General features: G+C 37.4%; 6 protein-coding genes, 1 long non-coding RNA gene and 2 other non-coding genes across 15 annotated transcripts; 7 read left to right on the top strand and 2 right to left on the bottom strand.

Moving 5' to 3' along the window:
• Nucleotides 1-891: 891 nt before the first annotated feature.
• On the bottom strand, nucleotides 892-6,484 carry LOC137032904 (uncharacterized). Of its 2 annotated transcripts, XM_067404918.1 has the most exons (6): nucleotides 6,088-6,484; nucleotides 5,181-5,477; nucleotides 4,968-5,073; nucleotides 4,773-4,845; nucleotides 2,520-2,672; nucleotides 892-1,679 (listed from the first exon to the last, which is right to left on the bottom strand). In XM_067404918.1, exons 1-5 carry the CDS (start codon nucleotides 6,134-6,136, stop codon nucleotides 2,580-2,582), a joined length of 618 nt encoding a protein of 205 aa, XP_067261019.1. In that variant the 5' UTR covers nucleotides 6,137-6,484; the 3' UTR covers nucleotides 892-1,679; nucleotides 2,520-2,579. The 2 variants fall into 2 exon arrangements, with proteins under 2 accessions (XP_067261019.1, XP_067261020.1); XM_067404919.1 differs by lacking the exon at nucleotides 4,773-4,845 and having other exon boundaries at nucleotides 6,088-6,483.
• Nucleotides 6,485-20,826: 14,342 nt separating this feature from the next.
• LOC137031591 (T-cell surface antigen CD2-like) lies at nucleotides 20,827-23,619 on the top strand. Its single transcript, XM_067402632.1, has 5 exons — nucleotides 20,827-21,198; nucleotides 21,539-21,835; nucleotides 21,943-22,191; nucleotides 23,312-23,452; nucleotides 23,534-23,619. Exons 1-5 carry the CDS (start codon nucleotides 21,144-21,146, stop codon nucleotides 23,617-23,619), a joined length of 828 nt encoding a protein of 275 aa, XP_067258733.1. The 5' UTR covers nucleotides 20,827-21,143.
• A 7,523-nt stretch (nucleotides 23,620-31,142) lies between these two features.
• LOC137033052 (uncharacterized) lies at nucleotides 31,143-60,655 on the bottom strand. Of its 3 annotated transcripts, none has more exons than XM_067405120.1 (6): nucleotides 60,562-60,655; nucleotides 35,448-35,744; nucleotides 35,235-35,340; nucleotides 35,039-35,111; nucleotides 32,785-32,937; nucleotides 31,143-31,937 (listed from the first exon to the last, which is right to left on the bottom strand). In XM_067405120.1, exons 2-5 carry the CDS (start codon nucleotides 35,692-35,694, stop codon nucleotides 32,845-32,847), a joined length of 519 nt encoding a protein of 172 aa, XP_067261221.1. In that variant the 5' UTR covers nucleotides 35,695-35,744; nucleotides 60,562-60,655; the 3' UTR covers nucleotides 31,143-31,937; nucleotides 32,785-32,844. The 3 variants fall into 3 exon arrangements, with proteins under 3 accessions (XP_067261221.1, XP_067261220.1, XP_067261222.1); XM_067405119.1 differs by lacking the exon at nucleotides 60,562-60,655 and adding an exon at nucleotides 36,353-36,749; XM_067405121.1 differs by lacking the exons at nucleotides 35,039-35,111; nucleotides 60,562-60,655 and adding an exon at nucleotides 36,353-36,747.
• On the top strand, nucleotides 50,980-61,663 carry LOC137033051 (T-cell surface antigen CD2-like). Its single transcript, XM_067405118.1, has 5 exons — nucleotides 50,980-51,351; nucleotides 51,692-51,988; nucleotides 52,096-52,344; nucleotides 53,465-53,605; nucleotides 60,546-61,663. The coding sequence occupies exons 1-5, from the start codon at nucleotides 51,297-51,299 to the stop codon at nucleotides 60,773-60,775; spliced, it is 972 nt and encodes a 323-aa protein (XP_067261219.1). The 5' UTR covers nucleotides 50,980-51,296; the 3' UTR covers nucleotides 60,776-61,663.
• A 3,269-nt stretch (nucleotides 61,664-64,932) lies between these two features.
• LOC137031831 (junctional adhesion molecule A-like) lies at nucleotides 64,933-76,887 on the top strand. 2 transcript variants are annotated; one of them, XM_067403124.1, is made up of 5 exons: nucleotides 64,933-65,053; nucleotides 66,054-66,152; nucleotides 66,845-67,141; nucleotides 67,254-67,502; nucleotides 72,449-76,887. In XM_067403124.1, the coding sequence occupies exons 1-5, from the start codon at nucleotides 64,948-64,950 to the stop codon at nucleotides 72,688-72,690; spliced, it is 993 nt and encodes a 330-aa protein (XP_067259225.1). In that variant the 5' UTR covers nucleotides 64,933-64,947; the 3' UTR covers nucleotides 72,691-76,887. The 2 variants fall into 2 exon arrangements, with proteins under 2 accessions (XP_067259225.1, XP_067259226.1); XM_067403125.1 differs by having other exon boundaries at nucleotides 65,006-65,136.
• Nucleotides 76,888-101,148: 24,261 nt separating this feature from the next.
• LOC137032641 (uncharacterized) lies at nucleotides 101,149-104,622 on the top strand. Its single transcript, XR_010896732.1, has 5 exons — nucleotides 101,149-101,260; nucleotides 101,487-101,620; nucleotides 102,805-102,861; nucleotides 103,468-103,516; nucleotides 104,459-104,622. It is a non-coding gene; the product is annotated as an uncharacterized lncRNA (long non-coding RNA).
• Nucleotides 101,676-101,760, top strand: LOC137033219 (small nucleolar RNA SNORD60). The gene has a single exon (XR_010896841.1). It is a non-coding gene; the product is annotated as a small nucleolar RNA SNORD60 (small nucleolar RNA).
• On the top strand, nucleotides 102,955-103,044 carry LOC137033220 (small nucleolar RNA SNORD60). The gene has a single exon (XR_010896842.1). It is a non-coding gene; the product is annotated as a small nucleolar RNA SNORD60 (small nucleolar RNA).
• A 184-nt stretch (nucleotides 104,623-104,806) lies between the features above and the next one.
• On the top strand, nucleotides 104,807-122,154 carry LOC137032054 (monocyte to macrophage differentiation factor 2). 3 transcript variants are annotated; one of them, XM_067403554.1, is made up of 8 exons: nucleotides 104,807-105,060; nucleotides 106,838-106,966; nucleotides 107,362-107,443; nucleotides 111,101-111,261; nucleotides 111,464-111,538; nucleotides 112,760-112,861; nucleotides 113,371-113,440; nucleotides 115,269-122,154. In XM_067403554.1, the coding sequence occupies exons 3-8, from the start codon at nucleotides 107,366-107,368 to the stop codon at nucleotides 115,470-115,472; spliced, it is 690 nt and encodes a 229-aa protein (XP_067259655.1). In that variant the 5' UTR covers nucleotides 104,807-105,060; nucleotides 106,838-106,966; nucleotides 107,362-107,365; the 3' UTR covers nucleotides 115,473-122,154. The 3 variants fall into 3 exon arrangements, with proteins under 3 accessions (XP_067259655.1, XP_067259652.1, XP_067259654.1); XM_067403553.1 differs by lacking the exon at nucleotides 106,838-106,966 and having other exon boundaries at nucleotides 104,820-105,060; nucleotides 115,269-115,458; nucleotides 115,600-122,154; XM_067403551.1 differs by lacking the exon at nucleotides 106,838-106,966 and having other exon boundaries at nucleotides 104,814-105,060.
• The last annotated feature ends 5,581 nt before the right edge of the window (nucleotides 122,155-127,735 follow it).

Raw genomic sequence — 127,735 nt, forward strand, 5'->3', positions numbered from 1 at the left:
TAGAAGATCATTGTTCTTCTGAACACAGCAAATGTTCCAGAACCTTCTCACAATCAAATGGAGGAAACAGGAGAAGTGTTGTTGGAGGATATGCAGACGCAATCATGAACTGAACTCGTGCAGACTGAGGCAGAAGGTGTCAGAGCTTCACAGAGGGTCGTCAGGTGGGTGTGCACGTGAAAACTTAGGGCTAGACAATATGACGTAATAAATAACGTTGATATAAATGATCACCGGATTTACACAAATCAGGCACATCTAATGTCAGGATGGAAACATGTTCCTGACTGCATATCCATGGATTACTGGGTTATTGGTAAGTTGTAAAAATCTTTAGTTTAATCGTTTGTTTTACTCGCGTTTTCGCAGTTTTCCCTCTTAAATCCAGTAATGACAGGCTATTTTGCCTCAGTCTGGCTGAGGGGGCGTGTTCCGGCGGGAAAGTGACGTCATACTCTCTATTCAGGTCAATGGAAAATAATATTGCAGGATTGACGGAGTTATATTAATATGTGTAACATGTAATTTTTTAATTATTTAATAAAAGAGAAAAGCAAGTAAATTAATGCAATCTGGTTGACTGCAAATGTCGTTCTTTTGTTCTTTCGTTAAGTATTGTAGCCAATCACAGTCATTTCTGTTGAAAATAATGACCAATCAGAGGTGTCCAAGTTACCAGTGAGAATCCGCTCAGTTTCTCAAAACGCTACAGGTTTGTTTAGTGCCAATTTACTAGTTTTATATGCTCACAAATCCTCTCATCATAACAAACAAAACAGAGACACGATTTAAATAAAAGATTTATTTTGAAGTTTAGTCTAAATTAATTAATTAATTTTAATTAATTAATTAATTAATTAATTAGTTTTCGCAGTGAGTTCGCGCTGTACTGACTGAAAGGTTCAGAGATTATAAATGAAGCTTACGCTGCATGTCCTATGCCTTCCCTATTCTACTTACGGAAAAAAATGTAACTGGCGCTGCGTTCATTCCATAAGTAGAATAGGGGAAGACGTACAGCGTAAACTTTTTGATGAATACGAAAGTGCGGTTTTGGCTGAACCACTTGAAAGGTGATCATTTGTTTATATAAAGCATATACATTTACATTTTTTTCAAAAATGACACATCATTTCTCTAGATAAGACCCTTATTCCTCGTCTGGTATCGTGTAAAGCTCTTTGAAGCTGCACTGAAACTGTAATTTTGACCTTCAACCGTTTGGAGTCCATTATAAGGAGAATAGTCCTGGAATGTTTAATCAAAAACCTTCATTTCTTTTTGACTGAAGAAAGAAAGACATGAACATCTTGGATGACATGGGGGTGAGTAAATTATCAGGAAAAGTTTATTTGAAAGTGAACTAATCCTTTAATCATCGAAATATGGCTTTTAGTCAATGAAAATCATTCTAGGAAAGTCCCATATCATTCAGTGAAAAACCGAGTGTCTCATTCTATTGTTCAGTATGGGCTCTGGATTTCTCTTGGTTTGGTGCTGTTTGTTCCTCAGGCGAGGTATGGGAGGCAGATTTTCCTGAGACAGGGTTTGAGGCGGGGTTTGCGGAGATAGGCTGCAGGACATGTGGTTTTCTTGCGGGATGGGGGTTTCCTCCTAGTGGTCTGTCTGGATCTGTTTTGTACCTGGGATAAGATCTGCTAGCCTGAACTCTTCCTGATCTAGAAGATATCAAAGACAAGATGTTCATAAAATTGCATTTTTCAGATGTGTGTGATCTAGACTGTATTAGACTGTAAACAATGGCAGAGATTCATATTTATTTACATAATATTTACTAAATGATATTGATGATAGTAATATAGAAACTTCTTGATTGTGTAATCCTGTTGTAGAATTTCTTTAGAAATAAAGAAAAGGTAAAAAACATGAAACCAAGTGAACTTTGCAACCAACAGAGTGCTTAATCTATCAGCAATAGTCATTTTCTCAAATTAACACCAACTAACGCTAATTCTAATTACAGTAGACAATAAGTATGATATATTTGTCGATCAGCTATTCTCCTCAATTTTGAAAGTGTGAATTCTTAGAAAACCTGTTTTTAGTGCCAATTGTTCTGTTAAATGTCTCAGAAAATCACATAATGATGTTTGTTTATTAAGTGGAGCTCGGTTACATCTGATTTCAGATCAGTCTGGTTCTGCCTAAACAAAGAGGTTTGACAAATGTAACACTGGCCTAAAAATGTAAAAATATAAAGCACTAAACATTTTTTTTTGATTCAGCTGATTTTAGTCAACGTGTTGAATCTAATACATATGAGAATACAAGAAACCGTGATAAAAGGCTTCGTGTTCCTGTTTTAAATTGGTTAATTATAACAAATAACCTGTTTGTGAGAATGTACATTCATAGGAATGTTCAGAACTTTATCATTTTATTTATATGACTATTTAAGATTTGGCATTGAAAACTTTTCAAGCATCTTCAGTTTGATCTCTTGTTGAAAATACAAATGCTCAATGATTAATTTAAGAGGCATTGAAGACACCTCGGACCTTGTTGGTGCTTTTTGCATTGCAGACATCTGCGACACACACAGATGATGAAGACACATATTAGCAGCAGCAGAAGGGCTGATCCGCCGGATAGGATGCCCACCAGGATCCAGAAATCAAAGCCAAAAAGTTTAATAGGACCTGGGCCTTCACCTGTAAGACAGGAATGATGTCATGAAATTAATAACAGACAAGTGGAACATTAAAAAACATCTGTTTTAAGCTGTTTAAAATCCTTACAAACTGCATCATACATCACCACATAATTCTCAGACTTCCATTTGTGTGGTTTCATAATTTTGTAGTTTAATAAAGAACACTGTAAAAATATTGTTGTTTCAATTTTAAAAAGTAGGTGTCTGTGCTGCCTTAAAAATTAAGTTATATTCAACTTGAAATGTGAAAATGTAATAAGCGAAAACTTGGATATTTGAGTTATCTCAACAAATTGAATTTAGGGAAGTTATTCTAATGATACATTTTAAGTTGTGATCGCTAATTGCAATCATTTTAACATTGAATAAATGTATCAGCAGCAAAAATAGGAAACAGCCAGACCAAAAACGTCTCAGTTACGTATGTAACCCTCGTTCCCTGAAGGAGGGAACAGAGACGTACGCCAGTGGTGACCGAAGAATTGGGATATCGCCAGAGAGCCCAATTCGTCGGTCAATACTGACGTACGTAGAACATGACTGACTGAAAGGGAACCAGAGCACATACTTTATCAAACAAAAGTGATATTGTGAAAAGTTCTAGAGCTGGACATATTAATGTTTTACATCAATAATTAAAGGGTCATGAAACCCCCCTGTTTTACCCTGGTCGTTCACACCTCAAAGCTCAAAAAAGTCTGTGAAAATGGGCATGTAAAGCTCTGGAAAAGGGGGGTGTAGAGGGGGAGAAGAGGGGAGAGAACAACCAATGAAGCACAGACATAGAACACACTCATTATACAGAATAATGAATATTGATATATGAGCATGGAGAGAATGACAACAAACTCCCAAGCACAAGGGAGAAATGCGAAAGAATATTTAATAGGGCTAATAATAGGCTACTTTGATTATGTTTAGGAGCACTGCAGTCTCAAAATCAGTCTATTGTCTATTAGAATAATCATGTCGTCGCGTTCAGATAGGCTACACCACTCTATCAGTGTCCAGTTTGCACATATAATTCATTTGAATAAGACTTGATGAAATGTGTGCACATAACTACACCGTGCTGGTTAATGTTTGTGTGAAATAAAAACTTTAAGCACGGATACTTCAGTATGAGCTTTGTGCCACATGGCTAGTGTTGTTAAACTCATCGCGGAGCTCCGCGCTGAAATCGATTATATGCATGTTCCACGTGTATAACAAAACAGTCGTATTTTTCATGTGTTCATATTAAAAACTACAGTTCTGACCGAATCTCGCGCAAAATACAAACAACTCATGTGCTGCTGTGCTGAGGGAAACAGCCTACGGCTCGTGTGTTTGAACGCAGCTAGAGCAGGCAGAGGTGATTGAGCCGCACTTTTGTGACATTTGAATTCTCCGCTGTAATGCGATCTCATGCAAACATTATTTTCCATTTGTGCTGGTAGATTACAGCAAAAAATCCACATGCACACAAACCTCTGCTCTGGTTGCGTCGCAGGAAAACACATTGTGTTGTAGCACTGAGGAAACGAACACCAACGATATGTCTCTGAATGACAAGAGACCGAGGCGAGAGAAGTGATACTTCCTCATGCATAATACCGCAGTTATAATCTTATGCATACTACAGTGCAGTGATTGGATTAAATGAGCTTTATGTCATGAATATATGTTGAGAATCGCTCAAAACGGTCTACGTCAGCATGTTCTATCATGCCCATACTTGGGCAGAAAGTACACAATGACGTCAGATTTTGTGACGTTGCTCCGACTCAGCTTTTCAAATCACTCTGAGAAATGCAAAAATAACTAATATTTTTCACTTATGAATAACATTAATGAGTACCTTTAGTGTTTTCAATGATGTGCAGCCTATCATATATAATAAATAATATATAAAACATATCTGTTTACATCTCAAAAAAAGTGTTTTGGGGTTTCATGACCCTTTAAGTTCAGGTCTGTTCAAAACACTGAAATGTCTAGATTTGTTTTAGAGATAAGATTACACATGATCATTTTTTAACAAAGATAAAGAATAATTAATTATAACACAAAATCAGTATATTCAAGAATGAAAAGCATGTGAAATAAAGTAACTTACATGATACTGTAACATTCTCACTTTTATTTCTGCTGACAGGATTGTGTGCCTCGCATGAGTACGTTTTATTCTCCTGTACTTGAGTAGATGACAAGAACACTTGGTTTTTTTTGGGGGGGGTGGGGGGGTGGGGGTGGGGGGGGGGGGGTTAACACAGGTTTTATTTCATTCTGGATGAGTTTTCCATCTTCATACCAGGATACAGTCAGACTCGGATCTTTACTGTTTCCCACGTCACAGGAGAGAGTAGCATTCCCATCAGCGGTGCAGTTGAACTTCACTGTCGGTTTAGGGACCTTTTCTGTAACACAAACATTGTGGTTATTTCCTAAAACTGTAACCAGAAATATACAATCTTATTTTGTTATTATTATAGTGTTGGAAGGGTTGAAATATTTGTCATCTTACCATATACTTTAATTTCCACTTTATCTTTAGCAATCTCTGTACCATCAGAACTAGTAACAGTGTATGTATATGTGCCCGTGTCCTTCAGAGTAACACTTTGAAATCTTAATGATCCATCTTCTTCCTTAGATACACCTTCAGCTTTCACTTTGATTCTCCCATCTCTCCAGTGAAGAATGTTGTAGTTTCTGTCATGGGTCCATTTTATCTCAGAAGGTTTCTCATTGGTTTTTGTTCTCAGCTTCATGATGCAGGACGTTCCCACTAGTAGATCTTTTCCACATGTCTCTGTTGAGACTATAATAAATAAAATTATATTAGTATTCAACTGCTCATGTGTTTCACTGTGAGGAAAATGAGTAAAAACAGAGAATGAATAATTCTCAGTGTGTGTTACTTTTTAGAAGAGAAACTTAAACAAAACTATTGGACACAGTTCAATATTCTGTTCCCACTATAACAATAGCAGTTCATTTAACACACACTGACTCCTATAACAACAACAGGATCTGTCGTCACAGACGGCACGACAGACGGTAAAATTTATGCTTGATAATGATAAAATAATAATTTTGACTCAAAACCTTATAGTCACTGAAATACCCAGTTTTAGCAGCGACAAAAAACATTTTGGGTCCTCAAACAAAATAACGTGGAATGGAAAGATTCAGTGGATGTTAAATGTTCTTCACAGAACCATAAATTTCTACATTAGGTTACCTCACAAAAAAAAGATTTATGGTGCATTTATAATATTAAATTGATATATAATAAAGCAGTATGCATGAAAACAAATTTTAATATGGATTACTATTCTTCATATCTTTTAATCACATCGTATTGTACTTTTGATCGCAACTACAAAAAAAGTCTGTTAACATATCTATAGAAAATGAAGTCAACCTACCAGCGAAGCCAAAGAGGAACATCAGTGACAGACTGAATTGGAAGATCATTGCTCTTCTGAAAACTTTTCACAATCAACTGGAGGAAGCAGAAAAAAGTCCTGTTTGCGATCAGAGAGTTGGAGGATATGCAGACACAATCATGAACTGAAGAATTTGTGTGAATATTGTGATGTTTTCGTGGAAGAAAACTTAAAACTATGTTACGTTCGTCACGTAATGCTGTTATACTTTCGTTTTGTAGTTGTTCCTGCCCTTTCCCCGTTTTAGGATTTAGGATTGGTTCTGAGAGTAATGAGAGGAGAGAGAAGAGACCCGGACTGTAAATTCCCCTGGATTTCCTCTGGAGGGCGCTCTCTGCCTCTCATTGCTCCTGACTGACTGTGTGTTAGCTGGTGGAAATGTAGTTCGACAGATTATTTTTGATACAGGGTGATGATCTTTATGTCTATAACATTAACGTCCTATTGATCAATAAATTCTTTATTTGGGAAGCTGTTGAGCCGGGAAAAGTTACGCATTCGGTCCGTCAGTTTACCCAAAAAATTTAAATGATGTAATTAATTCACCCTCATGTCGTTCCACACTCATAAGACCTTCTTTGATCTTCGTAACACAAATTAAGACATTTTTGATGAAATACAATGTTTTTGTTGTTGTTTTTATACCCCAATAGAAAGCAACATAATTACCGTCATTCAAAGTCCAGAAAGATATTAAAGACGTCGTTAAAATAGTCACCGTGACTTAATATTAAAGGGTTAGCTCACCCAAAAATGAAAATAAAGTAATTTATTATTCACTCTTATGCCGTTCCACACCCGTAAGACCGTTAAAACACAATCAGTTAAATCAGTTCATGTGAGTACAGTGGTTCAATATTAATATTATAAAGCGACGAGAATATTTTTGGTGCGCCAAAAAAAACAAAATAATGACTTATGTAGTGATGGCCGATTTCAAAACACTGCTTCAGGAAGATTCGGAGCGTTATGATCAGTGTATGATTCGGATCGCGTGTCAAACCGCCAAACTGCTGAAATCACGTGACTCTGGCACTCCGAACAGCTGATTCATTCAACACAAAAGATTCATAACGCTCCGATGCTTCATGAAGCTGTGTTTTGAAATACCAATTACCCTCTTAATTAATGATTACAAAATTTTAGCCCTGATTTTAGCAAAAAGAATTAAAGACGTCCTTAACTCTATTATCGATTAATCACAATCAGGTTTTATGGAAAAATGTCACATTACAAATAATATTAGATTAATCCTAGATATCTTAAATTACGAAGATCTCATCCTTAATGACAGTTACATGCTTTTCTTAGACTTCTACAAAGCCTTTGATTCACTCGAGCACAACTTCATATTTCAAGCTCTTACCAAATTTGGGTTTGGAGATTCATTTTGTAAAGCCATCAGGACATTATATAGAAATAATAATAGTGTTATTAAATTAAAATTCGGAACCTCACCTAGATTCAATTTGTCACGCGGCATAAGACAAGGCTGTCCTATATCTCCATATTTATTCTTGCTTGCCTGTCAATTTTTAGCTCTGCATATAATTTACAAGGTATTACAATTGACGATAGACAAATTATTATTAGCCAGCTGGCTGATGACACCACTTTGTTTTTGAATGATGCCTCTCAAATTCCTTTAGCTTTAAGATTGATTGATTTCTTTTCCAGAGCTTCGGGTCTCTATTTAAATATTAACAAATGTGAGCTGATGTCTGTTAAAAGCTGTAATGCTCCCTCCATATGCAATATTGATGTGAAAGATCAAGTTACATACTTAGGAATTGTAATTAATAAAGACCAAAAAATAAGATGTAAACTCAATTACGATCCTCTAATAATGAAAACCCAAAAGAAACTAAATTCTTGGTTGCAGAGAGACTTGTCGATAAGAGGAAGAATTTTACTCTCTAAAGCCGAAGGATTGTCGAGACTAACGTATGCAGCTCTTTCCTTGGAGGTGAACAATAGAACATTAAAAAAGGTTGATAGCATGTTGAAAAATTTTGTTTGGAAAAATAAAACCCATTTTATTAGAAAATCAGTAGGCTACTGTTGAATCCACTAAAACAAGGGGGGTTGGATTTTTTAGATTTTACTACTTTAAATAACACTTTTAAGATTAATTGGCTTAAAAATTTTCTTAATAATCCTTCCTCACTTTGGAATATTATTAAAGTTGGTGGCCTGAATTTTCTCCTACTCTGTAACTATAATATTACAAAGATCCCTGTCAAACTTTCTAATTTCCATAAGCAGATGCTCTTGGCTTGGTCCCTTAAAAAACTGCGTACCATAAGCACGCCAAAACTCATTTTGGCGTATATATTCTACGAGATTACAAACTCGTACTATTGATACGCATTTTCGTGTGATCGGGCTCTAATTTCTGCCTCCGTCTACACAACAGACATCTTCAGTTCGTGATTCTGTCTCTCGCAAACAGGACTTTTTTCTGTTTCTTCCAGTTGATTGTGAGAAGGTTCTGGAACATTTGCTGTGTTCAGAAGAACAATGATCTTCCAATACAATCTGATATTGATGTTCCTCTGTGGCTTCGCTGCACTCTCTGGTTGGTTGACTTCATTTTCTATAGAAATGTTAACAGACTAAAGTTGAGATCAAAAGTTAGGATGTGATTAAAATATATTAAGAATAGTAATCCACATTAACATTTGTTCTCATGCATACTGTGTCATTTTATATCAACTCAATATTATAAATCACCATAAATCATGTTTTAGTCTTAACTTATTGTAGAAAGATCTAAATTCATTTTGGCACTTTTGGCATTTATGGTTCTGTGAAGAACATTTAACATTCAATGAATCTTTCCATTCCACAAAAAGTTAATTAGTGGAAAAGGGTTCTTTAGATTATTAAAATGTTCTTCAAAATAAGAAAGACATTGTTCTTTTAAGAACTTTTGACTGAAAGGTTCTTTGGGGACCCAACATGTTTTTTTGTTTTTTTTTCTATTGTTGCTGAAACTCTCTTTAGGAACCTTTATTTTTATATTTGTCTCACTGAGAGATTGTGGGTATTTCAGTAACTTTAAGGGTTTGTGTTAAAATTCTAATTCTAACAAGCACCAATTTGTTGGTTTCAAACATAGTTTTATAGTGTCTTAAATTATTAGTTCCAGTATGATATTATTTTTGTATTATCTGTTGGATAAACAGAGGAACACAAGAGAAACACACTAACACACATGAAGAAGTCAGTATAAAATGAAGGCAGATTTTTAGAAAAGTTTTCTTTATAAATAAGTAAATGTCAGGTCAGGGCATATATGTTGTAATTTTACACAATTTTAAGTTCTGTGGGTCAAAAGGTTAGTGTCTGAACTGAAATGGACTTTTAAAAGAAACCTGAAATCCTGAGAATGATTCCTGTTTATACTTATTCCTCATAGTAAACCACATATGACCATCTGAACCCTGTTAAAATGTATTAAATACTAATATAATTTTATTTATTATTGTCTCAACAGAGATATGTTAAAAAGATCTACTAGTGGGAACGTCCTGCATCATGAAGCTGAGAACAAAAAACAATGAGAAACCTTATGAGATAAAATGGACCCATGACAGAAACGGCGACATTCTTCACTGGAGAAATGGGAGAATAAAAACTTTTGTTTCATAAAGTGCTCTGGTTTTTGGGCTGGCTGTTTCCTGTTTTTGCTGCTGATGTACAATCATGAAACTATGACAGAAAAGAACCATATTTATCAAGTGCACATTGACTCCAGAAAATTATATTAAACTGTGTACTAACTGAAGATAAGTCAAAAGTTTGGACACACTTATTTATTCACTGTTAAAAAATTATTGCGATTAGCGATCACAACTTAAAATTTATCATTAGAATAACTTCCCTAGATTGAACTTGTTGAGATAACTCAAATATCCAAGTTTTCGCTTAATACATTTTTACATTTCAAGTTGAATATAACTTAATTTTTTTAAGGCAGCACAGACACCTACTTTTTAAAATTAAAACAACAATATTTTTAAAGTGTTCTTTGTTCAACTTCAAAACTATGAAATTACACAAATGGAAGTCTGAGAATTATGTGGTGATGTATGATGCAGTTTGTAAGGATATTAAACAACTTAAAACAGATGTTTTTTGATGATCCACTTGTCTGTTATTGATTTCATGACATCTGTTCCAGGCCCAGGTCTTGATAAACCTTTTAGCTTGGATTTATGGAGCATGGTGAGCATCCTAGCTGGCGGACAAGTCCTTCTGCTGCTGCTAATATGTTTTCTCATCATCTATGTGTGTTGCAGACGTCAGCGACGCGAAAACCACCAACAAGGTCAGCAACGTCTTCATCACCTCTTAAATTAATCATTGAGCATTTGTATTTTCAACAAGAGATCAAACTGAAGATGCTGCTGTTGTTCTTGTTGAGCTTGACAATCATCAATGCCAAATCTTAAATAATTATTTAAATAAAATTATAAAGTTCTGAACGTTCCCATAAATGTACCTTCTCAACTGGTTATTTGTTATAACTAACCAGTTTAAAACAGGAATGTGAAGCCTTTTACCACAGTTTCTTGTATTCTCATATGTATTAGATTCAACACGTTCACTAAAATCAACTGAATCTTAAATTTTTTTTTAAATGCTTAATATTTGTAAATTTTTAGTCCCCTTTTATATAATGCATTTGTCAAACCTCTTTGTTTAGGCAGCACCAGACTGATCTGAAATCAGATCTAACCGAGCTCCACTTAATATCCTGTATACAAACATCTTTATCTCTTTTCTGAGACATTTAACAGAACAATTGGCACTAAAAACAGGTTTTTTTTAAGAATCCACACTTTCAAAATTGAGTAGCTGATCAATAAATATGTAATATTCACTGTTTTCTATATGTAGAATTAGTGTTACTTGGTGTTAATTTGAGAAAATGACTATTGCTGATAGATTATTAAGCACTCTGTTGGTTGCAGTATTTACTTGGTTTCATGTTTTCAACCATTCCTTTAATTGTGATAAAATACTACAACAGGATTACACAATCAAGAAGTTGCTATATCTGCTGTATTATTCAATAAATATTATGTAAATAAATATTGATATCAGCTATTGTTCACCCTGCTCTCTAAAAAATCCATATCAGTCCAAGACTTCACTTAATAGATTAACTTTACAGTCTAATACAGTCTAGATCATGCACAACGGAAAATATGCAATTTTTTTTAACATTGTGTATTGAATATCTTTCAGATGAGGAAGAGTTCAGGCTAGCAGATCTTACTCCAGGTCACACCGATACAGAACGGTGTAGGAACTGTGGACGAACCAGACAAATGAATCATTCAGATGATTGAAATGCTTCCAGCTCCAGCCATCTACAGGAAAATCCTTGCTTAATTACTTTTATAACCCCCATGCTTTCTGGCAGAAGTGACAGACTCACCAAGTAACACCAAATGGTCACCAAGAAGATAAAGAGTCTTTGATCACCAGATCAAATGTACAGAGACAATGCAGACCTTTTCGTTTCTCTAAGGGACCTACAGTAACTTAACAGAAAAACAACGAAGACCGTTCTAAACTGCATCAAAATTGTTCCAAACAATTTTAAATATACTTATTAAAATTTTTTAACTGCATACATTTTACATCATGTGTCCACAAATTCTACCTGTAACCAGTTTTGCTTTAGAACACCCACAATTCATGTAAATGTGATAACTCTTGAATGACTGACTGAAAGTATGCCTTATTTAGAAGGAATTTAATTATCCTTCTGAAATTTTTCTATTTGTGGCTTGAATGAAATCTGTTTAAACGGTATCAGATTCCATTTAATAGAAATTATGGTTAAATGGCACTCTATGCTAAAGCAGAGATGGGAAGTAACACCTATGTAGATTTGGGGGCAGAGAAAAGCCCTTTCGAAACAGGACGATATCTGATTGGCCCAAACTCCTTTCAGAGGTGTGACAAACAACTTACTGTAGTTTAAATAGTCATATCGCAAGATCGTGAACTAGTCAAGTCAGAGTCAAGACAAGAAAAACTAGAGACAAGAGAACTAGAAGAAAAAAACGGTCAGCGGTGACAGAGTAAGCAGAACGAGGAAGAGGAACAGACAAGCAGTTCATTCAAGCCATCCAACTTTCACTCACTTTTCTTTTCTTTTACTTAAATTTCTTTCTGCTGAAAGTCTTGTGTTCTCATTTTTTCCACAAAGTTCAACCAACGACTTTTGCCGCTTCAACTTTAACTCCAGCGACAAAGAGACTTCCTTTCATCTTTCGTGATTGGGTTTTACCTAACTACCATCTGGACCTGAAAAGACAAATCATCGATTTGGAAAACCCTTCTCTGCATGCTGACGAGGGAAATTCACATTTAAAGTCAACACGAGCAAGTATCTCCAGATTAAAATTGAACTGGTGCATTTAAATTAATGATTCATGGTTCGTTCATGTTACGGTATGCCGGTGTAGAGATGAGGCTGATACGGATTTCCACAAATAGACGATACTTTAATGAACACAAAGGCAGAGTACATCCAACATACGCTAACATAAACAGAGAACGGACAAGGAGTGAAGGGAGTGAGTGCAATAAATGGGGAGTGCTGACAATAGAGTCCAGGTGCAGGTGATGAGTGACGATGAGGAGCTGACGAGGGAAGTGAGTGCAGGTGTGGAGAACAGGAGGATACTGGGAAATGGAGTCCAGGGAAACAAGGGATCTGTAACAGTACCTCCCCCTCCCGGTAGGCGCGTCCTCGCGCCGTAGATGTAACAACCGGGAGGGGGGCGGGCGCCCTGGAGACCTCAAACCGGAGCAGGGGGAGGAGTAAACTGGAGTGGAGGTCTCCAGGGCAGGTCCAAAAACCATGGCGGGTCAGGAGCCGTGGGCAGCCATGGGGGGGTCAGGAGCCGTGGGCAGCCATGGGGGGGTCAGGAGCCGTGGGCAGCCATGGGGGGGTCAGGAGCCGTGGGCAGCCATGGGGGGGTCAGGAGCCGTGGGCAGCCATGGCGGGTCAGGAGCCGTGGGCAGCCATGGCGGGTCAGGAGCCGTGGGCAGCCATGGCGGGTCAGGAGCCGTGGGCAGCCATGGCGGGTCAGGAGCCGTGGGCAGCCATGGCGGGTCAGGGGCTGAGGGCAGCCATGGCGGGTCAGGTGCAGCGGGCAGCCATGGCGGGTCAGGTGCAGCGGGCACACATGCAGCGGGAAGACATGGCGGGTCAGGTGCAGCAGGCCGCCATGGCGGGTCAGGGACCGAAGGCTTCATGCCGTAGTGCCCAGGCGGCGCTGAAGGACCGGCGGGAGATGGCGGAACCAGCGGTTCAACCGACCGAAGCGCAGCCGGTGCTCCAGAAGGCCGCAGTGTAAGACAGACGACATACCACAAAGTGAACACTGGGGAGAGTGAGGAGGCCAACTGGAGCTGAGGGACGGAGTGACGGAGCGAAGACGGAGGAGTGCAGTCCAGAAGTGAGGGCAGGCCGACGAAGGAACAAGGTGTGAACGGGGGCAGGATGGAGACTGGTGACACTGGTGGACTGCTGGACAACGGTGGAGCAGAGGGAGGTTGGAGCCGGGGTGAAGGTAATCGCCCAGAGGTCCGAGGTGGAGATCTGGGCGAGGGGGCTTGAGGTGAAGGTTCAGTGCTGAGACATATGGAAGGAGGCGGGAGAGGGAGGCAGGGAGGGGAAACAGTCTTTGGGCTGGAGGGTTCAAAAACACAGTTCATAGGAGCAGTTGGTTCGGCGGCGGCGGCGGCGGCTGGAGCGGCAGGCTCGGCGGCGGCGGCTGAGCCTGGAGCGGCCGCTTGCTCGGCGGCTGAGCCTGGAGCGGCCGCTTGCTCGGCGGCTGAGCCTGGAGCGGCCGCTTGCTCGGCGGCTGAGCCTGGAGCGGCCGCTTGCTCGGCGGCTGAGCCTGGAGCGGCCGCTTGCTCGGCGGCTGAGCCTGGAGCGGCCGCTTGCTCGGCGGCTGAGCCTGGAGCGGCCGCTTGCTCGGCGGCTGAGCCTGGAGCGGCCGCTTGCTCGGCGGAGACTGGCGCTGCTTGCTCGGCGGAGACTGGCGCCGCTTGGTCGGCGGCGGAGACTGGAGCGGCGCTGCTTGCTCGGCGGAGACTGGAGCGGCTGCTTGCTCGGCGGAGACTGGCGCTGCTTGCTCGGCGGAGACTGGCGCTGCTTGCTCGGCGGAGACTGGAGAACTTGGCTCGGAGGAGACTGGAGAACTTGGCTCGGAGGAGACTGGAGAACTTGGCTCGGAGGAGACTGGAGAACTTGGCTCGGAGGAGACTGGAGAACTTTGCTCGGCGGAGACTGGAGAACTTTGCTCGGCGGAGACTGGAGAACTTTGCTCGGCGGAGACTGGGGTTGAGGGCCATTTCATCCCCTCAAATACAATTAAAATCCCCACAGGCACTGGAGCTGGCTCTGTGGGGACTGGAGCTGGCTCTGGAGATACTGGAGCTGGCTCTGGAGATACTGGAGCGGGCTCTGGAGATACTGGAGCGGGCTCTGGAGATACTGGAGCGGGCTCTGGAGATACTGGAGCGGGCTCTGGAGATACTGGAGCGGGCTCTGGAGATACTGGAACGGGCTCTGGAGACACTGAAGCGGCTTGCTTCCTCCTCCTCCGCTTACGGGACCCAGTTGAGGATTGTGGGTCCCGTGTGGGGCAGGCAGGGAGTTCGCTGGAAAGGTGTGCGGAGGAAGCCGGAGGTTGACTAACTGGCCCGGCCAACCGTGTTTCTGGATGGACCGGACGACAACACTGATCCTGAACCTCTTCTACCAAGAATTTGGAGCCATTCAACCACAAAATTAAATTGATAGTATCGCTTAAGGAGAAACAAAAAACAGGTTCATCAAAACGGATAGTGTCGTCATCCAATCCATCCAAAAACAGGGAGATCAACTGAGCGTCGGGCCAGTTAGACAAGTAAGCAAGCTCAACGAACTCCTCCACATACCTCTCCAGCGAACGTCCTACCTGCAGGAGCCCGATAATGCGTTCGCTGGCTGTTAGGGTGAGAGGCGATGGAGGAGCTGGATCCAGGGAGCTGGGGAAAGTCTCCATTTTTTTTTCTCTGTGGAAATCCCAAGTTTTGGTCCGTTCTTCTGTTACGGTATGCCGGTGTAGAGATGAGGCTGATACGGATTTCCACAAATAGACGATACTTTAATGAACACAAAGGCAGAGTACATCCAACATACGCTAACATAAACAGAGAACGGACAAGGAGTGAAGGGAGTGAGTGCAATAAATGGGGAGTGCTGACAATAGAGTCCAGGTGCAGGTGATGAGTGACGATGAGGAGCTGACGAGGGAAGTGAGTGCAGGTGTGGAGAACAGGAGGATACTGGGAAATGGAGTCCAGGGAAACAAGGGATCTGTAACAGTTCAGGTCTTTGAAGTGCATATTTTGCTAGGAATTCTGTTCATCATATCACTCTCTCTCTTAAAACTCTTTCTCATTTCCTTTCTTACTGCAACGCATTTGAATGAATGTGTGTGTGTGTGTGTGTGTGTTAGATTAGTTTGTGTTAGAATAAATAAAGTCTCTTCTAGATTTATTAAAGAAAGTTTCTTGTATTATGTGCTTCTAAAATTGAATGTCTTAAACTGTCGATCTTAAAGGTGCCCTAGAATCAAAAATTAAATTTACCTTGGCATAGTTGAATAACAAGAGTTCAGTACATGGAAATGACATACAGTGAGTCTCAAACACCATTGTTTCCTCCTCCTTATATAAATCTCATTTGTTTAAAAGACCTCCGAAGAACAGGCGAATCTCATCATAACACCAACTGTTACGTCGGGATCATTAATATGTACGCCCCCAATATTTGCATATGCCAGCCCATGTTCAAGCCATTAGACAAGGGCAGAACGTCTGGATCTGTGCACAGCAGAATCATCAGACTAGGTAAGCAAGCAAGAACAACAGCGAAAAATGGCAGATGGAGCAATAATAACTGACATGATCCATGATAACATGATATTTTTAGTGATATTTGTAAATTGTCTTTCTAAATGTTTTGTTAGCATGTTGCTAATCTACTGTTAAATGTGGTTAAAGTTACCATCGTTTATTACTATATTCACAGAGACAAGAGCCATCGCTATTTTCATTTTTAAACACTTGCAGTCTGTATAATGCATAAACACAACTTCATTCTTTATAAAATCTCTCCAACAGTGTGTAATGTTAGCTTTAGCCACGGAGCACTATCAAACTCATTCAGAATCAAATGTAAACATCCAAATAAATACTATACTCACATGATCCGACGCATGCATGCAGTGAGCATGACGAACATCTTGTAAAGATTTATTTGAGGGTTATATTAGCTGTGTGAACTTTGTAAATGCACTGTATTATAGTCGAGAGCTCGGGGGCAGGGAGCGTGCAATTTAAAGGAGCCGCGCAGCCTGAATCGGTGCATAGTTAATGATGCTTTAAAATAGGCAGTTAAAAAAATTAATAAAAAAACTTCACAGACACATTTAGAGGACAACTTATATTACATCTTGTAAAAACTGGTTCTAGGGCACCTTTAAGTTAACGTGCTCTAATAAGTATTTTCAGCTTATTACGGCTCGAGCAAATGAACGCTGGACGACTCAGTTGCTCGGTCGTAAACTAAACAACTCTTTATAATTCCCTATAAATTATTTCATTTGAGCTAATTTTTATTGAGCTAATAATTGAGTGATAAAAAGCCATTGCAAAAGAAGTACAAAAAACACACTCGTGTAGAGAACGGGCGATTTCAAACCACGTTTTTTGAGAGTCTTTGGTTTTAAGAAGAAAATACTCAGCAATGGTGTTGACTGATGAATTTGCATATGGTTTGTCTTATTAACACCGCATACACAACATTAAACAGGGCTCTCAAGTCTCGCGCATTGGGCGTGAGACACACGCATTTCAACCCGTTCACACGCTCACACGCCACACCATGTATTTCTCATGCAGAGAAATCTCCAGGATAACGCACAACAAGTTGCGCCGCTAATAGAGGAATCAAGCGAGTTCCCCAAAGAGTTCAGAAAGCCCTGCCACGCACCAGTTAATCTAATAAAAAAATATAGCTACCGAACAGCCAATCAGAAAATAGAATTACTGTATCCGGGTAAGATTTAGATATTCCCGCCACAAAAAATATTTATGTTCTGATTCCAATGACACATTCTGTGATTCACGGGCTCGCGCACTGATTCAGATGCTCGCTGAAGTAGTTAGCTACAGAGGAGGACATCTGTCAATCACATTGATTCACATCTGGCTACAGACTGATCGTGATCGATGTTGGACCATATCCTATGAGTACAGTAAGTCATACTTGGGTAAAATTGGTTTTATATTCGCACATTCGGACTGCTGATAAATTCAGACTTTCCAATAAATGTGCAATAAATTAATGTTTGCGAATTTTCGAATATTCGTGTATTTAAAGCTGCAGTCAAAAAATGTACAAAAAATATATAATGAGAATATACAACATGAATCAATTTTCCAAACCGTGTTTCTGTCTTATCCTGAATCATTATGGTAAACTTATAATAAGTGTTTATATTCGGACTATTTCAGACCGGACTGGTAGGACTCGCCGCAGAGCATGACTTTGTGACTCGCCATAGACATACCAGACATAGCTCCGGCTAGAATGTTCCTCCGCAAGACGCGTGCAGTTCTGTTTATTAACCGCTAGAGGGCCAAAAATCGCGGACAGCAGCTTTAAATTACGATTATTTTGAGAAAATGAGAGACGTTTTTTATTTTTATTTTTTATTCAAGTTGTCGTCACCATTTCTGAACAAACTTATGATTAGGTAATATACATAACAAGTTTGTGTTTTATCTTAAGGTTTTCATTCAGTTTAAAACAGTAATTAAAAACAATATGTGTAAACAAAAAATATAGGCCTAAAGAACAAAAGCATTATAGGCTCAAGCAGCGAGCGGGAAAAAACACTAGTTAAGCAGAGTGCGCCAGTTATCGTGACAAATGTAACGTACATATAAGGTACACTAGAGTCGGAATATGGTTACCATGTTTATATTGTTTCACATTACAATGTTGAGGAAAAACAACAATATAATGTGTATGATTATATTACAATTATCTATCTCTCACACTCACTCACATACACACAAAAATGCTGAATTAAATAAATATTTTTTTATTTGTACGAATGTGTCATTTTTCATATCAGACCCCCGTCGCCACCGAAATCTCACTTTGAACTCAGTTCAAAACTTGAGAGCCCTGATTAAAACTTAATTTTTTTAAGATTTGGTTGCATTTTAGCTCTTAAAAATTAATGGTCAAAGTAAACAACATTATACTGTATATCATCTTCAGTTCAGTTGATTGATTCAAAACCATCATTAAAGACATGCAAATCTCAATCGTTCAATATAATGGTGCAATGAATCCAGGATTTGGCAAAGGATGTATGATAATAATGTTTGTTAATGTTGCTCATAACTAAATATTAGCGGGTCCCTGAAAACACCTCATCTAAAACACACTAGATACAGATCACTTGTCTTAATGCACACGTGTCATTTCTTTATCATTTTAAAGCATTTAAAAAGGTAAGTTGCTCACAAGATGGCAGCATTGTATGACATTTATGTATTTAAGCCACAGGTCTCTGGTACAGACAGGCAAACCATTTTTGGTTCATGATCCACCAGTTGAGAACCACTGTCCTGGATCCAGTGTGAGAAAAACATATAGAACAAACCTTCATTCAGCCTTTAAATAATAATAAAAAAATAAAATAAAAAAAAAAAAAAACATTTTTTTCCACGTTTTGGTTTTAGAGATGATCAAATCACTTTTATATAATAAAACAATATTTTTGTCACTTTTTGTAATAACGTGATATATTTGTAGGAAAGGTCACAATTTATCGTGAAAAGTGAAAACTTCAAATTGAAAATGAAATTACACAGATAGCGAATAAAGAGAGCCTCCTTTATAATCTCTGAAGCTGTCACTCATTGTGTGAAAAATCTTTTAATTAATTAATTTAGAATAAACCTCACAATAAATCTTTTTAAGTCATGTCTCTGCTTTGTTATAATGAGAGGATTTGTGAGCATATAAAACTAGTAAACTGGCAATGAACATAAACTCGTACAGCGTTTTGAGAGAAACTGAGAGGATTCTCTCACTGGTAACTTGGACACTTCTGATTGGTCATTATTTGTAACAGAAATGACTGTGATTGGCTGCAATACTCACTGTTGCAAAAGAACGGCATTTGCAGTCAACCAGATCGCTTTAATTAATTTGATTTCTCTTTTATTAAAGGTGCCCTAGAACTTTTTTTAAAAAGATGTAATATGAGTCTAAGGTGTCCCCTGAATGTGTCTGTTAAGTTTCAGCTCAAAATGTAATTCATTTTTTTAACTGCCTATTTTGGGGCATAATTAGAAATTAGCCGATTCAGGGTGTGTGGCCCTTTAAATCTGGTGCTCCACGCCCCAAGAACTCGCGCTTGCCTTAAACAACATAAAAAAAGTTCACACAGCTAATATAACCCTCAAAATGGATCTTTACAAAGTTTTCCTCATGCAGCATGTCTAATCGCCTAAGTACAGTTTTTATTTTGATGTTTACATTGATTCTGAATGAGTTTGAGGCTATGATCCGTGGCTAACGGCTAATGCTACACTGTTGGAGAGATTTATAAAGAATGAAGTTGTGTTTATGAATTATACAGACTGCAAGTGTTTAAAAATGAAAATAGCGACGGCTCTTGTCTCCGTGAATACAGTAAGAAACGATGGTAACTTTAACCACATTTAACAGTACATTAGCAACATGCTAACGAAACATTTAGAAAGACAATTTACAAATATCAAAAATATCATGTTATCATGGATCATGTCAGTTATTATTGCTCCACCTGCCATTTTTCGCTATTGTTCTTGCTTGCTTACCTAGTCTGATGATTCTGCTGTGCACAGATCCAGACACTGGCTGCCCTTGTTACTGTTACGTAACAGTCGGTGTTACGTTGAGATTCGCCTGTTCTTCTGAGGTCTTTTGAACAAATGAGATTTATATAAGAAGGAGGAAACAATGGTGTTGGAGACTCACTGCATGTCATTTCCGTACTGAACTCTTGTTATTTAACTAAGCCGACGTAAATTCAATTTTTGAATCTAGGGCACCTTTAAATAATTAAAAAATTACATGTTACACGTATTAATAACTACGTTAATTCTGCAATATTATTTTGTATTGATCTGAATAGAGAGTGATGTCACTTTCCCGCCGGAACACGCCCCCTCAGCCGGACTGAGGCGAAAGAGCCTGTCATTACTGGATTTAAGAGGGAAAACTGCGAAAACGCGAGTAAAACAAACGATTAAATTAAAGATTGGACTCCATAGTGTTCTTTACAACTTACCAATAACCCAGTGATCCATGGATACTGACATGCAGTCAGGAATCGTGTTTCCATCCTGCCATTAGATGTGCTTGATTTCGTGTGAATGCTTTATATGCTGTAAATACAATACAGGTAGGTGTAAATCCGGTGATCATTTATATCAACGTTATTACGTCATATTGTCCAGCCCTAAGTTTTTGTAAGTGTTTATTGAAAAACATCCAAATATGCAAAATATAAGATGAGTATGATTGATGAGTATAATATATAAGAATACAATATATAGGGTATGATTTTACCTCAAAATTCAACATTTTGACACAAAATGATAACTGCAAATCCATGTTTCGCTGCCTGGAGTCCAGTTTTTCGAAGCATTCACGCTGAAAACTAATGCTGCCACTCAGTGGGCGTGGCCTCAGTCACAACGGCCGGCGGTGACGTCACGTGCACACCCACCTGACGACCCTCTGTGAAGCTCTGACACCTTCTGCCTCAGTCTGCACGAGTTCAGTTCATGGTTGTGTCTGCATATCCTCCAACAACACTTCTCCTGTTTCCTCCAGTTGATTGTGAGAAGGTTCTGGAACATTTGCTGTGTTCAGAAGAACAATGATCTTCCAATACAATCTGTTATTGATCTTCTGTGGCTTCACTGCACTCTCTGGTAGGTTGACTTCATTTTCTATAGAAATGTTAATAGACTGAAGTTGAGATCAAAAGTTATGATTTGATTAAAATATATCCATATTATTAACATTTGTTCTTATGCATACTGCGTTATTTTATATCAACTCAATATTATAAATCACCAATAAATCATAAATTTTTATGGGAACTGTTTCCAATAGTTTTTTCTATGGTTAGTGTCTGAACCAAAATTGACCTTTAAAGTGAAACCCAACCTGAGAATGATTCCTGTTTATACTTATTCCTCATGGTAAACCACATATGAGCATCTGAACCCTGTTGAGTTTTATTAAATAATATAATTTTATTTATTATAGTCTCAACAGAGACATGTGGAAAAGATCTACTAGTGGGAACGTCCTGCATCACGAAGCTACAAGAAAAATATAAAGACAAATCTAATGACATAAAATGGACCCATTCCTCCAGTTACGCCGTAATTGAGAGGAGAAATAAGAAGATGAAGTCAAACACTCCAGGTTTAACAATGGAAGAAGACGGATCATTAAGATTTGAAAGTGTTAGTCTGAAGGACACGGGCACATATACATACACTGTTACTAGTTCTGATGGTACAGAGATTGCTAAAGATAAAGTGGAAATTAAAGTATATGGTAAGATGATAAATATTTCTACACTTCCAACACAATAATAATAACAAAATAAGATTGTATATTTCTAATTACAGTTTTAGGAAATAGCCACAATGTTTGTGTTACAGAAAAGGTCCCTAAACCTACAGTGATGATCAACTGCACCGCTGATGGGAATGCTGCTCTCTCCTGTGACGTGGAAAACAGTAAAGATCCGAGTCTGACTGTATCCTGGTATGAAGATGGAAAACTCATCCAGAATGAAATAAATCCTCAAGTGTTCTTGTCATCTACTCAAGTACAGGAGAATAAAACATACTCATGTGAGACACACAATCCTGTCAGCAGAGAGAAAAGTGAGAGTGTTACAGTATCGTGTAAGTTACTTTATTTCACATGCTTTTCTTTCTTGAATGTACTGATCTTGTGTTATAATTAATTATTCATTTTTATCTTTGTTAAAAATGCTTTAAAGAAACATAAAACATCTAAATCTAGAGCTTTCTGCATTTTGAAAATTGTGTATTATATGTTGGTTTATTCACTGTTAAAAATTATTGCAATTAGCAATCATAACTTATAAATCTATCATTAGAATAACTTCCCTAGATTGAACTTGAGATAACTCAAATATCTAAGTTGTCACTTAATACGGTGACATTTCAAGTTGAATATAATAATTTTAAGGCTGCAAAAACAATTGAAACAATTATTTTCTTTACAGTGTTCTTTATTCAACATCAAAGTCATCAAAACTATGAAATGACACAAATGGAAGTCTGAGAATTATGTGGTGGCCAAAACAAGTTAAGATAAAATAAATAGGAGAAAATGCTACCCTTTATGTTAATGTCAAAGGTCAGACTCAATGGTATTTGAATTAGTCAAGTCACGTCACCTTTATATAGTGCTTTTTACAATGCAGATTGTGTCAAAGCAGCTTTACAGTGATAACTGGTATATAATTTTGGCTGCACAGCAGCTCTTAAAGACAATGGTGTTAATGCAGGCAGATGCAAAGCACTGTTGAATATCAAATGGCAACATGTTTGAAATTACCTCATTTTTGCAAGGAGCAAAACTATGCAAAGTAAGAGACAACACAACCCAGACTACATTAAATATGGTTCAGTTGGTACTGTATTGGGTCGTAATGTCGGTTCCAGCCTTTTAATCATTACTGAAGGAGGAACATGAATGTTGCACACTTGTTGATGCTTTTACTCCACTAGCCAATTCAAATCATCCGGCAGTAGACTTTAAAATGAAATGTATACTTCTAGGGATTACAATGAAAATTTTAGATCAAACGTTTTAAGGTAATTATACGCAAATTCAATGGAGTGTGTCTAAACATTTGACTCTCATGAAATAACGTTAGATCGTACAGTATTACACATGATGCATTTTGTAGGATTTTAAACAGCTTAAAACAGATGTTTTTTTAATGTTCTACTTGTTTTTTTTTATTTCATGACATCTGTTCCTGGCTTACAGGTGGAAACCTTGTCCATGGTCATGACTCTGGCTTTGACTTGATCATGGTGAGCATCATAGCCAGCGGAGGAGCCCTTCTGCTGCTGTTTCTCATCATCTGTGCATATCGAAGCTGTCAGCGAAGCACAAAGCACCAACCAGGTGAGGTCATTTAGCCAACGGTCTGTGGGCATGATGTCTGAGGCTGAGACTAGTCTCCCCTCTTCTCCCTCCATTCCGCAGCTCACCACCATGCCCACCTTTGTAGCATTTGTCAAAACTGTGGTGAGAACCGCCTTCTGCTGAAGCAGGGTTTCATGACCATTTAACCAGTGGAACTGGAACGCAAAGCCTTTTACCACAGTTTCCTGTATTCTCATATGTATTAGATTTAGCATGTTGACTCTGAGAATAAACTGAATCTTGGTTTCACAGACAAAGCTTAAAGAGTTAGTTCACCCAAAAATGAAAATAATGTCATTAATTACTCACCCTCCTTCCACACCCGTAAAGCCTTCATTCATCTTCAGAACACAAATGAAGATATTTTGATTAAATCTGATGGCTCAGTGAGGCTTGCATTCAAAGCAATGACACTTCCTCTCTCAAGATACATAAAGGTACTAAAAACAAAAAATATAGTGATGGGCCGATTTCAAAACACTGCTTCAGAGCTTTACGAATCGAATCACATGACTCGGAGTGCCAAAGTCACGTGATTTCGGCAGTTTAGCCGTTTGATAGGAGATCCGAGTCACTGATTTGATTCGTAAAGCTCAGAAGCAGTGTTTTGAAATCGGCCCATCACTATATTTTTGTACTCTGTTTTAAATATGTTTTTGGTACCTTTATGGATTGTGAGAGAGGAAATGTCATTGCTTTGAATTAGGGATGTCCAGATCCGATCATGTGATCGGAAATCGGGCCCGATCAAGTGGTTTCAGACTCGATCGGAATCGGACGTTACCTCCCGATCAGGACTCGGATATGTATATTAGGGGTGTTCTCGGTAAAAAAAAAAATCGAACCGTACCACATGGTGTTTAAAATAGCAACGTGGAAAACGGACAGAGTTCAAATAATGTACGTTTCAGTCGATGGATGCGCAAAACGTTACAACAACGATAATCAAAAAGCGTGGACAAAACAGTCACTCTTTGTAAACTGTTAACTGCGAGTGCCGTCTGCTGTAATGTCCAGTCATTTACGCCGTCATCACCTGGGTGTTGATACAGGTGAGACCTGAACAGCACACGTTGCTATCTGTGTTTAAACTAAACTCATTTAAGCCTTGCTGATTTAAACCTTCAAGAACAAGACGCGAAAGAGAACTCGCACGCGCTGTGAGAAGATTTGTGTGCGCTCATCCGAAGCGCGCACACGCTTATTCCAGTCAGCGCGCAAATACTGAGTTCTCTTTCAAGTCTTGCGCTTCGGCGGACAAATTCATACAAAAAATATTTAAAAATGCCCGTCCTAGCGAGTATCCTAGCAAACATAGTCGGTTATGTCTTAAGTGAACGTATATTAGTCGAGAAAGACAGCCATTGTGGAACAGTACTATATGTACTGGATTGTGCATGTCTTAAAGGGAGAAAAACTATTCCTGCTGCCTGTTTTTAATGTTAAATAAAACAACAAATAACAAAGAAATCACTTACTGCTCTTGACTGAATAGTTTTTGTAACTTCAATAATGATTAATCTTTATTTATTTTATACAGTAAAGATAATATGAAGTGATATTTTATATTTGATTACTTTATCCATTTTCTGTTCGTGAAAACGACTGTTAGATACCTGAAAAACATGAACTGTTCCTGGATCTGTTTTTTCGCTCTTCTTTATTCTTTTTCATGTATTATAGAAGTATCGGATCGGGACTCGGTATCGGTAGATACTCAAAATCAAATGACTCGGACTCTGACTCGAGGGCAAAAAAACGTGATCGGGACATCCCTACTTTGAATGCAAGCCTCACTGAGCCATCGGATTTAATCAAAATATCTTCATTTGTGTTCTGAAGATGAATGAAGGTCTTACGGGTGTGTAACGACATGATGGTGAATAATAAATGACATTTTCATTTTTGGGTGAACTAACCCTTTAAGCTAGTCCTAGATAAAAATGCATGTTTGAGCTTTTTAAACTCAAAAGCAAGCCTAATGGTTAGAAATGTGACTGACAGATTACTAAGCACTCTGTTGGTTGCAGTGTTTACTTGGTTTAATTTTTTAATTGTGAAAAAATACTACAACAGAATCACACAATCAAGAAGTTGCTATATTGCTAACTGCTATCAGGGTTTTCATGGGGCATTAAAAAGCATTAAAAGTCATTAAATGGATTTTGTGAAAATTATGCATTAAAAGTCATTACATTTTATTTTATTTTATTTTTTTTAGATAGTTTTGAAGAAAAATAATACTATCGGTTTATTTTGAATATTGCCTTCATAATGAATAACTTTGATTTGCTTTCGTATAATATGAACATTGGTGTGATACACATGCAGAACCAGTTTGCTAATTAAAACATACTCATAAATTCACACTCCGGTCGGTGCAAAATTGCTGTAATGCTGTTTTGGACAACTCTCCAGTACTGCCGCACAAGCGTGAGATCTTGCTTTCTTGCTGCAGGCACACCTCTATCTGCGTCTGCTCCGTTCATTTATTACATTTTGGAAGAAACAGTACAGCACCTTAAAACATCAACCTGTGCCCTTGACACACTTCCCACATCTTTTTTCAAAGAAAAGTTTCAAAGTTTAGAAGCAGATCTTCTAGAAGTGATAAATGCCTCACTTCTCTCTGGGACTTTTCCAAAATCCCTGAAAACTGCAGTTGTCAAGGCCCTCCTGAAAAAGAGCAATCTGGATAACACCATATTGAGCAACTACAGGCCAATTTCAAATCTTCCTTTCATTAGCAAGATCATTGAAAAAGTTGTTTTCAATCAGCTGAACAAGTTCTTAAGCTTGAATGGATACTTTGACAACTTTCAATCTGGTTTCCGACCGCATCACAGCACAGAGACAGCACTCATAAAGATAATAAATGATATTCGTCTAAACACAGATTCAGGTAAATTATCAGTGCTGGTTCTACTTGACCTCAGTGCTGCGTTTGACACTGTCGATCACAACATTCTTCTTGACAGGCTGGAAAACTGGGTTGGGCTTTCTGGGATGGTCCTTAAATGGTTCAGGTCATACTTAGAAGGGAGAGGTTATTATGTGAGTATCGGTGACCATAAGTCTGAGTGGACATCGATGATATGCTGAGTCTCACAAGGTTCAATTCTTGCACCCCTCCTGTTCAACCTATATATGCTGCCACTGAGCCAAATAATGAGAAAGAACCAAATTGCATATCATATCTATGCAGATGACACCCAGATTTACCTAGCCCTATCACCTAACGACTACAGCCCCATTGACTCCCTGTGCCAGTGCATTGATGAAATTTAGAATTGGATGTGTCTAAACTTCCTTCAGTTAAACAAAGACAAAACTGAAATCCTTGCGTTTGGAAACAAAGATCTCAAAGTGAACATGTACCTTCACTCTGGGGGCCCTTTTTTAACGATCTGAAACGCAAGTGTCAAAGCACGAAGCGCAAGTAACTTTGTGGGCGGGTCTCGGCGCTGTTGCTATTTTCCCGGCGGGATAAATGACTCTTGCGCCCGGCGCAAATCTAAAATGGGTTGGTCTGAAGTAGCTTCATTATTCATAGGTGTGGTTTGGGCGTAACGTGAAATAAACCAATCAGAGCGTCATCCAACATTCCCTTTAAAAGCAGGTGCGCAAGTTCCATTATGGATTGCTATTATTATGGCGTATTTACCAGGCGCACGCCAGGAGCGGTTCACAGCCGAGGAGACTGATGTTCTTGTAACAGCAGTGAAAGACAGAGAAGTTGTGTTGTATGGGGATGGGAGAAACCCACCCAAAATAGCGTCGGTTAAACAGGTTTTTTCACATCTTCGTGGCACACCACAATGATTTCCGTCATCTCATGTGTTAATATTTTTTTAGTGTAACAATTTATGATTTGCAAAAATAACTGTTGCATCTGTGTAGATTACATGAGCAAAGTGTATGCGCGTTGTGCACGCTATACATTATGGTCAAGCATGCGCCCTTAAAATAGCATAATGAACAACGCGCAACGCGCAACGCGCCACTGACTTTAGACTAGGTTTTTTCTGGTCAGTGGCGCAATTGTTTAATGGAACAGCAAAATAGCACCAGGGATTGTTTGCGCCGGAACACGCCTCCTTTTTTCAGGATCAAGTAATTTAGAAATACCAATCTTAGTGGAATATGAGGGGATGGAAGTGAGCTCCCCCCAAACCCCTCCCACCACCTCTTCAAAATTTTTCCTCTGTCCCCAGCCACACCTGTTCCCGAGGGAACCCAGCAAGGCCAAATGCCCGATGGCGTATTATACGTACGTACGTACGAACCCCCCACTCCCCCACCCCCATCCTAACCAAGAGCGTATCATATACACGCCATAAAGTGCGTATCATATGCACGCGAAAAACTGCGTACCATAAGAACGCCAAAACTCATTTTGGCGTATATATTCTACGAGATTACAAACTCGTACTATTGATACGCATTCTCATGTGATCGTGTTGAAATTAACTCAGAGCTTCACACACACATACAAAAAAAGTATGATGCCAAAGTGTGATGCCAAAAAAAGGATGTGATGCAACCGTTTACACTGGGATGGAAGGATATCATCTAATGTGCTGCATGAGGAAGAATACAGAATTCATCTGATGTTTTGAGATGTTGGCCAGCTATTTTTATCTTGATCCTGCAGACTAGAAAGCTGCCAAGCAACGATTTAAAAAAAAGTTTTATATAATGTATAGACAGATAAAAAGGCTGAATGAAGGTTTGTTCTAGATGTTTTTCATATTATCTCACACTATGTCTAGGACAGTGGTTCTCAACTGGTGGATCACGACCCAAAAATGGTTTGCATGTCTGTACCAGAGACCTGTGGCTTAAATACATAAATGTAGAATGTGAACTGCGCATGTGCATAGTGTGTGCGCGGCTGTAAGAGAAAGCGAATGGTGAGCAGGAGACGAGATAACCGCTCTATCGACTTTGTACCTTTTTCCCTTTTATTTTCCCTTTTCTATTTGTGACCTAAGTTGAATGTTTATTTGTATCCTTTTCTCTCACTCATCCCCATGTATGCGGACGAGTGTGACGGTGTATAAGTCATTTTATTAAAACCGGGGGGAAATACGCCCGCTCTCTCGCCTCACGTGCATCATTTCCTCGAGCTCTACACATTCTCTACACATTTGTTTTTCTGGGCAATAACATTTCAACTCTGCGTTACAATATATGTATATGTGCCCATGTCCTTCAGACTAACACTTTGAAATCTGAATGATCCATCTACTTCCTTGGATACATCTTTAGATGCTTTGATTTTCCCGTCTCTCCAGCGAAGAATGTTGCTGTTTCTGTCATGGGTCCATTTTATCTCATAAGGTTTCTCATTGTGTTTTGTTCTCAGCTTAATGATGCAGGACGTTCCCAGTAGTAGATCTTTTCCACATGTCTCTGTTGAGACTATAATAAATAAAATTATATTAGTATTTAATAAATCTCAACACAGTTCAACAGCTCATATTTGGTTCACTCTGAGGAAAAGGCGTAAAAACAGAGAATGAATAATTCTCAGGCTGGATTTCTTTTTAAAAGTCGATTTAGGTACTAAACTTAGACAAAACGGTAACACTTTATAACAAGGTTCATTAGTTAATATTCAATTCAATTCACATTTATTAGTATAGCACTTTTCACAATACATATAATTTCAAAGCAGCTTTACAGAGAATGCATGTCAACATTACAATTTAGAGAATGCAGTTAGCAAATAATGTAATTTAGGCAATTAATTTACAAACACTTGGCAGTTTAACTGAAGGTAGAAGCAATGAGCTCCTGGAAAAATTACATAAAAATAATTAGGATATAGAATATTAGTTAACTACATTAGTTAACATGAACTAATAATGAAATGCACTTATACAGCACTTAATCTTTGTTAATGTTAATTTCAGCACTTACTAAGTTATTATTATGTCATTATTAAAATCTTGTTAACATTAGTTAATGCACTGTGAACTAACATGAACAATGAACTGCATTTTCATTAACTAACGTTAACAAAGATTAGTAAATACTGTAGCAAATGTATTGCTCATGGTTTGTTCATGTTAGTTAATACATTTATCTAATGAACATTATTGTAAAGTGTTACAGACTCAAACTCTTATAGTCACTGAAATACCCACTTTGTGACGACCTGTCAGTGAGAAAACTATAAAAATAAAGGGTCTAAAAGAGTTTTAGCAGCAACAAATCTTAAAAGAACCATTTCTTTCTTATTTAAAGATCATTTTAATAATTTAAGGAAACTTTTTCCAATAAAACAACATTCTGTGGAATGGAAAGATTCCATGGATGTTAAATGTTCTTCACAGAACCATAAATATCTTCTATTAAAGGTGGATTTGAACTCTTATTGCAGCAGTTTGCAAGTAAACGTCACTAGATTAGAAATTTAAAAATGTCCAAAAATTACTGTAGTGTCATTTGTTCAAGTGGGCACTATAAAAGTGCCTTAAGGAGATATTTTACCTGATCTGACAGGTGAAATATAAAAATGACCTTCACTAGTGTTTCTTTGATTAAGTTAGATTAAGTTGAGAAGAGGCAAAACATGATTTATGGTGATTTATAATATTAAGTTGATATAAAATAACGCAGTGCATAAGAACAAATGATAATATGGATTACTTAATATATCTTAATCACATTGTAACTTTTGATCTCAAAAGTCTATTAACACATCTACAAAATTAAGTCAACCTACCAGAGAGTGCAGTGAAGCCACAGAAGATCAGTAACAGATTGTATTGGAAGATCATTGTTCTTCTGAACACAGCAAATGTTCCAGAACCTTCTCACAATCAAATGGAGGAAACAGGAGAAGTGTTGTTGGAGGATATGCAGACGCAATCATGAACTGAACTCGTGCAGACTGAGGCAGAAGGTGTCAGAGCTTCACAGAGGGTCGTCAGGTGGGTGTGCACGTGAAAACTTAGGGCTAGACAATATGACGTAATAAATAACGTTGATATAAATGATCACCGGATTTACACAAATCAGGCACATCTAATGTCAGGATGGAAACATGTTCCTGACTGCATATCCATGGATTACTGGGTTATTGGTAAGTTGTAAAAATCTTTAGTTTAATCGTTTGTTTTACTCGCGTTTTCGCAGTTTTCCCTCTTAAATCCAGTAATGACAGGCTATTTTGCCTCAGTCTGGCTGAGGGGGCGTGTTCCGGCGGGAAAGTGACGTCATACTCTCTATTCAGGTCAATGGAAAATAATATTGCAGGATTGACGGAGTTATATTAATATGTGTAACATGTAATTTTTTAATTATTTAATAAAAGAGAAAAGCAAGTAAATTAATGCAATCTGGTTGACTGCAAATGTCGTTCTTTTGTTCTTTCGTTAAGTATTGTAGCCAATCACAGTCATTTCTGTTGAAAATAATGACCAATCAGAGGTGTCCAAGTTACCAGTGAGAATCCGCTCAGTTTCTCAAAACGCTACAGGTTTGTTTAGTGCCAATTTACTAGTTTTATATGCTCACAAATCCTCTCATCATAACAAACAAAACAGAGACACGATTTAAATAAAAGATTTATTTTGAAGTTTAGTCTAAATTAATTAATTAATTTTAATTAATTAATTAATTAATTAATTAATTAATTAGTTTTCGCAGTGAGTTCGCGCTGTACTGACTGAAAGCTTCAGAGATTATAAATGAAGCTTACGCTGCATGTCCTATGCCTTCCCTATTCTACTTACGGAAAAAAATGTAACTGGCGCTGCGTTCATTCCATAAGTAGAATAGGGGAAGACGTACAGCGTAAACTTTTTGATGAATACGAAAGTGCGGTTTTGGCTGAACCACTTGAAAGGTGATCATTTGTTTATATAAAGCATATACATTTACATTTTTTTCAAAAATGACACATCATTTCTCTAGATAAGACCCTTATTCCTCGTCTGGTATCGTGTAAAGCTCTTTGAAGCTGCACTGAAACTGTAATTTTGACCTTCAACCGTTTGGAGTCCATTATAAGGAGAATAGTCCTGGAATGTTTAATCAAAAACCTTCATTTCTTTTTGACTGAAGAAAGAAAGACATGAACATCTTGGATGACATGGGGGTGAGTAAATTATCAGGAAAAGTTTATTTGAAAGTGAACTAATCCTTTAATCATCGAAATATGGCTTTTAGTCAATGAAAATCATTCTAGGAAAGTCCCATATCATTCAGTGAAAAACCGAGTGTCTCATTCTATTGTTCAGTATGGGCTCTGGATTTCTCTTGGTTTGGTGCTGTTTGTTCCTCAGGCGAGGTATGGGAGGCAGATTTTCCTGAGACAGGGTTTGAGGCGGGGTTTGCGGAGATAGGCTGCAGGACATGTGGTTTTCTTGCGGGATGGGGGTTTCCTCCTAGTGGTCTGTCTGGATCTGTTTTGTACCTGGGATAAGATCTGCTAGCCTGAACTCTTCCTGATCTAGAAGATATCAAAGACAAGATGTTCATAAAATTGCATTTTTTTTTTTCAGATGTGTGTGATCTAGACTGTATTAGACTGTAAACAATGGCAGAGATTCATATTTATTTACATAATATTTACTAAATGATATTGATGATAGTAATATAGAAACTTCTTGATTGTGTAATCCTGTTGTAGAATTTCTTTAGAAATAAAGAAAAGGTAAAAAACATGAAACCAAGTGAACTTTGCAACCAACAGAGTGCTTAATCTATCAGCAATAGTCATTTTCTCAAATTAACACCAACTAACGCTAATTCTAATTACAGTAGACAATAAGTATGATATATTTGTCGATCAGCTATTCTCCTCAATTTTGAAAGTGTGAATTCTTAGAAAACCTGTTTTTAGTGCCAATTGTTCTGTTAAATGTCTCAGAAAATCACATAATGATGTTTGTTTATTAAGTGGAGCTCGGTTACATCTGATTTCAGATCAGTCTGGTTCTGCCTAAACAAAGAGGTTTGACAAATGTAACACTGGCCTAAAAATGTAAAAATATAAAGCACTAAACATTTTTTTTTTGATTCAGCTGATTTTAGTCAACGTGTTGAATCTAATACATATGAGAATACAAGAAACCGTGATAAAAGGCTTCGTGTTCCTGTTTTAAATTGGTTAATTATAACAAATAACCTGTTTGTGAGAATGTACATTCATAGGAATGTTCAGAACTTTATCATTTTATTTATATGACTATTTAAGATTTGGCATTGAAAACTTTTCAAGCATCTTCAGTTTGATCTCTTGTTGAAAATACAAATGCTCAATGATTAATTTAAGAGGCATTGAAGACACCTCGGACCTTGTTGGTGCTTTTTGCATTGCAGACATCTGCGACACACACAGATGATGAAGACACATATTAGCAGCAGCAGAAGGGCTGATCCGCCGGATAGGATGCCCACCAGGATCCAGAAATCAAAGCCAAAAAGTTTAATAGGACCTGGGCCTTCACCTGTAAGACAGGAATGATGTCATGAAATTAATAACAGACAAGTGGAACATTAAAAAACATCTGTTTTAAGCTGTTTAAAATCCTTACAAACTGCATCATACATCACCACATAATTCTCAGACTTCCATTTGTGTGGTTTCATAATTTTGAAGTTTAATAAAGAACACTGTAAAAATATTGTTGTTTCAATTTTAAAAAGTAGGTGTCTGTGCTGCCTTAAAAATTAAGTTATATTCAACTTGAAATGTGAAAATGTAATAAGCGAAAACTTGGATATTTGAGTTATCTCAACAAATTGAATTTAGGGAAGTTATTCTAATGATACATTTTAAGTTGTGATCGCTAATTGCAATCATTTTAACATTGAATAAATGTATCAGCAGCAAAAACAGGAAACAGCCAGACCAAAAACGTCTCAGTTACGTATGTAACCCTCGTTCCCTGAAGGAGGGAACAGAGACGTACGCCAGTGGTGACCGAAGAATTGGGATATCGCCAGAGAGCCCAATTCGTCGGTCAATACTGACGTACGTAGAACATGACTGACTGAAAGGGAACCAGAGCACATACTTTATCAAACAAAAGTGATATTGTGAAAAGTTCTAGAGCTGGACATATTAATGTTTTACATCAATAATTAAAGGGTCATGAAACCCCCCTGTTTTACCCTGGTCGTTCACACCTCAAAGCTCAAAAAAGTCTGTGAAAATGGGCATGTAAAGCTCTGGAAAAGGGGGGTGTAGAGGGGGAGAAGAGGGGAGAGAACAACCAATGAAGCACAGACATAGAACACACTCATTATACAGAATAATGAATATTGATATATGAGCATGGAGAGAATGACAACAAACTCCCAAGCACAAGGGAGAAATGCGAAAGAATATTTAATAGGGCTAATAATAGGCTACTTTGATTATGTTTAGGAGCACTGCAGTCTCAAAATCAGTCTATTGTCTATTAGAATAATCATGTCGTCGCGTTCAGATAGGCTACACCACTCTATCAGTGTCCAGTTTGCACATATAATTCATTTGAATAAGACTTGATGAAATGTGTGCACATAACTACACCGTGCTGGTTAATGTTTGTGTGAAATAAAAACTTTAAGCACGGATACTTCAGTATGAGCTTTGTGCCACATGGCTAGTGTTGTTAAACTCATCGCGGAGCTCCGCGCTGAAATCGATTATATGCATGTTCCACGTGTATAACAAAACAGTCGTATTTTTCATGTGTTCATATTAAAAACTACAGTTCTGACCGAATCTCGCACAAAATACAAACAACTCATGTGCTGCTGTGCTGAGGGAAACAGCCTACGGCTCGTGTGTTTGAACGCAGCTAGAGCAGGCAGAGGTGATTGAGCCGCACTTTTGTGACATTTGAATTCTCCGCTGTAATGCGATCTCATGCAAACATTATTTTCCATTTGTGCTGGTAGATTACAGCAAAAAAATCCACATGCACACAAACCTCTGCTCTGGTTGCGTCGCAGGAAAACACATTGTGTTGTAGCACTGAGGAAACGAACACCAACGATATGTCTCTGAATGACAAGAGACCGAGGCGAGAGAAGTGATACTTCCTCATGCATAATACCGCAGTTATAATCTTATGCATACTACAGTGCAGTGATTGGATTAAATGAGCTTTATGTCATGAATATATGTTGAGAATCGCTCAAAACGGTCTACGTCAGCATGTTCTATCATGCCCATACTTGGGCAGAAAGTACACAATGACGTCAGATTTTGTGACGTTGCTCCGACTCAGCTTTTCAAATCACTCTGAGAAATGCAAAAATAACTAATATTTTTCACTTATGAATAACATTAATGAGTACCTTTAGTGTTTTCAATGATGTGCAGCCTATCATATATAATAAATAATATATAAAACATATCTGTTTACATCTCAAAAAAAGTGTTTTGGGGTTTCATGACCCTTTAAGTTCAGGTCTGTTCAAAACACTGAAATGTCTAGATTTGTTTTAGAGATAAGATTACACATGATCATTTTTTAACAAAGATAAAGAATAATTAATTATAACACAAAATCAGTATATTCAAGAATGAAAAGCATGTGAAATAAAGTAACTTACATGATACTGTAACATTCTCACTTTTATTTCTGCTGACAGGATTGTGTGCCTCGCATGAGTACGTTTTATTCTCCTGTACTTGAGTAGATGACAAGAACACTTGGTTTTTTTTGGGGGGGGGGGTGGGGGGTGGGGGTGGGGGGGGGGGGTTAACACAGGTTTTATTTCATTCTGGATGAGTTTTCCATCTTCATACCAGGATACAGTCAGACTCGGATCTTTACTGTTTCCCACGTCACAGGAGAGAGTAGCATTCCCATCAGCGGTGCAGTTGAACTTCACTGTCGGTTTAGGGACCTTTTCTGTAACACAAACATTGTGGTTATTTCCTAAAACTGTAACCAGAAATATACAATCTTATTTTGTTATTATTATAGTGTTGGAAGGGTTGAAATATTTGTCATCTTACCATATACTTTAATTTCCACTTTATCTTTAGCAATCTCTGTACCATCAGAACTAGTAACAGTGTATGTATATGTGCCCGTGTCCTTCAGAGTAACACTTTGAAATCTTAATGATCCATCTTCTTCCTTAGATACACCTTCAGCTTTCACTTTGATTCTCCCATCTCTCCAGTGAAGAATGTTGTAGTTTCTGTCATGGGTCCATTTTATCTCAGAAGGTTTCTCATTGGTTTTTGTTCTCAGCTTCATGATGCAGGACGTTCCCACTAGTAGATCTTTTCCACATGTCTCTGTTGAGACTATAATAAATAAAATTATATTAGTATTCAACTGCTCATGTGTTTCACTGTGAGGAAAATGAGTAAAAACAGAGAATGAATAATTCTCAGTGTGTGTTACTTTTTAGAAGAGAAACTTAAACAAAACTATTGGACACAGTTCAATATTCTGTTCCCACTATAACAATAGCAGTTCATTTAACACACACTGACTCCTATAACAACAACAGGATCTGTCGTCACAGACGGCACGACAGACGGTAAAATTTATGCTTGATAATGATAAAATAATAATTTTGACTCAAAACCTTATAGTCACTGAAATACCCAGTTTTAGCAGCGACAAAAAACATTTTGGGTCCTCAAACAAAATAACGTGGAATGGAAAGATTCAGTGGATGTTAAATGTTCTTCACAGAACCATAAATTTCTACATTAGGTTACCTCACAAAAAAGATTTATGGTGCATTTATAATATTAAATTGATATATAATAAAGCAGTATGCATGAAAACAAATTTTAATATGGATTACTATTCTTCATATCTTTTAATCACATCGTATTGTACTTTTGATCGCAACTACAAAAAAAGTCTGTTAACATATCTATAGAAAATGAAGTCAACCTACCAGCGAAGCCAAAGAGGAACATCAGTGACAGACTGAATTGGAAGATCATTGCTCTTCTGAAAACTTTTCACAATCAACTGGAGGAAGCAGAAAAAAGTCCTGTTTGCGATCAGAGAGTTGGAGGATATGCAGACACAATCATGAACTGAAGAATTTGTGTGAATATTGTGATGTTTTCGTGGAAGAAAACTTAAAACTATGTTACGTTCGTCACGTAATGCTGTTATACTTTCGTTTTGTAGTTGTTCCTGCCCTTTCCCCGTTTTAGGATTTAGGATTGGTTCTGAGAGTAATGAGAGGAGAGAGAAGAGACCCGGACTGTAAATTCCCCTGGATTTCCTCTGGAGGGCGCTCTCTGCCTCTCATTGCTCCTGACTGACTGTGTGTTAGCTGGTGGAAATGTAGTTCGACAGATTATTTTTGATACAGGGTGATGATCTTTATGTCTATAACATTAACGTCCTATTGATCAATAAATTCTTTATTTGGGAAGCTGTTGAGCCGGGAAAAGTTACGCATTCGGTCCGTCAGTTTACCCAAAAAATTTAAATGATGTAATTAATTCACCCTCATGTCGTTCCACACTCATAAGACCTTCTTTGATCTTCGTAACACAAATTAAGACATTTTTGATGAAATACAATGTTTTTGTTGTTGTTTTTATACCCCAATAGAAAGCAACATAATTACCGTCATTCAAAGTCCAGAAAGATATTAAAGACGTCGTTAAAATAGTCACCGTGACTTAATATTAAAGGGTTAGCTCACCCAAAAATGAAAATAAAGTAATTTATTATTCACTCTTATGCCGTTCCACACCCGTAAGACCGTTAAAACACAATCAGTTAAATCAGTTCATGTGAGTACAGTGGTTCAATATTAATATTATAAAGCGACGAGAATATTTTTGGTGCGCCAAAAAAAACAAAATAATGACTTATGTAGTGATGGCCGATTTCAAAACACTGCTTCAGGAAGATTCGGAGCGTTATGATCAGTGTATGATTCGGATCGCGTGTCAAACCGCCAAACTGCTGAAATCACGTGACTCTGGCACTCCGAACAGCTGATTCATTCAACACAAAAGATTCATAACGCTCCGATGCTTCATGAAGCTGTGTTTTGAAATACCAATTACCCTCTTAATTAATGATTACAAAATTTTAGCCCTGATTTTAGCAAAAAGAATTAAAGACGTCCTTAACTCTATTATCGATTAATCACAATCAGGTTTTATGGAAAAATGTCACATTACAAATAATATTAGATTAATCCTAGATATCTTAAATTACGAAGATCTCATCCTTAATGACAGTTACATGCTTTTCTTAGACTTCTACAAAGCCTTTGATTCACTCGAGCACAACTTCATATTTCAAGCTCTTACCAAATTTGGGTTTGGAGATTCATTTTGTAAAGCCATCAGGACATTATATAGAAATAATAATAGTGTTATTAAATTAAAATTCGGAACCTCACCTAGATTCAATTTGTCACGCGGCATAAGACAAGGCTGTCCTATATCTCCATATTTATTCTTGCTTGCCTGTCAATTTTTAGCTCTGCATATAATTTACAAGGTATTACAATTGACGATAGACAAATTATTATTAGCCAGCTGGCTGATGACACCACTTTGTTTTTGAATGATGCCTCTCAAATTCCTTTAGCTTTAAGATTGATTGATTTCTTTTCCAGAGCTTCGGGTCTCTATTTAAATATTAACAAATGTGAGCTGATGTCTGTTAAAAGCTGTAATGCTCCCTCCATATGCAATATTGATGTGAAAGATCAAGTTACATACTTAGGAATTGTAATTAATAAAGACCAAAAAATAAGATGTAAACTCAATTACGATCCTCTAATAATGAAAACCCAAAAGAAACTAAATTCTTGGTTGCAGAGAGACTTGTCGATAAGAGGAAGAATTTTACTCTCTAAAGCCGAAGGATTGTCGAGACTAACGTATGCAGCTCTTTCCTTGGAGGTGAACAATAGAACATTAAAAAAGGTTGATAGCATGTTGAAAAATTTTGTTTGGAAAAATAAAACCCATTTTATTAGAAAATCAGTAGGCTACTGTTGAATCCACTAAAACAAGGGGGGTTGGATTTTTTAGATTTTACTACTTTAAATAACACTTTTAAGATTAATTGGCTTAAAAATTTTCTTAATAATCCTTCCTCACTTTGGAATATTATTAAAGTTGGTGGCCTGAATTTTCTCCTACTCTGTAACTATAATATTACAAAGATCCCTGTCAAACTTTCTAATTTCCATAAGCAGATGCTCTTGGCTTGGTCCCTTAAAAAACTGCGTACCATAAGCACGCCAAAACTCATTTTGGCGTATATATTCTACGAGATTACAAACTCGTACTATTGATACGCATTTTCGTGTGATCGGGCTCTAATTTCTGCCTCCGTCTACACAACAGACATCTTCAGTTCGTGATTCTGTCTCTCGCAAACAGGACTTTTTTCTGTTTCTTCCAGTTGATTGTGAGAAGGTTCTGGAACATTTGCTGTGTTCAGAAGAACAATGATCTTCCAATACAATCTGATATTGATGTTCCTCTGTGGCTTCGCTGCACTCTCTGGTTGGTTGACTTCATTTTCTATAGAAATGTTAACAGACTAAAGTTGAGATCAAAAGTTAGGATGTGATTAAAATATATTAAGAATAGTAATCCACATTAACATTTGTTCTCATGCATACTGTGTCATTTTATATCAACTCAATATTATAAATCACCATAAATCATGTTTTAGTCTTAACTTATTGTAGAAAGATCTAAATTCATTTTGGCACTTTTGGCATTTATGGTTCTGTGAAGAACATTTAACATTCAATGAATCTTTCCATTCCACAAAAAGTTAATTAGTGGAAAAGGGTTCTTTAGATTATTAAAATGTTCTTCAAAATAAGAAAGACATTGTTCTTTTAAGAACTTTTGACTGAAAGGTTCTTTGGGGACCCAACATGTTTTTTTGTTTTTTTTTCTATTGTTGCTGAAACTCTCTTTAGGAACCTTTATTTTTATATTTGTCTCACTGAGAGATTGTGGGTATTTCAGTAACTTTAAGGGTTTGTGTTAAAATTCTAATTCTAACAAGCACCAATTTGTTGGTTTCAAACATAGTTTTATAGTGTCTTAAATTATTAGTTCCAGTATGATATTATTTTTGTATTATCTGTTGGATAAACAGAGGAACACAAGAGAAACACACTAACACACATGAAGAAGTCAGTATAAAATGAAGGCAGATTTTTAGAAAAGTTTTCTTTATAAATAAGTAAATGTCAGGTCAGGGCATATATGTTGTAATTTTACACAATTTTAAGTTCTGTGGGTCAAAAGGTTAGTGTCTGAACTGAAATGGACTTTTAAAAGAAACCTGAAATCCTGAGAATGATTCCTGTTTATACTTATTCCTCATAGTAAACCACATATGACCATCTGAACCCTGTTAAAATGTATTAAATACTAATATAATTTTATTTATTATTGTCTCAACAGAGATATGTTAAAAAGATCTACTAGTGGGAACGTCCTGCATCATGAAGCTGAGAACAAAAAACAATGAGAAACCTTATGAGATAAAATGGACCCATGACAGAAACGGCGACATTCTTCACTGGAGAAATGGGAGAATAAAAACTTTTGTTTCATAAAGTGCTCTGGTTTTTGGGCTGGCTGTTTCCTGTTTTTGCTGCTGATGTACAATCATGAAACTATGACAGAAAAGAACCATATTTATCAAGTGCACATTGACTCCAGAAAATTATATTAAACTGTGTACTAACTGAAGATAAGTCAAAAGTTTGGACACACTTATTTATTCACTGTTAAAAAATTATTGCGATTAGCGATCACAACTTAAAATTTATCATTAGAATAACTTCCCTAGATTGAACTTGTTGAGATAACTCAAATATCCAAGTTTTCGCTTAATACATTTTTACATTTCAAGTTGAATATAACTTAATTTTTTTAAGGCAGCACAGACACCTACTTTTTAAAATTAAAACAACAATATTTTTAAAGTGTTCTTTGTTCAACTTCAAAACTATGAAATTACACAAATGGAAGTCTGAGAATTATGTGGTGATGTATGATGCAGTTTGTAAGGATATTAAACAACTTAAAACAGATGTTTTTTGATGATCCACTTGTCTGTTATTGATTTCATGACATCTGTTCCAGGCCCAGGTCTTGATAAACCTTTTAGCTTGGATTTATGGAGCATGGTGAGCATCCTAGCTGGCGGACAAGTCCTTCTGCTGCTGCTAATATGTTTTCTCATCATCTATGTGTGTTGCAGACGTCAGCGACGCGAAAACCACCAACAAGGTCAGCAACGTCTTCATCACCTCTTAAATTAATCATTGAGCATTTGTATTTTCAACAAGAGATCAAACTGAAGATGCTGCTGTTGTTCTTGTTGAGCTTGACAATCATCAATGCCAAATCTTAAATAATTATTTAAATAAAATTATAAAGTTCTGAACGTTCCCATAAATGTACCTTCTCAACTGGTTATTTGTTATAACTAACCAGTTTAAAACAGGAATGTGAAGCCTTTTACCACAGTTTCTTGTATTCTCATATGTATTAGATTCAACACGTTCACTAAAATCAACTGAATCTTAAATTTTTTTTTAAATGCTTAATATTTGTAAATTTTTAGTCCCCTTTTATATAATGCATTTGTCAAACCTCTTTGTTTAGGCAGCACCAGACTGATCTGAAATCAGATCTAACCGAGCTCCACTTAATATCCTGTATACAAACATCTTTATCTCTTTTCTGAGACATTTAACAGAACAATTGGCACTAAAAACAGGTTTTTTTTAAGAATCCACACTTTCAAAATTGAGTAGCTGATCAATAAATATGTAATATTCACTGTTTTCTATATGTAGAATTAGTGTTACTTGGTGTTAATTTGAGAAAATGACTATTGCTGATAGATTATTAAGCACTCTGTTGGTTGCAGTATTTACTTGGTTTCATGTTTTCAACCATTCCTTTAATTGTGATAAAATACTACAACAGGATTACACAATCAAGAAGTTGCTATATCTGCTGTATTATTCAATAAATATTATGTAAATAAATATTGATATCAGCTATTGTTCACCCTGCTCTCTAAAAAATCCATATCAGTCCAAGACTTCACTTAATAGATTAACTTTACAGTCTAATACAGTCTAGATCATGCACAACGGAAAATATGCAATTTTTTTTAACATTGTGTATTGAATATCTTTCAGATGAGGAAGAGTTCAGGCTAGCAGATCTTACTCCAGGTCACACCGATACAGAACGGTGTAGGAACTGTGGACGAACCAGACAAATGAATCATTCAGATGATTGAAATGCTTCCAGCTCCAGCCATCTACAGGAAAATCCTTGCTTAATTACTTTTATAACCCCCATGCTTTCTGGCAGAAGTGACAGACTCACCAAGTAACACCAAATGGTCACCAAGAAGATAAAGAGTCTTTGATCACCAGATCAAATGTACAGAGACAATGCAGACCTTTTCGTTTCTCTAAGGGACCTACAGTAACTTAACAGAAAAACAACGAAGACCGTTCTAAACTGCATCAAAATTGTTCCAAACAATTTTAAATATACTTATTAAAATTTTTTAACTGCATACATTTTACATCATGTGTCCACAAATTCTACCTGTAACCAGTTTTGCTTTAGAACACCCACAATTCATGTAAATGTGATAACTCTTGAATGACTGACTGAAAGTATGCCTTATTTAGAAGGAATTTAATTATCCTTCTGAAATTTTTCTATTTGTGGCTTGAATGAAATCTGTTTAAACGGTATCAGATTCCATTTAATAGAAATTATGGTTAAATGGCACTCTATGCTAAAGCAGAGATGGGAAGTAACACCTATGTAGATTTGGGGGCAGAGAAAAGCCCTTTCGAAACAGGACGATATCTGATTGGCCCAAACTCCTTTCAGAGGTGTGACAAACAACTTACTGTAGTTTAAATAGTCATATCGCAAGATCGTGAACTAGTCAAGTCAGAGTCAAGACAAGAAAAACTAGAGACAAGAGAACTAGAAGAAAAAAACGGTCAGCGGTGACAGAGTAAGCAGAACGAGGAAGAGGAACAGACAAGCAGTTCATTCAAGCCATCCAACTTTCACTCACTTTTCTTTTCTTTTACTTAAATTTCTTTCTGCTGAAAGTCTTGTGTTCTCATTTTTTCCACAAAGTTCAACCAACGACTTTTGCCGCTTCAACTTTAACTCCAGCGACAAAGAGACTTCCTTTCATCTTTCGTGATTGGGTTTTACCTAACTACCATCTGGACCTGAAAAGACAAATCATCGATTTGGAAAACCCTTCTCTGCATGCTGACGAGGGAAATTCACATTTAAAGTCAACACGAGCAAGTATCTCCAGATTAAAATTGAACTGGTGCATTTAAATTAATGATTCATGGTTCGTTCATGTTACGGTATGCCGGTGTAGAGATGAGGCTGATACGGATTTCCACAAATAGACGATACTTTAATGAACACAAAGGCAGAGTACATCCAACATACGCTAACATAAACAGAGAACGGACAAGGAGTGAAGGGAGTGAGTGCAATAAATGGGGAGTGCTGACAATAGAGTCCAGGTGCAGGTGATGAGTGACGATGAGGAGCTGACGAGGGAAGTGAGTGCAGGTGTGGAGAACAGGAGGATACTGGGAAATGGAGTCCAGGGAAACAAGGGATCTGTAACAGTACCTCCCCCTCCCGGTAGGCGCGTCCTCGCGCCGTAGATGTAACAACCGGGAGGGGGGCGGGCGCCCTGGAGACCTCAAACCGGAGCAGGGGGAGGAGTAAACTGGAGTGGAGGTCTCCAGGGCAGGTCCAAAAACCATGGCGGGTCAGGAGCCGTGGGCAGCCATGGGGGGTCAGGAGCCGTGGGCAGCCATGGGGGGGTCAGGAGCCGTGGGCAGCCATGGCGGGTCAGGAGCCGTGGGCAGCCATGGCGGGTCAGGAGCCGTGGGCAGCCATGGCGGGTCAGGAGCCGTGGGCAGCCATGGCGGGTCAGGAGCCGTGGGCAGCCATGGCGGGTCAGGGGCTGAGGGCAGCCATGGCGGGTCAGGTGCAGCGGGCAGCCATGGCGGGTCAGGTGCAGCGGGCACACATGCAGCGGGAAGACATGGCGGGTCAGGTGCAGCAGGCCGCCATGGCGGGTCAGGGACCGAAGGCTTCATGCCGTAGTGCCCAGGCGGCGCTGAAGGACCGGCGGGAGATGGCGGAACCAGCGGTTCAACCGACCGAAGCGCAGCCGGTGCTCCAGAAGGCCGCAGTGTAAGACAGACGACATACCACAAAGTGAACACTGGGGAGAGTGAGGAGGCCAACTGGAGCTGAGGGACGGAGTGACGGAGCGAAGACGGAGGAGTGCAGTCCAGAAGTGAGGGCAGGCCGACGAAGGAACAAGGTGTGAACGGGGGCAGGATGGAGACTGGTGACACTGGTGGACTGCTGGACAACGGTGGAGCAGAGGGAGGTTGGAGCCGGGGTGAAGGTAATCGCCCAGAGGTCCGAGGTGGAGATCTGGGCGAGGGGGCTTGAGGTGAAGGTTCAGTGCTGAGACATATGGAAGGAGGCGGGAGAGGGAGGCAGGGAGGGGAAACAGTCTTTGGGCTGGAGGGTTCAAAAACACAGTTCATAGGAGCAGTTGGTTCGGCGGCGGCGGCGGCGGCTGGAGCGGCAGGCTCGGCGGCGGCGGCTGAGCCTGGAGCGGCCGCTTGCTCGGCGGCTGAGCCTGGAGCGGCCGCTTGCTCGGCGGCTGAGCCTGGAGCGGCCGCTTGCTCGGCGGCTGAGCCTGGAGCGGCCGCTTGCTCGGCGGCTGAGCCTGGAGCGGCCGCTTGCTCGGCGGCTGAGCCTGGAGCGGCCGCTTGCTCGGCGGCTGAGCCTGGAGCGGCCGCTTGCTCGGCGGCTGAGCCTGGAGCGGCCGCTTGCTCGGCGGCGGAGACTGGAGCGGCCGCTTGCTCGGCGGAGACTGGCGCTGCTTGCTCGGCGGAGACTGGCGCTGCTTGCTCGGCGGAGACTGGCGCTGCTTGCTCGGCGGAGACTGGCGCTGCTTGCTCGGCGGAGACTGGCGCTGCTTGCTCGGAGGAGACTGGAGAACTTGGCTCGGAGGAGACTGGAGAACTTGGCTCGGAGGAGACTGGAGAACTTTGCTCGGCGGAGACTGGAGAACTTTGCTCGGCGGAGACTGGAGAACTTTGCTCGGCGGAGACTGGGGTTGAGGGCCATTTCATCCCCTCAAATACAATTAAAATCCCCACAGGCACTGGAGCTGGCTCTGTGGGGACTGGAGCTGGCTCTGGAGATACTGGAGCTGGCTCTGGAGATACTGGAGCGGGCTCTGGAGATACTGGAGCGGGCTCTGGAGATACTGGAGCGGGCTCTGGAGATACTGGAGCGGGCTCTGGAGATACTGGAGCGGGCTCTGGAGATACTGGAACGGGCTCTGGAGACACTGAAGCGGCTTGCTTCCTCCTCCTCCGCTTACGGGACCCAGTTGAGGATTGTGGGTCCCGTGTGGGGCAGGCAGGGAGTTCGCTGGAAAGGTGTGCGGAGGAAGCCGGAGGTTGACTAACTGGCCCGGCCAACCGTGTTTCTGGATGGACCGGACGACAACACTGATCCTGAACCTCTTCTACCAAGAATTTGGAGCCATTCAACCACAAAATTAAATTGATAGTATCGCTTAAGGAGAAACAAAAAACAGGTTCATCAAAACGGATAGTGTCGTCATCCAATCCATCCAAAAACAGGGAGATCAACTGAGCGTCGGGCCAGTTAGACAAGTAAGCAAGCTCAACGAACTCCTCCACATACCTCTCCAGCGAACGTCCTACCTGCAGGAGCCCGATAATGCGTTCGCTGGCTGTTAGGGTGAGAGGCGATGGAGGAGCTGGATCCAGGGAGCTGGGGAAAGTCTCCATTTTTTTTTTCTCTGTGGAAATCCCAAGTTTTGGTCCGTTCTTCTGTTACGGTATGCCGGTGTAGAGATGAGGCTGATACGGATTTCCACAAATAGACGATACTTTAATGAACACAAAGGCAGAGTACATCCAACATACGCTAACATAAACAGAGAACGGACAAGGAGTGAAGGGAGTGAGTGCAATAAATGGGGAGTGCTGACAATAGAGTCCAGGTGCAGGTGATGAGTGACGATGAGGAGCTGACGAGGGAAGTGAGTGCAGGTGTGGAGAACAGGAGGATACTGGGAAATGGAGTCCAGGGAAACAAGGGATCTGTAACAGTTCAGGTCTTTGAAGTGCATATTTTGCTAGGAATTCTGTTCATCATATCACTCTCTCTCTTAAAACTCTTTCTCATTTCCTTTCTTACTGCAACGCATTTGAATGAATGTGTGTGTGTGTGTGTGTGTGTTAGATTAGTTTGTGTTAGAATAAATAAAGTCTCTTCTAGATTTATTAAAGAAAGTTTCTTGTATTATGTGCTTCTAAAATTGAATGTCTTAAACTGTCGATCTTAAAGGTGCCCTAGAATCAAAAATTAAATTTACCTTGGCATAGTTGAATAACAAGAGTTCAGTACATGGAAATGACATACAGTGAGTCTCAAACACCATTGTTTCCTCCTCCTTATATAAATCTCATTTGTTTAAAAGACCTCCGAAGAACAGGCGAATCTCATCATAACACCAACTGTTACGTCGGGATCATTAATATGTACGCCCCCAATATTTGCATATGCCAGCCCATGTTCAAGCCATTAGACAAGGGCAGAACGTCTGGATCTGTGCACAGCAGAATCATCAGACTAGGTAAGCAAGCAAGAACAACAGCGAAAAATGGCAGATGGAGCAATAATAACTGACATGATCCATGATAACATGATATTTTTAGTGATATTTGTAAATTGTCTTTCTAAATGTTTTGTTAGCATGTTGCTAATCTACTGTTAAATGTGGTTAAAGTTACCATCGTTTATTACTATATTCACAGAGACAAGAGCCATCGCTATTTTCATTTTTAAACACTTGCAGTCTGTATAATGCATAAACACAACTTCATTCTTTATAAAATCTCTCCAACAGTGTGTAATGTTAGCTTTAGCCACGGAGCACTATCAAACTCATTCAGAATCAAATGTAAACATCCAAATAAATACTATACTCACATGATCCGACGCATGCATGCAGTGAGCATGACGAACATCTTGTAAAGATTTATTTGAGGGTTATATTAGCTGTGTGAACTTTGTAAATGCACTGTATTATAGTCGAGAGCTCGGGGGCAGGGAGCGTGCAATTTAAAGGAGCCGCGCAGCCTGAATCGGTGCATAGTTAATGATGCTTTAAAATAGGCAGTTAAAAAAATTAATAAAAAAACTTCACAGACACATTTAGAGGACAACTTATATTACATCTTGTAAAAACTGGTTCTAGGGCACCTTTAAGTTAACGTGCTCTAATAAGTATTTTCAGCTTATTACGGCTCGAGCAAATGAACGCTGGACGACTCAGTTGCTCGGTCGTAAACTAAACAACTCTTTATAATTCCCTATAAATTATTTCATTTGAGCTAATTTTTATTGAGCTAATAATTGAGTGATAAAAAGCCATTGCAAAAGAAGTACAAAAAACACACTCGTGTAGAGAACGGGCGATTTCAAACCACGTTTTTTGAGAGTCTTTGGTTTTAAGAAGAAAATACTCAGCAATGGTGTTGACTGATGAATTTGCATATGGTTTGTCTTATTAACACCGCATACACAACATTAAACAGGGCTCTCAAGTCTCGCGCATTGGGCGTGAGACACACGCATTTCAACCCGTTCACACGCTCACACGCCACACCATGTATTTCTCATGCAGAGAAATCTCCAGGATAACGCACAACAAGTTGCGCCGCTAATAGAGGAATCAAGCGAGTTCCCCAAAGAGTTCAGAAAGCCCTGCCACGCACCAGTTAATCTAATAAAAAAATATAGCTACCGAACAGCCAATCAGAAAATAGAATTACTGTATCCGGGTAAGATTTAGATATTCCCGCCACAAAAATATTTATGTTCTGATTCCAATGACACATTCTGTGATTCACGGGCTCGCGCACTGATTCAGATGCTCGCTGAAGTAGTTAGCTACAGAGGAGGACATCTGTCAATCACATTGATTCACATCTGGCTACAGACTGATCGTGATCGATGTTGGACCATATCCTATGAGTACAGTAAGTCATACTTGGGTAAAATTGGTTTTATATTCGCACATTCGGACTGCTGATAAATTCAGACTTTCCAATAAATGTGCAATAAATTAATGTTTGCGAATTTTCGAATATTCGTGTATTTAAAGCTGCAGTCAAAAAATGTACAAAAAATATATAATGAGAATATACAACATGAATCAATTTTCCAAACCGTGTTTCTGTCTTATCCTGAATCATTATGGTAAACTTATAATAAGTGTTTATATTCGGACTATTTCAGACCGGACTGGTAGGACTCGCCGCAGAGCATGACTTTGTGACTCGCCATAGACATACCAGACATAGCTCCGGCTAGAATGTTCCTCCGCAAGACGCGTGCAGTTCTGTTTATTAACCGCTAGAGGGCCAAAAATCGCGGACAGCAGCTTTAAATTACGATTATTTTGAGAAAATGAGAGACGTTTTTTATTTTTATTTTTTATTCAAGTTGTCGTCACCATTTCTGAACAAACTTATGATTAGGTAATATACATAACAAGTTTGTGTTTTATCTTAAGGTTTTCATTCAGTTTAAAACAGTAATTAAAAACAATATGTGTAAACAAAAAATATAGGCCTAAAGAACAAAAGCATTATAGGCTCAAGCAGCGAGCGGGAAAAAACACTAGTTAAGCAGAGTGCGCCAGTTATCGTGACAAATGTAACGTACATATAAGGTACACTAGAGTCGGAATATGGTTACCATGTTTATATTGTTTCACATTACAATGTTGAGGAAAAACAACAATATAATGTGTATGATTATATTACAATTATCTATCTCTCACACTCACTCACATACACACAAAAATGCTGAATTAAATAAATATTTTTTTATTTGTACGAATGTGTCATTTTTCATATCAGACCCCCGTCGCCACCGAAATCTCACTTTGAACTCAGTTCAAAACTTGAGAGCCCTGATTAAAACTTAATTTTTTTAAGATTTGGTTGCATTTTAGCTCTTAAAAATTAATGGTCAAAGTAAACAACATTATACTGTATATCATCTTCAGTTCAGTTGATTGATTCAAAACCATCATTAAAGACATGCAAATCTCAATCGTTCAATATAATGGTGCAATGAATCCAGGATTTGGCAAAGGATGTATGATAATAATGTTTGTTAATGTTGCTCATAACTAAATATTAGCGGGTCCCTGAAAACACCTCATCTAAAACACACTAGATACAGATCACTTGTCTTAATGCACACGTGTCATTTCTTTATCATTTTAAAGCATTTAAAAAGGTAAGTTGCTCACAAGATGGCAGCATTGTATGACATTTATGTATTTAAGCCACAGGTCTCTGGTACAGACAGGCAAACCATTTTTGGTTCATGATCCACCAGTTGAGAACCACTGTCCTGGATCCAGTGTGAGAAAAACATATAGAACAAACCTTCATTCAGCCTTTAAATAATAATAAAAAAATAAAATAAAAAAAAAAAAACATTTTTTTCCACGTTTTGGTTTTAGAGATGATCAAATCACTTTTATATAATAAAACAATATTTTTGTCACTTTTTGTAATAACGTGATATATTTGTAGGAAAGGTCACAATTTATCGTGAAAAGTGAAAACTTCAAATTGAAAATGAAATTACACAGATAGCGAATAAAGAGAGCCTCCTTTATAATCTCTGAAGCTGTCACTCATTGTGTGAAAAATCTTTTAATTAATTAATTTAGAATAAACCTCACAATAAATCTTTTTAAGTCGTGTCTCTGCTTTGTTATAATGAGAGGATTTGTGAGCATATAAAACTAGTAAACTGGCAATGAACATAAACTCGTACAGCGTTTTGAGAGAAACTGAGAGGATTCTCTCACTGGTAACTTGGACACTTCTGATTGGTCATTATTTGTAACAGAAATGACTGTGATTGGCTGCAATACTCACTGTTGCAAAAGAACGGCATTTGCAGTCAACCAGATCGCTTTAATTAATTTGATTTCTCTTTTATTAAAGGTGCCCTAGAACTTTTTTTAAAAAGATGTAATATGAGTCTAAGGTGTCCCCTGAATGTGTCTGTTAAGTTTCAGCTCAAAATGTAATTCATTTTTTTAACTGCCTATTTTGGGGCATAATTAGAAATTAGCCGATTCAGGGTGTGTGGCCCTTTAAATCTGGTGCTCCACGCCCCAAGAACTCGCGCTTGCCTTAAACAACATAAAAAAAGTTCACACAGCTAATATAACCCTCAATATGGATCTTTACAAAGTTTTCCTCATGCAGCATGTCTAATCGCCTAAGTACAGTTTTTATTTTGATGTTTACATTGATTCTGAATGAGTTTGAGGCTATGATCCGTGGCTAACGGCTAATGCTACACTGTTGGAGAGATTTATAAAGAATGAAGTTGTGTTTATGAATTATACAGACTGCAAGTGTTTAAAAATGAAAATAGCGACGGCTCTTGTCTCCGTGAATACAGTAAGAAACGATGGTAACTTTAACCACATTTAACAGTACATTAGCAACATGCTAACGAAACATTTAGAAAGACAATTTACAAATATCAAAAATATCATGTTATCATGGATCATGTCAGTTATTATTGCTCCACCTGCCATTTTTCGCTATTGTTCTTGCTTGCTTACCTAGTCTGATGATTCTGCTGTGCACAGATCCAGACACTGGCTGCCCTTGTTACTGTTACGTAACAGTCGGTGTTACGTTGAGATTCGCCTGTTCTTCTGAGGTCTTTTGAACAAATGAGATTTATATAAGAAGGAGGAAACAATGGTGTTGGAGACTCACTGCATGTCATTTCCGTACTGAACTCTTGTTATTTAACTAAGCCGACGTAAATTCAATTTTTGAATCTAGGGCACCTTTAAATAATTAAAAAATTACATGTTACACGTATTAATAACTACGTTAATTCTGCAATATTATTTTGTATTGATCTGAATAGAGAGTGATGTCACTTTCCCGCCGGAACACGCCCCCTCAGCCGGACTGAGGCGAAAGAGCCTGTCATTACTGGATTTAAGAGGGAAAACTGCGAAAACGCGAGTAAAACAAACGATTAAATTAAAGATTGGACTCCATAGTGTTCTTTACAACTTACCAATAACCCAGTGATCCATGGATACTGACATGCAGTCAGGAATCGTGTTTCCATCCTGCCATTAGATGTGCTTGATTTCGTGTGAATGCTTTATATGCTGTAAATACAATACAGGTAGGTGTAAATCCGGTGATCATTTATATCAACGTTATTACGTCATATTGTCCAGCCCTAAGTTTTTGTAAGTGTTTATTGAAAAACATCCAAATATGCAAAATATAAGATGAGTATGATTGATGAGTATAATATATAAGAATACAATATATAGGGTATGATTTTACCTCAAAATTCAACATTTTGACACAAAATGATAACTGCAAATCCATGTTTCGCTGCCTGGAGTCCAGTTTTTCGAAGCATTCACGCTGAAAACTAATGCTGCCACTCAGTGGGCGTGGCCTCAGTCACAACGGCCGGCGGTGACGTCACGTGCACACCCACCTGACGACCCTCTGTGAAGCTCTGACACCTTCTGCCTCAGTCTGCACGAGTTCAGTTCATGGTTGTGTCTGCATATCCTCCAACAACACTTCTCCTGTTTCCTCCAGTTGATTGTGAGAAGGTTCTGGAACATTTGCTGTGTTCAGAAGAACAATGATCTTCCAATACAATCTGTTATTGATCTTCTGTGGCTTCACTGCACTCTCTGGTAGGTTGACTTCATTTTCTATAGAAATGTTAATAGACTGAAGTTGAGATCAAAAGTTATGATTTGATTAAAATATATCCATATTATTAACATTTGTTCTTATGCATACTGCGTTATTTTATATCAACTCAATATTATAAATCACCAATAAATCATAAATTTTTATGGGAACTGTTTCCAATAGTTTTTTCTATGGTTAGTGTCTGAACCAAAATTGACCTTTAAAGTGAAACCCAACCTGAGAATGATTCCTGTTTATACTTATTCCTCATGGTAAACCACATATGAGCATCTGAACCCTGTTGAGTTTTATTAAATAATATAATTTTATTTATTATAGTCTCAACAGAGACATGTGGAAAAGATCTACTAGTGGGAACGTCCTGCATCACGAAGCTACAAGAAAAATATAAAGACAAATCTAATGACATAAAATGGACCCATTCCTCCAGTTACGCCGTAATTGAGAGGAGAAATAAGAAGATGAAGTCAAACACTCCAGGTTTAACAATGGAAGAAGACGGATCATTAAGATTTGAAAGTGTTAGTCTGAAGGACACGGGCACATATACATACACTGTTACTAGTTCTGATGGTACAGAGATTGCTAAAGATAAAGTGGAAATTAAAGTATATGGTAAGATGATAAATATTTCTACACTTCCAACACAATAATAATAACAAAATAAGATTGTATATTTCTAATTACAGTTTTAGGAAATAGCCACAATGTTTGTGTTACAGAAAAGGTCCCTAAACCTACAGTGATGATCAACTGCACCGCTGATGGGAATGCTGCTCTCTCCTGTGACGTGGAAAACAGTAAAGATCCGAGTCTGACTGTATCCTGGTATGAAGATGGAAAACTCATCCAGAATGAAATAAATCCTCAAGTGTTCTTGTCATCTACTCAAGTACAGGAGAATAAAACATACTCATGTGAGACACACAATCCTGTCAGCAGAGAGAAAAGTGAGAGTGTTACAGTATCGTGTAAGTTACTTTATTTCACATGCTTTTCTTTCTTGAATGTACTGATCTTGTGTTATAATTAATTATTCATTTTTATCTTTGTTAAAAATGCTTTAAAGAAACATAAAACATCTAAATCTAGAGCTTTCTGCATTTTGAAAATTGTGTATTATATGTTGGTTTATTCACTGTTAAAAATTATTGCAATTAGCAATCATAACTTATAAATCTATCATTAGAATAACTTCCCTAGATTGAACTTGAGATAACTCAAATATCTAAGTTGTCACTTAATACGGTGACATTTCAAGTTGAATATAATAATTTTAAGGCTGCAAAAACAATTGAAACAATTATTTTCTTTACAGTGTTCTTTATTCAACATCAAAGTCATCAAAACTATGAAATGACACAAATGGAAGTCTGAGAATTATGTGGTGGCCAAAACAAGTTAAGATAAAATAAATAGGAGAAAATGCTACCCTTTATGTTAATGTCAAAGGTCAGACTCAATGGTATTTGAATTAGTCAAGTCACGTCACCTTCATATAGTGCTTTTTACAATGCAGATTGTGTCAAAGCAGCTTTACAGTGATAACTGGTATATAATTTTGGCTGCACAGCAGCTCTTAAAGACAATGGTGTTAATGCAGGCAGATGCAAAGCACTGTTGAATATCAAATGGCAACATGTTTGAAATTACCTCATTTTTGCAAGGAGCAAAACTATGCAAAGTAAGAGACAACACAACCCAGACTACATTAAATATGGTTCAGTTGGTACTGTATTGGGTCGTAATGTCGGTTCCAGCCTTTTAATCATTACTGAAGGAGGAACATGAATGTTGCACACTTGTTGATGCTTTTACTCCACTAGCCAATTCAAATCATCCGGCAGTAGACTTTAAAATGAAATGTATACTTCTAGGGATTACAATGAAAATTTTAGATCAAACGTTTTAAGGTAATTATACGCAAATTCAATGGAGTGTGTCTAAACATTTGACTCTCATGAAATAACGTTAGATCGTACAGTATTACACATGATGCATTTTGTAGGATTTTAAACAGCTTAAAACAGATGTTTTTTTAATGTTCTACTTGTTTTTTTTTATTTCATGACATCTGTTCCTGGCTTACAGGTGGAAACCTTGTCCATGGTCATGACTCTGGCTTTGACTTGATCATGGTGAGCATCATAGCCAGCGGAGGAGCCCTTCTGCTGCTGTTTCTCATCATCTGTGCATATCGAAGCTGTCAGCGAAGCACAAAGCACCAACCAGGTCAGCGATGTCTTCATCACCTCTAAAATTGTGATGAGCATTTGTATTATCAAACTGAAGCTGTAGTTGTTCTTGTTGAGCTTGAAAAATCTTAAATACAGTCATTTAAAGAAAATTATACATTTCCAAATGTTCCTATAAATGTATCTTCTCAAAAACTGGTTGTTATAATGAATACATTATCATAACTTGAAACCCTTAAACAAATTTTGAAAAATCTCAAAACAAAATTTCAATATTTTGAACAGTTATGTGTGTTAAACATCATACAGGTCAATATTACAATCTGTTAGTTTTGATCGTATGAGAAAACTAGTTAATTTTAAATTCGTCTTCACGTCACAGGATGTGATGTTTTCTTGTACTATAGTTCATTGAAGACTTTTCTTACTTTAAGACTTCTCTCTATTCCTTAGTAAAAGTTGGTCTCTCAGCAGCTTTGTGAATAGGTCTTAAGAGGAAACTCTTACCTAAGAACTTTTACTGCCATTTAAGAGAACTCTTAGTGGTAAAATAAAATGTTTTGTAAATACGGCCTTTGGACTCTATCGCAGCTTTCATTGGCCAAGGGTCAGTCCAAGACAAGTCATTGCACCATGGTATTTGTTTCCAAGCGGACCATTAAAGAGCGTGACACACACATCTCCCAGACATCCTGTAGAATTCAACCAATCAGATGATGAAAATCCTGTTGCCCCATGATACACCCAACACAATGCGACACAAGTGTTTTTTGCGCCACGTTGTTTAAATAGCAAATGCACTCACACCCATCTGTTCGCCCATGGGTGTGCTGGTCTTAAAAACGAGGTGTGTTCAGGGGCATTGTTAGCGTGTTACTATTTTTAAAAACAACTGCACCATTGACCAACTGAAACCTGGTCTAAAGTCAATGGCGCAGTATGTTTTTGGTAATATGCACCTATAGGCGGGTGCACAACGTGCATACACTCTGCTCCTGCTATTAAAAATAAAAGGATTCCTCTCTGGAGAAGCGCTCTGGAGATCTTTCTGCTTGCAAATGTAAATAGCAAATCCGCCATGGTGCAAGCGCAACTGGCTTTTAAAGGGAACAGGTGATTGGTTTATTGCACGTGGCGCCCAAAACATTAAAAGACTCTTTAAAAGACTAGGTACAAACGTTTTAGACCATGCACCTGGCGTGACGACAATTTTTTCTGTTGTTAAACTAGCAAAAGTGGATTCGGACATGCCTTAAATGCACTTGCGCCATGCGCTTAGATCGTTAAAAGTGTTTCCAGTTAAGTGTGCCATGTGCAGCAGACATTTAGCCAACGGTCTGTGGGCATGATGTCTGAGGCTGAGACTAGTCTCCCCTCTTCTCCCTCCATTCCGCAGCTCACCACCATGCCCACCTTTGTAGCATTTGTCAAAACTGTGGTGAGAACCGCCTTCTGCTGAAGCAGGGCTTCATGACCCTTTAACCAGTGGAACTGGAACGCAAAGCCTTTTACCACAGTTTCCTGTATTCTCATATGTATTAGATTTAGCATGTTGACTCTGAGAATAAACTGAATCTTGGTTTCACAGACAAAGCTTAAAGAGTTAGTTCACCCAAAAATGAAAATAATGTCATTAATTACTCACCCTCCTTCCACACCCGTAAAGCCTTCATTCATCTTCAGAACACAAATGAAGATATTTTGATTAAATCTGATGGCTCAGTGAGGCTTGCATTCAAAGCAATGACACTTCCTCTCTCAAGATACATAAAGGTACTAAAAACATATTTAAAACAAGCAAATATAGTGATTTCAAACACTGCTTCAGAGCTTTACGAATCGAATCACATGACTCGGAGTGCCAAAGTCACGTGATTTCGGCAGTTTAGCCGTTTGATAGGAGATCCGAGTCACTGATTTGATTCGTAAAGCTCCGAAACAGTGTTTTGAAATCGGCCCATCACTATATTTGTTTGTACTCTGTTTTAAATATGTTTTTGGTACCTTTATGGATCTTGAGAGAGGAAATGTCATTGCTTTGAATGCAAGCCTCACTGAGCCATCGGATTTAATCAAAATATCTTCATTTGTGTTCTGAAGATGAATGAAGGTCTTACGGGTGTGGAACGACATGATGGTGAATAATAAATGACATTTTCATTTTTGGGTGAACTAACCCTTTAAGCTAGTCCTAGATAAAAATGCATGTTTGAGCTTTTTAAACTCAAAGCAAGTTGAGTAGGGTAGGGGTACGTTTATTAAAGCTACTTAAATCTTGGCAGTTGTGGCCTAATGGTTTGAAATGTGACTGATAGATTACTAAGTACTCTGTTGGTTGCAGTGTTTACTTGGTTTATTTTTTTTTAACCATTTCTTTAATTGTGAAAAAATACTACAACAGGATCACACAATCAAGAAGTTTCTATATTGCTAACTGCTATCAGGGTTTTTGTGGGGCATTAAAAAGCATTAAAAGTCATTAAATGGATTTTGTGAAAATTAAGGCATTAAAAGTCATTAAGTTTTTTTTTTTTAGATAGTTTTGAAGAAAAATCGGTTTATTTTGAATATTGCCTTCATAATGAATAACTTTGATTTGCTTTCGTAAAATATGAACATTGGTGTGATACACATGCAGAACCAGTTTGGTAATTAAAACATACTCATAAATTCACACTCCGGTCGGTGCAAAATTGCTGTAATGCTGTTTTGGACAGCGGCCCAAGTAGACTCTCCAGTACTGCCACACAAGCGCGAGATCTTGCTTTTCTTGCTGCCGGCACACCTCTATCTGCGTCTGCTCTGTTCATTTATTACATTTAGTGCAAGAGGCGATTGATAGTGGATAAAAATAGGTTGCATAATATATAATGTACTGACGGTAACAGGAGAAATCGAAACAAATGATGATAAATACTGCGGTAAAAAATGAAAATGTGGAATTTTTATATTTATAACATATGATACAGTTAAGCAACATAATACGACAAAGAGTGCCGTCTTCCTGAATACCATCACTTTTGTCAACGTGACACTGATTTCATACAACAGTTAAACAAGTAGTTAATATTAAGTCACTTACATTTTAGAAGGAATATTGACTGTTTTTGTTCTGTTTCAGCAGCGAAAATAGTTCGGAACGGAGCCATCTGAACGAATTGGTTGAGTCAATGATTCAGTGACCCATTCATAAACAACAGACCTTTTTCACAAGAATCGGAAATCGCGTGACGCGGGGTGAAGTTAGTTCCGCTATGCGCCTACGGCTATTAGATTGATAGGCTCTTTTCTCTAATATCGCTTCTTACCTTTTCTGTTTTGTCTGTTTTCCAAGTTGCTGTTGTATAATCTACAAAGAAATTATTTTCTACTTGTTTGTAGCTTATACGGCCACTGTTGCTCAAATTTAGGGCAGGTGGACTTATAGTCAGTATAGGTTACGCAGCTACTCATTCAGTAATTCCCCCAATCATATCACATACTATGCACATTATTTATATAATTTATTCATAAAAAATTAACTCCCAATATATACTTCAATGGGGGATATAAAGTCATGAGATACACAATATTGACGTGAGTTTAATACGTTAATCAGTCTTTGCATTAATGTTGCAACAGCACAATAATACTGTGCATAATACACACTTTAAGATGATGATGACAGGAAAATATGAGTGAGAGATGACTGAAGTGTTTATATCCAGAAATATCAGGGTGCGAGCGGTCCTGTTTTATGAATCAGAGGATCAGGCTTGCGTGATAAGGGAGTTGCCAATCATTTCCCCAGCGTGTCTCTAAAAATACTCTATACATCCCAATGTGCATACTATCCACCCTAAATAGTACTAAATATTTTTAATGTCACATAAACTACTATTTAGGATGGATGGTGTGCACGCAGGCACTGTCTTTACAGCGCATAGAGTGCGATAATGCACAGACGCGCCAAACAGACACAAAGAATATAACCAGTTTAATCGCCATCACTTCGAATTATTTATTAAATTTAGCTCTTAATGAGAGCTCTGTAGTCTCACCAATATTTCACCAAGAACGTTCAAACATTTTCATGACATTTAATTCGTAAAACGACTTTGATTCCCGAGCTGGTTCTGATCGAGGTAATCTATCACTGTAACCGGAAAAAACTTTTACCCAGCGTGGATCATTCCGGAAGCCAAAAACACGGAAGTGTGAAAAAGGTCTACTGCCTTGAGAGAATCAGATGTTTGAATGAATCATTTGAATGAATGACTCACTTATTAAAGGTGCCGTAGAACGTGTTTTCAAAACATGTAATATAAGTCTAAGGTGTCCCCTGAATGTGTCTGGGAAGTTTCAGCTCAAAATACCCCATAGATTTTTTTTTATTCTTTTTTTTTTTTTAACTGCCTATTTTGGGGCATCATTAAGTATGCGCTGATTCATGCTGCGGCCCCTTTAAATTCTCATGCTCCCCGCCCCCGGAGCTCACGCTTGCCTTAAACAGCATAAACAAAGTTCACACAGCTAATATAACCCTCAAAATTGATCTTTACAAAGTGTTCGTCATGCAGCATGTCTAATCGCGCAAGTATAGTATTTATTTGGATGTTTACATTTGATTCTGAATGAGTTTGATTGTGCTCCATGGCTAAAGCTAACATTACACACCGTTGGAGAGATTTATAAAGAAGTAAATCGCATTTTAGAGGGCCTAAACGTGCTCGAAAACTCATGAAACTTTGCACACGCGTCAGAAGTGGTGAAAATTTACGTCTGATATGGGTTTTGGAATTGGGCGTGGCAAAATGGCTCGATAGCGCCATCTAACGTACAGCCCTGCTCGCTACATAACACTAGGGGTTTGAAATTCGGTACACACATTTATCAGCCCAGTACCTACAAAAAATTCTCTTCGAGCGAAATCCGAAACCAAACAGGAAGTCAGATATGTTGAATTAATTCACCGTTTTTTGCATTTTCCAGACGTTGTACTTTAACGAACTCCTCCTAGAGATTTAATCAGATCAATATCATTTTTGGTCAGTCTAATCTAAAGGCCTTTGTGACGTTAAACTGCGAAGATCTAGAGTTTTCACTGAAGGGCGTGTCCGTGGCGGCCTGACAAAGTTTGATGTTTTCGCCATGAAAAAGGAAGTTGTTGTAACTCTGCCCCAAACTTCACATGTTTTATTAGAGTCCTGGCCTGAGGACATCTTCATAACAATATTCAGTTACAGTCATAGCGCCATCTGCAGGCAACAGGAAATGACATGTTTTACACTGTGATTAACTCCTCATAGAGATTTAACCAGATCAACATCAAAAGTTATCAGTCTAATCTTAAGACCTTAGCAATGATAAATTTCAAAGATCTTGAGTTTTCGGTGAAGGGCGTGTCCGTGGCGGCTTGACAAAGTCTGATGCTTCACCATGAAAGAGGAAACTATTGTAACTCAGGCATACTATGTCCGATCTGCTCCAAACTTCACATGTGTGATAAGAGTCCTAGCCTAAAGACATCTATATGACAATATTTAGTTAGTCATAGCGCCACCTGCGGGCAACAGGAAGTGGCATGCTTTATACTGTAATTCACTACCAGATTCACATTTCATCATGCCATGAAGTACCAGACATGCTAGAAACACGTTAAATCATGCAACACTTGGCTGAGTGCTAATGTATGAGATTAACGCCACGAAAGAAACAGGAAGTTGTTGTAACTCAGGCATACAATGTCCGATCTGCTTCAAACTTCACGTGTTCAATGATAGTCCTGGCCTGAAGACATCAACATGGCAAAATTCAGTTACGGTAAAAGCGCCACCTGTTGGCCGGAGGAAGTGTGGCATTTCGAAATGACTTTGGCATAATTCTCCTGTATTCACTCACTTAAATGCATGACGCCCACTGTTCAGTGTTTTCCTGAGGCCAACGGGTGCGAGGGCCCTCTCAACGCTGCTTGCAGCTTTAATTCGCTATTGTTCTTGCTTCCTTACCTAGTCTGATGATTCTGTGCACAGATCCAGACGTTAATACTGGCTGCCCTTGTGTAATGCCTTGAACATGGGTTGGCATATGCAAATATTGGAGGCGTACATATTAATGATCCCAACTGTTACGTAACAGTCGGTATTATGTTGAGATTTGCCTGTTCTTTGGAGGTCTTTTAAACAAATGAGATTTATATAAGGAGGAGGAAACAATGGTGTTTGAGACTCACTGTATGTCATTTCCATGTAAATTCAATTTTTAATTCTAGGACACCTTTAAGACGGTCACTTACCGCCACCTACTGGCAGTTTACTATCATTTTCACCCCAACTTTTCTTATTAGTACTTTCATAAAATATTTAAAACATAATTATTTAATGCAGTTGTATTTTTTTTTTTTATTGTAAATTATTTATTTGATTTGATAGCCTTGTAGTGTGGTATTATTCTAATTATTCACCCCTTATAAAGATAAATTTGGGGTAAATATCACAATTTATTTAAATGATTTAAATATGTCAAAACTGCAGTTTTCTGAAAGAATATTCAGAATATTGAATATTGCTACAGAATAAATATATATTTACACCACACAAAAATCCTATTTTTTTCCCGGACAAGCAACTTTTTAATGACCTATTTACTTCTCCATAGGACAAGCACATGACAAGGCTTAATGTCGAGCCCTGCCTGTAGTCATAATGGACCGCGTTTCAGTCACTATTTCATATTGTCTGACAACAAAAAGAAATAGATGAAATAGTTTTATTGGGATTTTGTTTGCATTAAATACATTATGTGAGCACAAAGAGTAGCAGCAGAGAAGCAAACATATCTAAAGGGCTGACACTTGGCAGAATGTGAATGCAATGTAATGACATAAATGAATATTCTAATTGCCATATGACGTCATCTATCGACTTTTAACAAATATAGATCACACACATCTGAGAAGAAGAAAAAAATGCCATTTTCGTGTCTTTGATATCTTCCAGATGATGAAGATCTTACCTTAGGTCACACCGGTACAAACAGATCCAAACAGACCGCTAAGGGGCAACTGGCGCCCCCCATCCCACAAGAAGACCCCATGCCCCGCAGACCAGCTCCTCAAACCCCGCCTCAACCCAAAGCCCAGATCCGTGCTCGACCCCCACCACCACCTGAAGACGAGGATGAGGAAGATCCGACTCCCATACCTCTCCCGAGGACCAAACAGCACTGAACCAAGAGAAATCTAGAGTCGTACTGACCAATAGAATGAGACACTTGAATGTTCACTGAACAATAGTATATGGGACTTTCCTAGAATGATTACAAAAATAATGGGCCTGTTTACACCTGGTCACGCATTCAAAATGGATATAAATGCGATTGCACAAACCACTTCAGGAAGTGGTCTGGGACGCATTCCAGTCAAAACTGAACAGGTCTAAATGCATCTGGTTGTTGAAACCGCATATGTAAATTTAACTCCTCCCAAAAATACTAGAAAATAAACGTGTGAGTGCGTGTTATCATCTTCATTAAAAGTAATGAGACTAAATGATCTTACCAGTGCTGCTGCTGCACTCCGATGATCAGTAAAATGCAGCTCATATTTGTTGCTTTCGGTGACGTGAACACTATGAAATCTGCACATAGCATGGGAATTGAAGATCGGATTTATATCCGTTTTGCGTGTAAAGTGTAAATGCAGTCGTTTTTATAAATCAGATAGCAAGCCGATCAGAGAAAACACATGAAGTGACCAGGTGTAAACAGGCCCTTAGATGGTAAGCATTTTACAACCTGCTATAAGTCTTCTGAAGTCAATCTGTGATGATATACAATGCAAAATATTGACTTGTTTCTTTGGGATTAACTAAATTTATTCTTCCAAACCATGTTTTTGCCCTAAATCATTATAAATGTATTATTTTTTTTTACTCATTATTTAGATTAAAACAATTCATAATATAATTATGTATTAATTGGCCTGTAATTATTTATATTTTAGAGTTGTTGTTCCCTCTAATTTTTTTTCTCGCTGAGCAAAACTTTTCTCTGTTGAGCGCACATTTTGGCCACGTGAGCAAAAACATACTTTATATCAGACCTGTACAATGAACGTAAACACACACACACAAAAAAAATGGTTTTATCTTGCAACTGTAACATTTAACTTTAATGTGCCGTTTCTATTTTATTTGACCCTTGATGTAACTTAGTGATATATTAAATAATATGTTTGAAAACAAGCAGTTGAGTCACTAAATTAAGCACATTTTAGGTTACTTGAGGTTTTTTCACATTGCTGTGTTAACTGTACCAGTTTTTACCAAGAAATTCTGTTAAAAAATAATTTCTGTCCTCCTGCAGGACAGTTCAATTCTTTATAATAATATAATATGAGCAGTTACAATGATGGCTTGGAACAACCATAATGTGTTTTTGTACAGTTAATTATTAGCAACAGACAGTGTTAAACCATCAAAATTACATGTTTATTGCTTATGAATTTCCCAGATTTTATATACCAGGAGGTTTCAAAATTTTTCGTGGCAAGGAGCCCTAAACAACAGCCACAGCTTTGGTGGGTGTGTGATTGTAAATGTCTCAGAGTTTTGTTAGCATTCTGTGCCCATCATCCATTATTTCCACCACTTTTCATTAAAACATGACGTTTTATTTCACATTTCTTTTCGTTTCGCGTTGCCTCTCGTATTGATGTATTTAGTCCGCAAACATTACAGTATTCTTACCGTGACTGATTTGGCTCAGGGCCAGCCAGCTCACACGCGCTCAATCGTTCTCTTTCTATGAAACCGGTAAACCGCATTCACCGCTTCTAACTCTATAGCGACAATAACTCTATAGCGGTTGTCCAGAGCACTGCAATTATTTCTCATTTAAACTACTACTATCAAAAGGATTTCCCCCAAAGTCCCTTTAAGACAAGTCATTTCACTCGGCGGCCATCTTTGAAACGTCTCTCGGGCATCCTGGGCATCATGCAGCTCCTATCTCTTTGAATGGGGAAACATCAGATTCTCCAAAACTGTTCGTCAACCTTACGATTAAATTTGATATTTGAAATCACCAATGAAATCTAACAACAACCGACTCATAAATTTAGTTTCTACATGCTAGAATCATGACAAAAAAACTATTTGGATCAAGCTAATGCGCGTCTCTTCGGAGGCGCGCGTCTGACTGTTTAGAAACCGGTGATTCTAACGGCCGCTAAAGTGACGCGATGACTTTACCAGTCGGCGATTGACTCTTGGCTTTAGAAGGCGGGACTTATTCCGCCATATTGCGCGTTACACTTTCACGCGCGCAGCTTAGAGGGAACATTGGTTGGGACGGATTTCACGGGATACTGCTTACTTTCATCATTTGTCCGTGCGTTTTTATGTCATAGCCATACATAAAAAGAATGTTTATTTTATATATATGTATATATATAAAGAGTTTTAGGAGAAACTCTTAAAAATAATGGGCATGTCAGTCCTACATTTTTTTTTCTCTAAGAGTATTTCACAAGTTTTTTAGCGCTAAAACTAGCTCCTAAACCTGTGAAACGTTGGGAGTAGTCAAGAGGACTCCTAAGTCACTAAGACCAAATCACAAACAGCCCTAATCCACCTAAAGACACTGTGCACCATGGAATAGCAATAAAGATTTAGTAATCATGGTGCTTCTAATTGAGTGATAAAAAGCAGTTCCAAATGATGTACAAAATGCACATCTTTGCACCAATAAAATGTACAACTCTTTATGTTTTACTGCCAAATTATACATCGATCAGGCATAACATTATGAGCACCTTCCTAATATTGTGTTGCTGCCAAAACAGCCCTGACCCGTCGAATGGACTCCTCTAGACCCCTGAAGGTGTGCTGTGGTACCTGACCCAAGATGTTAGCAGCAATGTTCCCTCTAAGCTGCGCGCGTGCGCGGCCGCGCACTTCTGAAGCCGCGACCGCGAAGAAAAAATAATTGCCGCGCAGAGAAATCATGTGTGGGGAAATCCTTTTGATAGTAGTAGTTTAAATGAGAAATAATTGCAGTGCTCTGGACAACCGCTATAGAGTTATTGTCGCTATAGAGTTAGAAGCGGTGAATGCGGTTTACCGGTTTCATAGAAAGAGAACGATTGAGCGCGTGTGAGCTGGCTGGCCCTGAGCCAAATCAGTCACGGTAAGAATACTGTAATGTTTGCGGACTAAATACTTCAACGCGAGAGGCAACGCGAAACGAAAAGAAATGTGAAATAAAACGTCATGTTTTAATGAAAAGTGGTGGAAATAATGGATGATGGGCACAGAATGCTAACAAAACTCTGAGACATTTACAATCACACACCCACCACAGGTGTGGCTTGTAAAATTAAAATACATCAGTGATATACTCCAGTTTAAATAGATTTTTGTGTGTGGTGGTGGTGTGGGTTTCAGGGATGTTTAGATAACTATAAACGAGTTAACATGTTCACTTTTCTTAATATTTAGCTATCAGATCTGTTTAAATGCTTCAGTTTTTTTTCACTTTATAATATATTAAAACAAATGGAAGTATTTAAACTGATATAATACTGTATATCAGTTTAAATACTTAAATATTATTTTATTATATTATAATGTAAGTCTAATAAAAAAAATGGATCTCACAAGGGGATTGTTTAGGGCTCCTTGCCACGAAGAATTTTGAAACCTCCTGGTATATAAAATCTGTGAAATTCATAAGCAATAAACATGTAATTTTGATGGTTTAACACTGTCTGTTGCTAATAATTAACTGTACAAAAACACATTATGGTTGTTCCAAGCCATCATTGTAACTGCTCATATTATATTATTATAAAGAATTGAACTGTCCTGCAGGAGGACAGAAATTATTTTTTAACAGAATTTCTTGGTAAAAAACTGGAACAGTTAACACAGCAATGTGAAAAAACCTCAAGTAACCTAAAATGTGCTTAATTTAGTGACTCAACTGCTTGTTTTCAAACATATTATTTAATATATCACTAAGTTACATCAAGGGTCAAATAAAATAGAAACGGCACATTAAAGTTAAATGTTACAGTTGCAAGATAAAAACATTTTTTTTGTGTGTGTGTGTTTACGTTCATTGTACAGGTCTGATATAAAGTATGTTTTTGCTCACGTGGCCAAAATGTGCGCTCAACAGAGAAAAGTTTTGCTCAGCGAGAAAAAAAAAAAATAGAGGGAACATTGGTTAGCAGCAGATCCTTCAAGTCCTGTAAGTTGTGAGGTGCAGCCTCCATGAATCGGACTTGTTTGTTCAGCACATCCCACAGATGCTCGATTGGATTGAGATCTGGGGAATTTGGAGGCTGATGCAACAATGCTTAGGTAGGTGGTACGTGTCAAAGTAACATCCACATGGATGGCAGGACCCAAGGTTTCCCAGCAGAACATTGCCCAAAGCATCACACTGCCTCCACCGGCTTGCCTTCTTCCCACAGTGCATCCTGGTGCCATGTGTTCCCCAGGTAAGCGACGCACACGCACCCGGCCATACATGTTTCATCAGACGAGTCCACCTTCTTCCATTGCTCCGCGGTCCCACTAACAGGTGAGATAATCAGTGTTATTTTGGGGCACGTGAATTTCTGAACATGATGCATGATGGGAAATGCCTATAGCCCAAAGTATAGTTCCCTTTTTACGCGAGGGTCAGCGTACAGTGTGTGACACACTGAATTTCGTCGTCAGAAGAGCACAGATTTTTGTAACCGCGCTACTTGTATGCACAGGTTGCACATGCGCATTTAATTTTTTTCGTAATAATTAGTTTATCCACAAGGTGGCAGCCGTGCCCTGGGGGTTCATTTAAAACCATTAAAGACATGCAAATCTCTCTGTCATTCAATATAATGGTGCAATAAATCCAGGACTTGGCAAAGGATGTATGATAATAATGTTTGTTAATGTTGCTCATTACTAATTGTATATTAGGGGGTCCCTGAAAACATCTCATCTAAAACAGACTAGATGCAGATCACTTGTCTTAATGCACATGTATCATTCTCTTATCTTTTCAAAATGTAAGTTGCTCACAAGATGGCAGCATTGTATGACATTTAAATTTTCACTCAGTTGAGAATCACTGCCCTAGAACCAGTTTAAAATAATATGAAAAACATCTATAACAAACCTTAAACTATCTATACATTAAAAAAAAATCTGTGCTTGGCAGCTTTTTAGTCCACAGGATCGAGATTAAAATAGTTGGCCAACATCTCAAAACATCAGATGCATTCTATATGAAACAGAAACACCTGCTTCAGGATGCAGCACATTAGATGACATCCTTCCACCCCTGTGAACAATAGCGTCACATCCTTTGTTTTCTTCTTTCTTCTTTTTTTCTTTTTTTGTCATTGGTGTCGATTTCTGCCTCCGTCTGCGCAACTGACATCTTCAGATTCTGTCTACATAACCTCCAACTCTCTGACTGCAAACTTTTTGACTTTTTTCCGTTTCCTCCAGTTGATTGTGATTCTGGAACATTTGCTGTGTTCAGAAGAACAATGATCTTCCAATACAATCTGATATTGATGTTCCTCTGTAGCTTCACTGCACTTTCTGGTAGGTTGTGACTTCATTTTGTATAAACATATGTTAACAGACTGAAGTTGAGATCGAACAATGTGATTTAAAGATATTAAGAATAGTAATCCACATTAACATTTGTTCATTTTATATTAACTCAATATTATAAATCATGTTTTAGTCTTAACTTATTGTAGAAAGATCTAAATTCACTTTTGTCACCATCAAAGAAACACTAGTGAAGGCCATTTTAAGTGTCAGATCAGGTAAAATATTTAAGGCACTTTTATAGTGGCCACTTGAGCAAATATACTTATTTTTAAACACTTTTAAATGCAAATCTAGTGACGTTTACATGCAAACTGCTGCATTGAGTGTTTGTTCATGTCTAACTTTGATAGAAGACACTCAGAGTTTGAGTCAAAAGGAATATTTTAACAAGCATTAATTTTACTGTTTAAATTCTACCTAATGCAGATCCCCGTCTGTGAAGACAGATCCTGTTGTTGTTATAGGAGTCAGTGTGTGTTAAATAAACTGCCATTTTTATAGTGGGAACAGAATATTGAACTGTGTCCAATAGTTTTGTCTAAGTTTCTAAATCAACTTCTAAAAAGAAACCCCATTATTCATTCTTTGCTTTAACGCCTTTTCCTCATAGTGAACCACATGAGCAGTTGAACCTTTTTGAGATTTATTAAATACTAATATAATTGTATTTATTGTAGTCTCAACAGAGACATGTGGAAAAGATCTACTAGTGGGAACGTCCTGCATCATGAAGCTGAGAACAAAAAACAATGAGAAACCTTATGAGATAAAATGGACCCATGACAGAAACGGCGACATTCTTCGCTGGAGAGATGGGAGAATCAAAGTGAAAGCTGAAGGTGTATCTAAGGAAGAAGATGGATCATTAAGATTTCAAAGTGTTAGTCTGAAGGACACGGGCACATATACATACACTGTTACTAGTTCTGATGGTACAGAGATTGGTAAAGGAGAAACAGAAATTAAAGTATATGGTAAGATGACAAATATTTCTACACTTCCAACACTATAATAATAACAAAATAAGATTGTATTTTTCTATATTAGTTACAGTTTTAGGAAATAACCACAATGTTTGTGTTACAGAAAAGGTCCCTAAACCGACAGTGAAGTTCAACTGCACCGCTGATGGGAATGCTACTCTCACCTGTGACGTGGAAAACAGTAAAGATCCGAGTCTGACTGTATCCTGGTATGAAGATGGAAAACTCATCCAGAATGAACTGAATCCTCAAGTGTTCTTGTCATCTACTCAAGTACAGGAGAATAAACCGTACTCATGCGAGACACACAATCCTGTCAGCAGAGAGAAAAGTGAGAGTGTTACAGTATCATGTAAGTTATTTTATTTCACATACTTTTCATTCTTGAATATACTGATTTTGTGTTATAATTAATTATTCAGTCTTTATCTTTGTTAAAAATGCTCCAAGGAAACATAAAACATCTAAATCTGCTTTCAGCGTTTTGAACAGACCTGGGCCCGTATGTATAAAGCCACTTAAAGTAAAATTTTAGTCTTCAAAATTCTCAGAATTACATAATTTTACTCTTATTCCTAGACTTAAGAATAAGTATGTTTCATAAAGTTTCCGACTAGGTCTGAGCTCCTAAATTATTTAGAGAGCTGCAAAGGTTTCCTAACCTAGTTAGGAGTAACAAGATGGCAGCAAAGAAGAGGAAACGTACGCTTTCCAATAATATGATATAAACTTGATTGTCAATTCTTTTTGTAACTGACCTAATAAGAAATGTAATAACTTTAAAAAAAATTAATAAATATTACTTAAACAATAATGTTTAATGCATTTTAATACATTTAAAGGTATGCGATTTCTCAAATTCATTGTTAAACACTGTTGATATTTAAAATCAACCCAAACAAATCCACCTCTCTCTTCATTGCACCACCTCCAAAACTAACCACCCTGCTCCGAGTCGGTGTCATATCCCAGCCCAATCGCTGCTGGCATGTGAGGCAAATGCACTACCAATGATGCTCAACACCTCATGCTCTTGTGCAGGCATCAGTGTGCAGCAGTTTAACTGCAAAAATCTCACTATCTGGCCACACGTGATGCATGTGGATGTCTGTTTATCACAGCTGACATGCAACAAAAAATAAAGCGTAGCTGATGAACGAATGACAAGCACAAAAATAAACGTACAGTAAATACAAACAAGAGTTTCTTGTTAATCGCCAACAGAACAGCAGGTCCAGACATTCAAAACCCAGTGTTACTCACTGGAATCAAAGCAGACTCTGCTTCCTGCTTAGCTCTCTCCAGCGCTGGAAAGCTTTTCTAATATATTTTTTGGGGACTGTAAGAGTGCAGCAGTGCACCAGTGATGACTTGAACCCATCAGTCCACAGTAAGCAGGCTCTCAAATAGTACTATTGCTAAACTTACCACACGAAACACAGTGGCCAAAATTGATGTGCAAAGTTTTTTTTAAATGTCCCTACAAACCATCAAAATATGAGGAACATATTTTTATGTTTATATTATTTAAATGTTTTAAAATATGAGATTGACTACAGCATAATCAGTTTTTAATATTTCATTGGTTCTCTCTTGTTTTTGCATGTTCATAATTTCTTTGCAGCCTGGCCATTGGAGGAACTTATTCACATCAATGTAAATGAGGAGACACATATCAATAGAAAAAGATTCCACACCATCAATACTAATTTGTGATCATTTTGCACAATGCAAAACTATTTTTAAAAATAAATTAAAATATTAAAACATTTCAGTGTCTTTTTAAATGATTTTTTTTTAAATAATAACATTAAATTATTGGTGTTGTGCTGCTGTGACTTCACCCTTCCATTTTGAGTTGACATCATTGTAGTCCTTAGTTCACAACACTTAAGTCAGCACTTAAGAATCCATCTTATAATTTACTACAAGTTGCTTTTAGCTTCTTTATAAAAGCCTCTAACTCTTAGAAAAGTCCTAGTCTTCACTAAGAATTTTTTTGATTGAGTCTATTTTTACAAGCATTTCTGAGAAGTTTTATACATATGGGCCCTGAACTTAAATATTAGAGTAAAACATTAAGATGTCCAAAAACACAATTTCACTTTTGTTTCATAAAGTATGTGCCCTGGTTTTCGGTCTGGCTGTTTCCTGTTTTTGCTGCTGATGTACAATTGTGAAATTATGACGGTAAAAGAATCGTAATTTTTAAAGTGCACATTGACTCAGCAAAATTGTTACTTACTGAAGAAAAGTCAAAAGGTTGAACACACTTCTGGCATAACATTATGAGCACAGACAGGTGAAGTGAATAACACTGATTATCTCTTCATCACAGCACCTGTTAGTGGATGGATATATTAGGCAGCAAGTGAACATTTTGTTAACATTTACACTCGATGTGTTACAAGCAGGAAAAATGGGCAAGTGTAAGGATTTAACCAACGCAATATATGAAAGGTGGTTATAATGTTATGCCTGAACGGTGTTTTAAAGGTGCTCTAAGTGATGTCACGCGTTTTTAGGCCAAAACATTTGAATTAACCTAACAAATGAGTTTGGGTTTCATAAAAGGTAATTGAAGTTCACGCAGTCCCGCTAATTCGATCCAGGTTCACCTAGTCAAGATAATTTGCGTGCACGCTTTTTTTAAGCAGCCCTAGAGGTCGATCATGGATCAAATCGATCCACCATAGGAAACGGCATACATTTTGTGCTATTTTATGCGTTTGAGACATGGTGTTTTCCCTCAGTGCATAACATACTTTTCACAAGTTTATTCTATATCTGTAAATGTTAGAAAGTAATGCAAATATTTCCATTTTGCGGCTAAACTTCACAGTGAACGAGCGCTGTCGCGCGCATGCGCGCTAAACAGACGGAATGCAATAGAAGCAATAATTCTAAACTATACATTTCGCTAAAATATTAGATGTTGGACATTAAATGTGCCTTATGTACAAGTTTAAACCTACAAGTATGTGTATTTTTTTATGATGGTAACTGTTAATGGACTATTGTAATGCGGTAAATCAATATACTTAGGGACAATTACTGAGTTTAGATTCATCTTACCAATTAAAATTTAGTCTGTGCATATTTATTTACATTTTTAATTTGTGATCTTAATTTCTGCTCTTCTAATAACCATAAAGAGTACTACTGCCAAACAAAACCAGAGAGAAATGTAAAAAAAAAAACAATCTAATTAAATATTGGGCTCAAAACATTTAGCCAGTAAGATATTAAAACCTGTATGTTTTACACACACACACACACACACACACACACACACACACACACACACACACACACACACACCTACACACACACATATATATATATATATATATATTTGTCCTAAATGTCGACCGACAATGTCCTAAAATGTAGGACACTTTTTCCCTGTCATTTCAATAGCAAAAAGTGTCACAATTAACCTGAGTTCACTATATATATATATATATATATATATATATATATATATATATATATATATATATATATATATACTTACCTTTTAATAATAAAAAAATCCTACTTAGTCCAATATTTGTTTTTAATTTAGCACTATTTAGTAAATGTGTGTGTATTATATATATATATATATATATATATATATATATATATATATATATATATATATATTACATAATACACACACACTATATATATATATATATATATATATATATATATATATATATATATATATATATATATAGTCAAAGAATTGTATGTGAGAAAGTCAGCTGTAACATCATTGCTTTCCTATTGGTCAGTGTTAGAGAAGCTCAGCTTAGCCTGACAGTTAGCCTGCTCCAGACCAGGCTAGTTTCCCAGCAAAAGTTGCCAGGGTAACTGAGTTTGAACTAATTTAAGTTTGTTTTATGAAACCGAATTCGCTGACAAAAAGTCTGACTAAGTAAAATAAGCCTGGCTTGTTTTCTAATCTTGTTTTATGAAACAGCCCTCTGGGCCACGAAACATAATAAACATGCTCCAGCCAATAACCGACAAGAATGATTTTAAATGCGCATTCATGACTGTTTCAGGAAGCAGGGAGGGGGAGGGGGAGAAGGTTTATTCTTCCTGTTCGAACAGGAAGTTACATCCACCCAGGATCACTTAGAGCACCTTTAATTCACTGTTAAAAAAATATCTCAGTTAGCTATCATAACTTAAAATTGATCATTAGAATAACTTAGATTGAACTTGAGAAAACTCAAATACCCAAGTTGTCACTTGTTTGACATTTCAAGTTGAATATAACTTAAAATTTTATGGCAGCAAAAACACTTGCTTTTAAAAAGTTAAACAACAGTTATTTTCTTTACAATGATCTTTATTCAACATTAAAATAATCAAAACTATGAAGTGACACAAAAGTCTGTGTATTTTGTGGTGGCCAAAATAAGTTAAAATAAAATAAATAGGAAAAAAAGCTTCCTTTATGTTGACATCAAAGGTTTTTTCCATTCAGACTCAATGGTGTTTGAATGTGTCAACCTGATTGACATTCCCTCATCTTTGCAAGGAACAAAGCTATGCAAAGAAAGAGATGTACAACCCAGACTACATTAAATATGGTTCAGTTGGTATTGTATTGGGTCGTAATGTCAATTCTTGCCTTCTAAGCATTACTAAAGGAGGAACATGAATGTTGCACACTTGTTGATGCTTTACTTCACTATCCAATTCAAATCATCCAGCAGAAAGTGATAGTTCACCTAAAAATAAAAATTATCCCATGATTTACTCACCCTCAAGCCATCCTAGGTGTATATGTCTTTCTTCTTTCAGATGAACACAATAGGGTATATATTTAAAAATATCCTTAGTCCTCCTTTTTTTTTTTTTTTTATGGAAGGATGCATTTTTTTGGTCTTCAAAATTTAGGCTGCCATTCACAACCATAAAAACCTTGGAGGACTAGGGATATTTTTAAGTATATCTCTGATACACCTAGGATGGCTTGAGGGCAAGTAAATCATGGAATAATTTTAATTTTTTGGTGAACTATCCGTTTAAAATGAAATGTATACATTTACACAACTATATTCGCCTACAAAACTAATTTTAGGCATTACAATGGAAATTCTCAGATCAAATTGTTTTTAAGGTAATTAAAACCAAACTGAATGAAGTGTGTCTAAACATTTGACTTTCATGAAATAACGTTAGATCGTACAGTGTTGCACATGATGCATTTTGTAGGATTTAAAACAGCTTAAAACAGATGTTTTTAATAATCCACTTGTTTGTTATTGATTTCAAGACATTGTTCCTGTCTTACAGGTAAAAAAAATGTCCCTGGCGATGACTCTAGCGTTGGCTCTGGCGTTGGCTCTGGTGTTGACTCTGGCGTTAAATCTGACATTAAATCTGGTGTTGACTCTGTTGGTGACTCTGGCGTTGACTCTCTTGTTGACTCTGGCGTTAAATCTGGTGTTGACTCTGGTGTTGACTTTGACTCTCCTTCATGGATCATGGTGAGCATCCTAGCCAGCGGAGGAGCCCTTCTGCTGCTGCTAATATGAGTTCTCGTCATCTATCAGCGACGCATGAAGCAGCAACAAGATCAGCAACGTCTTAGTCTCCTCTAAAATTAATGATGAGCCTTTTGTATTTTCAACAAAAGATCAAACAGAAGCTGTAGTTGATCACAGTGTCAATAATGTTATAAATTTTTGAATGTTCCTATAAATGTATCTTCTCAAAAAATGTTTTTTAAAATTAAAGGGTCATGATACAATAAAACCAAATTTTCTGATATTTTAACAGAGTTATTGTGTGTTGAACATCATAGAGGTCAATATTCTAATCTGTTAGTTTTGATCATATGTTTAAGAAAATGTTTAAGGTTCCATGAGATCATGGGAATGAGCATTGCTCGTGCTTACTCCTGTTTCCTCTGATCCCTGGAGCCTGATTGGTTCACATCTGAGTTTCACAAACTAATGGCATTTCAGCCTGGCAAAAAGGGCGGGGCTGGCGGCCTATAAAAGCCACAGAAATGCCAAATCTCTTGTTTTTTCCCATTATTTAATGGAACCATGGTTATGTGAGTAACTTTAAGTGTTCCCTTTCGATACAGTTCGCTCGCATGGCATCTGCTTAAGCTGAAGCTTATTGGTAACTTAATCCTATAGCACAGCGCTATAAGCGCAGTGGCCGAAGAAGAAGATGACAGCTAGGGGGTGCTCAAATGGAGGCCCCTAGATAAGCTGCATAGAAAGAGGCTCAGACAGTAATTGGAGCCTGCTACATAGTCCTAAAGCACCTTAAACTGACAACACCCATGCCTAAAGAGCAGGAATGTCCAGGTTATAAAATCTGGCAAAGGTGGGTGGGAGACCAGCTGGCCGTCGCACAGATATCAGCAATAGACACTTCGATGGACCATGCCCAAGAGGAGGCCATCTCTCTGGTGGAGTGGGCTCTAACTCCCAAGGGGCATCTATGGACTTGTAAGCCAGCGCTATTGCATCTACAATCCATATAGAAAGCCACTTATTTGAGACTGGCAGTCCTTTAGTGCGGTCTCCAGAGCGTTCTGTGTACACCCTAAGGGTCCTGACGGGACAGAGTGGATGAGGAGCTTACTCGTTTTCTGTGAGTGGAAAAGCTGACAGTTTTATCACCCTCATTCTAAACAAGGTGGAAGGCACTTTTGGCACGTAGACTTTCCTTGGCCTAAGGACCACTTTGCTGTAATTATGGCCAAATTTTAGGCAGGAAGGATCCACCGACAGAGCCTGCAAGTCTCCAACTCATTTGTCTGACACTAAAACCAGCAAGAGGGCAGTCTTAAGTGAGAGGGACTGTAGAGCTGCTCGAAGGGAGAGCCCCATAGCGCCCTGAGGACTGTGGAAAGGTCCCATGCTGGGACCAAACATAGGCATGGAGGGTTCAGCCTTTGTTTCCCAGCTGATTGCCCGGCTATCAGGGCGTGATTTGTCACGATGACGTCATATAAACTTTGAGCGTGGAAAGGGTGCGGCCACTGTCCATCTCCTATAGGAACATTATAACTGACATGGCATTGCATTCAGCAGGGTCTATTTTCTGAGCTAGGCACCAGCTTGAGAAAAAGGACTACCCTTGAGATTATCCTCATGACTTCCTGGGATAAACCTGATGGAACCTGTTGAGGGGTCAAACATGCTGTGAGGCTCGTTCTACGTCGAGAAGAGGTGAGTAGAGAGGCTTCAGTCTTCTTTGGAGAAGCGAGATCTTCGTGGTGAAGAAGAAAGATTATGACGAGATCTGGCTTTTCTGTAACGTTTCTAGGCAGCCAATGCCCCTTTTTGCAGGATGAAATTCCATTTGTCTGTGAAACTCACAGATGTGAACAGTTGTGTAGCTCCAGGTGGGCCTGGTGTAACAGACGTATTTTAACGATCTAAACACAAAGTGTAAAGCACACAGCGCAGGTGCACTCAGGGCGTGTCCAAATCCACTTTTGCTATTTTAACGACGGAAAAACGGTCCGTGCGCCGGGGCGCATTTTTGAAATGGGTTGTCCCTATTCTCTTAATGAGTAATGGGCGTAACGTTCAATAAACCAATCAGAGTGTCATCTCCCATTCCCTTTAAGAGCCAGATGCGCTCGCGCCATGGCAGATTGCTATGTACATGGCGGAATTTGTTGGCAGAAAAGCTGAACGCTTTTCAAGCGAAGAAACCGATCTGCTCGTGCGCGAAGTTAAAGCGGGCTTGCAAATGCAGGCTTTCAAATAGCTCCGCGCGATGAGTCAGTTAATATATATGTGTGTGTATTGGCATGATTGTTCAATTAATTAGCCAGTTTCGTTCATCATTATAAGTAGTAATAGGCTGAATTGAAAATAGGTAGCCTAATTCTAATACACACAATGACTATTCATCATTACATTTTTATATTTATGTAGCCTACACAATAATATTCTTTTACACTGTAATCCTTTTGTTTTTAATATTTGGCATGTTTGTGTGATGCGCATCCCTGTGTGTAATAAGCAAAGTCGACGCGCCCAGAGGTGCAGTTTCTACCAACGCACTCTAACAAAAAAATATTGCGCCACTGACTTTAGACTTTAGACCAGGTTTGAGTTGGTCTATGGTGCAGTCTATTTTCAGCTCCTTAAAATAGCAATGCGCCGGCAATGCGCGTGAACACACCTCTTTTTTAGACCAGCAAGCCCATGGGTGCACTAAGTGGCGCAAATGCATTTACTAATTTAAGGACGTGGCGCTGAACGGGAAAACAGGAACGGCGCTGGACGCAAACTAGCAAACACACTTGCGCTGCGCCTTGCGTCGCATTGCGCCGGGTGTATTATAGGGCCCGTAGGATAGTAGTTGCTGTGCACGTAAACCTCACTCCCCTGATCTCAAGAGATGCTCTAGCAACTGTCGCTAGAGGTTGCAGCCTTTAGCCTCCTTGTTAGCGCATCAGACTCCCATGCGGACGGGCCAGGGTTCACGTCCCGCTTGGAGCGAGCAGGTGCGAACTCAAGGGGCTACACGGGGCCCATTCCCCTGTCAGTCAGGCCTATCTCAATACTTGACCTATAAAAATAAATCGTATTGTTTCTTGCTTCTTGTTTGCCATGTAATGATGAAGATCAGTTAGTTTGTGAGTAGTAGAGCTGTAGCGCATTAGACGGTGTAGACGGTGAATGGGAAAACCTGCAACTCGCAATATGGTGGAATATGTCCCGCCTTCTAAGTAAAACAGCCAATCGCTGATTGATAAAGTCATTGCGTTACTGCAGGTGCAGTTAGAAGCTCCAATTCCCATAAAAAGTTACGCTTAGGACTGCACATGCGCATTGTCTCATCTAGCCTAAAAAACAAGCTTTTTAATGCTATTTGAGCTTACATTGAACAACATTAATGCAACAGTTCATGTCAGATTTTGTAGCTGATTTTAAAAATGTTATTTAAATATGAGTCGCCTGGCAGTTTTTGAGATTACCCTCACACCAAGCACATTTCACATGAGTTTAGCTGACGTTAGGTGTGTTAAACTAAAATGAAACAGAGCGACTTATGAAAGTTTGTGTCAAAAAGACGTCATGGGAGGAAGAGAACTAAGATAGAGCCATCAATCTTGAGTAGTATGGAGCTGAATAGTATTTTTCTCCATCACCAACGTCTACCTCCCCTACACGCCAGTGTACAGGTACATACTGGCATGTCTAATTAATACATACAAATGCGCAATAATCATAATTTACTAAAGTAGTTGCCCAGTCACTCTTGTTTATTTCTTGTGGTTTATGTAGCTGTGCAAATGCTGTTTTATCGTTATGCTCTTAACACTGCTTATGATGACATACAGGCTTATGCTCTGATTAAATGCAGTGTATTTATGCACTTCAAACAGTGAGATCGCATACAGTTAGTGCGTAAAGTAATCGCATAAAGTAATGCGTTAATTAATAAAAAATTAGTGTTTGTTTTTGCTTTGTAAGAGATTCTGTGTCGCATAAGTTCACTTCAGTAGATCCTACCATTCATCCACGCTGTGAGTGTAACCACTTTTTACACCCCTTTAACCGATCAAAACTTATCAAAGATTCATATATATTTATTCGATGCAGAGAACAAATGTAAATTGCATTTATTTGTGCATTAAATTTTAGCTGTCACAGGAGATGTATTTGTGTACAATGAGCTTGCAAAACCATGTGAATAGGCCTATTGTGTTGCATGTAATTGTAATTTGCAGCATGCATTTGTGGGAAGATGCCAAAAATAAAACTGTCTTAATCAGAAGCTGTTGCCGTGTTGTCAGTCTCACCTCCTCCTTCTTCACTCTGCAGCTCACCACCAAGCTCGCCTTTGAAGCATCTTTCCAAACTGTGGTGAGAAAGGGGGTTTCATGACCCTTCAACCAGTTTAAAACAGGAATGCAAAGTCTTTTACCTCAGTTTTAAGATTCAATGTATTACATTCAACACGCTGACTGTTAAAGAATAAATAAGTAATAAGTTTGTTTATCCTATGTATAGTGGGTCACACTTGCGGTCTTTGCACTTGACCACTTGTGTACTTACAATACATTTCCTGTATTTGGCTCAAGTGTTTAGGTGGCTGTGAAAATCGCAACCATGTCTTTGTTTCACTGCAGTTTTAAGGAGAAAATACTCAGCAATGGTGTTGACTGATGAATTTGCACATGGTTTGTCTTAAAGCATATTAAGTACACCATACAGACATATAAACAACATTAAAAACATGATTTTCAACATTTGGTTGTATTTTAGCTTTTAAAAAAATTTATGGACAAAATAAAAATAAACAAACTTATACTGTATCATCTTCAGTTGATTGATTTAAAACCACCATTAAAGACATGCAAATCTCTATCCAGGACTTGGCAAAGGATGTAGCATAATAATGTTAATGTTGCTCATTACTAATTGTATATTAGGGGGTCCCTGAAAACATCTAATCAAAAACTAGATACTAGATACAGATAACTTGTCTTAATGCGCATGTGTCATTCCTTCATTTTAAAGCATTTCAAAAGGTAAGTTGCTCACAAGATGGCAGCATTGTATGACATTTATGTATTTAAGCCACAGGTCTCTGGTACAGACATGCAAACCATTTTTGGGTCGTGATCCACCAGTTGAGAACCACTGTCCTAGACCCAGTTTGAGATCATTTGAAAAACATCTAGAACAAACCTTCATTCAGCCTTTTTATCTGTCTATACATTATATAAAACTTTTTTAAAATCATTGCTTGGCAGCTTTCTAGTCCACAGGATCATAGCTGATCATGATCCATAGCTGGCCAACATATCAAAACATCAGATGCATTCTATATTCTGCCTCATGCAGCACATTAGATATTAGATAACATCTTTCCATTCCTGTGGTGTCACATCCTTTTTTTTTTTTTTTTTTTGGTATCAGATTTCTGCCATGTTCTGACATGTTCATGATTCTGTCTGCATACCTTCCGACTCTGATCGCAAACAGGACTCTTTTTGATTGTGAGAAGGTTCTGGAACATTTGCTGTGTTCAGAAGAACAATGATCTTCCAATACAATCTGATATTGATGTTCCTCTGTGGCTTCACTGCACTCTCTGGTAGGTTGTGACTTCATTTTGTATAAATATATGTTAACAGACTGAAGTTGAGATCAAACAATGTGATTTAAAGATATTAAGAATAGAAATCCACATTAACATTTGTTCTCATACATACTGCATTTTATACACTGTAAAAAATGACTGATTTTAACAGTAAAAGACTGTAAAAATGCTGCGGTGAAAAACTTAATTGGTTTACAGAAAGTTTCCGTACTATATACGGTGAATAACTGTAATAGATCTAACGGTACATTTAATGTAATTTTACGGTAAAATAATAATTTACAGTGAAAAAACGTAAATATACATTCCCACAATTCCCTGCGTGACACTTCACATTTGATATATTTTCGTTGAAATAACTCTGTTTCTTCTTAGTTTTTCTCATTTTTTTCTAATCAGTTATGTACATTAGGGTTTTATGTTACATCTAATGTTGTTAAATTAATGTTTATTGCATTTTTAAGGTTTCATGCATGTTACCATGATGGTGTTTAGTGTGTGTGTGAATGATCTCTCTCATCACCACTGTGTTTGGTGACTGTCAGTGTATTATAAAGGTACAAAACAGATATTAGTACTTCATTCGGTTGGTAAATTAACATTATATCAGTTAATGAAATACATTATTTTACCGTAAATTTAAAAGATTTTTTTTTACGTTGCTACTGTATTTTTTACGGTTATTCTGGCAACCACAGCTGCCATTTTTTTTACTGTAAATTTTACTGGGATTTTTTTTTTTTTTTTTTTTTTACAGTGTATTAAATCAATATTATAAATCACCATAAATAATATTTTAGTCTTAACTTATTGTAGAAAGATCTAAATTCATTTTGGCACTTTTGGCATTTATAGTTCTGTGAAGAACATTTAACATTCATGGAATATTTCCATTCCACAAAAAGTTTTTTGTAGTGGAAAAAGGTTCTTTAGATTATTAAAATGTTAGAAATAAATCGTTCTTTGTCACTGCTAAAACTCTCTTTTAGAACATTTATTTTTATAGTTGTCTCACAGAGTTTGTCACAAACTGGGTATTTCAGTAACTATAAGAGTTTGAGTCAAAAGTCTTCTTTTATCAAGCACTAATTTTACTGTTTAAATTCTGCCTAATGCAGATCCCCGTTTGTGACGACAGATCCTGTTGTTGTTATAGGAGTCAGTGTGAGTTAAATGAACTGTATATTTTATGGTGGGAACAGAATATTTAATGGTGTCCAATAGTTTTGTCTAAGGTTAGTATCTAAATCAACTTTTAAAAAGAAACCCAGTCTGAGAATTATTCATTATCTGTTTTTATGCCTTTTCCTCACAGTGAACAACATGAGCAGTTGAACCCTTTTGAGATTTATTAAATACTAATATGATTTTATTTATTGTAGTCTCAACAGAGACATGTGGAAAAGATCTAGTGGTGGGAACGTCCTGCATCATGAAGCTGAGAACAAAAAACAATGAGAAACCTTATGAGATAAAATGGACCCATGACAGAAACGGCGACATTCTTCGCTGGAGAGATGGGAGAATCAAAGTGAAAGCTGAAGGTGTATCTAAGGAAGAAGATGGATCATTAAGATTTCAAAGTGTTACTCTGAAGGACACGGGCACATATACATACACTGTTACTAGTTCTGATGGTACAGAGATTGGTAGAGGAGAAGTGGAAATTAAAGTATATGGTAAGATGACAAATATTTCTACCCTTCCAACACAATAATAATAACAAAATTAGATTGTATATTTCTAGTTACAGTTTTAGGAAATTACCACAATGTTTGTGTTACAGAAAAGGTCCCTAAACCGACAGTGATGATCAACTGCACCGCTGATGGGAATGCTACTCTCTCCTGTGACGTGGAAAACAGTAAAGATCCGAGTCTGACTGTATCCTGGTATGAAGATGGAAAACTCATCCAGAATGAAATAAATCCTCAAGTGTTCTTGTCATCTACTCAAGTACAGGAGAATAAAACATACTCATGTGAGACACACAATCTTGTCAGCGAAGATAAAAGTGGGAGTGTTACAGTATCATGTAAGTTATTTTATTTCACATGCTTTTCTTTCTTAAATATACTGATTTTGTGTTATAGCTAATTAATTGTTCATTCTTTATCTTTGTTAAAAATGCTCTAAGGAAACATAAAACAATCTAAATCTAGAGCTTTCAGCATTTTGAACAGACCTGAACTTAAATATTGATGTAAAACATTAAGATGTCCATTTCTGGCACTTTTCACAATTTCACTTTTGTTTCATAAAGTATGTGCTCTGGTTTTTGGTCTGACAACCATATTTCTCAAGAGCACATTGACTCAGTAAAATTACATTAAACTGAGTACTAACTGAACTCAAAAGTTTGGACACACTTATTTATTCACTGTTAGACAATAATTGCAATTAGTGATCACAACTTACAATTTATCATTAGAATAACTTCCCTATTGAACTTGTTGAGAAAACTCAAGTTGTCACTTTTTTTTCAATTGTTTTCACACAAAATGCAGTCAATTGTGCAGTCAAACGTGGTGGTGGGGGAAAAAATGGGAAGGGACAACCCGATCTCACGGCAATTCGTACGTATTTTACGAGTTGACAAATTCGTATGAATTCATACGAATGACCTACCCCAAACCCCGCCCCTAAACCTAACCGTCACTGGGGTTTAGACAAATCGTACGAATTCGCACGAGTGAGGTCGTATGAATTTATACGAAATAGCCACCTCGTAGAATAAGTACGAATTGGTCGTGAGATAGCGTTGAAGGGAGGAAATTTTACATGCTGGTGGAAAAAAATTTTTTTTTTTAATCTTTTGCGTTCCCTCGCAAAACTTTTGCGTTCCCATAAAGATATTTGTGTTTCCTCGCAAATATATTATGTTCCCTTGCTGTGATCTCGGACAAACACTTCCTCTTTTATGTCCCGCTGGCTGGCAGTAGTGTTTCAGTTAGTAACATATGTTAATAATGCACACAAATAATGCGCAGCTCTTAGAGTTTGAACTTGTTGGATTCAAATATAAAGAAATGCAGTCAGTGCTTATTGCAGTTCAGCTGGCAATATATTCACAGATTCGAGCTTCCCGGATTAATAACTCGTGAGCTAAATGTTGTTAAAACAAATGCAGCTACTTCCAATTGTAACCTAGACAACAAGCTACAACAACCCAATTTTCCTCAAATGCGCTTTATAATAAATTGGTGTCTATGAGCAGGCGGCGGAGATACACGTCTGAAGGGACCGTCTGAAAAGTGCAAAACCCAAAACCCTTTTGCTCATTTTATATTATGAAAAATACTCAATAACTTCACTGTAACTCACTGTGCTGTCTCTCTGCGTGGCTGTCTGAAAATAATGGACAGACGGAGTTTTGACAAGAAATTAAACTTATTTGAACTTTACAATAAATGTATATCTTTAAAACAGCTTATTTAGACTTGCATGAAACCCCGTGTGTCATTTTTCATTTTAATTGTGCAACGTTATAAAAACATACGCGATCGCCTCGTTTAGATTGTTTCATTTTATTTCCAATATTGCACTTTTAACTTAACTTTAAACCTGGATGATGTGACTTGTGACTTGTAGTTAATGAATGCAATACGACATTGTTTAATTTGTATTGTCTTTACTCTTATCTGGTGTCGTATAGCCCCTTGTTTAGTTTTAATTAATGTGATGTGCGTTCTTTTATTTCTTTAATACAAAGTGTTTCTGCCGTTACATATTACACAAACAATACAAATGCTTGCGCTCCTTTCAGTCATGAAATCCATCGAAATATTTTTTTCACCATACAAGATTAATGTTAGGAAACTTAAATTGGTAGATTAAGCTCTCTCCCACACAGCAGGAGTCTCCTAGGCGGATCGCATTCAAGTCGCCAAATCCGCGTGACTCTCACATTCGTTTTGGCGCCGCACAGGATCAACTCCACCTCCGGGCGGCGCCGTAAATTCTACTGTCAATCAGCGGATCCTGAGCGGACCTATGTCGAATCCGCGGACGAGCACGCGCCTTTAGCTACTGTAACGGTTGTATCAATTTGAGGGTCCCAGGCGGACCCGCCGTGGAGGTAAGGTTTTAATCGATACGGGTCCGTTCGCGGATACGTTCCGGAAGCCGCGATACCTCCGCGGCCGATCCTCTGCGGAGTCCTTTTGCTGTGTGGGCTATTTGTGATCGATTGTAGGCTACTTTTGTGGAATAAATAACAAAAATTCCGTGCTGTTTGCACTATATTGATAGAGACTAAAGTGAAAGGTTAATTTTTTATATGAGGCTATTTGAAGCATCTGCCTTTCATACGCGCCTAATTTAAATATTGTGCGTGAAACAGAAATCAGATCAGTTATTCAGATACAGAGGCCACTTAATGTAATCAGATATAAACGCACTGTGTCCTGATTAGCTAATCTGATCTGCTTGATCGGATCACATTTGAGGAAAATTGGGTTGTTGTTGCTCGTTGTCTAGGTTACTATGATTGGAAGTAGTTGCATTTGTGTTTTAACATAGTGTTATTAATCCGGGAAGCTCTAATCTGTGAATATATTGCCATCTGAACTGCAATAAGCACTGACTGCATTTCTTTATATTTGAGTCCAACAAGTTCAAACTCTAAGAGCTGCGCATTATTTGTGTGCATTATTAACATATGTTACTAACTGAAACACTACTGCCAGCCAGCGGGACATAAAAGAGGAAGTGTTTGTCCGAGCTCACAGCAAGGGAACGATTATAACTTTGCGAGGGAACGCAAATATCTTTACGAGGGAACGCAAAGTTTATCGGGGGAACGCAAAAGTTTTGCGAGGGAACGCAAAAGATTTGAAAAAATAAAAAAAATTAAAAATTCCTCCTTTCCAAATTTTTTTTTCTACCACCATGTCCCTTTAGGGGCTCTAATTTGGAGACATACGGTGTTTAAGTTCTTTTCATTACATGGACCCACAGTAAAATAGGACTCTGAATTTTTGTTCAGTGTGGATGCAGAACAACAGAGGAGCAGAGAGAGAAAAAAAAATGTTTGGGTGAGGGAGAGGAATAGATGAAGGATAGGAGGAATATTTGGATCAGGAGAAACATGAATGTTGCACCCTTGTTGATGCTTTTACTTCACTATCCAATTCAAATCATCCAGCAGTAGACGTTAAAATGAAATGTATACATTTAAACAACTATATTCACCTACAAAACTAATTTTAGGCATTAAAATGGAAATTCTCAGATCATATTGTTTTTAAGGTTATTATAAGTAAATTCATTGAAATGTGTCTAAACATTTGACTCTCATGAAATAACGTTAGATCGTACAGTATTATGCATGGTGCAGTTTGTAGGATTTAAAACAGCTCAAAACATGTTTTTAATAATTCACTTGTTTGTTATTGATTTCAAGACATTGTTCCTGTCTTACAGGTGGAAAACATGACTATGATTCTAGCAATAGGTATTATGACTCTGGCGTTGACTCTGACTCTCCTTCATGGATCATGGTGAACATCCTAGCCAGCGGAGGAGCCCTTCTGCTGCTGCTAATATGAGTTCTCGTCATCTGAGCATATCTTCATCTGTCAGCGACGCTTGAAGCACCAACAAGATCAGCAACGTCTTAGTCTCATCTAAAATTATGCAATGAGCATTTGTATTTTTATAATATATATATATATATATATATTTTTTTTTTTTTATTGTTCTGCCAAGGTTTTTATTTTTATTATGAAATGTCTTATTGTTTATCCCCAAATCTTAACTTTTATCTTTCATCTGGTGTCCCTCAGGGGGTCTGTTTTGGGACCTATTTTATTTTCTTTGTATATAAATAATATTTGTGATAACATTCCCAATGCTATGTACCATCTTTATGCAGACGACACTGCAAATTATTGCTGTGCTTCATCAGCTTCACAAGCTCTTTGCTATCTACAGTCAGCGTTTGATATTGTTCAATCTCATCTATGTCAACTTAAGCTAGTTTTAAATATAGATAAAACTAAACTAATGATTTTTTCAAATTCTAAAGCTCAATCAAGTAATCCTTCTGATTTAATATCTTCTCAGGGAGCAAAAATAGAATGTGTTGCGAGTTATAAGTACGTGGGTATTTTACTTATTTAACGAATGTTAAAATTATAAAACGACGAGAATATTTTTGGAGAATAAATAACGACTTATTTAGTGATGGCCGAAAACAATGCCTCAGGAAGCATCAGAGCACTATGAATCAGTGTATCGAATCTGCAGTTCGGAGCGCCAAAGTCACATGATTTCAGCCATTGGCAGTTTGACACATGATCTGAATCATGATTCGATACACTGATTCATTTGTGCTCTGATGCTTCCTGAAGCATTGTTTTGAAATCATTTTGAAATATTGTTTTACTGGTATTGTTTTATTTATAAGTCTATCTGTGGTCTAACTCCATCTTACTTGTCTCTTAGCTTTTCAAACACAATCTTTGATCAAACAATTTGTTGTATCTTAAAGTTCCTCGAGTTCGAACAGAACTAGGTAAAAAGGTTTTAAATATAATGCTTCCACTGTTTGGAATACCTTACAAAATGTCTTAAAGTTGACTGTGCTTCCATTACTAAATTAGTTTAAGTTACTTTTAACAGATTATGTGTTTTATCCTTTGGTAAATTGCTGCTGTGATCCTTGATTGTGTTTTTTTTTTTTTTTTTGTCTTGATGTGTATGTGTATGTCTATGTTATTGCTGCTGCTTTCTTGGCCAGGTCACTCTTGTAAAAGAGATTTTAATCTCAATGAGTTTTTTAACCTGGTTAAATAAAGGAATGAATGAATGAATGAATGAATGAATGAATGAAAATAAAAGCATTCCAAAAATCAGGAAATATATTTTTTTAGAAAGACAGAAAGAAGAAGGGGGACTGGCATTGCCCAACTTTATATATCATTTTTGGTCATGTAATATTGGTAAAGTTATCTATTGGGCAGAACATTTGAATAAGGAGAACGAACCTGTTTGGGTGGAGATGGAACAGGCCCCGTTTCTTGACTCCACCCTCACGTCAAACCAAATGATTTAGTAGGTTTGAGCATGAAAAAGATGTGGCAAAGATAAAATAGGATTACAGCTGTCATTGATTTTTGTAATTGATTATATTTTTTATTTTTGCACTACTTTATTTTTTTTTGCAATTTATTATTTTTGTTTGCAAAACTTATTTTTTTCCGCTCAATACTTTATTTTTCCTTTGCAATTCTTTATTTTTGTTTGCAAAAAAAATTTTTATTGCTCAATTCTTTTTTGTGTTTTGCAAAACTTTATTTTTGTGCAAAACTCTAAGGCATTAATTTGACTCCATACAATACGTCATAAAATCCAACCAATCACGTTGTGAATGTATCCCTATCAGTGTTGCCAGATCTCGCGAGACAAATAAGCAACCAGGCCTGTGAAAACAAGCCGAAAACAAGCGACTTTTTCTACGGAGCCCCTCTAGGTTCCGGTAAGAGAAAAATAAATAAACTGTGTGCACGGTTTTACAATCCGTGGGGACGGATTTTAAACTGTGGGTACAGATTGTCAATTTACATCCATGTAGACAGATTGGTAAACTGTGCGCAGTTTTACAAAACTGCACACATGGTACAGTTTATTTATTTTTCTCCCCCCTGAGCTTCAGGAGAATGACCACAAGATGGAGTTAAACCACCTTTTAACATTATTTAACATTAGAAACATTAGAAATCTTCTTCCCGTATTTCGCCCACTTTGTCCCAGGCATTGTTCCTTCAAAAAACTCTTCTACAGTCCAGTCAGTCACCATCAGTCGCAACTCGCGCGCATTCATTTAAAGTTTACGTCACTCACTGACAACATTTTCCTAACCAGGAAAAATCAAAACAGATTGCCCTGCTCTGCCTCTAATTGGCTAGTACTCGTTGCCATCTGGGTCAGAGCCAATTGACCCTTCGCCGGGAGTTTGGTTGACAAGCGATCTAACCAATCAGAACGCCGCATCCGCCATTTTGTCCGACAAAGCACTCAGAAGTTAGAAGATTAACCTCGGTGTAGTTAAACTTGAAAAATTGTGTATATTGACATCTTTCTGCGTTTGAAACAACATTCAATTCTCATGTTCACTCATGTTTATTTGACGCTATAAATGGACTAGTAGGAAGAGATGATCGGTTTACGAGCTTCTTGAGCTGAGGCGCTAGCAATCCGTCACGACCATGGTCACGACACATTAAAGAGCCACAAAACGTTTTTTATGTTTGAATTTCTTTAATAACTACACAGTTTGAAAGCTGGGACTTTGTTTAATATCATAAGTAACCTGCTCTTGTCTGTCGACGTGTTGTCAGTGTCCTCTTTGCTCCACAATGTATTTTCACTGCGTTTGATGTGACAGCGCCACGGCTTGTCGGACAAAGCATCAGTAACTAAGGGGGGCGGGTCTTTGCGAAGGTCCAATTAGAAACATGATGTGGGTGGGGAAAATCTCTCCTGGGAAAGGGGAGGACAGAGAGAACAGGCTAGACAAACTCCTACATTTAAATAACATATAGAAAATATCTGCTTGACAACTTATTATGGAGCTGGGACCAAGCCCAAATAAGCATCTACACTTTAGAAACAAGCCCAAAAAAACGCAACCCGCAACTACCAATATTTGTAAGCGACTTTACAGAAAAACAAGCCCAAAGGCGCTTATAATAAGCGGACTTGGCAACACTGATTCCTATGCCTTAAGGTTCGGTATCTTTTGGTTCGGTGATAAAATTTCCAATCTGAATGCTAACCGGACCAGGACTGAATGTTTTTTTTTTTTCCTTCTTTGGTCCAAATGAACCAAACAAACTGAACTACAAGTGTGAACGCACCCTTACATAGCAACCATTTAAAAGTTTATTGTAAAATGCAAAGTATTGAAATAATAATTTCAAAAAAGCTCTGTAAAAACTGGCATTTTTTGCAAGGCTATAAGTGTGTCCCATCGGGTAATGAAAGCTTCTACACACGCTTGCTCGAACACGCCTACTTGAACACTTGAGCCAAATACAGGAAATATGATAAGAAAAGTGGTGCAAAGACCGCAAGTGTGAGTATTTAGACAAGGCAATAGTCCCTCTACTCTAGAAAAACCTTTTAGCACAGTTTCCTGTATTGTCATATGTATTACATTCAACATGTTGACTTTAAGCATAAACTGAATCAAAAAAAAATAAAAAATGTTTAGCCCTGTTTTTACAGACAAGGCTTAAGTTAGTCTTAGACTAAAATGCATTTTTGAGCTGTTTAAACTCGAAGAAACTTGAGTAGGGTAGTGTATGTTTATAAAAGCTACTTAAATGTGTCTAATACCATCTAGATCACACACAACTGAATAAAAAAAAATGCATTTTTATGCACATCTTGTCTTTGATATCTTCCAGATGAGAAAGAGTTCAGGTTAGCAGATCTTACTCCAGGTCACACCAGTACAAACAGTCAATTAACATGTTTTTTTTTTGTTGTTTTTTTTTTTAAATATTTGAATTAAGGTTGAGGATGTCAATTTTCATATGGCTGGACATCACATTTGGCCACTGCTCTATGGCAGTTCATTGACTTTCCAACTGACAATCCAACCATACAGCAAAAGCAAGCCACTTTTGTGTTGAAAGTGGTCTTCCCTTGAGTTGTTGGAGCCATTGGTGATACTTATTCACATCAATGTAGATGAGGAGACATACTGTATATCAATAGAAAAAGATTCCACACCATCAATTCTAATTTGTGATAATTTTGCACAATGCAAAACTATTTTTACAAATAAATTAATATATTAAAACATTTCAGAGTCTTTTTAAATTATTTTAAAAAAAATAATAATAACATTAAATTATTGGTGTTGTGCTGCTATACGGTAGGAAATTAGCTAAATGAAATGTGGAGGATGTAAGATGATTGACAGGCCAGTTTACGGTGACAGGATGCGACAGAGAGCAAAGACGCGATTGTAGGACGTGATAGTATGTCCCAAAGCTTGTGCTCTTTTGCTACATAATCAAAAGTAAGTACTTTTTGTTCACAGAAAGAATACATATTTTTAGGGCGTAGTATAAGTAGGCGAATTGGGATGCAGCATAAGAGTCCATGAAAATGAAACTAACTGAACAGAATTGTGACAACTAGCTCTTAAATCTATAAAAAGTTACAGGTACTCAAGAGGACTCGTAAGTCACTAAGACCAAATCCTAAAATGGCTGTTGCTGGCAATTTGCCTCAGCAATCCACCCAAAGACAATGAACACCATTGTACAGCCTTGGGTGCTGAACCTTTTCTTCAAAAATGCAGTAAGTATTTTGATTTATAGATTTTAATCTGTGATAACATAACAAAAAGTTTCATTTATGTACAGGCAATATGGATTGAATGATGGAGAATAAAACATTGCAGTCATATTAAAATCTAATCATCGATGACAATAGTCTTGTGGGTTTGTGGAATAGCCTTTAAGTTCCAGGCCAGCTCATGGACCTTTCCCAATCCTGTTCCCCCTTTCTGTCTTCCACTTCGCTTCCTGTCCTGTCCTATCACAATAAAATGGTTGATACCTCGTTCTACAATATTTCTATGAATAAATCACTATGAGAGACCCCTCCCCCATCAGCCAATCACTGTGGGTCAATCACATTTAGACGTTCAGCCAACGGTCTGTGGGTGTGATGTCTGAGGCGGAGACTAGTTTCTCCTCTTTGCCCTCTACTCTAGCAAAGCTTTTTACCACAGTTTCCTGAATTCTCATATAGATTAGATTCAACATGTTGACTTTGAGCATCAACTGAATCATTAAAAAAACAAAAAAACAAAAACAAAACCATTTAGCCCTGGCTTTACAGACAAGGCTTAAGTTTAAATTCAAAGCAATTTAAGTAAGGTAGGGTATGTTTAGGGTTTAGGGTTTGTAGAGTTTGTTCCAAACTAGTTGTTATTACTAAACATTTATTTATTTATTTATTTATTTATTTATTGTCTTAGAAAGAAGGTCTAAGCTGTTAGCCTACAAGGAAAGTAGATTGTGATTTACAAGCTTACCATAAAATATAGTCTTTACAACTTGTGTGCTATACTCATTTACTCAACTTGTCATGGTTTACAATGTGAAATATTGACTTTCATTGTTCAAGATTAACAAAATGTATTCTCCCAAACCATGTTAAATCATTAAATATCTTCTTTTTTCATATTTATTTAGATGAAAACAATTAGTAATATAATATTTATTAATTGGCCTATAATAATTATTTATATTTTAGAGTTGTCTGGAGTTCTGATGGATTTCACGGGATACTGCATACTTTTATCATTCGTCCGTGTGTGTTTGTCATATCCATACATAAAGGCAAAAATCTTTGTTTATATATATATATATATATATATATATATATATATATATATATATATTAGTGGGCCACAATTGCGGTGTTTGTGCTTGACCACTTGTGTACTTGTGTATGTATTTCCTGTATTTCTAGTCCACAGGATCAAGATAAAAATAGCTGACCAACATCTCAAAACATCAGATGCTTTATATATTCTGCCACACGCAGGACATTATATGACATCCTTCAACCCATCACATCCTCTTTTTTGGCATCACATCCTTTTTTTTTCTTTTTTTTTTGTGAAGCACTGTGTTAATTTCTGACATCTTCAGTTCGTGATTGTGCCTGCATAACCTCCAACTCTGATCACAAACAGGACTTTTTTTCCTGTTTCCTCCAGTTGATTGTGATTCTGGAACATTTGCTGTGTTCAGAAGAGCAATGATCTTCCAATACAATCTGTTATTGATGTTCCTCTGTGGCTTCGCTGCACTCTCTGGTAAGGTGACTTAATTTTCTATAGAAATGTTAAAAGACTTAATGTTGTGATCTAATGTTACGATGTAATTTAAAGATATTAAGAATAGTAATCCACATTAACATTTGTTCTCATGCAAACTGTGTCATTTTATATCAACTCATTATAAATCACATTTTAGTCTTATTGTAGAAAGATCTCAATACATTTGGTTACTTTTGGCATTTATGGCTCCGTGAAGAACATTTAACATACATAGAATCTTTCCATTCCACAAAATGTTCTTTGTAGTGGAAAAAGGTTCTTTAGATTATTAAAATGTTTTATAAATAAATGTTTTTTTGTCACTGCTAAAACTCTTGGAACCTTTATTTTTATAATTGTCTCACAGAGAGTTTGTCACAAACTGGGTATTATAAGGTTTTGAGTCAAGTCTTATTTTACCAAGCATTAATTTTACTGTTTAAATTCTGCCTAATGCAGATCCCCGTTTGCGATGACAGATCATGTTGTTGTTATTCGAGTCAGTGTGTAACTGTTATGAATGGGAGACTCAGGCAGGGGATCCAAGTGCAGCGTTTATTAAATGTAAGCGTGGTCGTACTGGCAGGGTAAATCAGGAGCAAACAGGAACAGCAGAGGGTAGACAGAATCGTAATCCAGGTACAGGCAGAAGTCGGGACTGGCAAATATCACTCACAGGTTGTTATACAAAGCAAGGGTCAGGACAGGCAGCAATGGGTCATTAAACAAGGAACAGGCAGGAACGGTAACAAGGATCAGGCAGACAGGGAATACAGGAAAACGCTCAGAATTGAAAACAACAGTTAACAACACTTCGCGGTGAGGTGGTGTGTGTTGAAGTCCTTTATAGTCCTGGTATTGAGCTGCAGCTGGGTGTGGTTATCAGTGTAGTGTGCTAGGCTGTATGTGGCAACAGGTGATTGGTGTAGAGTGAACATGTGACTGACAGGGAGGATTGTGGGAAGTGTAGTCAGGGAACTGACAGGAGCAGACAGTGATTGTGACAGTAACGAGTGTATAGATCCAATGCAGTTTATTGGGAAAGATGGCAGTACAGAATACACAGTAAACAGGCAGAGAGTCGAGGCAGGCAGCAAGCAACATACAATACCAGGCAAGGGTTGAGGCAGGCAGGGATAAACAGTAAACAGGCAAGGACCAAGGCAGGCAGCAAGAATCAGTCCAGATAAACAGTCCAAGTCCACAACAGAACAGGAATACAGAAATAACACTCAGAATTTTAACTATGGTTAAAAAAAAAAAAGACCTCGCAATGTGTGTGAGAATGTGACTAGCATATATAGTCCAAGTAATGTGTGGCAGCTGGGTGTGGTGATTAGTGTTAGCTGATTGGTGGAGTGAGTGCAGATGATTGGCAGGGAGGATTATGGGAAATGTAGTCCGGGAATGACTGGAAACGTGACACAGTTTGTGTTAAATAAACTGTCATTTTTTATAGGAACAGAATATTGAACTGTGTCCAATAGTTTTAAGTTTAGTACCTAAATTGACTTTTAAAAAGAAACCCAGCCTGAGAAGTATTCACTCTCTCTTTTTATGCCTTTTCTTCACAGTGAACCACATGAGCAGTTGAACCCATTTGAGATGTATTAAATACTGATATAATTTTATTTATTATAGTCTCAACAGAGACATGTGGAAAAGATCTACTAGTGGGAACGTCCTGCATCATGAAGCTACCAGAAAAATACAACAACAAATCTAATGACATAAAATGGACCCATTTCTCCAGTGACGCCGTAATTGAGAGGAGAAATAAGAAGATGAAGTCAAACACTCCAGGTTTAACAATGGAAGAAGATGGATCATTAAGATTTGAAAGTGTTACTCTGAAGGACACGGGCACATATACATACACTGTTACTAGTTCTGATGGCACAGAGATTGGTAAAGATAAAGTGGAAATCAAAGTATATGGTAAGAACACAAATATTTTTACTCTTCCAACACAATAATAATAACAAAATAAGATTGTATATTTCTAGTTACAGTAGTAGGAAATAACCACAATGTTTGTGTTACAGAAAAGGTCCCTAAACCTACAGTGAAGTTCAGCTGCTCCGCTGATGGGAATGCTGCTCTCTCCTGTGACGTGGAAAACAGTAAAGATCCGAGTCTGACTGTATCCTGGTATGAAGATGGAAAACTCATCCAGAATGAAATAAAACCTCAAGTGTTCTTGTCATCTTCTCAAGTACAGGAGAATAAACCGTACTCATGCGAGACACACAATCCTGTCAGCAGAGAGAAAAGTGAGAATGTTACAGTATCATGTAAGTTATTTTATTCCACATGCTTTTCATTTTTGAATATACTGATCTTGTGTTATGAGACTGTCGAGAGAATCAACCTTTTGGGATTTTGAACAGAACTGAACTTAAAGGAACACTCCACTTTTTTTGAAAATAGCTCATTTTCCAACTCCTCTAGAGTTAAACAGTTGAGTTTTATCGTTTTCGAATCCATTCGGCCAATCTCCGGGTCTGGCAGTACCACTTTTAGCATAGCTTAGCATAGTTCATTAAATCTGATTAGACTGTTAGCATCTCACTCAAAAATGACCAGAGTTTCAATACACAGCAAAATCTCCAGAGTTAAATCAACTCTGTGCAGAGTACATATGGTCCCTCTCTAAATAGTGTTAAAATAACACTAAAGCAGAGTTAAAGTTAATAATATAATTAAGCAATTAATTAAGTGATGATTGTGCATTAGTGATGAACACCTGCTGTTAACAAGCAGAATCACTGGAGAAAAGAGGAACACAAGAACTACAAGTGACTTCAGTCACAGCCTTATTAATAGCTTAATTATCTTATAAACTTTAACTCTGCTTCAGTGTTACTTTAACAGTATATAGAGAGGGACCACATGTACTCTGAGCAGAGCTGATTTAACTCTAGGGATTTTACTGTGTATTTTTCCTATTTAAAACTTGAATAGTCTCAATTTATTTATAAAGCACAATTAAAAACAACTACAGTTGATCAATGTGCTGTACAATGATGCAAAAGACTTAATTTCAGACAACAGACAACAAACAACATCACAAGTCATAGGCCTTAGTAAAAAAAAAAAAAACATTTTTAACCTTGATTTGAAGATGTTGTTGTGATGAGACCGACGGAAAATGAAAAGTTGCGATTTTCTAGGCTGATATGGCTTGGAACTATACTCTCATTCTGGTGTAATAATTGAGAAACTTTGCAGCAGGTGCAATGATATTACGCAGTGCCGTAGTGTGTAGAAAATTAGTAGGAAAAACACATGGTTAAGTCAAAATGTGTTGTCCTTAACTAGACACACAGGTGTGTTAAGATATAACACAAGTTGTGTTGTTTTTAACACATCTGTTTTACAGGGAGCGTGCCTTACAACCATGGAGACATTTGTGAGAGACGCTGCATAATATCATTGTGCCTGCTGCACCAATCCAAATCATCCAACAGTAGATATTAAAATGAAAAGTATACATTTATATTCTAAGCATTTAAATGGAAGTCTTAAAATCAAATTGTTTTTAAGGTAATTAAGAGCAAATTGAATTAAGTGTGTGCAAATTAAATAATGTTGGATCGTACAGTATGCTATTACACATGATGCAGTTTGTAGGATTTAAAACAGCTTAAAACAGATGTTTTTTAATAATCAACTTGTATGTTATTGATTTGTTAACATCTGTTCCTGTCTTACAGGCATTGCTAAAATCATCCTGTGTCTTCGTCACAAAAACAATTCATCCACGCTGTGAGTGTAACCACTCTTTATGGCCCTTTAACCAATCAAAAGTTATCAAAGATGCAACAGCATGCTCATATACCATATATACAGTATTTTCGATGCAGAGAACAAATGTGAATGACTGTCCATTTATTTGTGCACTAAAATATGTCACAGAGGATATGTATGTATTTGTGTAATTTACTATGAGCTTACAAAACCATGTATATATTGTGCATATAATGTAATGTGCAGCATGCATTTGTGAGAAGATGCCAAAAATAAAACTGTCTGCATCAGAAGCCATTGCTGTGTCAGTCTCCCCTCCTCCTCCTTCACTCTGCAGATCACCACCATGCTCACCTTTGTAGCATTTTTCAAAACTGTGATGAGAAATGGGTTTCATGACCCTTTATGAACCAGTTTAAAACAGCAACACAAAGCCTTTTACCTCAGTTTCCTGTATTCCTGTTAATATTTGTAAATTTTGAATATGTTAGGCAACTGTTAGATAATGCGTTTGTCAAACCTTTTTGTGAAATTTTATGAACATCTTGACTTTGATATGTTTCAGATGAGGAAGAGTTCAGGCTTGCAGATCTTACCGCAGGTCACACCGGAACAAAACAGATCCAAACAGATAGGGGGCAACCGGCACCCTCTATACCACAAGAAGACCCCCCCCATCCAGCTACTACACAAACCGCCCCTGCGTCTCAATCAGCTCCCTAGCTCCCTAGGTTGTGAATCAGTATATCGTGAAAATGAATGTGGCTGACTCCTTATAAGTGCCCTGACTACTGAACTAGGGAGCTGATTGAGACGCACCCCGCGTCTCAACCCAAAGCCCAGATCTTTACTCAACCCCCACTGCCGCCGATCCAACTCCCATACCTCACCCGAGGAACAAACAGCACTGAACCAAGAGAAATCTAGAGCCGTACTGACCAATAAAATGAGACGCTTCAATGTCCACTGAATGATCGTATGTGGGACTTTCCTAAAATGATAAGCTGAAAAATATGATTTTTATGCTGGATCCAAGCTCAATACTCTTGCCCAATATATTTTGTATTGGGAGATTAGCAATAGAAGTCAGTGCTCGAAGTGGGCAGGTATGCAGTACCGGCACTTCTCGCACACCGGCACTTGTCACATGTTGACGGTACTCTCCTCTGAACGCCCACACCAAAACGTAGAATTATCAGACTATTCATTAATTGTACATCACGCATTCAGAGCTTTTATATGCTTTACGAACTGACTGGATCAATTGTCTGCACAATATGAATGTGACTGGAGCCCAATTGTTTAATTTTGCATGAGTGGCGAGCAAATTACCATAGAGCGTTCACCAGCGTGCTCCAAAAGTGTTAATATTTGCACGAGCCGTTCCTGTGTGACGCTGATGATTAAATGTGCAAACCATTTGGATTCTATTGAGATAATAAAACGATACGGAGAAAGTCGAACCTGATCTAAAACAGCCACAAAAATGTCTGATGAAAAGAGGGGAAAATATCATCTGCAAGCTTTTTAACATCATGAAGACCACATTTACTAGAATTGATCACGTTCTATTGTATTTATTGTGGCCAATCAGAATGATCAGATGGCCCGACGAGCTCCAACGCCGATTCAACATTTAGAATCGGTCAAAAAAGCAGACGAGGACCAACTTCAGCCCAGTGCCCAAGGAAGTCGACCGGAAGTTGAAGTCGGCCGGGTGCCGCCATCTTGTAGCAGAACTTCACTTGCGTTAGCATCCCCATTGACTCCCATTCATTTTGGCGTCACTTTGACAGTGAATAACTTTACATCTGAGGCGTTTAAAGACTCCATTTGTCCATTATTTATTTCCAAAGATACACGACAATGTATAAAGGGCTCCATTACCTTCTATGTTACATTATGGCCCCGTAGAAACAGTTTTTGTAAAAATAAGCTAACGATTGCGTCATAACCACTCGACTCTCTGTCGCACATTAGAGAAATTACCGTACAGACAGGAGGAGAAGCTCGCAGGCAATCGGGGAGATTATCTTAATATGGCGTACTGGCGTTACATTTTAAAATACTATACAAAATAATTAATCAGAATACTTACTCCTGCTCACTCACACCAAAGAACTCCCCGCTCAAGCTCTTTGTCTCTGTAAGATTAACGATGGCAGTTTTCACGCACAGCTACTATAAGATTTACACCTGTCAGACAGGTTGCGGACGTCATCAAGCTTAGTGTGAGTCTGCGCGTCAGAAACGGAAGTGCTAAAAATCGCTAAAAATGGGCTTCACTTGACTCAATTGAGTTCCAATGGGGTCGCTGTGTCCATTTCTTTTACTGTCTATGCTTCAGCCGACGATGTGGATCACACTGAGAAAACTTAGTCGGCCGATGAACAAAAACTGCCTGACGGCCGACCATCGGCTTGGTGTGTTCCGGCCTTAAAGATTTAAAATTACAGCTGTGGCATATTGTAGCTATAGTTTTTAAACTCTGTTGCTATTTTTCATAACAAATGCTATAAAACGAAGGAAAGAAAAAATGGTCTGTAATTGTATCAAATCCTATAGTTTACAAGAACTGTTATTTTAAAGGCAGGAACACACCAAATCAACGGTCGGCCATCGGGCAGTTTTTGTTCGTCAGCCGACTAGTGTGTTCCGCACCGTCGGCTGAAGTTTAGGGATGGGCGAATCGATCCTAAAGTATCGATACTTTCGCGTGATTTTGATCAGTCAAAGAAAAACAGGCTGAAGAGGAGAAAGTCAACATTCACTTTGTTTCATCTCAAAAACCTATAAAGGAAGAAATGTAGAAACGTGACAATTATTGAGAAAAGGTTTGTGAGACATGTTACATTTTTTTGTTATATTTTGTTTTTAGCCTACAGTGATATCTTTGTTCATTTAATTAATAATGTTCAGTATTTTTTAATACATGTAAAAAAAAGAATCATGTCAATTGCAGTTTATTTAATATTAATAATGATGGCTATCAAAAAACAATATAAAATCACTCACATGAAAATATTTAATTGGAGTATCGGTATTGGTATCGATATCATTGATACTCGTCTTGAAAGTACTTGGTATCGGATCGGAAAGAAAATGATTGGTATCGCCCACCCCTACTGAAGTTGGTCCTCGTCAGTTTTTTTTCGGTCGATTCGAAATGTTGAATCACCGTCGTCGGTCCGTCGGGCATTCTGATCATTCTGATTGGCTGTTCAGATACTGCCACCTGCTGGTACGGAAAGGCATTTCATCTCACGCAGGCGCAGAACTGATGTGCTACTTTGCCGTTGACTGTTTAGCGTTGGTTTGGTGTGTCAGGCCAACTTTGGACACAGACGCTGCCGACGTGAGCCAACCCCGCAGTCTGCTTTCGTCGCCACTAGTTCGTCGGTGTCGGCTTGGTGTGTTCTGGCCTTAAGGCCGAGTACAAGTTAGAGATTTTCTGCAGGGGCGGAGGCAAGGGGTGGCCAGAAGTAGACAGAAATAGTAATTGCTCACAATTGCTGTTTCTGTCTACTTTTGTTGTTGTTGTTGACAAGAATTCCATTTATTTAAACGCAGAATCGTCTCTTTAAGACCACAAAAAACGGGAGACTTTCAGACGTGCACTCCAACTTCGCCTCAGCGCCAGGCGCAACTCAAACGCACACGGAAATGATACAGGTGCCGAATGAGCTTCAGCAGAACAACAGTGAATCTATAGCTTACATAAATGTTTCTCAGTTGGTGGGTTGCAAGACCGCGCGCACTTTTCAATCGTATGGGAAGCCAAACACACCAAAAGTGGTACGAGGCAGCGGGGTGTTACAAAGCTCGCGCCGCGCTGACATGTCATCTGCGCGGATCAATGGACCGAGCCGCGCGACCGACTCGTCAGCGCAGCGCGGACGTGTTTTCTAGCGCCACCCAATGGGCAGCGGCGCAGCTAATCTCATCCAATAGTATCCAGCTGCAGACCCGCAGCACCAGTTTCAGAACCGCAGTTTCATGATGTCTACAGTATTTAACAACAATACTTTTAAATAAAGTCATTTTTCTGTTCATATAGGCCTAATATGCATAAGATATCATGATGTACAAAGAGGAGTTTTAATTCAATAATGCAAACTATGTTTTGTTAAGGCATGAACTAATTTGTATAAACTGTGAACAAATACTTTTAACCATATAATTTTGAAAATATATTAATAAATGTGTAACCATATAGAAAAATGTCTCCCTTGACTGTATGTGATATTATTTCCTTATGGTCATGTTGTGAACTTCTGACAAATAATATAAAGACACAGAGGCATTTAAGGGCATTTAATGTCAAAATATAAGCCTACATGTATTTAATCATTCCAAATCCTTGAACAAGTGAAACATGCATTTAAGCCAATGAGACATCAGAAGGTGTATATGGTGAGTGTATGATATTTCTGTCATGATGTGGTGAACGAATTTATATTTATATTACTAAGTATTTGTATTACTAAGTGTCTGCTAGGCTATTGAATCATTTACATTTTATTATTAAAGATTTTTTTGCATTTGTCAAAGATATGCATCGTGTTAATATTAAATAAATATTAATAAAACATTTTGTTTTCAGGGATGAAAAGACAGGGTTTTCTGCAGAAATGTCATGATATGGGCTTATAATCTTTAAGTGTTTTAAGATGATTATTTGTTTTTTGCTTGTTTTTATTTTATTATGAGCAGTTTAAATATGTTTTAATCCTATTATTTTAGAAATGTTTTATATCCTATTTGTTTTCAACACACGTTTTACTTGTTCAAGGCTTGGTTATTTTTATTTGACATTAAATAGCCTACGTTACATAATGTAAGTATTATGTGTAACAATTTGAACATGAAGGAAATAATACGATCAAATATACAGTCAAATGTTACACATGTAGTAATGTTTGAATTAATTAAAAAAATAATAAATAAATCTTCTCAAACTCTGTGTCATTATATTAGCCTATTTAAAAAGTGGAGAAAATAATTTAAAAATAAAAACGGCGTAGTTGTACCTATTCTCGCAGTAGCCTATACACGACTGTGTTTGTATCCATTCATTGACATATAGCATAGCATATAGGCTGTTTTAAAATTTTGCTCTTTGTACATCATGATATCTTATGCATATTAGGCCTATATGAACAGAAAAATGACTTTATTTAAAAGTATTGTTGTTAAATACTGTAGACATCATGAAACTGCGGTTCTGAAACTGGTGCTGCCTGCGGGTCTGCAGCTGGATACTATTGGATGAGATTAGCTCGCGCCGCGCTGCCCATTGGGTGGCGCTAGAAAACACGTCCGCGCTGCGCTGACGAGTCGGTCGCGCGGCTCGGTCCATTGATCCGCGCAGATGATGACATGTCAGCGCGGCGCGAGCTTTGTAACACCCCGCTGCCTCGTACCACTTTTGGTGTGTTTGGCTTCCTATACAATCGCGCAGATATGACGCGCTGTATATTACTCTCTATAAATGCAACGTCGTAGTTCTGTCATCTATTAAGAATAACCAAAAAAAAAAAAAAAAATGCGTTTAAAGCTGCGTTAAAACTGCATGCATGTAGGCCAATATATGCGTCACATGTCTCTGGACTAAAATATTCTGCTATGTGAGATCACAATATAAGGCACAAGCTTATATGTAATTTTTTAATGCATAAATAAATGTGAGAACTGTGCATTTGTACTAGAAGATGCTAATTGTGCGTTAATTTATAAACACATTTAAATGCATAATTAATTTTACATTCTGGCATTTATGTGCTGTTGACTTCCACATCAGCAAATGGGAATTCAAAAGAGAACACATTTTTTTTCTTTGTAGGCCTACTGAGTTTAATTTTAAGTATGATAGAACTGTTGCAATTATTTATTTTGATAATATAGAAAGTTAAACATTTAGTGTTTACTTTTTTGGTTATTTTTTTGCAACAGATAAACTCAGAATTGTTGAAGAGTTCATTGATTATACATAAAATTCAATGAAGGTTGTCTTTGAAGTACAGTATGTAGTTATCTGTCTCATCCATGGAGAACAAGCTATTGGGGGTTCTGAGAACCAGAACTGACTGAACAAGTTGAAATTAAGCTATAGAAAAAAAAAAAAGAAAGAAAAAAATTGTTAAATTCACTCAGCATTCCATGATCTCAATTACAATTAAGTAGGCTAAAAACTAACTGTATTCAGTTGTGTTGTATGCACAGTCCAGTAGCTACATTATAATCAGACGAATTTTTATATTTAAATGATGAAGATTTCTGTGCCACCCCAGACTGGTTGCTGGCCCCTGCCTGGCCACCCCTATGAAAAAATCCTGGCTCTGCCACCGCTTTTTTGACTGAACATTTGGTTTTGTTTAAGAATGTATGAATATGAATATTTGATTACTGTACTGTATTTTTCTATTACTTTTTACATTTGCATAATAAATCATCTGCTAGTGCTATAGCCATGGTAGGTTTCTGACTAAATACTGATACCTAGAGGTCAAAAGCAATAGCAAAAGTAATATCATTATTATTAAATTGCAGACAAAGATTTTGGATAGCTAGGTTGATTTGTATGTTTGGTGCGGTAGGGGCCCCAACCTCAAATTCTTTCATAGGGCCCAAAATTGCTAGCGGCGCCTCTGCCTGAAGGTTTCATACAAGATGTCAAAACATGTCAGCTCTTCCTGCTACTTGGAATTAAAATGTTGTTGTTGGTAGCCAGGGGCAGAGCCAGACATTGTAAACATTCGGGGCTTAGCCCAAATCTATATTTGTCCAAAGACAATTTAATTTTCTATTAACAGCTTTACTGACATGAAAGGAGCTTGTTGTCGTATTCTTGTTTAGAAAATGTACAATATTTGGCACTGTAATTTATAAAACTTTGTTGGATGTACCACCTCTAGAGGGGAAGACAATTTTGTACATTTTAAGGTTAAATGCATCAATCTGGTGCACTCTGGAAACTCAAAATTAAGAGCTTCAACCCATGTACAGTGTGCAAATTGAACAAAGAAACAGCATTGACTTGTACCTGGACATTAAAAAGGGTTCAAACATCTTTTTCTTTTTTTTTTCTTTTTTACAATACTTTTGTACTCATTTCTTTTTAAATGATAAATCCTTGAGCTTTTATTTTGATCACCAGATCACCAGCTGATCGCGTGCGCAAATGTGCGCACTTCTCTTTAAAACACGGTCCATACCCAAGCTATTCAGCAGAGGGCATGAATGAGCTTTGAACACTTTAATACGCTGCTGGATGTCGCAAAGAAGAGCGCATATATAAACCGTGGCACAACGCTCGTCCTGTCTCTCTTTTCCTCAGCGAACTTTAGTGTGGTCAGGATGTTGTGGTTTAACATGTGCAATTCTTCAGAAAGTCGCTTTGTGTTTGCAAGCGTGTAAGTGTTGTTCTTTCTTTTCAGTGTAGTTCTTCAGAACCCCATTGCTAGTGTGGGATTACGATATTGGCGTAAGACTAACCTCAATGTGCATTGATTATTTGAGTGACAGTATCAACGTTTCAAATGCCTTTATTGCATGTGATTACATTAAGATTTTAGTTTGAGGGCTTGAATCGGATTTACAAGTGAACCGCATATGAACCTTTGCGTTTTCCTGTTGTAGATTCTTCAGTCTAAATAAAGTTGGGAGTTCGGAAACACGTGGCCATGGATGATGTTCGCCATTGGCGTTTGAACGGGAAGAATGTTTGCGTTTAATGCATCGATTCTAATCGCGATGAATGCGATCAGATTGCGGTAAGTGAACATTAGACCATATTCTGTTGGCTATATACTTTTTATATAATAATTGAGCCGCTGATGACTTCTAATACTTTTCTGACACCTCGTATGAATGCTGTATTCAGCAGCTGATTATGAAATGTAGTCTGAGGCTCTCTTGGTTAATGTTTTTTTTTTTTGTTTTTGGTCAAATGTGAAGTTAATGGGCAAGATGGATACTGATTTCTCCCAAGTATCTGCATTATAGGCTTTTGATTTCAGAAGCCAGGTCCCTTGTTAAAATCACTATATAAAGTGTATGTATATACTAATGTGGTTCTATAATTTTGAAAAGTTTAACACCTAATGTGTGAATGGGAATAAGCCCCAGTTCTATACATTTAAATCCAAATCTGATCAGCACTTGGCTACAAAAGTCAAGGAAATTCATTGGTCAAAGTGTGGGAACTTATTTTTGTAAGTTGTTAGTTTGCATTTTAAAGGTTTGCCCAAAAATGAAATGTCAATTACTCTCCCTCATGTCGTTCCACACCCGTAATGCACATTAAGTCTTTGATAGCTCCGTGAGGCCTGCGTTGACCGCAAGATGATTCTTTCAGTGTCCAGAAAGCTACTAAAGATGCATTTAAAACAGTTCATGTGAGTACAGTGGTTCAACCTGAATGTTATGACGCAATGAGAATACTTTGTCTGCCATAAAAACAAAATCGCGACTTTATTCAACAAGATCTAGTAATAGGCGATTTCAAAACACTGCTTCATGAAGCTTTGAAGCTTTAGAAGTCTTTTGTTTTGAATCAGTGGTTCAGTATCAAGTGCCAAAGTCACATGATTTCAGTAAACCAGTCTTTTAGCTGTTTGATACAAGCTCTGAATCACTGATTCAAAACAAAACATTTGTAAAGCTTAGAAGCTTCATGAAGCAGTGTTTTGAAATCAACCATTACTTCGGCACAAAGTATTTTTGTCGCTTCATAACATTAAGGTTGAACCACTGTAGTTACAAGAACCATTTTAAATGTCTTTAGTAGCTTTCTAGGCAGCTGAAAGTGTTAATTATCTTGCTGTCAATGGAGGCCTCACTGAACCATTGGATTTTATCAAAAAATCTTAGTTTGTTCCGAAGATGAACAAAGGTCTTCAGCCCTTGAAGGTATGGTGTTTAATCTACTGATGTCGCTCTGTTTTTTCCCTATCAGCTTTCACTGGCGGTTCAATTGTTGGAGTTCCTGGCTGCAAAAATGTGGTTTTGTTAGGTGAGACCCTCTTCTTTTCTCCTAATATTGCTAGTTTGTAAAATGTACTGCTTAACTGATCCTTGTTGAATGGGTCTTATATGAAAAGGAACGAGCCGCTGATGACTTCTACTACTAAAATTTTCTGACACCTCATATGAACGCTGTATTCAGCAGCTGATTATGAAATGTAGTCTGAGGCTCTTTTGCTTAATACATGTGACTGAATTTGGGATTCAACATGCATGCTAATGGTTTATGCCTTTTTATAATGGATCACTTTTTATAATATGTAATGTTAATAGGCAAGATGCTGCTTTTCAGCATTATAGGCTTTTTGACTTCACATGCTCTCGGAATTATCATAAATGAGTTTCTTAGGTAAAAACTGCAAATGAAAACAATTTTGATTGTAATCATGACCTCAGAAGTGGGAATTAACAAGTTTCCGATAGTGTGTGAAGGCAGTATTAGCCCCATATCTTATTTAAATCCCAATCTGGTGAGGACATGGCTACAAAAGTCATGGGAATTCAAAGTGGGGCAAATCATATTTTTGTAAGTTCTTAGTTTGCATTTAAAGTATGGTATTTCAGCTACTGAAGTTGCTCTTTTTTCCCCCATCAGCGAATGTTGGAGTTCCTGACTGCAAAAAAAAAAAAAGTGGATTTGTGAGGTGAGACCCTTAAGTTTTCCCCTCAATATATTGCAAAATTTTGTGAAATGTATTACTTAAAGGTTTAGTCCACTTTAAAAATTTCTGATAAATTTACTCTTCCCCCCCCCCATGTCATCCAATATGTTCATGTACGTCTTCAGTCAAAAAGAAATTAAGGTTTTTGATGAAAACATTCCAGGATTTGTCTCCTTTTATAGTGGACTTCAGTGGACGCCAAACGGTTGAAGGTCAAAATTAGTTTCATTGCAGCTTCAAAGGGCTTTTAAACGATACCAGATGAGGAATAAGAGTCTTATCTAGTGAAAAAATCTGTCATTTTCAGAAAAATACAACTGTATATGCTTTATAAACCCAAATGATTGCCTTGTGTGTGCTTCCGCTTTCCATATTCTTCAAATGGCTTACGCTTCATGTCCTACACCTTACCATTCAACTTACGGAACGAACGCGACGCCAGTTTCGTTTTACCGCAAGTAGAATAGGGAAGGCGTACGACATTCGGCGTAAGCTTTTTGAATCCGGGAAGCGCGTGCATTTGTTTATAAAGCATATATAGCTATATTTTTCGAAAATGACCAATTGTTTCTCTAGATAAGACCCTTTTTCCTCATCTGGTGTCATTTAAAGCTCTTTGAAGATGCACTGAAATTGTAATTTTGACTTTCAACTGTTTGGAGACCATTGAAGTCCACTATAAGGAGAATAATCCTGTAATGTTTTAATCAACCTTAATTTCTTTTCGACTGAAGGACATGAACATCTTGGATGACATTGGGGTGAGTAAATTTATCAGGAAATTTATTTGAAAGTGAACTAATCCTTTAACTGATCCATGGTTAATGGGTCTGATTGTGAACTTTCCCAGAGCAGTTTTTAACATCCTAAAATGCAATGTAGCCTACCTTGAATGATGCACCTTTACATCATTTTTATTTGCAGATTTGAGGACCAGTAAATCCGGTGGCGTACAGTCTGGAATACGATCCCGTTTATGCATGGATGTCACTGTGCAAAGAAGTGCACTTTTGAAACCATGAATATTTTATGCACCTCTAATTCTATGTTTGTATGAATTCCATTGTTTCAATAAAAGTGAACGAAAGCCTTGACTTTTGACTTTTGACTTTTTTTTTTAACCCCCCTTTGGAGCAGTTTACAGTTTCCATATACGGTCAAAATATGGCTATCAATAATTGATCAATTGAGGTATTTGAAGCCTTTGTAAAACTGGGAAATGCTGGAACCAAATACGCCATACGTCCAATATGATTGCGGGTATTTGATTTAATGCACAATAGATTGTAGTAAACCCACCATCCTACAGGGATGATCCGCTCCAGACGCTTCTGACTGCAGGAAGACCGTTACATGCTCTCTACTTCCGGATTATTCGCTCAATGATCGCCTCGTAGTTCAACATTGACTGATGTTTCAGAGCCAGTGTTAATAAATGCGTGTGTCGCTGAGAGTCGAGCTGTACGACGTGTTCATCTAGACTCGCGCAACTGTTGGATTTCACGCGTTTAAATGAAACTTGTAAGGTGAGTAAATGCGGCGACGACAAATAAATGATTCGTTTAGCTATTTTACTGAATATAGCGAGGAAGTCTTGTCAATGCTGTCGTTTTCCTATCCGTCTAGAGCTGTCTTTTGTGATGTGACACCCACGCGCCGCGAAGAAAAGCTAACGGTTATGTGCTCACGTGGGTAATTTAAATGGGTTTTTTTATAAAAAAAAAAACGTCGATTCTTGAAAGTTACGTTTTACTGTTAATATAATGGTGGTGAGTGATGATTAAACGCGAACACATTTACGTGTTGCCTGATTGATTGTTTAATGGAGTGGTAGAAAAAGACTGTTTAAATGTTTATTTGCGAAGAACTGTGACTATTGTTCAAATCTGACTAAACGTGAAGCGCGGCAGCGTGAGATTGAGCTTTCAGGGATTCATTATCGTGCACGAGCGGATGACATCTGGATCTATCGGTGGCTTCGTGAGGATGTGCGGATAGCAAGTGCTAATGGGAAGAGCACATTGAGTGATGCTGGACTGGATCTTTAGGTTTCAAGTCGTTTAGATTCAATATTGTTTGTGGCTTCATGACGTAACTTTCGTTTTCCCCTAACATCTATTAAATTATTAAATTTACATTAATAATTCAACTATTACGGGCCGCCCCTCGTATATCATAAACGTGTTTTTTTTGTGTGTTTACAGTAAAGATCTAGTGTTATATCAGAAACTATAAACAAGAAGACAATTAAATAAAATTAAACGGCTAACCCTAACGCTGGGGGAAAAAATGTAGTCTGTTTTAAAATATTAATTCAGAGAATTTTTTTCTTCTTGCATAACCACCCACATGAAAAAAATACTATGGTATTTACTATAGTAAATTGTAGCATACTGTATATATTATAGTATTTACAACACTTCATCATACTGTAGTATCAACTGCAATAAATACGATAGTATACTTTAAAAATTTCTATAGTAAACTGTAGTGTACTGTAGTATAATATACCCCATAGTTGTACAATTTGTTTATATTACTCTAGTTGTTATATTACCACAACAAATTCATTCAAGTACTTTACTATAGTATGGTTCAAAAACACTATAATATTTACTATAAATTACTGTAGTATTTAGTACAGAGGACCATGATTGTCAGTAGTAGTGTTTTTAATATAGTATATTTTCTGATCCTTTCATGAAAATGACATGTTTGATTCTTCAAACATCACCAGAAGACTATTAACAGGATGTTTTTTTGTGTGTGGGGTGTATGAATTTTAGTGAGTGTTGACCATTATAATGAATACTAGAACAAATTTAGGCCACATTATTTGGGTTACTAACAATAGAAATTAGGACAGATGTGGGTTATATGCTTTGAACTAGATGTGGTCATTAAGTAACAACCATAGCAAAAGTCAAATCACTTCAGTTTGACCTAATTGCAATTTGCATAATTCAGACTTTAGCCATCATGAGATGCTGTGTTGTCACACAAATATGTTCTTATTGCTTTTTGTTCTAGCAAATAGCTGCTCCATCAATCTCAACTACTCTGAACATGAACATTTAGTAAAATTATGTAATACTATCATCATGAGTAATGTGCATTAATTTATACCACATTGCTACTGAACTGGTACATAATGTTCATCTCATTTCCAAGTTTCTCACTTTGGCAGCAAAACTAGTGTTCTTGAATTCTTGAAAGTGTCACTTTTGTGGTACAAAAGAAGAAGGAAAAAGAAACCACGCACAGCCTCATTCCTCACAGTCTCATATGTTTCCATGCCAACAGTGACATCAGCACTGTGTAAGGATGTGTGTAAGGATGAAAGACTCCTCTGCTGTGGTTCTCCATGGTTACCAGACACTGCCAGCCAACTGCAAAAGTTATGATCAGTCACATGATCATTTGACCTATATGGTGATTAACTCGTCAGAAATTACAATAAAACAGTGCAATAATGCATATATTTGAAAATGTGTTCATAAATGTTGTATAATTTTCTACATTTTATTAAAAAAGGCAGATTTTTATTTTCATGCAGTACATCGTGTGAAATGTGCGGTGACATTTGTGGTGTATTTTATTGACTATAGCATTAACAATAGCATATATGTTGAGTTACAGAATTATTTATTCGACACATTTTATAGAAATCACAAATTAATGTTGTTAAACAACATTCAAACACAAATGTCAGGAGCAGCATTACTGTAGCTTAAGGTAAGCAGGTAGTAAATAGTATGTTATGCATTTCTTTTTTAAGTTTGTAAGTAATTATAGCATCCATTTTCTAACTTCCCTTTTAATTTTAGATTTATGAACAATCGTGCACCATCTAACAAGAGATATCAGCCAACGGAATATGAGCACGCTGCTAACTGCGCCACACATGCGGTGAGTTGTGTGTTTACAATCATTACATTTACATTTATTCGTTTAGCAGATGCTTTTATCTAATTGAGGATACAACAAGCGATTAATCTAAAGAGGCAATAAACGAGAAGTGTAATACAAAGTTTCAGCCAAGCTAGAATAGGGAGGAATTAAGGAATTGTCAGCATAAGTGAAGGAAAAGTGACTTTTATTATTATTCAGCAGGCTGCAGTTAAAGGTACAGTAAGCAATCTATGAGAAATGTAGCCACCTGTAACCAATCAGCAGTAAGGGGCGTGTCCACTCCTGATGGGGGAGGTGCCTGTGTTGCAGGGTCTAAAACCAAAGAGTATAGATATAGAAAGACAGTTCACTCCTATTAGTTATGAATGGAAGAAACTGCAATGTGCAATACTGCGCCAATCGCTGATTGATAAAGTCATAGACCTTTTTCACAAGAATCGGAAATCACGTGACGCAGGGTAAAGTTAGTTCCGCTATGCGTCTACGGCTATTACATTGATATGCTCTTTTCTCAAATATCGCTTCTTACCTTTTCTGTTTTGTCTGTTTTCCAAATAGCTTTTGTATAATCTACAAATAAATTATTTTCTACTTTTTTTGTAGCTTATACAGCCACTCAGACCGTTGATCGAATTTACCGGAAGATGGATTTATATCACCAGTTGTCATACAGCAAAGGCTACGCAGCTATGCATTCAGCAATTTCCCAGATCGTATTACGTACTACGAACATTTATATAATTTATTAATTAAAAAAATTAACTCCCAATATATACTTTAATGTGGGATATAAAGTCGTGAGATACATAATATTGTCGTGAGTTTAATAGCTACGTTTTAAAAAATATATAGCATGTCTCATATGGCATCACATCCCACATTCAAGCATATGTTATCATTAATCCTGATCGATTAAAATGATTAAACTAAGACATAATTTCCAAAACCACACTGTACACAACTATCAGTCTTTGCATGTTGCAATAGCACAACAATGCTGCGCATAATACACACTTTAAGATGATGATGACAGGAAAATGAGTGAGAGATGACTGAAGTGTTTATATCCAGAAATATCATGGTGCGAGCAGTCCTGCTTCACGAATCAGAGGATCAGGCTTGTGTGATAAGGGATCAACCAGTCGATCATTTCCCCAGCACGTCGCTAAAAACACTCTATACATCTCATTATGTGCATACTATCCACCCTAAATAGTACTGAATATTAATAATGTCACATAGTATGCACGTTTAGACACAGACACTGTCTTTACAGCACATGGAGCGCGATAATGCACAGCCGCGCCAAACATACACGAAGAATATAACCAGTTTAACCGCCATCACTTCAAATTATTTATTAAATTTAGCTCTTAATGCGAGCTCTGTAGTCTCACCAATAATTCTACAAGGCCGTTCAAACATTTTCAAGACATTTAATTCGTAAAACGACTTTGATTCCCGAACTGGTTCTGATCGAGGCTATCTATCACTGTAACCGGAAAATCTTTTACACTGCGTGGCTCATTCCGGAAGCCAAAAACCCGGAAGTGTGAAAAAGGTCTATTGCATCACTGCAGCTGCTGTTAGAAGCTCCGGTTCCCATAGAAACCTGAGACTCACACTTATGGGGCGTTCACACCAGACACGGCTTAAATCACGCTATTCACGTGTAGTTGGACGCTTGAACATTTTGAGTTTTCTCGCTTCATTCACACGTGAAATTCATTTCACAACAGATGCGAATTCGCATATGTGTCCCTCAGACTCTTCCACTTCTTTCTGCACACTTCCTCTGAATAAACGCATCAACTCGTCAGCAGGAAAGTAGTTGTAAAATATGTCAAATATGCTCAGTTTACCAGCTTTAGCTAGCTTGTAGTCTCAATATGTATATATATATAGCTCAAATTGAGTAAAGAGCGTTTTTTACACGTGTCAAACGCCCGAAACGCTCCATTCACGCTAATCACGTCGTTCGCTCCGCAGGATGTCTATCGCGTCTTTGCATTGACTTAACATATAAATCACCCACACTTAACGCTTCACTAGGAGTGCATGCACACTGGCTCGTCTAGTCTGAAAAATAAGCTTTTTAATGATATTTGAGCATAAGAAACAACATTTATGGGACAGTTTGTATCAGATTTTGTTGCTGATTTGAAATATGTTATTTAATTGTGACTTGCTAAGCAGTTTTAGAGATGTCAGGATTCCCCATTCAAATAGATAGCACTTGGTCTTGGATGCCTGAGGCGTTGCAAATATGGCCGCCGAGAGAACAGACTTTGCAAAAATTAACTTTTTGCCACACTTGCCTGTGGCTGGGGACTTAAGAATATGTACTGACCATACATATTTTTTACCAGCCATGAAAGTTGTTTTTGCAAAAAGAGGCAGTTATGACAACAAAATTTTAGCTACTAGTGAAAATTCACAATTCTCTATTCCAATTTCGATACCACAGCTAAAACTACTAGCCTAACTAATATAAATTTAAAACATTATTAAAGACAAGTAAACAGTCAGTAATAAAATAAAAACAAATCATCAAATTAAAAGCAAAAGCACAAATAAAAATAATATAACAAAGATACAAATTAAATAAACATTGCTTTTCACATAGGTCTGACAGTTGTTTTTAGGTACAGATGTAAAATAACACTGCATAGTCTTCACTGTATAAATTAAATATGCTTATTAATTAATACTTATTAAAGTTACAAAAGTTAATCAGTCAAGAGCAGTGTGTGATTTTTTCTTTGTCCTTTGTTGTTTGATTAACAATAATAAGCAGGAATATTAGGCTGCTGTCACTTTAAGAGTGAATGCACTGATCTGACATACTGATGTACACATATGTTTACTTTCTCAACTGTATAAATTCACTTAAGACATAACCGACTGTGTTTACTCGGATACTTTTTTTTTTTTTTACATAATTTTGTATGAATTTGTCCTCTTAAGTGCAAGAAGACGTGCAAACTCAGTTTAGCATTTGTGAGATGCGGCTTTCTGTGTGCGTGCTTCGGTTGTGTGAGCACACAGAACTTTCCACACAGCGTGCGAGTAATGAAATGAGCTCCCTTTAGCGTCTTCTTGCGGTTGAATATTCAAGTTGTCAAGGCCTGTCAAGTCGTTCTTGCTTGTTCACGTTCATGCATTTCTAGAATTCATAAAAATGTTACCAGCCAACTGGCGAGTGACACCGTTTGGCGAGTGTTAAGTTTAGGTACAGTTGTGTTGCATATTGCATTTGTGAATTTGGAGGTGGAACTGTCAAGATAGGGGTGTGATCTTTTTGGGTAGGGGTGTGTTTATTTTGGTTATTGACAGATTTTCTCAAAAATGACTTACTACAACTTTAAATGATGTTTTATTATCAAAGTTCAGGAGGTTTTTCAGCATCCCTCCAATTCCTCACTCTTAATCTCTGCCAAAAAACTTTTGGAAGAAACATGGCTGATAGAGTTGACTGGTACACTGCATTTATAAAGAATTAGTTATACACTAGAAGACAAAATTTTGTTATTTGAAAAAGTTTGGTCCATTTAATTTCTTTTTTTGCAAGCTTGTGATTAATATGTTTATTATGCCTTCATTGGCTATGCTGAAATATCAAATAAAAACATTTAAACATAATTTTATTCTCAGCTCTGGATCATTCCCAGCATTGTGGGAGGGATCCTGTTGTACTTCTTATCTGATGACCACTGGGAGGAGATCTCAGCATGGCTTTATGGGGCAGGACTATCAAGTCTTTTCATCATATCCACAGTTTTCCATACCGTCTCCTGGAAAAAGAGTCATCTCCGGTAAGGCTTATGGATCAGTGTGTTGTACACGCAATCCAGAGATTGATGAATGTTTGTTTAGCAAGTTGCAAGTGTGTGTTTGGTTTCATTTCGTGAAATCGAGCTAGTGTAGATGGAAGAATCTTTTAGGCCTAACTGATAATCCAGATTCATGTTTATTTACACATGTACTTGAGAAGTGATATCTTACTTTACTTTTTAGATCGGTTGAACACTGTTTCCACATGTGCGACAGGATGGTGATCTATTTCTTCATTGCTGCATCGTACACACCTTGGTGAGCTCATGTACAGAGTGAATGTTGTTTATGCATCAATTTGAGAAATTAGTTTTCAGTCTGCTTTAGGGATTAATGGTTTTGTGTTTGGCGGGACAACCTGTCACTCACAGCAACAATCCAATCAATTTCATATGGGCAAAATCAATTCTCACTTTTTTTTTTTTTTTTTCTTGTTCAAGAAGCTGTTTCACTCTGATATACACTGATGAGCCAAAACATTATGAGCAGTCACAGGTGAAGAGAATATCATTGATTATCTTCTAACAAGGCCACGTATTAAGGTCTGGGTAGATTAGATGGCAAGCAAACAATCAGTTCCTGTAATCAGTGTGTTGGATGAAGGAGAAATGGGCAGGAATAAAGATCTGAGCGACTTTGACAAGGGCCAAATTGTACTTTTAGTGCTCAACTGTAGTTTTACATTTATTTATTTGGCAAACACCTTTATTCAAACGGATTTAACACAGTGCATTCAGGGCCAGATTTACTAAACAGGGCAAATTTGCATGAAAGCACAATTCCAAAAAAAGCACCCATGGGAGTGGATAGTTCTGCTGACGATGCACAAATTAAAGAACACAGACGCAGCCGGATCATTTCCATAATGACCAACACAATCTACCAAGAGCAACGCAAATTAGAGGGGCGGTAAATAGTGGCGCAAATACCAGTGAATTGACTAGCGCAAACCTTAGTAAATCACCTTGCATGATTAATTTAAATATTCTCCGGTTAAACTTTATTTTACAGTGCCGTAGTTACATTGTAATTACTCAAACAAGTACTGAGTACTATTAATTACCTACATGTAATTACTATAGAGTTACAGTTAGGGTTAGTGTTTGTTGTAGGGTTAGTTACTTGTAATTATGCTTAATTTATTACTATTACTATAATAAGTGCATGTAACTACGGCACTGTAAAATAAAGTGTTACCTATTCTCCTCCCATAAATTTCACGTCTGAAAGGGAAGCTCCTACAAATTCTTACACAATAAGGTCAGCCGCAAAAATAACCCTGTCCATGCCTTTTCAGTGCTAATTTTTCACTGCTTGTCTTTAGTTTTTTAACACCAAAATAGGGTTTGCGCTGGTGTAAGCTGTTAGTAAATCTGTTCCTCAGTGTTTATATTCCCTGGGAATCAAACTGTGAGACTTTCACAGATAGTTGATGTTCAAAACACCATTTATATTAAGGATCTAATGGCTTTATGGCAGGCTGACGCTGCGGGAGCTCGGTCCATGGGCTGCCCACATGCGTTGGGTTGTCTGGGTCATGGCCTCTGGAGGAACTGCCTATGTATTCTTCTTCCATGAAAGGTGAGCATGTGTTTGACAAATGACAAATACACTTTGAAAAATGCTGGGTTAAAAACAACCCAAGTTGGGTTGAAAATGGACAAACCCATCAGTTGAGTTGTTTTAACCCAGCGGTTGGTTTAAATGTTTGACTGAATGTTTACTATATGGCTGGCTTAAAATGAACCCAAAATAGGTTGAAAATTAAAAATCAGACAAATAATTACTAGAGGCAACAATAATAATCAAACGGTGAACATTTATTAATAAGCAATTTAATACATTTTGAAGCAATACAGTCATTTTTAAACAATAGTTGAGTTAAATAAAACTACTCAGCAGGTTGGGCAAACATTTAACCAGAACTGCTGGGTTAAAACAGCCCAGTTGCTATGTTTGTACATTTTCAACTCAACCTGGGTTTTTTTTTAACCCAGTATTTTTTATAGTGTAGTGTTTATTTTTTCTTCGGTTTTTATTTTTCTACGTTTTCTGTGCTACAGATGTTTCTTGTGTCCTTTGTGTTACAGGTTTAAAGTTGTAGAGCTGATTTGTTACATAGCAATGGGTGTTTTTCCCGCCCTTGTCATTCTCTCTATGGTAAGAAACGAATGCTTTTAGTTGAAAATGTCATGGCAGACTAGGGTTGGGTATCGTTTTAATTTTAACATTTTCAATTCCAATTCTGCTTATCGATTATAGTTCTTATCGATTCCTAATTTCGATTCCAATTAGGTAAAAAAAAAACAACAACGACAACTTAAGATATCATTCACATTTATTCCAAGTTTTGTTGCAAAACATTTTATTGTAGCTGAACAAAAATCAACAGGCTTAAGAACACTTACACAAGGAACTTAACTAGCTTAACTTGCATACATTTATTTAATAAAGACAAGTAAACACTCATTAATTAAAAAAAGAACAAATAAACAAATTAGCAATCATACAAATAAATACAACTGATCAAAGATATGATTGCAATAAACAGTGTTTTATCATTTTCAGGTACAGAAACAGGAATATTAGGCTGCTGTAACTTTAAGGCCGTGTGTTCACCAAAGCGTTTTTAACCCAAGGCTAGTGTATTTTCCCAATTGTTTTCAATGGGAGCGCCACATTTTTAAACGAGGCGCTGAATGTCTATTTCACTCTGAGCACTCTACATGTTTTTACCTGGAGGAGGGGCCCAAAGCTAGATGTTTTCAGCTGGTTAAAAACGCTTTGGTGGACACAAGGCCTACGAGCTGCATGGATCCATATATTTGCGTTTTCTTTGTCAATTCGTTAAGGGTTAGTTCACCCAAAAATGAGAATTCTGTCATTTATTACTCTCCCTCATGCTGTTCCACACCCGTAAGACATTTGTTAATCTTCGGAACACAAATTAAGATATTTTAGTTGAAATCCGATGGCTCCGTGAGGCCTTCATAGGGAGCAATGACATTTCCTCTCTCAAGATCCATTAATGTACTAAAAACATATTTAAATCAGTTCATGTGAGTACAGTGGTTCAATATTAATATTATAAAGCCACGAGAATATTTTTGGTGCGCCAAAAAAAAACAAAATAACGACTTATTTAGTGATGGCTGATTTCAAAACACTGCTTCAGGAAGCATCGGATCATAAATGAATCAGTGTATCATTTCATGATTGACTGTCAAACTGCCAAATGGCTGAAATCATGTGACTTTGGCGCTCCGAACAGCTGATTCGACACACTGATTCATAATGCTCCGAAGCTTCCTGAAGCAGTGTTTTGAAATCGGCCATCACTAAATAAGTCGTTATTTTGTTTTTTTTTGGTGCACCAAAAATATTCTTGTCGCTTTATAATATTGATATTGAACCACTGTACTCACATGAACTGATTTAAATATGTTTTTAGTACATTAATGGATCTTGAGAGAGGAAGTGTCATTGCTGGCTATGCAGGCCTCACTGAGCCATCGGATTTCAACAAAAATATCTTAATTTGTGTTCCGAAGATTAACGAAGGTCTTATGGGTGTGGAACGGCATGAGGGTGAGTAATAAATGACAGAATTCTCATTTTTGGGTGGACTAACCCTTTAAGACATAACCTACTGTGTTTACAAGGGTATTTTGACTTATTTTTTGTGTATTTGTCCGTTCAAGTGCAAAAAGACGCGGAAGTGAACTCTGTTTTGCGCACTATACAGAATGACAGGCGGCTTTCTGAGTGCATGTTTTGGATGTTTGCTTAGCACAGAAAACAGCGCACAAGTCTTCTTGCGCTTTAATGGTTTAAAGTCATATTAAAATGCACACAAAGGAATCGATAAGAGGAATCGAAATTAATTTATAACAAGTATCAGATTCCAGAATTGGAATTGATTTTCGATTCCCAACCCTATGACAGACTAATTAGAAACAAATTAAATGCCCGTCTGTTTCCCTTATAGGCGGACAGGTCAGGTCTGTGTGAGCTGTTGGCTGGTGGCGGGTGTTATGTGTTGGGCATGGTGTTCTTTAAAAGCGATGGAATAGTGCCCTTTGCTCACGCTATATGGCACCTCTTTGTTGCAATGGGAGCAGGCATCCATTACTATGCCATCTGGAAGTACCTGTACACACCTCTCAATCAACCAACCAGTACGGCCCGGTGACACAAACATGCATACACCTAATCACACAATCATTTGAAGTGCTAAAATTCTAAAATATTGTTTTTTTTCTGTTGTGATTTTGCTAGCGAACCGTTTGACTGATGTAACTCTTGTCACTTATTAATAGGTCTTTAACTAGCACATACAACAGAAATTACAACTAGCCTTTGTGAGACTACAGGCAAGCAGGGGTCATTTTGGACCTGAAGCCGTGTGCGATCCTGAGACTGATGATAAGGATCCAGAACATGAACATTTCTGGAAAAGTCTATGGATGAATTACAGTACATGAAGGTTTACAATTTTTTAAAAAGGTATACACCGAGCAAATGTAAAATCACTGCCAGATATTTGTAAAAACACTCATCCTGGATAGTAATTACTTGACTACAGTTTAAAGGTATTTCTGTAGTGTTTTTTAAATCGATGTAGGATTATTCTGCCACTGCCAGTGGGGAGATATTCTTATTTCTTTCAGAAATATGAGTATGTTTCGTATTACTGTACACAGTATCGATTCTCCATGCTTCTAGTCTAGTGCAAGTCTGTTGCATTTTTGGATGTGTAATGTCTTTGGAAAATGCCACAAGTGCTTGATGACAATGTCCAGGGAAAGATTTGCCATATGATTTCATGGCTTAAAGGATAAGTTTAGGGTTTTTCGACTCGTACCACATTATGATTGTGTTTTTTCTTTCTTTCAGGTAACTAAAATTTACTAAAAAATGTAAAAATACTATTTAATATTTTAAATAATATTAAATGACCGAATCAACTTGACTACAATGGGGTTTTAGCAACTAAAATATTTAGGGCTTAGGTCACATAGCTCACTTGCATGGGGTTTTAAAGTGCCTCTATTATGCTTTTTTTTTTTTTACCTTTCATGTAGTGTGTAATATGTAAAAGGTCTGCAATGTTTTAAAGATCAAAGTGCACAACAAATTAACTTATTGTCTCCTAAAAGAAAGAATCGATTCTGAACTGAGTCGTCAGCAATTCCAGTCTTACTTCCTGTTACAAACCTACATAACAATGTAACTAATTTGCATAATGCCAGCCTATGGTCTTCATTGGCTGCCGACAAACAGCATCTACTTTGACCCGCCCTCAAACACTGTAGTTGTACACTGTAAAAAAATCCCAGTAAAATTTACGGTAAAAAACTGGCAGCTGTGGTTGCCAGAAATTTACAGTAAAAAATACAGTACCAACGTAAAAAAAATCTGTTAAATTTACGATAAAATAACGTATTTCATTAACTGAAATTTACCAACCTAATGAAGTACTAATATTGGTTTTGTACCTTTATAATACACTGACAGTCACCAAACACAGTGGTGATAAGAGTCACATGATGAATCAAAGTTCATCACAAGCAGATTTTCCACAAGCCGAGGAGGACAACACTAACATATAGAAGGAGCACACAGTGTCATTCACACACACACTAAACACCATCATGGTAACATGCATGAAATTTTAAAAATGCAAAAAACATTAATTTGCCAACATAAAACCCTAATGTACATAACTGATTAGAAAAAAATGAGAAAAACTAAGAAGAAACAGAGTTATTTCAACGAAAATACATAAAATGTGAAGTGTCACGCAGGGAATTGTAGGAATGTCAGTTTACGATTTTTCACTGTAAATTTTACAATTAATTGTTATTTTCCAAAAACTGCGAATTTAACAGTATTTTACCGTAAAATTACATTAAATGTACCGTTAGATCTATTACAGTTATTCACCGTATATAGTACGGAAACTTTCTGTAAACCAATTGACAGTTTTTCACCGCAGCATTTTTACAGTCTTTTACTGTTAAAATCACGGTAATTTTTTACAGTGTAGCTGAGACTGAAAGAGTTTGGTTGGTGTTGTTGAGAAGATGTTTTCAGTGCTGCGAATCCACTTTGCATGGAATTGGACTGGAATTTGACAATACTGTAAAATCGATGCCATCGTTACATTGTTAGTATCACTGTGTATGAAGGGCTGAGGAATCCTCCGGAGCTGAAATTCAGATATGGTAATGGGCGTTTTGTTTCCGACACGTGCTGTAAGCTGTCGACCACAATCACAACAGACGGGGTCATCTGACCAATCAAAGCAGAGTAGGCTCTTGAAAAGGAGGGGCTTAGAGAGACAATCTTCGAACAAAACGTTTTCAGACTCTTTGAGAAATAAAGTGATGTGCAATCTATATTATGTGAATAATGACATTGTTTTTCGACTTTGGATGCATGTAAACCTATTGTAGGATACTACAAAACAAAATTAGGAACCTTTAAAATAGCATAATAGGGGCACTTTATAGGCATTTGTCCCCGGCATTCAATTCCAGTCAAAATGTGAAAATAAAAAGCGTTTTATTTTATTTATTTAAATATTTATTTCAACTTTCAGCTGCTGTAGATGTTAAATTGTGGATAATTTTGTACGAGTGCTTAACAGGATATGAAAAACACACATACACTGAAAATTGCCAGCTATTTGCCTTTCATGAACAGGAGGAAATTACATTTAAAGAGAACACTGGACTGATTTTAAACAGGTTCATTTCAGATTATTTTAAAAGTCATTAAAGGAACGGTTCACCCAAAACTGAAAATTCTGTCATCATTTAGTGCCATACTCGTATGTTTTTGTCTTTCTTCTGTAGATTACTAAATGAAATGTTTAGCAGATTTTCCAGTCTACATATATAATAAAACTGCTACAGTATAATACCATAAAATAGGTTCCTCCTTTTGTATTCTATGCAGGAAAGAAAATCATAGAAGTTCGTAACAACATGAGGGTGTAAATAATGACAGAATTTTCACTTTTGGATGAATTATAACACACATTTAGTACACTTTTGTGATAATACGGTTTTTAGTACCATTTCAGCTTCATCGTCTGACTACTAATGGTCAAGGTTTGTAAATTAGCCATCTGTTCATTGGACTGATCAGCCAAAGCTTTTGCTCTCAGGGTTGCTATTAAATCACTGGCTGGTACCATCACAATTTCATTTTTGTTGCGCTCCCTTAGGCCATACATATTTTAATAACTGTTTAACGTTGAAAATAAACTTGAACATTGTAGAAACTTGTATTTCTGTCATGTGGATCAGGGCTAATAGATAATCAGGGGCACAACCACAGATTGTCAAGTAAAATTAAACACTAACACACTCACATACGAAACTAAAAACAAGTTATTAAACAAGTATTTAAATTTGTATGGCCTTTACAATAATGTTAGAAGATTTTTTTTTTCAAAATGTGATTTATTATTGCTTTACATCTTAAAAGAAGTAATATTTAATGTATTATGAATATGGAAAGTGTTTGGTCAGTAGTTGTAATCCATATGTACATAATCATATTTAGCTATAAATGCATTATAATGTTGATATTTATGTTTGCTGTGTTAAGATTATACATTTCACATGGATTTTCGGAAAAGTATTTTTTTTCTATTATGTATCCATAAGTTGTATCCATGTCATGGTAAGTGAATTTCAGCTGAAATGTGTATGCTAAACACCTCGCCTTAGTCCGTGAATATGTATTTACGCTTTTAGTGGACCAACACAGTGAATGTGATTTCACCAAGTACAACATGATCCTGGATCAACATCTTAATTGGTCCTGAAACAACATTCTAAACAACCAATCAGATTTGAGTGACAAGTTTGCAGTGTTATGTCAAGTTTAGGCTTACAGGGTCATTGACTATATTCTGATTATAAACTAAGTATTACACTACTGATACTGTTAAAGCTACCTCAGGACATTGAAGATACCGACTCACCAACAAGTGACATTTCACTGGACGTTTTCCAGCTGGCTTATATTATTGCGGAAGTTCTTAAGAACGTTCTGTGCATATGATCAATTGACACACACCCGCCTCCTGTCACTCACTCATCTCATTTGCTCCAATTGAATATTTATTGTATTGCGCATAATTTTAGTCATTCCCGCAGGTTTCACGCTCACACCAAAAGCGTGCAACCACTGATCTCATAAAGTCGCCTCTCAGACAGCTCGCAAGTACCAAATTGACTTCTTTTTCATGGATTAATGTGCTTAAATGGTCAAATGTACGGCAAGCCGTTTTCACTTTCATTCACATCTTAGGATATGAATTCCTGATATCAACAATTCAGTTCTTGATATCAGGAATTACATTTCCACTAGTAACAATGTTAATTCTTGATATCAACATTTGAATTTCCACTAGAAAAACTACAATTTTTGATATCTGTAATTGTATTTTCACTAGTGAAATGTCACCATGGGCTGCCATTCAAATTCAATTGTTGATAACAAGAACTGATTTCTTACTAGTTGAAATTCCAATTTCACATATCAGAAATACAATTATTACTCTTAAAAATCATAATTTTTGATATCAATAATTACATTGCTACTAGTAAAATGCGAATTTTTGATATCAATAATTCAATTGTCACTAGTTGAAATGTCAGTTCTTGATATAAACAATTGAATTGCTACTAAAAATGTTCATTTTTGATATCTGAAAATGTATTTCTGATATCAATATAATTTCAGATATCTAAAATGGCTTTCTTACTAGTAACATTCATGATATCAGAAACTAACATTGTCACTAGTGAAAATCTAATTATTGATATCAAAAATTAACATTTTTACTAGTACCAATTCAATTTTTGATATCAAGAACTGACATTTCAACTAGTGACAACTGAATTATTGATATCAAAAATTATTAGTTTTACTAGTAAGAATTGTATTTCTGATATGTGAAATTGGAATTTCAGTTCTTGATATCAATTAAATTTGAATGGCAGCCTATGGTGACATTTCATTAGTGAAAATACAATTACAGATATCAAGAATTCTAGTTTTTACTAGTGGAAATATAATTCTTGATATTAAAAATTAGCATTTTAACTAGTGAAAATTAAATTGTTGATATCAAAAATTAACTTTGTTACTAGTGGAAATGTAATTCCTGATATCAAGAATTAGCATTTTAACTAGTGAAAATTGAATTGTTGATATCAAGAATTCATATCCTGAGAATGAATAAAAGTCAGAACGGCTTGCCATACAAATGCATACAAAAAATTATGTCAAAATGCCCATCTTGCGGAGTATTCAGATAAACAGTCAGTTTTGGAACATAAACAATTGAGAGAAAACGGATCTTGTGTAACAGTATGTTGGATCCGTGCATCAGATCTTAAAGTGACAGCAGCCTAATAAACGTGCTGCTGTCTGTCATGTTTATCAAAAAGCATAAAGAAAATCACTCACTGTATCGTATCGAAGTTAGAAATTACAGTATCATGACAATACATGCTTCTATGCCAGTGTTATTCACCTATCATTTCCCTCTGATTTTGAGGATAGGGATAGGGTTAGGGCTAAATGTTCGGACAGGAATATCAACTAAATATGTTGACCCAGGAACATGTCTTACTTGGCAAAATCACGGTGACCTTGCAACAGTCTGTCAGGTACGTTTTGGCTCCCTTAAGGGTTTTAGTTGATAGTAAGGGCTGTTTGTGACTTGAAATTGCTTCTGCCCTCTTTTTTTTTTTTTTGCTTTACCGAGTTGCATTGACAATATAATTTTCTGTAGATACATAAGTCCCTAAGGATCTTTTTAATAACGCAGTAAGTGTTAATGTTACAGAAGCTGTTGCTTATAATGTTCAGTTTTGCAAGTATTATAGAACCCAATGGTAGAATGAGTTTCTAAATGATTTCAAATTGTGTTAATGACATTTGTTATTCTGTTGTATTAAGTGTTCTCTGTTTTTGCCATTGTTGACTGCTTTTTTTAATATCTTTGTTTGGTGTATTCTACTTAATGACAAATGTGTTTACTTGGGAGTATTTTAGGTGATTCAATATGAAGGAGCAGACAGTTTACATCCATCATACAGCTTTCACTGCCACTCAGCCTGAGATTATTCACATTTAGATTTCCTTTGACCTTGAATGAAAACAACACATAACTTATTAGCGAGTGCATACTGAATGTAAAGTCTCCTTCCTTTCACTTTTGAGTCACTAGAATATGCTGGATGGCGGATGAATGCAGTAATTAATTGGTATTTTTACATGTTGAAATGATGGAAAGCTTAGTTTACCCTTGACTCAAAGCCAAACGAAAATGCACTAGTCATAAAAGACTAATTTAATGCTATTTTGCCCAGAAAAAAAACTTTCTTAAATAATGTATAATGTCGAATTTGGTGTAGTCAGTTCACCAAACTTCACATTCATCAGGCTGCCGAACAGTCCTTAATGTTGGGGAGAATTATGAAAATATTAATTCAGTAAAATGAGTGAATCCTCTATTTTAACTTGAAACCTAACCCTGACCTCACTGTAAATATCATTTGTGCCTTTTCTAGTTTGGGTGTGTTTCAGAAATGTTCAAGGCTTTGTGTTGTTGGCCATTCTGCATAAAAATAAATGTCTTTTGAACCTTTCACATGAAGGTATTTGTGATTGTGATTTTTCTGCATTGTTTGTATTGCTCCAGGTTCTGTATTTGTATTAAGATCATGTTATTTCATACCAATGCTTTTTATTAAGGAAACTTCCTTCTCTCTGAATCATTATTTCAGTCCTGCATTCTATGCATTTTGTATGTCTGTGGGTTGATCAATAAATACGAAGAATAAACACCATTTTGAACCCGATTATTAATTCATGTAATACATTGTTTATAATAACCTACTTTATTTACTTAAAAAAAATACTCTTTACTGTCTATCAAATATATATTTATTAAATATATTTTTGTGTTTCCATTTGCACAAATAGCAAAAGAAAAACACCACAATTAGCCTTTCGCCGAGCCCCGCCCCCCTTAGTTACTGTTGCTTTGTCCGACAAGCCGTGGCGCTGTCACTCCACACGCAGTGAAAAATACATCGCGGAACAAAGAGGATACTGACCACACATCGACAGACAAGACAGAGCAGGTTACTTATGATATTAAACAAAGTCCCAGCTTTCAAACCGTGTAGTTATTAAAGAAATGCAAACAATAAAAACCGTTTTGATGCTCTTTAATGTGTCGTGACCATGGTCGTGACAGATTGCTGTAGATCCTCAGCTCAACCGCTCGTAAAAAACGATCATCTCTTCCTATTAGTCCATGAGCATGAGAATGAATGTTGTTTCAAACGCGGAAAGACGTCAATACACACCATTTTTCAAGTTTACCTCCACCGAGGTTAATCTTTTAACTACTGGCTGCTTTGTCGGACAAAATGGCGGATGCGGCGTTCTGATTGGTTAGATCGCTTGTCAATCAAACTCCCGGCGAAAGGTCAATTGTGTTTTCACAACTTTCATAAAGAGGAAAAAAATAGAGCAGTTAGTCAGATGAGAGAAAGATGATTTTTTACCATCACATGCATTAATTAGTTTTTGTAACTTGATGCAGAGGTAATATAATACAATGTATAGTGTTGTAAATGTTTTTAAATGAAAATATAAAAAAAAAAACTTTGCAGATTTATGATATTAAAACGCATCATCACAGTCTGAAAAGGGTCTGAGTTTGATTGGCAATAAAGCAGTCAGGGGAGTTAGTAGATTAAAGAATTAGTTCACTTTCAAATTAAACTTTCCTGATAATTTACTCACAAGATGTTCATGTCTTTCTGTCTTCAGTCAAAAAGAAATGAAGGTTTCTGATGAAAACATTCCAGGATTTTTCTCCATATAGTGGACTTCAATGGGCACCAAACAGCTGAAGGTCAAAATTACAGTTTCAGTGCAGCTTCAAAGAGCTTTAAGTGATACCAGACGAGGAATAAGAGTCTTATCTAGAGAAACCATCACTCATTTTCTTAAAAAAATAAAATAAAATTGTATACATTTTAACCATAAATGCTCATCTTGAACTAGCTCTCTTCTTCTTCTCTATTAGAATTCCAGCAGTGTGGACACTGCTAAGTGTATTACTGCCCTCCACAGGTTAAAGTTTGAACTAAACTGTCATATACAATATGCAAGTGCAAGTTCAAACTTTGACCTGTGGATGGCAGTAATACACTTAGCAGTGTCTACACTGCTGGAATTCTAATAGAGAAGAAGAAGAGAGCTAGTTCAAGATGAGCATTTATTGTTAAAACTTATATAATATTTTATTTATTTGGTTTCTCAAGATAAGACCCTTATTCCTCGGTTTATCGGTTCATGAGCTGCTTAACGACACATTAAAGATCCACAAAATGGTATTTTACAATTCTTTAAAAAATAAAAAATTTGACATTTGAGACTTTGTTTCATATCAAAAGTAACGTACTCTGTCTTGTCTGTCGACACTTTGTCAGTGTCCTCTTTGCTCCGCGATATATATATATTTTTTTAATTATGTGTGGCGTAAGAGCGGCATGGCATTTCTGACGTAGCAACAGTAACTAAAGTCTTTGCGAACGGTCAATTAAAGGGATAGTTCACACCAAAATGAAAATTATCCTATAATTTACTCACCCTCAAGCCATCTTAGGTGTATATGACTTATCTTCTTTCAGGCGAACACAATCGCAGACATTTTTTTAAAATATCCTTAGTCCTTCAAGGTGAATCCCAAATTTTGAAGAAAAAAAAAATGCATCCATATGACTCCAGGGGGTTAATAAAGGCTTTCTGAAGCAAATCGCTAAAACGTGTAGTACGTCATGTCATTGTGTACTACGTTGCTGAAGTTGGTGCTTTTTGGATGTACGTTGAATGCGTGTGGCTGTCGCGCCGGAAGCTCGTTATTTACTTTATAAAGTTTTAAATAAGGATATTTGTCTTAAACAGACGAATTGATTAGCTTCAGAAGGTCTTTATTAACCCTCTGGAGCCGCATGGATTAATTTTTTTTTAATGAATGGGTGCGTTTTTTTGTCTTCAAAATTTGGGCAGCCGTTCACAACCATTATAAACCTTGGAGGACTAGGGATATTTTTAAATATATCTCCAATTGTATTCGTTGAAAGAAGGCTTGAGGGTGAACTATGCCTTTAAATCGTGTTTTATTGGTCATGACATCATTCGAAATGGAATTTACAACAACAAACAGCTGTATTAGATCATTGTAATATCTCAGCCAGCAGTTCCAACACCACGCCACCAGATGTCGCATTAGTTTGGTTTTCATTGTGATTATATTCTGTTTTTCAGTACAGGCTTTGAAAGAATGGTGAGTACAAAATGAGGTGTCTACTTTTAAAGATTTGTCATCTTTATGTCAAGGATCAATCCATTCTACCTATACAGATTTAAACTGACATTTCTAATGTACAAATGTGACTGAGCCAAAAACGTCCTGGGATTTGAATGAGTGTCTGCTTCTTTCTGAGCTGCTGAATGTCCCAGTAGAGGGCCCCACTTTGCACCCTCAGGAGACTACAAATCTATTAGTCATTCCACTGGAATGAATTATTCATAGAGATCTGCCATGTTCTTAACAGACATTTTCAGTAAAGTGCCCAAATTACATTAAACGGCTATTCCCAGTCATCCTTATGAACATTTGCATAACATCCATTCTTTAACCATTGTACATTATTCTAACTGCAGTTTCTGTTAAACCAAAAATTATAGCCAAAATAAATTCATAAACTGTAACTACAATTGTCATATTATAATAAAAATAAATAGGCCTACATTAACTCAATCCCCAAAAAGATTCTATGGATCTAACATTCATCATGATATTAAATAGGTCTAGGCGAGTTCATTCATAATCTTATATGAATGTTTCTTTCACAGCATGAGTGTCTCTCCTTATTTTTTCAGAATCAGCGCTTAGATAAATATGGATCATAGCCTGAATATAGCTCACTGGAGCTGAACTAGGCTATGCATATGAATACAGTGACATAAAAAAGTATATCCAAATATTGCAATGAATTTCCATCAACTGGTGTGCATTTTTAATGGATGTACAGTATAAAATCCACCTTGTGAATGTGAAATAAAAGTTATCACCCTGTAGCCCAAGACTGGCCCAAGCTAAGCCTGGTCTGTATTGGATGGGAGACCTCCTGGGAAAAACTAGGTCTGCGTCCCAATTCGCCTACTTATACTACGCCCTAAAACTCTTTTTGTGAAGAAAAAGTACACACTTTTGAGTGTGGCTGAAGAGTACAAGCTTTGAGATATACTATTACGTCATAAAATTGTCACTGTCTTGTCAGTTATCATCATCCACATTTCATTTAAATTGGCATATTGAAGGGATGATCTGCTGTAGGTTGATGCTGGAAGAGGTGTTAGTGAGGCCAGCAGGGGGCGCTGCTCACCCTGTGGTCTGTGGGGGTCCTAATGCCTCAACATCTACACCGATCAGGCATAACATTATGAGCACTGACAGGTGAAGTGAATATTATCTCTTCATCACGGCACTTGTTAGTGGGTGGATATATTAGGCAGCAAGTGGAAATTTTGTCCTCAAAGTTGATGCGTTAGAAGCTGGAAAAATGGGCAAGAGTAAGGATTTGAGAAGGCAAAGACCAAATTGTGATGGATAGAAGACTTGATCAGAGCATCTCCAAAACTGCAGCTCTTGTGGGGTGTTCCTGGTCTGCAGTGGTCAGTATCTATCAAAAGTGCTCCAAGGAAGGAACAGTGGTGAACCGGAGACAGGATCATGGGCGGCCAAGGCTCATTGATGGCTGGCCTGTGTTGTCCGATCCAACACATGAGCTACTGTACCTCAAATTGCTCAAGAAGTTAATGCTGGTTCTGATAGAACCTTGGGTCCTGCCCTCCATGTGGATGTTACTGTGACCCGTACCACCTACCTAAGCATTGTTGCAGACCATGTACACCCTTTCATGGAAACAGTATTCCCTGGTGTCTGTGGCCTCTTTCAGGAGGATAATGCTCCTGACACAAAGCAAAAATGCTTCAGGAATGGTTTGAGGAGCACAACAATGAGTTTGAGTTGTTGACTTGGCCTCCAAATTCCCCAGATCTCAATCCAATCGAGCATCTGTGGGATGTGCTGAACAAACAAGCCCAATCCATGGACCTCGCAACTTACAGGACTTAAAAGATCTGCTGCTAACATCTTGGTGTCAGATCCCACAGCACACCTTCAGGGGTCTAGAGGAGTCCATGCCTCGACGGGTCAGGGCTGTTTTGGCAGCAAAAGGAGGATCAACACAATATTAGGAAGGTGTATTTGATATCTGATTTCAGCTCAAACATGCATTTTAGTCTGGGACAAGACTTAAGTCTTGTCTGTGAAACCAGGCATGTTATTTCTAATTAAAAGTATATTAGTTGAACTTAAGAGTGCTTTTTTAATGAAATAACAGCATTAATCATGCACATGTGCTTTAGTATGTCAACACATCAGAATAAGTATACGTCTTTAAAGCATTACTAAAGAGATTAATAAAACACAATGACTTAAAATGTACTTTAAGTTAAAACTTTTATTTTAACATTAGAGTGCAACCCGTTATGAAAGTGCGCTCAAGCGACCTTTATTATTACATATCTGCATGCATGCACAGTTTTGAAGTGCACTACAAGTGTACACTCTAAAAAATGCTGGGTTAAAAACAACTCAATTTGGGTTAAATATGGACAAACCCAGTGATTGGGTTGTTTTAACCCAGTGGTTGGGTTAAATGTTTGACCCAACCTGCTGGGTAGTTTTATTTAACTCAACTATTGTTTAAAAATGACTATATGGCTGGCTTAAAATGAGCCCAAAATATGTTGGAAATTCATTAAAAACAATTTAATACATGTTTATTATTTAATTATTATTAATTAAATATATTAATAAATGTTAATTTCCAACCTATTTGGGGTTCATTAAGTGATCAATAAAGTAATTTTTAAACATTAGTTGAGTTAAATAAATCTACCCAGCAGGTTGGGTTTAAGATTCAACCCAACAGCTGGGTCAAAACAACCCAATCGCTGGGTTTGTCCATCTTTAACCCAACTTGGGTTGTTTTTAACCCAGCATTTTTTAGAGTGTAGCCTACATTGAAGTGCATTTCTTTTCTCAAAGACTCTTTGAGATGTTCTAGTAGAGTAACCAGGTGTAGTTAGTTCATCACACTCATTTTAGTGTCAGTAGACTATGAATTAAAACATGATTGTAAAGTAAAGATGTAAAATAAAATAAAAAGAAGCCATTTTAAAATTGCGCGCGATGAAAACGAGGCTGACGAATCATGTCTACATTTCAATTTGACAATAAAGTTTAAGTACGACCCATTCAAAATCCATTCA

Source organism: Chanodichthys erythropterus, chromosome 12 (genome assembly GCF_024489055.1).
Source record: "Chanodichthys erythropterus isolate Z2021 chromosome 12, ASM2448905v1, whole genome shotgun sequence".
Lineage (NCBI taxonomy): Eukaryota > Metazoa > Chordata > Actinopteri > Cypriniformes > Xenocyprididae > Chanodichthys > Chanodichthys erythropterus.

Coding starts and splice junctions, on each gene's coding strand:
- LOC137032904 (XM_067404918.1), bottom strand. CDS start 6,136: ATGATCTTCCAATTCAGTCTGTCACTGATGTTCCTCTTTGGCTTCGCT. Junction 5,478..6,087: donor GTTCCTCTTTGGCTTCGCTG/GTAGGTTGACTT, acceptor TATTTATTATAG/TCTCAACAGAGACATGTGGA. Junction 2,673..4,772: donor TGAGAATGTTACAGTATCAT/GTAAGTTACTTT, acceptor CCTGTCTTACAG/GTGAAGGCCCAGGTCCTATT.
- LOC137031591 (XM_067402632.1), top strand. CDS start 21,144: ATGATCTTCCAATACAATCTGTTATTGATCTTCTGTGGCTTCACTGCA. Junction 21,836..21,942: donor AGTGGAAATTAAAGTATATG/GTAAGATGATAA, acceptor TTTGTGTTACAG/AAAAGGTCCCTAAACCTACA. Junction 23,453..23,533: donor AAGCACAAAGCACCAACCAG/GTGAGGTCATTT, acceptor TCCATTCCGCAG/CTCACCACCATGCCCACCTT.
- LOC137032054 (XM_067403551.1), top strand. Junction 111,539..112,759: donor GCTGCATCGTACACACCTTG/GTGAGCTCATGT, acceptor GCTTTATGGCAG/GCTGACGCTGCGGGAGCTCG. Junction 112,862..113,370: donor GTATTCTTCTTCCATGAAAG/GTGAGCATGTGT, acceptor TTTGTGTTACAG/GTTTAAAGTTGTAGAGCTGA.
- LOC137031831 (XM_067403124.1), top strand. CDS start 64,948: ATGGCAGGACCCAAGGTTTCCCAGCAGAACATTGCCCAAAGCATCACA. Junction 65,054..66,053: donor TGGTGCCATGTGTTCCCCAG/GTAAGCGACGCA, acceptor CGTTTCCTCCAG/TTGATTGTGATTCTGGAACA. Junction 67,503..72,448: donor TGAGAGTGTTACAGTATCAT/GTAAGTTATTTT, acceptor CCTGTCTTACAG/GTAAAAAAAATGTCCCTGGC.
- LOC137033052 (XM_067405119.1), bottom strand. CDS start 36,401: ATGATCTTCCAATTCAGTCTGTCACTGATGTTCCTCTTTGGCTTCGCT. Junction 35,341..35,447: donor AGTGGAAATTAAAGTATATG/GTAAGATGACAA, acceptor TTTGTGTTACAG/AAAAGGTCCCTAAACCGACA. Junction 35,112..35,234: donor CCGAGTCTGACTGTATCCTG/GTATGAAGATGG, acceptor ACTCAAGTACAG/GAGAATAAAACGTACTCATG.
- LOC137033051 (XM_067405118.1), top strand. CDS start 51,297: ATGATCTTCCAATACAATCTGTTATTGATCTTCTGTGGCTTCACTGCA. Junction 51,989..52,095: donor AGTGGAAATTAAAGTATATG/GTAAGATGATAA, acceptor TTTGTGTTACAG/AAAAGGTCCCTAAACCTACA. Junction 52,345..53,464: donor TGAGAGTGTTACAGTATCGT/GTAAGTTACTTT, acceptor CCTGGCTTACAG/GTGGAAACCTTGTCCATGGT.